At 40.9% G+C, this 144,179-nt stretch overlaps 6 protein-coding genes and 1 long non-coding RNA gene across 9 annotated transcripts; 3 read left to right on the top strand and 4 right to left on the bottom strand.

Moving 5' to 3' along the window:
- The first annotated feature begins 27,402 nt into the window (after positions 1-27,402).
- Positions 27,403-41,539, top strand: LOC124143605. Its single transcript, XM_046512629.2, has 4 exons — positions 27,403-27,865; positions 36,756-36,788; positions 39,089-39,251; positions 40,928-41,539. Exons 1-4 carry the CDS (start codon positions 27,784-27,786, stop codon positions 41,082-41,084), a joined length of 435 nt encoding a protein of 144 aa, XP_046368585.1. The 5' UTR covers positions 27,403-27,783; the 3' UTR covers positions 41,085-41,539.
- A 1,061-nt stretch (positions 41,540-42,600) lies between these two features.
- Positions 42,601-43,778, bottom strand: LOC125377032 (pollen-specific leucine-rich repeat extensin-like protein 1). Its single transcript, XM_048389828.1, has 3 exons — positions 43,503-43,778; positions 43,222-43,408; positions 42,601-42,614 (listed from the first exon to the last, which is right to left on the bottom strand). Exons 1-3 carry the CDS (start codon positions 43,776-43,778, stop codon positions 42,601-42,603), a joined length of 477 nt encoding a protein of 158 aa, XP_048245785.1.
- A 5,615-nt stretch (positions 43,779-49,393) lies between these two features.
- Positions 49,394-58,666, bottom strand: LOC124143567 (surfeit locus protein 6 homolog). Its single transcript, XM_046512585.2, has 5 exons — positions 58,533-58,666; positions 54,798-54,976; positions 53,550-53,663; positions 52,969-53,094; positions 49,394-50,085 (listed from the first exon to the last, which is right to left on the bottom strand). Exons 2-5 carry the CDS (start codon positions 54,946-54,948, stop codon positions 49,442-49,444), a joined length of 1,035 nt encoding a protein of 344 aa, XP_046368541.2. The 5' UTR covers positions 54,949-54,976; positions 58,533-58,666; the 3' UTR covers positions 49,394-49,441.
- A 4,497-nt stretch (positions 58,667-63,163) lies between these two features.
- Positions 63,164-65,318, top strand: LOC125376961. The gene is made up of 2 exons (XM_048389636.1): positions 63,164-64,104; positions 64,335-65,318. Exons 1-2 carry the CDS (start codon positions 63,253-63,255, stop codon positions 64,656-64,658), a joined length of 1,176 nt encoding a protein of 391 aa, XP_048245593.1. The 5' UTR covers positions 63,164-63,252; the 3' UTR covers positions 64,659-65,318.
- A 76-nt stretch (positions 65,319-65,394) lies between these two features.
- On the bottom strand, positions 65,395-75,402 carry LOC124122819 (G2/M phase-specific E3 ubiquitin-protein ligase-like). Its single transcript, XM_046485962.2, has 9 exons — positions 75,155-75,402; positions 73,765-74,382; positions 73,056-73,328; positions 71,888-72,150; positions 71,137-71,429; positions 69,623-69,801; positions 68,994-69,166; positions 66,885-67,105; positions 65,395-66,545 (listed from the first exon to the last, which is right to left on the bottom strand). The coding sequence occupies exons 1-9, from the start codon at positions 75,227-75,229 to the stop codon at positions 66,289-66,291; spliced, it is 2,352 nt and encodes a 783-aa protein (XP_046341918.1). The 5' UTR covers positions 75,230-75,402; the 3' UTR covers positions 65,395-66,288.
- A 181-nt stretch (positions 75,403-75,583) lies between these two features.
- On the top strand, positions 75,584-134,818 carry LOC124143566 (protein sidekick-1-like). 3 transcript variants are annotated; one of them, XM_048389149.1, is made up of 32 exons: positions 75,584-75,613; positions 77,039-77,088; positions 80,928-81,013; positions 82,076-82,342; positions 84,277-84,591; positions 85,460-85,741; positions 86,698-86,997; positions 88,537-88,690; positions 89,908-90,026; positions 93,977-94,090; positions 96,121-96,273; positions 98,231-98,346; positions 99,134-99,287; positions 100,587-100,793; positions 101,972-102,040; positions 102,904-103,033; positions 103,420-103,589; positions 105,166-105,315; positions 107,334-107,507; positions 108,612-108,682; positions 109,927-110,155; positions 111,922-111,992; positions 112,677-112,801; positions 113,833-113,945; positions 114,797-114,958; positions 117,396-117,566; positions 120,242-120,469; positions 125,409-125,466; positions 127,038-127,197; positions 128,047-128,149; positions 130,487-130,587; positions 131,679-134,818. In XM_048389149.1, the coding sequence occupies exons 3-32, from the start codon at positions 80,950-80,952 to the stop codon at positions 131,835-131,837; spliced, it is 4,689 nt and encodes a 1,562-aa protein (XP_048245106.1). In that variant the 5' UTR covers positions 75,584-75,613; positions 77,039-77,088; positions 80,928-80,949; the 3' UTR covers positions 131,838-134,818. The 3 variants fall into 3 exon arrangements, 2 of the variants coding, with proteins under 2 accessions (XP_048245106.1, XP_046368540.2); XM_046512584.2 differs by lacking the exons at positions 75,584-75,613; positions 77,039-77,088 and adding an exon at positions 78,120-78,273; XR_006862303.2 differs by lacking the exons at positions 75,584-75,613; positions 77,039-77,088; positions 128,047-128,149; positions 130,487-130,587; positions 131,679-134,818 and adding exons at positions 78,120-78,273; positions 123,127-123,167 and having other exon boundaries at positions 127,038-127,121.
- Positions 98,612-112,253, bottom strand: LOC125376852. Its single transcript, XR_007219341.1, has 4 exons — positions 112,241-112,253; positions 107,903-107,907; positions 106,995-106,998; positions 98,612-98,645 (listed from the first exon to the last, which is right to left on the bottom strand). It is a non-coding gene; the product is annotated as an uncharacterized LOC125376852 (long non-coding RNA).
- Positions 134,819-144,179: the final 9,361 nt, after the last annotated feature.

The following is a 144,179-nucleotide window of genomic DNA, read 5'->3' as shown; positions in this document are numbered from 1 at the left end:
GTTTACGTATCTCTCACACATTTTCATCGCTACGGCAGCAGCTTTCATGTGAGAATCGTTCATCTTCCCTGATTCCCTGTCCAGCGCATCCCGCAAGCTTGACCACTGTCGCCGCTGGGTGAATATATATTATCATCACTGACTTTTGCCATCACCACTGTATTTTTGTATTTGACACTGCCCACTGCCATCACACTCCTATTATATATGGCCATTGAATATTGAACTATCACTCTGTTGTTTACTGCCATTGTAATTGCTGTGCAGTAATTTGTATAAATTTGGAAACTTTGTAGATTTTGTAATACACTTGTTGATTGTAAACCACAGTTGTTTTACGTACTGATTTCGGGATTAACTTTATGTTTCTATTTGGGAATCAACACGTAATGATATATTAACCAACATATTTCAGGTAACAGGTGGTTCTGAAGAACTAAACGACCTTAGCAACGAATCATTTTCATTTGTCAACTTCGATCATCTAGCTCATGGGAAATAAATTAATTAGACCAAATGAATCGGCAAAGTGAGGTTTGTTTCACATCGCGTTGAACAATATTTCAGTTATATCGTGGCGTGTATGACTTGATATTGGAGTGAAGCCCCAAGGGATGCATGCCTTAGACGTTTACCACTTAATTAGTGACCCGTGAAGATCCGGGGTAGAATAGGTCTTCAGCAACCCATGCTTGCCGTAAATGGCGACAATGCTTGTCGTAAGAGCCGACTAACGGGATCGGGTGGTCAGGCTCGCTGACTTGGTTGATGCATGTCATCGGTCCCAATTGCGTGGATCGATGCTCATAATATCAATCACTGGATTGTCTGGTCCTGGCTCGATTATTTACAGACCGCCGTCATATAGTTGGAATATTGCTGAGTGCGGCGTTAAACTACAAACAAAACAAAATTTAATTAGTGTCACGAGCATGGAAGTGGTGCTGACGACCTTAGAAACACAATTAGTATCAATCTGAGATTCGAACCCACTTTTGAAGGATTCCGGCACAACTCAGGGATGCAACTCGGCAGCGCTTCACGACTGGGCCACCCGTGTCCCCCGCGCTTGTTGCGAGATGCCGTGGAGGCTGTGGGCTCACAACCAGCTTTTTTCCCACATCTTGCTAGCACTCCCCAAGATTGACCGACCAGACACCAATACTGATGTACTGATCGTCAATATAGTCAAACGGGCTTGACGACGGGGATGGATTAGCCACCAAGATATAAATACAAGACGCCATGAGAGACTGACTAAACGCTTGGTACACGGACTAGCTGCCAGGATATACGCCATGACAAACGTGCCTGACACCACATTAGACGTTCCAGACGGAAATCACGACAAAATACGAATTCACAAGAGGGGTAGACCAGACATACGGAAGCCTTTTAGGGCCAGTTGAAATTTCAAGTTATTATCTTGAAATTTCAAGATGATTATCTTGAAATTTAACTTAGTTATGTATCTTGAAATTTCAAGTTCGTATCTTGAAATTTCAACTTAGTTTCTTGACTTTTCAACTTAGTATCTTGAATTTCAAGACGATTATCTTGAAATTTCCACTTATGTATCTTGAAATTTCAACTTAAGTATCTTGAAATTTCAACTTATGTACCTTGAAATTTCAAGTTATCATCTTGAAATTTCAAGATGTTTATCTTGAAATTCAACTTAGTTTGTATCTTGAAATTTCAAGAAAAGAAAAGAAAAAACTAACGGCCCTAAAAGGTTTCCGAACAGACATGCACGCATTCAGCTTTCTGCGGAATGCTGACGTCAGAAATGCGTTTATGGGCATGAAGGGATAACCTACATTTTAAAACAGTCGCCGACGTCACGCCTAAGGTCCGGGTTTGAATGCCCAATACAATGTATGTGTAACATGTGTGAAGTCCTGGTGCATTTTACAATATTGCTGCAATATTTACGAACCGTAAAATTCCGGTAAGAGAGAATAGGTCTTCAGCTACACATGTATACTTGCTGTAAGAGGCGATTATGCTTTTCGGAAGAGGCGACTAACGGGATTGAGAGGTCAGGCTCGCTGCCTTTCCCAATTGAGGTGATCCATGTTCATGATGTCAGTCACTAGATTGTCTGGTCCAGAGTGCGGCGTTAAACAACAAGAAAACAAACAAAAACAAAGCAATGTTTACAAAAGTTGCGAGGGCAAGGATTTGAAAGAGGGAGTTATCTAGAGATTTTATGTGCGCTGAAGATTGCTTGATTCTCAGCGTAACATTAGGTATCCCAAAAGTAACAAGTCTTTTCATGGATAGCCTGCACATCGACGCATATAATGGTTGCCAATAGAACATTATGCTTTTGTAACTCACGGCTATACTTCTCAAGCACTGGCCATGCGGCGTTCAGCTAAAACTTTGCCTCGGTGTAGTGGGTAGAGCTGGAAGTTGGTAGTTCGATGCCCTGGCCCCATCAGACCAAATGACGTTAAAAGATGCTACTTGTTACCCTGCCTGGGGTTAAGGGGGCTAACACAAGGACTGATCGGCTCGGAATCAGTATACAATGTTGGGAAACTATGTTAAACTGCAGCATGGTCTCTCATTGAGCAAGCAGTAAAAAGATGGGACTAGTACAAGCAGCCACACACATACACACTTGAAATATGGACAGGTTTAACCCCAATCATCGCCTTTCCGGGACTCCTCTGTACTGTTGATAGCCTTCACTTCATTCCATCTTTCTCATGTGTTTTTATCATCTGTGATGTTTTGAGATCCAACCGTTTGCTATGCATTGTGGTTTCATATACAATTAGGAAACCTAACATTTTTTTCCGGAAATCACGGACTTCTAACAAACAAATGATGTTGGGTTTGTTTGGGCAAACGTTTTCAACCTGAACTCAAGGTTTGTTAGTTTGTGTTTTAACGCCGCACTCGTCAAATTTACAGCAATATGGCGGCGGTATGGAAATAGTCGAATCTCGACCAGCCAACCCAGTGATTGACATCATGAGCATCGATCTACGCAATTGGGATACGATGCCATGCATGCCAAAATTCCAATTAAATTTTCAATGTAAGCTCACCAGAAGATTAAAGGTAGGATGAAACTAAAAAAGGAAAATGTGTTGTTTTATAACAATTCAAAAGGATTCTTCTTAACTTACACTGATTTCATTTTTCATGCCTGAAACAATTTCGGCTGGGAAAGGACAATTCTCACAATCTTAATTTTCATTTCTTTTCAAATTCGGATCGGTGTGACTGTTCGGCAAGGAACACATAGGATACTTCACCTCCTTGGCATCAGTTCTTCCCAGGAGGAGAACCATTTATATGTAGTCAAATAAAAGCAAAAAACAACGATGACGGGAGTCGACACTTGATAAACACCCCGTAAAACGTTATAACATGTAGATAAACAGCTTGCTTTTATGTCTTAATTAACGCCATTTATCAAGCGTTCAACACATTATTTACAAAATGAACATTAATATTTACAAACAGTCTAAGCACTGTTGATTGACCTCAGTCTTTAGACAACAAATGTTGTTTTTCTGTGGCCGATTTCAGTGATGTATTGGTTGTTGTCAGATGTTCGCCGTAAATACATGGGTATATTTTGCAATTGGAGTGCTTTTAGTAATAAAGGAATGGTAATTTCTTTTACTGGGGATGATTTGGGGCGAAATCTACGAAAACTAAGACGGCTAATGGCGGGATGACATTTAGCATTTCCGCAAATGAACGAATCTGGAATTAATTGAATATTCGAAGACATTCCTTCTTCTCGCCGTGTCTTCTTTGTAAGTATGATACACGCTCCAAAGAGTGTTCCGATTTGGAACGGATTGTGTCTGCAATATTTACACATTCACTTTAATTACAATGCTGAAGAGTAACGCAAAAGAATCGAATCAATGTTAGAAAATTGATATTGCTTTTCTCCAGGGTTTCACTTAATGGTTACTGTAGGGAACATGCCATGAGATCGATACTGCTGCTTTGGCAACATCTCTACTCATTCTTTCCGGTGAAGATCCGGAGTAGAATAGGTCTTCAGCAACCCATGTTACCGTAAAAGGCGACTATGCTTGTCGTAAGAGACGACTAACGGGATTGGGTGGTCAGGCTCGCTGACGTAGTTGATGCATGTCATCATATCCCAATTGCGTGGATCGATGCTCATGATGTCAATCACTGGGCTGTCTGGTCCAGATTCGATTATTCACAAACCGCCGTCATATAGCAGGAATATTGCTAATTGCGCAGTTAAACAACAAATAAATAGATAAAGAAAGAAAGAACACTCTTCCGTCCCTTCGGGATTCCGAGTTTTAATTGGTCCACAGTAACATATACTGGTCGTTAGAGGCGGAAAAAAGGATCAGAGGGTCGATCTCTGAATTGGTTGATTTCGTGTCATGGTACCCCTGGACGTTGTTCAGAATATAAAGCACTATATTTTATAAGACCGCCGTCATATAACTGTAATAGTCATAAACAATTACTGGATTGTCTGGTCCAGACTCGAGTATTTACAGACCGCCGTCATATAGCTGGAATACTGCTGAGTGCGGCTTTAAACAACAGGCAAACAACAGCATGTTGAAGGGATGCATGTCTATTTGGACACTTGGGCGTGAAGCCGACAAACCTAGATACATCATCAGGGCGAAACAGGGACTCAAGAACGCAACGTTGAAGAACGAATGTCGGCGCCTTTGACGACGATTCCTCTCGTGGTTTTATGTGTCACAATGTATTCCAGAACGTCTGTGTGTGTGCAGTACATTTGTCAATATCCTTTTGAGTCAAATATTAGATATTCATGAACTGAATCTTGCGTGTTCGCCTCACCTGACAAGCAGAACGGTCTCATTCATCAACGACAAAAGATGTGTCATTCCTAGGATGCTTCGCTATGTCTGGAAATCCATTACCCGGTGATGGAACGTCCCCGGGGTGACAACTGTGACAATGGCGTACCCCTGGAGAATAGAAATCGGCAGTGTCACCCAATTTCGAGTGGTCCGTCAACGGAAGAAATGATCACAAACGCTGATCGATATTTGAATTCGACGGCAGTGAGTTTTTGTTTGGTTGTTGTTTATGACTATTACGACCCGTGAAGATTCCGGGGTAGAACAGGTCTTCAGCAACCCATGCTTGCCGTTACCCGTGAAGATTCCGGGGTAGAACAGGTCTTCAGCAACCCATGCTTGCCGTAAAAGGTGACTATGCTTGTCGTAAAAGGCGACTAACGGGATCGGGTGGTCAGGCTCGCTGACTTGGTTGATGCATGTCATCGATCCAAATTGCGTGGATCGATGCTCATGATATTAATCACTGGATTGTATGGTCCAGACTCGATTATTTACAGACCGCCGTCATATAGCTGGAATATTGCTGTGTGCGGCGTTAAACAACAAACCAACCAACCAACTACAGTTATGGCTACGGTCTTATATAATATAGTGTTTGATATTCTGAACAACGTCCAGAGGTACCATGACAAGAAATCAACCAATTCAGAGATCGACCCTCAGTTCCTTTTTCCCGCCTCGAACGACCAGTATATGTTACTGGGGACCAATTCTAACTCGGAATCCCGAAGGGACGAAGAGAGTACTTTCTTTCTTTCTTTGTTGTTTAACTGCACTCAGCAATATTCCAGCTATACGACGGCGGTTTGTAAATAATCGAATCTGGACCAGTCCAGTGATTGACAGTGATTGACATCATGAGCATCGATCCACGCAATTGGGATACGATAACATGCATCAACCAAGTCAGCAAGCCTGACCACCCGATCCTGTTAGTCGTCTCTTACAACAAGCATAATCGACTTTTACCGCAAGCATGGGTTGCTGAAGACCTATTCTACAAGCGTAGTCGCCTGGTAGATTGTAGGGGGTGGGGTATGGATATAGATGTCGGGGATGGGGGCGAAGTGGAGGGTGGCATTTTAGTCGCGGTATCGACAGCATGTCCGGCAACAACTTCATGGAATAATGTTGCAGAGGGATATGTGTGGTTATGACCACAGTATCTCATTAAGCTACAATCCCTTCACCCCGTGTTGTCAGAATTAGCATCAGCAATGAAAAACAATTTAATTATTTCTTTCCTTAACACCCCCATTTCGTATCTGTATAAGTTTTCTTTGGAGCCAGCATTTAATGCCAAGCGCGAGAAGCAAGTGTGTTCGTTACACCCTTACGTGTCATATCCTCTATGCGAAGCTCATTCGCAGAGCTCTCTATATAAACTGTCACGAAGTTGTCACGCGCAGGAACGGAGGTTGCCTTCTACGATGTCACTCTGTTCTAGGTTCGACCTTTCTCGAGTAAACCCGTAAAGGCGTTATTCTCTCAGAATGCCCTGGTTAGCGGGCATTCCAGATTAAGTATGCCGGTTAAGCAGGAATTCCGTGAAATGTAACGTTTTATAAACTTGCCGCTTGATGTGAGGACAATTGTGTTATGATTGGTTAAAAGTCAGAAATTTGTTTTAACATGAAAATGACATGAAATTTGTTTTGACATGAAAAGTCCATGACGAGAATCGAACCTGCAAGCTCACATTTTGTGTTAAGTTTTGTAACCCACTGTTTTCCCACCTACTGGGGCAGGTGATGTGAATCTGTTCAGAATATCATGTCATGACTCCATCTAGTCCAGACCCGTGAAGATTCCGGGGAAAAATAGGTCTTCAGCAACCCATGCTTGCCGTAAAAGGCGACTGTGCTTGTCGTAAGAGGCGACTAACGGGATCGGGTGGTCAGGCTCGCTGACTTGATGCATGTCATCGATCCAAATTGCGTGGATCGATGCTCATGATATCAATCAATGGATTGTCTTGTCCAGACTCGATTATTCACAGACCGCCGTCATACATCTGAATATTGCTGAGTGCGGCGTAAAACAAAAAACCAACCAGGCTGCACGTGTTTTTTTCTTTCGCACGCTAGAGCGAACTCCTTTTATACCGCGATATAATCTACTGGATTTGTGAAGATTCCGGGAAAGAATAGGTCTTCAGCAACCCATGCTTGCCGTAAAGAGGTGACTATGCTTGTCGTAAAAGGCGACTTACGATATCGGGTGGTCAGGCTCGCTGACTTGGTTGATGCATGTCATCGATCCCAATTGCGTCACGAAATTTGACTGGAAGCATCCCTAGGTGGTGGGGATAAAACTTTGTACAAATGGTAGCGCTGACCCCCCTCGGGGGACTGAGGGGCGGGGCCAAATAGGGGTAATTCGGCTATATTGCTTTAAGCGACATCTTCTCTGGAAGTAAGACATAGATATCAACCATATTTCCGGTGGTGAGAATTCAAAATTGTACAAATGGAAGGGCTGACATCCCCACCCCCCACCCCCTTGCTTAGTATAACAAGACAAATACACATATGAAAAATATGAAACCAGGACAGGCCCTTCTGTTCATCTGGTCATAGCATGCAAACCGATATTATCCCCACCCTATGCTAAATAGTTGCATTGTATACATTTGTTTATTATGAAGAGAATAATACATATATGCCAATAGGATTCGCCCTGGGGTCCAGCCTTGCCTCTGGAAACTTGGATCATAACATGGAAACGGTTCAGATATATATATATATATATATATATATAGAGAGAGAGAGAGAGAGAGAGAGAGAGAGAGAGAGAGAGTACACTCCGCAGTTACTAAGCATTCACCTGATGAAGGAGCAAAAAGTAGATCGATGAACTGCGCCGAGTACATTGCTACGCGTGATTGATCAGCCTGTCACGTGACTGCTGTTACAGTCAAATGACTTAAGTAACAACATCATCAGTCGTACACTGCTCTCACATCACGAAACGTCTGCATCTTGTTTGCAAGTCTGGCACCGTTGTCCCGAGTGCACATGGAGCCCGATTGATTGGACGACTCAAGAATTGATTGTGTGAAGCCAGAGACGGGATTCAGAAGGTTACATCTGTTTGAGTTCAACTATAATCATTTTCTGAAATCGTTTGATAACGGCAAGTATTTCTGGTGACCACGTCGTTCCAAAGATGGGACGTTGAAGGGATGGAACCATGTCCGTTAAGTAGATTGTTACAGATATAAAAAAAATTGTTGTTTAATGCCGCACTCAGACACTCGGGCTGTAAAAAAGTGTGGACCAGACAATCCAGTGAGTGATATTGTGAGCAACGTGTCCCACATCGGCTTGACACGTTATCAACAAGGTGTCAGAGTCTGACCACCCGATCAATATTGTCCAATACGACCAGCATATTGCTGGGGACCAACTCGTACCTTGAACTCCCACTGGGTATAAATCTGTAAAAATATGTTCGTGAAGACACCGGCTTTGGAAGTGTTTTTAGAAAAGTGGTTTTGATTTAACATGTTGGCGACGAGTCTATGACTTAATGACAGTGTTGATGTGCGGGGCCAGACTGTCGGTGGCACTGATGTTATAGACGCCGACTTACCTGTGTCTCGTGCAATGGATAACATGACTTCTTTCATCTCATCTGTTCACCTGAACACGTCAAGGACACCGGAATCCCACTCCCTACTGGATCTCATTCTGGCGATCGGCAGCACAGGTAATACAGATACAGGTAGGATTGAATGGTTGTTCTGTGAGTGTGTTGGGTTTAACGCCACTTTGAACAGTAATACAGTAACACCACGTGTTAGCTTCATGTGTCTTAGTGTCAATTTACCTTTAGATCTGTAGTCCTATGAAGTTTGATGACAAATCACTAGTGGATCCTGATAACCTAAGGTAGGCAACTCTTAGTTATTGGCGTTCTTTGTTGATGCGATTCACCTTGCCATATGACCATTTGATGCATCCTTGATGACAATTGCTTTTGCTGTTCTTCTTTTCATTCTTCTTCTCGTTACTCGTAGAACTCGTTCAAAGTGACAGTCATAGTCAAACTAATAGCCCTCTATCAAGGAATTTGACATTAAATTGTGGCAATTCTAAGATTCAATAGCGTCATTGCATTTTATCCAAACGTCCCCATGCACGATAAATATCCAATCATTTTTCAAGCTGATTAATTTAGTACAAGTCCACTCCACCAGCGTAGCTAGGATTATGGCCTCGAAAATGTTTTTGCATAAGGAATCAAGATGTTTTTCTTCAAATAATGCTATATTTAATCTCGAATGCTGATCAATGTTCTCCCTCTCTTGGCTCCTTGAATGACGAAAACATGTTTTTTGAAAGCCCCCAACCCCCTACCCCGTCCCTTCCTATCCCTGTTAACTATATGTACTAGAATCCTGACAGACAAAGAGATGTGAATTCGCGGTGTTCCGCTGTCCGACAATGCACATCGCCTTCGTGTATAATTAGCACAAGGTCCTCTGAAGTCGGAGTTATTCCAAAATTTAATTAGGGAACTTTATCCTTTCCATTGATTTCAGACAGCAAGCTGAGAATTTAATTAGGTATATCGTTAAACAGCTTCAGATATTAAATGAAGCGTTGTCAATAATTACTCGTTCTCTGCATTAGGGGAATGAGGCTTGGCGCAATGGGCAGACACAGCTTAAGTCCTTCACCCAACTGCAGTCGTCCATGGTGGCAGTTTACTAGTGTGGTTTCCAGTGAACTATCTCGAACTCCGGCAGATCAGTCAGGGGAGCTTGTCGTTACTACATGCCACACAACACTGATCGATTAACGATGCTTCTGGTAATCATTTTCAATAATGACAATGACATAAATGGATGAAGAAATTGATTATACATCACGTAATGTATGATTATAATATTATAGTCGAACCTCTGGGGGAGACTGGGGCAGTCTCCATTGTATCATAATAATGTACGTATGTATGATTATATAGCCGAACCCATAGGGGAGACCGGGGCAGTCTCCATTGTATCATAATAACGTATGTATGATTATATAGCCGAACCCATAGGGGAGACTGGAGCAGTCTCCATTGTATCATAATAACGTATGTAAGATTATATAGTCGAACCCCTGGGGGAGACTGGAGCAGTCTCCATTGTATCATAATAACGTATGTAAGATTATATAGTCGAACCCCTGGGGGAGACTGGAGCAGTCTCCACTGTATCATAATAACGTATGTAAGATTATATAGTCGAACCCCTGGGGGAGACTGGAGCAGTCTCCACTGTATCATAATAACGTATGTATGATTATATAGCCGAACCCCTGGGGGAAACTGGGGCAGTCTTCATTGTATCATAATAACGTATGTATGATTATATAGCCGAACCCCTGGGGGAGACTGGAGCAGTCTCCATTGTATCATAATAACGTATGTATGATTATATAGTCGAACCCCTGGGGGAGACTGGGGCAGTCTCCATTGTATCATAATAACGTATGTAAGATTATATAGCCGAACCCCTGGGGGAGACTGGAGCAGTCTCCACTGTATCATAATAACGTATGTATGATTATATAGCCGAACCCATGGGGGAAACTGGGGCAGTCTTCATTGTATCATAATAACGTATGTATGATTATATAGCCGAACCCATGGGGGAAACTGGGGCAGTCTCCATTGTATCATAATAACGTACGTATGTATGATTATATAGCCGAACCAATAGGGGAGACTGGGGCAGTCTCCATTGTATCATAATAACGTATGTAAGATTATATAGCCGAACCCATAGGGGAGACTGGGGCAGTCTCCATTGTATCATAATAACGTATGTAAGATTATATAGCCGAACCCTTGGGGGAGACTGGGGCAGTCTCCATTGTATCATAATAACGTATGTATGATTATATAGTCGAACCCGGGGGGGGGGGAGACTGGGGCAGTCTCCATTGTATCATAATAACGTATGTATGATTATATAGCCGAGCCCCTGGGGGAGACTGGATCAGTCTCCATTGTATCATAATAACGTATGTATGATTATATAGTCGAACCCCTTGGGGAGACTGGGGCAGTCTCCATTGTATCATAATAACGTATGTATGATTATATAGCCGAGCCCCTGGTGGAGACTGGAGCAGTCTCCATTGTATCATAATAACGTATGTATGATTATATAGTCGAACCCCTGGGGGAGACTGGATCAGTCGCCATTGTATCATAATAACGTATGTATGATTGTATAGTCGAACCCCAGGAGCAGACTGGAGCAGTCTCCATTGTATCATAATAACGTATGTATGATTATATAGTCGAACCCCTGGGGGAGACTGGAGCAGTCTCCATTGTATCATAATAACGTATGTATGATTATATAGTCGAACCCCTTGGGGAGACTGGGGCAGTCTCCATTGTATCATAATAACGTATGTATGATTATATAGCCGAGCCCCTGGTGGAGACTGGAGCAGTCTCCATTGTATCATAATAACGTATGTATGATTATATAGTCGAACCCCTGGGGGAGACTGGATCAGTCGCCATTGTATCATAATAACGTATGTATGATTGTATAGTCGAACCCCAGGAGCAGACTGGAGCAGTCTCCATTGTATCATAATAACGTATGTATGATTATATAGTCGAACCCCTGGGGGAGACTGGAGCAGTCTACATTGTATCATAATAACGTATGTATGATTATATAGTCGAACCCCAGGAGCAGACTGGAGCAATCTCCATTGTATCATAATAACGTATGTATGATTATATAGTCGAACCCATAGTCTCCATTGTATCATAATAACGTAAATAATGCCTCTAACAACTATAAAAAGATAAACAAGCAAAAAGCAAAAATATAAGTAATCATTGTTAAGAAAAAGATGATATGATATTGTGAGGTGGATGTAAACACACACACACACACACACACACACACACACACACACACACACACACACACACACACACACACACACAGAAGGTAGCTTGGGTTGTATACTCCCCAGGGAGTTGAGAATGATAACAGGTATTGCATACGGATCCACTATTTGGGTACAAATTGCAGATACTAATATCTGGATAAGTGCGATATATACATGTGAATGTGTCATAATATGCAATATAAATATAATATAGGAATATACGATAGAAAATATGTCCAGAACCTGGGAGGCCTTTATGCATTCGGAAAACACATGGGTTCAGGAAGACATCTCGGATAGCGAGAGAGACTCTTTATTTCCTCCAGATGACATTCCGAAGATTACAATGAAAATATATTCAATTACAAGCAGTTAACACAATAAAAAAGGCATAACATATTTACAATTACACACAGTTTATCAAATTCAGATACCTAAATAAAGACAGATATTCGCTAAAAGATATGTATCCAAAGATGCCTTAGTTTGTACAGATACGAGGCGTATTGTAGTATAATACCTTCCCAGGTGTGTTTATCCAGATTGTGAGTAAATTTTGTTTCAGCCCCAAATAAGACTGATAACATATCTGTTTCGTCTTGCATTTCAAAATCAACATATTTTTGAACGTCAAGTACGTCAATGAGAGAAGAGAAAAACGCATTTCTTTCTGATATCAGCGCTTCACAATGTAAAATAATGTGGCCGTCATAGTCGAAAGCATGCCTATTACAGAGCATGCACTCTTTCGAAAGTTTACTACGTGATGAGACTTTCACACAAAGTTGTAAAGCAGGTCGATATTCCGGGTACAGAAAAGCTAATTGCCAAAGTACATGGTATGTTAATTTCGTATGAATTCTCTTATAACGGGACATGCTTGCGTTATCTGATACATTTGTGAGCCATGATTGTTCTTCGTATTTGCATATAGTTTCGTTAACACGATTTCTCCATTTCAATTTAGGAGGGAAAGTACCGTACTGAGTATATGTACGAAGGTAGGGACTCAGATTGTATTTATCAAGTGTTGATTTAAGTTCTCCACAGATTGTCTTTGAATTGACAGGCCTTGCAATGGACGCGCAAAAAATATCTTTTACAAAGTTATTACATTTTTATATTGCATAAACGACCAAGAAATAAAAGTTTGCATTTATCAATATATGCAGTAATTGTCCAAAGTCCAAGGTTCGAAATTGTAGATTCTGAAGGAGATCTTTTATCAAGACCCTGTACAATGCGTGAAAATATCTTTGCGTGACTTCCAACAGAACGGCATGTTGACCCTTGATGTCGTAGAGTAATTCACATCCATAAAGGCTGGTTTTGAGTATTATTCTGAGCCATATTTCACGCTTGAAATTGGATGAAGATCATTACTATTTAATCCTAAAGATTGCCCCTGCATGCAGTCACCATATTGTGTAACCGCGGTAATCCGAACGGTACTATTCCTCGTTAAAACTTTCGCATTTATGAATTTCCGGATTAACGAGTGTTTGTTTCTGAATAATGTTGTGGACGGTCCATTCAAACACAATGAACCGTCTCCGAGACGATTTTTGTTTCACCCCCTCAATGCCGAGCGCCAGGCAGGGTAACAATAAGAACCATTGTGTAATCACAAACGCGGTTTCCTTTGGAATGTGGTTTCGGAGTAGTGGTGAGTGGATCTGTATTTAATGTTAGAGCGTGTGGAGACGCAAAGCATGCATTCGGGAACGTGTGACAATACCTCTGCAAGACATTTAGCATCACCAAAGGACGTCGTACAAGCCAATGTTCCGAGACCTAGATTCTGAACCTCTTACCACAAAAAGCAACCTTAGCACTAAGACGACCATGACCCCAATATTATGTGAATACCGAAAGGGTTTTGTCGCATTTATTTCATGTACAACCAATCTGAATTATTCCATTAACTTAAGGTACATTAAGAAATCGATTTATCATCAGTGTTTAATCTAGCCTCAAGTTAATGTAGGTTTGATTCAATCGGGTCCTGGTACTGTTATTTTCTAGCAGAGGGCTTTATGAAGATTGCATGGCTCTGCTCGTATACCATTTTGTGACAGGACAATGTGCAATAATTGAACGAGAACTAGAAATAAAGGAGACCAGTGAGACCGCCTCATCTTTTCATAATTAGATCTATGCACAAAGATTCAGAGTGATTCACAAGACTGTATGTCAAGAGGGGTGACTTCATCTTTCCCTTCATGTCGAGCAATGTTCCAGCAGCTCCATCCTTTGGTTTTCACGTTTCGCAACTTTTGAGATACAATCGAGCATGCTCGTTCTACCAAGATTTCAAAGAGCCTCATACGACTCTTGCTCAGAAGTTGTTTGATCAAGGTTACAACATTCAAAGCCTCAGTAAAGTTTGCAAGAAGGTTTTATGGTAGACATGTGGAGGACAATTCCAAATTTGAGGCATCAGTGACAAAAATGATGTCCGATGCAATTCCCTATTTTAACTTGGACAATATGTTCCCATATTTTTTCGGGTGAACAATGGACTTGCCTTTGCATGTGTTTGTGACGGGTGCCATTGGCGGGGCAGGATACGCTCACCTTTTCGCGAACACCTGGTATCATCACTATTTGATAGTGATTCATAAACACATGCTCATGATATAGTCAAAATTGTACAATCGACACTGTTTTATGCAGAGATTTCTATTTGATATGGAGAGGGTTTTGTCGCTTTTATTATTATCGAAAAAGTATTTCATCCAAATACACATATCCAAAATCATAGATAGGTAACACAAAAACCTCTTACATCGTCCAAGGATGATTTTAATGGTAACATTCAATTTGTATTGAACCTCAGTAAAAAAGAAATCGACGAGTTGCTTAACATGGTGATCAGAAAATTCCGTTATTAAATATCCGTAATTGACGACAGAAAGTCCTGCAAGTGATAACTGTATTTCCTGTAAGTGATACAATCCCATAATTGAAAACGAAATACCCAGAAATTGATAACAGAATGTCCCATAATTAATAACATACTATCCTTTTGTTGATAAAAGATACTTGATAAAAGAATATTCCGTAATTGGTAACTGAATGTCCCTTAATTGATAACAGAATGTCCCGTAACTGATAACTGAATGTCCCGTAATTGGTAACAGAATGTCCCGTAATTGATAACAGAATATCCCGTAATTGGATACTGAATGTCCCGTAATTGATAACAGAATGTCCCGTAATTGATAACAGAATGTCCCGTAATTGATAACTGAATGCCCCGTAAATGATAACAGAATGTCCCGTAATTGATAACTGAATGTCCCGTAATTGATAACAGAATGTCCCGTAATTGATTACTGAATGTCCCGTAATTTATAACTGAATGTCCCGAAATTGATAACAGAATGTCCCGTAATTGATAACTGAATGTCCCGTAATTGATAACAGAATGTCCCGTAATTGATAACTGAATGTCCCGTAATTGATAACTGAATGTCCCGTATTTGATAACTGAATGTCCCGTAATTGATAACAGAATGTCCCGTAATTGATTACTGAATGTCCCGTAATTGATAACAGAATGTCCCGTAATTGATTACTGAATGTCCCGTAATTGATAACAGAATGTCCCGTAAATACTCGAATGTCTCGTTGTTGGCATATGGGAAATCAGTCCCAGAACCAACTCCTACAGATAAATATTTTCATTGTCGGAATCATACAATCGATTCTGCTTTTGACAGAGATTTCTTATGAATATAGAAAAGGTTTTGTTGCTTTTATTTTCATCATCATCACATTGCCCATGCATATGCGGGACAGACAGATATAAACACAGGGTTTTAAGTGACAGTAGAGCCCAATGACAATAATTTGGATGTAGAGCAGTGGTTCGGTGTAGCGTAAGTATACTGTTCAACTCGGATATTGATGAAAGTGTGCGGAGGTATGTTTAAGACTGATAACAGTAATTATCGTCAGCTGTCAGTTCTCCGTGAATATTCTATCGTTAAAATGCACAACTGGACAGCCATGGTTACTTCGCTTATACAAACTGACATTTGCGGAGCCTGTACTGCGTAATTTGTAATTTCCGAGCAATGGTTTTATTCAACCGGACTTTATATGGTTTCGTATTTGTTATTGTATTCCTCTTTTATACGCAACCATAAAGTGTTCAAATAATGTCTAGTCCTAATCCATATCATTTGATGTCTTTTTGTTATTGTTGCATCAAACTTGGAACAAAAGGATAATTCATTAATCATATTTTTTGCTTTGAAACATTCTTTTTTTTTTCATGCCCATTTGACTTGAGAGTCATGCTTGCTCTCCATAAATTTACTTGTAAAGGACAAGAAACTAACGAGTAGTATTTTGTCAAGTCATTTAATATCTAACTATAAGCGACAAAATCCAATTCCATTATCACAAGAAATCTCCACTTAAAGCAGATTTCATTGTAATCCGACCATACCATAACAAATGTGTTTGTGAATCACTACCAAACACTGCTGATACCAGGTGTAAGAGAAATAATACTGACTCGAACATGAAACTAAATTGACAAAATTGGGAATTAAAAACATGCAGGAACTTTCAACAGTCGATACTTCGAATTCACAATGCCATTTAGAAAGTGGTTAAATGTAACACATGTGTAGTTATTACTTTCGGCAATGGGAGCCGTGCTAATTTACACTTTTAGAGGGGTACTCAAAGTTCGTGATCTAGACTACCAGTTGTCGGACTTTCATTTTTGTGGAAGCCTCGGTGGCTGAGTGGGTTAGATCGATGACTTTGGGTGCTGGCGATTAGGTGCCTCACTCTGGCAAGTATGGGTTCGAATCCCGGATGGGACTCAAACCAAAAAAAGTACGAGAATCTGTACTTTACTAAGAAAGTGTTATCCCAAATATCACATTTGTTACAATCGATACTTCGCTGAAAATCTTTGATGGTCGAGTTCTTTATATTGCCTATCTAACAATTATAAAATACATGAATGCAGATGATGTCTTTGCTCAATGCACTTAGTTAATGAACGTACGGGAGTTATGTAAGGAGTTAAGTTGTCTTGGGTCTGGGATCGTTCTGAGAAACTGGGTCCACACAGGAGGCCTAAACTACTGTAGGCTGTCCCAGTGATGTTCACAACGTGTGGGTCATTCTTAACGCACCTTCTGGTAATGATCGTCCTTGAATGTATTGACAAAACAGTCGGGAATGTCAGATCGATGTATGTCGTTAGTGAAGCAACGATGACAGTTGTCACTGATTGCTCTCGTTGTGACGCCTGCCTGAACTTGGAGGGATGGGAATCTGTATGGGAGACGTGCTTGTGTGGCCTGCTGCAGATGGGGGTGACAAGGGCGCTGTGAGCGGAAATCTTGTCTGCGGGGGTAACACGGTGCCGTGAATTGGCGTTTAACGACATTTATATAAATATATGTAACGACATGCGCGTGCGTGCGTGCGTGCGTGCGTGCGTGCGTGGCTGCTTGTACTTGTCCGAACTAATGCCGATTTTATTGCGCTAGCTCCTGAGATACCATGCCGCAGTTAAAAGAATACCCCTCAGATACAGTGTACTGACCCCGAGCTGACCAATCTCGTGTTTTATCCCAAGGACCATCTTTTGACGTCTTTTGGTATGACGCGACCTGGGATCGAACACCGACCTTCCGCTCTCCATGCAGATGCTCTATCCACTAAACCATGGTGTAACTTGAATCAAGATTATTCACATCAGGAGCGGAAGTCCACAGATTTTTTCTTTCATTAATGTGACAACATTTCAGCCACGTGGGAATTTCATGGCTCCTATTGCCCTCTGTATGTGAACGTGGCGAATATCGGCATGACTGCTGACGTGGCGTTAAGCAATCATCACTCACTCACTCACTCACTCACTCACTCACTCACTCCTATGCTGGTCGTTAGAGGCGATTTAATTGGTCGAGTGGTCTGACTCAGTTACTTGGTTTATTGCGTGCCATTGTACCCGACGGCATAAGACGTTGTCCAAAATAATACTCACTGGTCTGTAATTTATTTCGCAAAAGTAAAACTCCCTTTTAAAGTCGTATTTACGATAGTCTGTTAACAAAATAGTAAAATGGTAAATAGTTCAAGGACGTTTAAGAAAACAGTGTTGTTTTTAACGTCTTTTATCAAGTCAAGCTGTTCAAGCTATGGTTTCAGTTCAATATTCAGTCCTCTTTGGAATTTACCAAATGCAAAACGTGATTTTAACGAATTAGAGTATGCAGTTTTACCAGTAGGAAAAGATCAAGTTCTTTTAGGAATTAGTGTTTTTCTAATTGATTGCCCTTGTCGCAAACGTGTCACATGAATGCGTCGTCCTGTCGTTTACTGTCCCAATATTGATTTTGCAGTAGCATCACCTTCAGCAGCCGGCGTATCTCGAAATGCCAGTGATCAATTTCAAAATGTTTTTCCATGTTGCTTGAGATGAAGAAGGTACAGACACTTTTGTGTTTCAAATGTGTTCCTTAACATTTTGGTCGTGATGGCGGAAAGCTTGTCTGCGTCAGAAGCGAGCGTCAAGCGCATACACATCTCGTAACGTAAAGCAATGAATGCAGATATGATTGAACTATGCTCTTGTCATATCCGGCTCACTGACACGGGTCTTTAGATTATGATCTTCCTATGGTTTTCTATTGAATTTGGAAGTATATGCGCATAGAGCAGCATAGCATATCCGATCAATATTTAATGAAACCTTTAACGTAAGCTGAAACTGTGCGCGTACTATGTTGAGTTATTTCAGTGTGACCTCCCGTGATAGCAGTTGAGTTGAAAACGTCTTTACATCATCACATTTTATAATCGAGCATTTAATTTGGACCGCCAACGGTATCGTTAAGCGTTTGATCATTTGATCTTGGTCGGAATGTTGTTATATCTATTTTTATTCATACTAATATCTTATGCACATTGCGTCATCTTGTTTGTATCCCGGTGTGACACAGGTGGTGGCATGGGTACGGTGTTGACAAACCAGGGATAATAATCAGGAAGATTCTGGGATTCGAACCAGCTCTGAGTTTTTTTTAATCCAATATGTGAGCAGAATGATATCTTTCGTATGTTAATCAAAGCAGATACCGACCATCTTTGTTGCAGTTCAGATGTAGCGCATAGATTAATGATTCAAGTTGGCAGACACATATAACACATGTACCCATTGTTTTAACGAACCTGAAGATGAATAGATTTGTTTTTAGTTTTCTGTAAAACTACTGAAATAAGAAACGCAATGGATGGACGACAATATTATGTACATCCAGAAAAAGATAAATTGACTTCATTGATGTCATATCCAAACAAGATAACTCTCAACCTTTCATTGTTAATACATCATGCTGTCATTAAGAATTTCATCATTGTAAACTCTACAACTGCTTCTGTTTTCTTCACATTATGTATCATGACCCTGTGGTCTTACAGTACTACTAAAATATACTTATATACTAGTATAGGCCCAAAACACTTGAAACATTGCACGTGAACCATATCCTTTCTGGGTAGCCTTTGACGTACCTGGAGAACGTCATGCGAGCGTTTATGTAAGGCAACATGACATAATTGGGAGTGGGTCAGATCCGGTGTCAACTCGTTGAAATGGTTCACTTTTTATTACATTCTTTTTATGTGATATTTTCATTGCAGTGAACATAAAACTTGATATTTCACTGCAGTAAACAAAATACTTTGAAGGAACTAGTGTCATGCAAGAGTTACCTACCGCAAATTGTCTCCCTTTATCGTAAGTATCTACCCCGTACACAAACTGACTTCCTTTTTACGTTAGTTCCACACTGAAAGGCAAATAATGACAGATGGTCATTTATGGAAATAATATCGCTTCTTGTCGTTTGTTATTCTCAAGAAAATGTTTTGTTATTAACTGTAAATGTGTCATTTAACTCGCCAATCGAGACTGTTCGTTTTCAAAGTGTCATTTTGTTCACTTTACCAGCGTGTATTCCTTCGCTTCAGTGGTCTCATAGCTCTCAAGAATATTTTTTGTTGAAGACGATTTTGTATATAACCATATCCAAATGTATAATAAAGAATTTTAGCGACCTCAAATATGTTTTATTACATGTTTTAAAATTTTGCAAACTCGGAACTATGTTTTAAGTCGCGTAACGACGAGTGAAGATATCCCCTACCCCCGACACTCGATAAGAGTAACAAGATATTTCATATCCTCAATACGTAAAGGATCTTGTTTCGTTGAAATAGTCTTATGACATGGCTATTATTTGAAGCGCACTTAAAATCACATGCACATCATAATTATGTAAATATTCAACAAGTTATATCAACGTCCGTCGTTAATTTGGCTTGTACCATATACTCAAGTTCGAAAACATGTGTAAAGACGAGCCAATTGTCTATTTTCATCTAAACAATTGTCTTTTCTTTCCGTGTGTTTTCGAATACCTGATTTCATCACACTTTGATAGTGAATCATGAATACATGCTTGTGATGTAATAGGAATCGTACATGGGATTTATTACGATAATGGAAAGATACTTTAGTTACGTTACCATAGCAATATTCATCTGCACGACCGATAGAAATATCACTTGTACCGGACAGCGGACAAGCTGGACTGGTCTCGTTTGCAGTATACAGTGAAACCCAATGGTCAGTGATGGCAGCAACGATTTAAGCAAAGACATTGTCGTTTATTGATCTGACATTGGTATCTATAAGTAATACAGTAGAGCTAGTTCTGACATAGTCCGTCGCAGAGTCAACAAGCTGTCGACGGCGAGACTCTGAGTAACAAGACAGGGATTGCAGTGTACTGATAGTGACTGTAGTGTTTTGTTTGTTGATTAAGGCCGCACTCAACAATAGTCCAGCTGTATGGCTGTTGTCACTGTGGCACTGGTTCGTCGTGTTCACGTGGGGATTCTTCGACGTGTTTAAATCATATGAGTTGTACTAAGCTTATTATAAATCAGTCAGTCGGTGGTCGTCGCGGGGTTGGTCTTGTGGGTAAAAGCGGCTCCAAGAAAAATAAGTGTCAGATGAAAGCGAAATTCTTGTTGTGTAAGGGTGCCCCGTAACGTGGTTTGTCTTTCGGTAACATAAACATATGTAGAACAGTTGGAATATGACGAGTATGTGATTCTTTGTGGTTGATAAAAAACAATGTACATTGTTTATGATCTTTGATCTGCTAGCATCATATCCGTGTTTCTCCATAGTGGCAAAATGGCCATTACACACAACGTCCATATTACACTGACACGCACACACGCACGCACGCACGCACGCACGCACGCACGCACTCACGCACACACTCGCACACATAGACACATACACACACAGAGACAGAAGCACACCCACAATGACACACACACACACAGAGACGCACATACACGCACACACAGACAGACACTCACATACACAGACACACTCACACACACAGACAGACGCACACACACTCACACACAGACATACACACACACTCACACAGACATATACACACAGACGCGCGCGCACGCACATACACACACAGACACACACACACACACACACACACACACACACACTCACAAACACTTTTATCGCATTTGGGTTAAGGACAGATATTTGAAGAGACACTTCATATATCCACTCTCTGCAGACTGCGAGAACAATATCACGTACATATGTCGCGGCATCTGTGCGCTAATTCACGTTGTGATCACAGTAGCGTCAGCCATCGTAGAACTTGGTGCCGTTCTACAAAGCGATCTTAGCGCTGAGGTGATCGTAACGCCCATTACCTTAACATCGGCTTACGACAGTCGTAGCGCTAAAGTTGTTTTGTACAACGGCACCCAGGCCGTAGCCTTTGGAACATGGAACAGCTCTGTCATATCGATATACTTCATGAGCTCTTTTGAAGGTACCACAGAACAGACTTCCAATACCCCGTGTCTGTCTCAATAGCTACAATATGGATGGACTGGTTACAATGGCCGAGCCGAATGAATATATCTTGGAAAGATGACATCAGGCAACATCGTCTTATTAAAGGCTGTCTCTGATTTGACTTATATTCCATGGCGGGTGATATACACACAACAACCTTGTTAACTCGAGGGCCTGGGAACATCGAGTATGTGCCATCCTTTCGTGGATCGAGACATGCGGACAGCAATGTCGATAGGGGATATGCCAGGAGTGCACGGTTACATCGTTCAGACGATTCTTGAGATGAGTTATTTCGAATAAAAGATGTTTTTCACATCGCCATAAAAAGTAAACCAGGTCATGCCTCGCCAGTGAAAGTATTCTCACACAATCAGATTCAAACATAGCTTCTATCAACAGAGAGCTAAGGATCAAATGCTGAGTATGAAAGTGACCATTATTTGTTAAAGTTATTTTTGTCATCTTTTTTATATAGCAATAAATTTCTCCATCAACCAAGTCAGCGAGCTTGACCACCCCATCCCGTCAGTCGCCTCTCACGACAAGAATATAGCTGAAGACCTATTCTTCTCCGGATCTTAGTTACAATTGTTTCCATGGCATTGATTGGCCAACAAAGCAATTTTTGCGCTTATGTTTCCATAAACCGAAACCAAATAAGCCACGCCCACTATCGGTCTAAGTACTGCTTCCTGATTGGCTAATAATAGGGTGGGCGGGGCTTGTGTTGCACTTTTGCCCTGTATGATGTCACTGATTTCGTACTGTTGTCAACAGCGCTGTGTTAAAGATTGGGTAAGCAGTCTGTGAAGTTATGTATGATGACTAATTTATTATAACTGACTTCAATATGTTTTGCATTTTGTAAAGTAAAACCGCGAAAACTGGAGTACTCACTGCCTACTGCATACCTCCATAAACGCAAAAAATATTCTTAATTAACCGTAAATAACAATGTTACCCATATACGACCGTTGACTTAACTGTATCAGATTGAAGCGATTGTTTTCAGGTGTTTGATAGGCATAACTATTAGTTGACGGATGAGGTGAGGTGAAATTGGGTTTAACGTCGCGTCCAAGATTATTGCACTTATATAGCGACGTGCATGCACGTGTATGTGTGTGTGTGTGGCTGCTTGTACTAGTCCGGACTGATGCCGATTTATAGTGCTAGCTCACTGAGATACCATGCCGCAGTTTAACATGAATACCCCACTCAGACACAGTATACTGACTCCGAGCCGACCAGTCCTTGTTTTAGCCCCTTAATGCCGAGCGCCAGACAGGGTAACAACAAGTACAATCTTTTAACGTCTTTTTGTATGACGCGGCCCGGGATCGAACCCTGGACCTTCCGCTCTCCGGGCGGACGCTAGTTGACGGATGATAAAGTAGACACACTGTATGGATAACAACTGCTTGTTTTACTGCAATGGCGACGTTTCGGTATAGATCCTTATACCACAGATCCTTAAATCCTTAGATCCTTATACCGTCGTCAAACAACGGTGTAAAGATCTATACCGAAACGTCGCCATCACAGTAAAATATAGAAGTTATTATCCATAAATTGTGTCTACTTTGTGATCTTGTTTTATAGATAAATATGTGATATGAATAAGTGATCGTCGGCCTTGTCCTTCAACACACTGGCTGCACAACCATATCATATACAGTTTAACCCCGTCAATCCGTAAAGCACCGTCCTCAGTGAAATCGTCCGGATTAACAAATAATCCGGACATGATCATGAGGTAACGTAATTCAGTTGCTGTTGGAGATGAGTTTGAGTATTCATTTGATGTAAGCTTTTCCAACAGCTCTTTAATCGATCTCTTAAATAAAAATATGTTAAGTTTCAAGTCTGTGTCGTTATTTAAGACAAGTTTGACTAGTAACAGTAACTTTGTAAACATGGAAGCTGTTCCAGTAGCAAGTGCCCGGAAAGGGGGGTTTTCGGATTAACGAGAAACCATATTACTGTGTATCAAATCGAAATACGAAAACCTTAAGAAGTTGATTTGTCCGCGTCTTTAACACGATGGAGGAGTCAGATTCACTGGATAGTCGACAATGGTGCGTGCAGTCGATGGCAACATATTCGTCATACAAAACAGTCAGTTATATCGAGGCCATAAAACAAATCGATGCTGACACACATTATGCCTTGTATTGCAGTTTGATCGAAGGTAATAAATTTACAATGGACACGTACAACAGACGCAGTGACAATAGTTGTCTCATTTTGATGAACATAATGGACAAATAAATGTTATGTGAATGTCCTTCATAACCCTCCTTCTACTAATGTATTAAAAGGACCTTTCTCAGCACACCGGGACGCGCGTAATTATAGAGTACTTCCGTTACCCACCTCGGGCAGCAATGGCGTAGTGATATTTCAGTCATTCCATGTAAACCGTATCCCTCCATCCTGTGCTTTCCGATTAGTTATATGGGGCGGTGGGGTAGCCTAGTGGTTAAAGCGTTCATTCGTCACGCCGAAGATCCGGGTTTGAATCCCGACATGGGTACAATGTGTGAAGCCCATTTCTGGTGTCCCCCGCCGTGATATTGCTGGAATATTGCTAAAAGCGGCGCAAGACCTTACTCACTCACTCCAATTAGGGATGATATTAGGTGTACACTTTGATTTGAACAAATGCAAGCTGACAACCATGTAAGGTTTACTACTGCCCCTTACCCTGTCTGGCTCTCGGCATTCAGGGGCTAAAACAAGGACTGGTCGGCTCGGAGTCAGTATACTGTGTCTGAGTGGGGTATTCATGTTAAGCTGCGGCATGGTATCTCAGTGTGCTAGCACTATAAGGCATCAATCCGGACTAGTACAAGCAGCCACACACACACACACACACACACACACACACACACACACACACACACACGTTTTCGATTTCCCATGTACAATGTGAAACCAATTTGTGTGTCACCCGCCTTGATCCTGCTGGAATATTGCTAAAGCAGCATAAAACCATCCTATTCGCTCCAGGGTGCAGCCAAATGAGATTCAGTGATAAATACGGTGTCCACTTAAGCTTTTTATTTCGAAATGTGCCTATGTTGACGAAACAGCGAACGGGTACCCGGTAGGTTCAGATGGCAATGTAAATCCAAAATCTCACAACTTTGGTGGTATACTTCCCGGGGAGGTGAGAATGCAATTCCAATTCACACTGATTCCATGTTCTGGGGATATCTACCCAACACCATGAACACATGTTCGGCCGAGAACATATTGCCGATGGTATTAACCAAATTAACCAGATTTGAATGTTCAGAGAAACGAGAAATTGCGTCAACTTTCCATGATGTATCAATATTGGGTGATCTGTGCATGGGTTCCTACGAGTTCACATCGTCATTGGGTAAACGCAGATACGTCATCAGTAGTCAAAAAGTGTGTGTGTGTGTGCGTGCATGCGTGCGTGCGCGTGCGTGCGTGCGTGCGTGTGCGTGCGTGCGCGTGCGTGCGTGCGTGCGTGCGTGCGTGCGTGCGTGTGTGTGTGTGCGTGCGTGTGTGTGTGCGTGCGTGCGTGTGTGTGTGTGTGTGTGTGTGGTCCTTGGGGGGATGTTTTAATCAGTCTACAAATAAGTTAAATTAAGATAAAATCAGTTGTATTTATACATACATGGTTTGAGTTTTTAAATAGAGTTCTCAGCAAACGCAACCCATGGGCGAAATAAATTATTAATATATTAGATGAATTCATTTAAAATGAGCTGAATTATGTGTCATGATACTAGTTTAAATTTTGAGTTTTGGAAACATTTTTTTTTTTTCTTCCTTGGTATTAAAAAACATAATATGTCTCAGTTAATATGACAAAATGACTCATTGTTTTCCCCATATATTCAATACAGCTTACATCTGTCACCGATACTCAATACTCAATCACTCGACCGCAGTGTCATTGAATCATGCAAGATCTTCGATTAGATCTACTTTTGTCCCTCACCTCTGTTACCATCAGTTGCCGCATTATGTAATAACCATGGTTACTGTAATGTTCATTACCTTGAAGATTCCGTTGCCTTCTAAGTCGTATGTTGTCACTGTTCCAACGTCACGGTTTCGTGAGAGTTTTGAACGCAGAAGTTATCACTATAGTGGAGTATCAGCATAGTTATTACCACAGTGGGGTAACAGCATAATGATCAGTGAGTGAGTGAGTGAGTATGGTTTTACGCCGTTTTTAGCAATATTCCAGCAATATCACGGCGGGGGACACCAGCAATGGGCTTAACACACTGTACCGATGTCGGATATCGAACCCGAGTCTTCGGCGTTACGAGCGAACGCTTTAACCACTAGGCTACCCGACCGCCCCGCTTAATGATTATCATACAGGAGTAGTAGCTACAGCTTTGACGTCTTTGCAGAGGCATTGCCAATCACTTTTTGGTTTGTTTGTTTGTTGTTTAACGCCGCACGCAGCAATATTCCAGCTATATGACGGCGGTCTGTAAATACTCGTGTCTGGACCAGACAATCCAGTGATTGACATCATGAGCATCGATCCACGCAATTGGGATACGATGACATGCATCATCCAAGTCAGTGAGCCTGACCACCCGATCCCGTTAGTCGCCTTTTACGACAAGCATAGTCACCTTTTACGGCAAGCTGGGTTGCTGAAGACCTATTTTACACCGGATCTTCACGGGTCGCCTACCACTTTGACAGAAACAGTAGCTAAATTAGCAGTAACCGCAGCAGCTTTGACAGAAACAGTAGCTATAGTAGAAACCAAACCAGCTTTACTGAAAGTTGTTGCTGTTACTAATATATCAGAAAGTTATACAGTAGCTGTATCAGAGTGACTTAAAATTTAATGTCACATCGGAAATACTTCAGCCATATCGCGACGAAGCTATATCGGAACAGATTTCAGTAGGTTTGATCGAAGCAGCTGACATTTTAGTAAACAAAGCAACCTTGACACAAACAGTAGCTGCACACAACCACTGCAAATGTGACAGCTTTGAGTGAGTGAGTGAATTGGGTTTAACGCCGCTTTGAACAGTATTCCCGTTATATCGCGGCGTGTCAGCTTAATGTGGGAGGGAAGCCCGAAGTTTAACTTTGGTGAAACTCAACCCATTCGATTCGAACCCAAACTCATAAGTGTTTTGCGTGTCCCAAGGATGCAGCTCTGCACAGCGAATTGCGTCGCCATAGACAACTGGGCCACCCGTGCCCCCCTTTAGCTGAAGCAATAGAAACTTGTAGTGACCGTCGTAGCATCTAACGTTGAAACGGTAGTTACAGTGGAAGTAGCATCAGCAACATTGGCTGCTGTCATTGAACTAGCCTTGCTCCAAGGCTGAACTAGAGAAAGTCATGGATGTGTAGTAATTCTAGGCAAGTCTACATGTGTGGATAGTTATGACTCCAGTCTCTTATAGGGAAAACTTGTTCGTATTATTTACATAATCTCGAAATTATGATTTAAACTAATAAATATTGCCTTAGAGACTTGTGCAAGTCTATCATTGAAGAAATAGTTACAATTATAGTAACATTGATTAGTGCCATGATTACCGTCCTGTAAGTAACAATCTCTATAGGTTTCATCACCCCGCGGAACCCCCCGGTGACAATCTGCGACAGACCGGTGACTCGGCAATACTCGGCTACTGTCGCCAGCACATACATCTGTAGCTGCTAATTGTTTCTCTCCGATGTCCTTACACTTCTCCCCCAGCTCATAATACTCGGAAAATCAATCCTGGGTCCAAACGAGATAATTGACTCAACAGAACATTTGCTTGTAGAGAGCCGGTAAGTTGATAGGCTGGGAAACATTGCGGTAGAGAAGGCGACAGATCTCCTCCGCCAGCCAGGCTTCTCTCAGCACTTGATCACTGTGGTCTGCAGGAGTACCAGGCGAACAGGTTGTAGTGGTAGGTTGTCTGGAGTGTTTGTACCAATGGCAGATTATGCTTGGTGTTGGGACTGGCGGGTGACTGGGAAAAGGGAAATGTGACGGTTGTGTTTAGATTTGTGCTCCTTCAATAAGGGTGCCAGTACCATGAGTGTCAACTCGTCGTCGTGGAACGCGAACTTGACAGTGGCGTACTTGGATATTCTCGGATTTATAAACGGAAAAAGCGGTAAGTGAATATCTAACTGATATGATTTAGCTTCATGTTTATCAAGATAGTTCTGTTGCGTAAGTGTAAGGAGATATGCCTAAATCAAACCAACTCAAGGTCAGTGTCAGTATCATGTTCCTTAATATAAATGTTACAAAGAACCATTATTGTTTTTGTATACAGTGAAACCTCGGTAGAATGGACACTCTGTAAGGGTTTGTAATGTCAAGGGTTATTGTGTCGGGGCTGTAATCTCAAGGGCTATTGTGTCGGGGTTGCAATGTCAAGAGCTATTGTGTCGGGGTTGTAATGTCAATTACTATATTGTGTCGGGGTTGCAATGTCAAGACCTATTGTGTCGGGGTTGTAACGTGAAGGGTTATTGTGTCGGTGTTGTAATGTTAAGAGCTACTGTGTCGGGGTTGTAATGTCAAGAGCTATTGTGTCGGGAGTAGTCAAGAGCTATTGTGTCGGGGTTGTAATGTTAAGAGCTACTGTGTCGGGGTTGTAATGTCAAGGGCTATATTGTGTCGGGGTTGCGATGTCAAGAGCTATTGTGTCGGGAGTAGTCAAGAGCTATTGTGTCGGGGTTTGTAATGTAAAAGCTTATTGTGTCGGGGTTGTAATGTTTTTCAAGGCTATTGTGTTGGAAGTGATTGTGTCAAGGGCTATTGTGTCGGGAGTTGTAATGTCAAGGGCTATTGTGTCGGGGTTGCAATGTCAAGAGCTATTGTGTCGGGGTTGTAATGTTAAGGGCTACTGTGTCGGGGTTTGTAATGTTAAGGGCTATTGTGTCGGGGTTGCAATGCCAAGGCTTATTGTGTCGGGAGTTGTTATCTCAAGGGCTATTGTGTCTGGGTTGTAATGTCAAGAGCTATTGTGTCGGGAGTAGTCAAGGGCTATTGTGTCGGGGTTGCAATCTCTAGGGCTATTAAGTCGGGAGTAGTCAAGGGCTATTGTGTCGGGGTTGTAAACACTAAGGCTATTGTGTCGGGAGTTGTTATCTCAAGGGCTATTGTGGCGGGTTTGTGTTTCTTACAAAACGAAATATTTATCTCCTAATTGTGTCGGGGTTGCAATGTCAAGAGCTATTTCGTCGGGGTTCTAACGTGAAGGGTTATTGTGTCGGGAATGTAATGTCAAGGCTTATTGTGTCGGGGTTGTAACGTGAAGGGTTATTGTGTCAAGGTTTGTTATGTCAAGGGCTAATGTGGCGGGTTTGTGATGTCAAGAGCTATTGTGTCGGGGTTGCAATGTCAAGAGCTATTGTGTCGGGGTTGTAATGTTAAGGGCTATTGTGTCGGGGTTGTAATGTCAAGGGCTATTGTGTTTGAGGTGATTGTGTCAAGGACTATTGGTGTCAAGGCGTTGTTGTGTCAAGGTTTTCACGTCAAGGATTATTGTTCCGGGGGTTATTCTGTCAAGGGATATTGTGTTGGGTCCAATTGACTCAAGGAATATTGTGTCGGGTGAAAGTTATTGTGTCATGTCAAGGATAATTACGTTCGCGGTTATATGTCAAGGCCTGTTGTGTCGGGGCTTGTTGTCACAAGGGCTATTGTGTCGGGAGTTAATGTGTCAAGCTAATTGTGTCGGGATTATGTCAAGGATTAATGTGTCTGGGGTTATTGTCTCAAGGGCTTTTTCGTAAGTGGATTTTGTGTCGGGGATTAATGTTAAATCAGTAACAATATACATAAAATACCATCGATGAGTAATATGATCGTAATTTGAAATCCCTCGTAAATGACATTGACTTAATATGATATTCCATTTTGGATGGCATCGCGGGTCCACAATAGCCAATGTTATTTGTTTTATTCATGAACATATAAGATAAAGATTGTTTCTAGAACGGAAATCAATACAGATGATATTAAGTGAACCCCTGACATATATGTTTGCTGCATCGACTGTCATCTGCCAGCAAATATAGTGTTCCATAATCGCCGGGTTTAGTGAAGTCCACTAGCGAATTTATTTATGTTTGTTTGTTTGTTTGTTTGTTTAACGCCGCACTCAACAATATTCCTGCGATATGACGTCGGTCTGTAAATAATTGACTCTAGACCAGACAATACAGTGTTTGACGTCATGAGCATCGATCAACGCAGTTGGATGTCGATGACATGAATCAACCAAGTCAACGAGCCTGACCACCCGATCCCGTTAGTCCCCTCTTGCGATAGGCATAGTCGACTTTTACGACAAGCATGGGTTGCTGAAGACCTATTCTACCCCTGATCGTCACGTGTGTTGGTTCCTACTCTCATGAGCATGAATCTTCATAAATTAAGGGCTAAACTGTTTGAACCGTAGTGTCGCCGCCATTGGACCGGTCTCTCATTCAATTGAAAGATGACCGTGTACCGAATGCAGCGCAACGAAAAGAAAACTAATAAACGTATGTGATGGTAAGAGGCGAATGGTCAAGCTCGGTGACTTGGTACCCCAACAACATGGATCGTTGTTCTTGATGTCAATCCCTTGATCCAGACTCTATTGCTCACAGGCCAACGTCATAGAGTTTGAATATTACTGAGTGCGGCGTTAAACAATTTGTTTGTTAAGCAAACAAACAGAACAAATCAGTTGAAAATGCGCAGCACCCATGCTTGTGGTGAGAGCGACTAAATGGTTTTGGCGGTCAGGCTCTGGGACTCGGCCCGGGCCATCATATCCCATAGCGTTGGGGGTGTCGATAAACAATTAACAGACATAATATCCAGATGAACATATTCAGCTCATGGAAGATACATGAAGATACAACGTAGCATTTGACAACGTTCCGGAAAACGTTTACAACCGGGTAACGTTCACACAACGTTGTGACAACGTAATAGAAACGTCAATAACCGGATAACGTTCGTACAACTTTGTAACACCGTAATAGAGACATTCACACAATCGGATAACGTTCATACAACGTTGTAACACCGTAATAGAGACATTCACACAATCGGATAACGTTCATACAACGTTGTAACACCGTAATAGAGACATTCACACAATCGGATAACGTTCATACAACGTTTTGACAGCGTAATAGAGGTCCACACATCTTGATAACATTCATATAACGACGCGACAACGTTATGGAGACGTTCACACATACTGATAACGTTCATACAACGTTGGGGGCACGGGTGGCCCAGTGGTGCAGAGTTGCGTCCCTTGGGCACGCCAGAAACCTATGATTGTGGGTTCGAATCCCGGTTCGCCCCGATTATGTTTCTAGGTTTGTCAGCACCATACCCGTGCTCGAGGGTTTCACCGAAGTGGTAAACGTCTGAGACCTGCATCACTTGGGACTTTCCTCCCACATTAAGCTGACACGCCGTGATATAACTGGAATACTGTTAAAAACGGCGTTAAACCCAACTCACTCACTCATACAACGTTGTGACAACGTAAAAGAAACGTTCACAGATCCTGGTAACTTTCACATGTGCACCTCAAGTCTGAATTTGTTTCATAAATAACACGATGTTGACATCACACGACTTCAAACCGATGCTTAACTAATTCCAATAATCCTGCTCAATGTGATGAAGAGGCCAACCACAGGGTTGGCATCTGATCGACAGCACGACAATCTAGTTGATCTCTTCATCCACGCAGAGTGGAAACAGCACATACCGCCGACTGACTCTAACAGAATCATGGCCTACATTCCAGACACGCAAGGTCGGGGACAAAAATTGAATATAGGACAGAAGTAAAAATCCTGAAAGTCACGAGTAGCGGCGGGCGTCCATGTTCCTTTTGTGAATGGTGCGATGTGGCTTGCCTGTCTCGGGGGCCAATACTCAGGGTGATTACACCAGCTTAGTTGCAGAGCAAAGCTCGTCTGTTTCCAGCTTTGCTCACAGTCGGTTCAATGATTCTCAAAGACAGCGGTGTATTTCGCAGAATTAGTTTGGCTTCTCTATTAATGAGATTGACCGTCAGTGTTGAGGTAGGCTTTTGTGGATAGTGCTATTCTCACAGGCCAAATACGACTGGTGGCAGTTACGTGGTTACTAGGAGACACAGATACGGCCTCTTCATCCTTGCTGTTGTACCCTGGGTAGTTTCGTCTTGTCTGTGGTATCCTGGGTAGCTTGACAACCATATCTATTTATACACTCGGGGCGATTGGGTAGCCTAGTGGTTAAAGTGTTCGCTCGTCAAGCCGAAGACCCGGGTTCGATTTCCCATATGGGTACAATGTGTGAAGCCCATTTGTGGTGTCCCCTGTCGTGATATTGCTTGAATATTGCTAAATGCGGCGTAAAACAACGCTCACTCACTCACTGTTTATACACTGGGTAGTTTTACCTTCATCTCTTAACTACCCCAGATAGATCTAATTTACCTCCATAATTTTGATAATCTCGGGACCTACTCCGTAGTTTAGTGGATAAAGCATCAGCATCTACCCGGAGAACGGAGGGTCGGTGGTTCCATCCCCGGTCGCGATATACTTTAAGACTTAAAATATGGTACTTGTTGTTGCCCTGCCTGGCGGTCTGCATTCAGGGGATAGAATGACTGGTCGTCTCGGAGTCAATATACTGTGTCTGAGTCGGGTATCCATGGTAAACTGCGACATGGTATCTCAGTGGGTAAGGACTAAAAAAATCAGAATTAGTTCGAACATGCTTGCACGTCGCAAAAATGTTCAATCATCTCGAACGCGACGTTACATGCCATGTTACCTTACCTCACCTCACCAGATACCCCGGGTAGTTCTACCTTCACATTTTTTGTATTCGGGTAGCTCTACCTCCACATGTTTTATACACTCGGTAGTTCTACCCTTATATCTGTGGTACCCTAGGTGATATCGCCTCAGTCTTACTCCTTTACGTTGACATCAGAGTGATACGAGATGAAGAATAAAGGCTGGGTGAGTGAGTGAGTGAGTGAGTGAGTGAAGTGCGTGTCTGAGTGAGTGAGTGAGGAAATGCGAATTATTCATTTCATGGCGCTGTTTTAAACTGAGTGGGCGGTTCTTACAAGAAGAGAGCCTTGATTGGTTTATATGTGTCCATCGTGCGTTGTACATCAGTCAGAAACATGTCATAATGGGATGAGGCCAGTGAACAGTATGAGTGTATTTCTTGTTTAACGCTGATGTCTGCAACATTCTAGCTACATCATGGCGGACGAGTCGAGGCTGGACCAGACAAACTCGGAGTTGATATTATGAGCATGCGTTTGTGGTACGACAGCATTCAACCAAGTAGACTGAATTAAGGATCCTCTTACGACCAATAATACCTTGTCCTATCCGGGTCCCATGAACAGTACTATGTAGAAATATGGAATAAAGTCTATGGTGTATAATCATTATTAATATGAAAGTTGGCTGTCAGTAGCCATGAGTACCGTTAACAATCCCAAATATGCATGACATTCTCACAGCGTACATGCTGTAACTGGACCGCCAGTGACATTTAACGATCGACATGTTGTCACACAGAGTGTATTTAGGATCTACTTATTTAGTAAGTAAGTTATCTAATTGTGTAAGGTCATACGACATCAATTATTCATACTTAGTGTTATTGTGCCGATAATTATGTTGGCAGCTATTCTGCGAATATTCACACTCTGCAATACGTATGTGACGTGTGTTTGGATACGTTGAAGTACTTGATGCAGCAACGCTTGGGTTCTTTCCTTTTCGCTGGAAAACAGTTCACAAATTTGAAATTTGTATATTAACAATGTATTTTCATTCTCTTTCTCTTTCAGTGTTAACATACCCTTGGAAGTAGATGAAATAAACACCCTGATCACAATTGTATAAAGAGAGAGTGAGTTGGGTTTAACGCCGCTTTTAACAGTATTCCAGTTAGATCACGGCGTGTCAGCTTAATGTTGGAGGAAAGCCCGAAGTGATGCAGGTCTCAGACGTTTACCACTTCGGTGAAACCCACGAGCACGGGTATGGTGCTGACAAACCTAGAAACATAATCAGGGCGAACCGGGATTCGAACCCACAATCATAGGTTTCTGGCATGTCCAAGGGACGCAACTCTGCACAGCGAATCGCGGCGCCTTAGACGACTTGGCCACCCGTGCCCCCAATTGTATAAAGAAAGAATTGTTCAAATGGTTTGAGCAAGTGAATAAGTCTGAAATGCACAGCGAGCTTGCTGAGTTCTAGCTATAATGGGGCCATCTACATTTCTTATATTAACACTGACAATATTACAAAGCCCCCTTGTTTTTCGTCCTTTTCGCCCGGCTGATCGGGGGGGGGGGGGATGTCGAAAAAAATTATATCGCCCCAGAGAATATGCTTCAGTCTGTTGAAAAACAGAAATTGCCTGCCACCAAAAAAAGTACATTGATGCAAGGTGTCTTTCTTAAAACAAATATTTCGACGTCTTAATGTTGTAGTGGTAGCTGAAACACTATCTAATTTCCATAATATCCCTTATTATACACCATCACATTTTGATATGCTGTAGCGGCGGGGGCTGTCTGACGAACGTTAAACATACAGAAGTCCATGTTAACAGGAATAATTATTCCGTCTCTTCGGGAGAATATGACAGGTAATGTGATCATACAGCCTCCAACATTACTCCTACCACAGCCTTTCAACGATACAAATAATTCATCCATCTACATGGTACAGCCACCCTTTGAGAAAACGTCGTGCCGATCTTCAAGCTTCCCCTTCACGCGTCTAAATAATTAACCCTATCGATCCAAAGTGCTTATCCACGTCCTTGTAAATTAGGTGGGACATCTGTGTCTTTACGATGGGTCAAGTAAATTATCCAGCGTTTGGACAAGGCTCTTCCAGGCACTGGTACTTCGGATATCTTGATAAAAACCAGAAATTGTTATTCACTTTCTGACTACGGCTCTTGTATAGATCTTGAGCGAGTGAAACAAAACCTGTTTGTTGTTTATTACTGATACCATTTTATTTCATTGCGATTAAACAATGTCCATTAAATATATTATTGATATATATTGTTTGGATATATTGTTAAAGTTAACATGAATTGAATAAATGAAATAACTAGGTACACAAATATTTCAACAACTTTCTCAATCGCTTGTCCACAATCTTCTTTGATCATTTCTTAACCATCTTCGAAACAATTCATGACTCTTTAACAATCTTTTAACAGATTGCTTCCGAGTTACCGCCAATTACATAGTTCTCTATCTTTGAACTCTTTCCAATTGATCTTTCGTTAATTAACTATCTTTGGCTGATTCCAGATTACCGTCGTCTTCATATTTAACTATCTTTGACTGAGTCTTTAATTAGCAGTAGTTCCTAACGTACTCGACATTAGCCTTCGGTCCACATGCATCCATCATACATTAGTCTTTAATTAACAGTAGTTCTTACCGATGAAGTGTCCTGTAGTCATGGAGCTTCTTAACGGTCTTTAAGTCTCCGCTGTCTTGTGATTGGCCTTTCATGTGTGACTATGTAATTTGTTCTCAGCATTATAATACAGTGCGCCAATGAGGATGGCTCAGTCGTTTACGGTGCCGCAATGTGGTGAGAGACTTTCGTCCCAGAATACCCGTTGGTTCGAATCGCCAGAACCTATGATTGTGGGTTCGAATCCCTGTCCGCCCCGATTATGTTTCTAGGTTTGTCAGCACCATACCCGTGCTCGTGGGTTTCACCGAAGTGGTAAACGTCTGAGACCTGCATCACTTCGGGCTTTCCTCCCACATTAAGCTGACACGCCGTGATGTAACCGGAATACTGTTAAAAGCGGCGTTAAAACCAACTCACTCACTTACTAAGACTTTTACCACTTTTTGAAACCCACCAGCACGGTGCTAACAAACTAAGAATCATAACCAATGCTATTTAGGATTCGAACGCCTAATCCCTGCATTCTGGCACGATTAACAGGTCCGTGTGTGCACATTGAAGTACCGATTTATTTAAGACGTTTCTTTATGCATATCGTGGTTGAAGCAAAACCAGTTCAATCAATGGTGTCAAGACCCCTGACCTACTCCACTCGATAATACTGAATTCCTCATAGACCATGTGTTCTTTCTAAGCAAGCAGGGGCACCCAGGGACTTGTTCTGATGCATCACGAAGGCCACGTCAACATCCAAACTAAACGTATCACACGTTAGAGCAACAATCAAAGCTTTATACGGAAGCAGGGTCGAGATTTCAGAGCCACACAGTTGTTTGCATTTTACTCGGCGGAATCATGATAGTTTGACCTAGTCAGGAACTTGACATCAGCGGAGGTCGTATTCTGTGAGGGACTGTATTGATCGGTGCCGAGATTCTGGTGCGGAGGCGGCGATATACAGGAACTGTTGAATACTTCAGCGGTTCCGTTCCTTGCAACAATATATATTAATATATTAATATATATTGGGTTTAACGCCGCTTTTAACAGTTTTCAGTCATATCACGGCGTGTCAGCTTAATGTGTGAGGAAAGCCCGAAGTGATGCAGGTCTTAGACGTTTACCACTTCGGTGAAACCCATGAGCACGGGTATGGTGCTGACAAACCTAGAAACATAATCGGAGCGAACCGGGATTCGAACCCACAATCATAGGTTTCTGGCGTGCCCAAGTGACGCGACCCTGCACAGCGAATCGCGGCACCTCAGACGACTGGGCCACCCGTGCCACCTCCTGAAAAGGAGCAAATATCTTAACACTGTGCCATAGTAGTATTCGAGTTCACACAGTGAACTGTTTATTCACTACTTCTGTTGACCGGATACATTCGTCATTGAAAAGTGATATTGATGTAGAAGTAGCTACACATTTAAAAAGAATATTATGTGATACAGGTTATGGTCGAAGAAAAAATAGTTAATTAAATGTGGCATCATTTTAATTGTTTTAATTTTAAAAAATTCAAAATTAACTTTACTGCACATCTGTTTTTGTTTTCAGGGGATGGTCGTGGAAATCAGTCATCATTTACACGTAGGTATAACTTAATCCCTCGTGAAGATCCGGGTAACAACTGGTCTTCAGCAACCCATGCTTGTCGTAAGAGGCGACTAACGGGATCGGGCGGTCAGACTTGGTTGATGCATGTCATCATCCCAATAGCGTAGATCGATGCTCATGATGTCAATCACCGGATTGTCTGATAACGGACCACCGTCATATGGATGGAATATTGCATAGGCTATTAGTAGCGGGTTCTCCCAAATTAATCAATAATTTATAGACGTTTAGACTGATTTAATAAATACATCATATTAAAATGAAAAATAATGTCTTCACAACCAATCGGTCATCAATTTATGAGAGACATCAAAATAAAAAGATATATACGAATATATACAAAGAGGACATAAACCAATTAACTATTAGTGTATAAAATTAATACAATTTCTATTTCTCAGGGGCGATGGGTTAGCCTAGAAGTTAAAGCATTCGCTCGTCACGCCGAAAACCCAGGTTCGATTCCCGACGTGGGTACAATGTGTGAAGTCCATTTTTTGGTGTCCCCCGCCGTGATATTGCTTGAATATTGCTAAACACGGCTTAAAACCACACTCATTCACTCACTATTTGTCGTATATTTTCACATTGAATTACATGACAAAAAGATATATTCAGACAATATAAGTGTGTGCCAACCTTTGGGGCCGTTATAGGTAATGTGGTATAGGGAAAATATAAAACAGTATTGTCAAAACAGTTCATGTGTATCTATCTACACAGCACAATCACTGAGTCGTCCGCAGTGTATGATATATCCAGAGTAGTTCTGTTATAATATGTGTACAGTATGCAAATATTATCTCCATTATCGGATCTCCTGTATATATTTCTGTGTCTAATGTTTAATGCATGTTATTGTACGTGTGACATATACGGACAACTTATTCAGTGGTAATTTCATTGTCATTCCTTCGCCAAATAAAATAAGTATATATTTGAACATTATTTAGGGTCACACACACACACACACACACACTAACACTAACACACACACACACACACACACACACACACACACACACACACACACACACACACACACACACACACACACACCAACCCCGCCTCAGACCTGCATTACTGGGGGCTTTCCTCCCACACTAAGCTGCCACGTCGTAAAATAACTGGAATACTGTCCAGTTGACCTACTTCAATCTCAACGTCACGGAACATGCATAATCAGGTCCCATTTTAACCATCCAACAAATATTATATTTCCACCTTTTTTCACAAGTACGCATGGCATTGCGCTGTGGGACGGAGTTATTTTACAAATAACAGCTTTGATGGGCCAAGATTTCATCAGTGTCAAGTCAAACTATTACAACAGAGCAAACAGTGAAATTATACTCCATGTATCCTGCAAGCCTAAATTTCATCCAATCAGCATCGAGCCTTCTGATTCCTCCGTGCGAGTGAGCGAATCATTCAGAACAGAATATCTAATTTCTTGACCGACCAGGCCCGAATGTTAGTAATAAAGGCCGCGCCATTATATTGATTCATACCCTGAGACTTGAGTAAGGATGGTTACGCTGCTTTGATCAAGCAATATCACAACACCTAAATTGAGTTTCACACATTGTACCAATTTGGAGAATCGAACCTAGGCCTTTGAAGTGACGAGCGAACGCTTTAACCACTAAGCTACCCCAGAGACCTAGAAGCTACTTAGGTTGTATTATTTACAAACACTATTTCTGAGACATCGATTGCCTATTTCCGCTTTATGTGTGATGAAAGTAATAAAAATCAGATATTTTACGATACCTCTCTGAGCAAAGATCTGAGGACATCTTCAAAGTTCGCGTCTAGGTGAACTTTCTAATCAGCCAATCAGCGTCAAGGCTTCTTAATTCTCGGTACGATTGAGCTGATCTTTCACAACACCATATTTGATGTTTTGACCGACCAGTCCCGAATGTAAATATCAAATGGCGCGCATTTAAATTGTTTCGCATAATTTATAAACCTTGTCGTTTCTGAGCGCCATGACATCTTCACCCAAAGGCAGCACAATCGAAAGATGATTTTAGTTCCATATGGGATTTTGCGTTAAAGTCGAAATTTTCTAAAGAAATCAAGTTGAATCGTTTTAGAAAGCTGATTGGCTCAAGAATACATTCTTCATTTACATTTGGCAGTAAATCTCGCCTGGGTTCACCCGACGTGACCTGCTATTACCTTCAATGGGGTCGCCAGGTCCTCGCGCAGAGAGGCATCTTGTCGGAGTAAAACATTCTGATTTTGTCTGTATGATTTGATTCCAGTGTCCGACTTCAACAAACCCACCGCCGTCGCCAACTACATCATCATCCTCATCTTCCTCTTCCCTGTCGTCGTCATGTCCATCATGTGCTTCCTCCGGATCAGGGTCAACATGATCAGCCGGAGGGACAAGGGCTACTGGAGACAGAGGGAATACCTGTACAGGTGAGAGGGGGCGGGGCGTGGTGAGAGGGGACAGGGCGTGGTGAGAGGGGACAGGGCGTGGTAAGAGGTGGCGGGGCGTGGTGAGAGGGGACAGGGCGTGGTGAGAGGTGGCGGGGCGTGGTGAGAGGGGACAGGGCGTGGTGAGAGGGGACGGGGCGTTGTGAGAGGGGACAGGGCGTGGTGAGAGGGGATGGGGCGTGGTGAGAGGGGGCGGGGCGTGGTGAAAAGGGGAGGGAGTGTGGTGAGAGGGGACTGGGTGTGGGGGGCGGGGCATTGTGAGAGGGGACGGGGCGTGGTGAAAAGGGGAGGGGCGTGGTGATAGGGGAATAGGCGTCGGGGGCGGGGCTTGGTGAGAGGGGAGGGGGCGAGGTCAGATGGAAGGAGGCGTGGTGAGAAGGGACGGGGTGTGATGTGATGTGAAGGGGCGTGGTGAGAGGAGACGGGGCGTGGTGAGCGGGGAACGGGGCGTGGTGAGAGGGGAACGGGGCGTGGTGAAAGGGGACGGGGCGTGGGGGTGGGGCTAAACGCCAATGCAGCTTTTTGTGAATGGAGGGGGGCATGTGATCATAGAGGGTGGTCCAGGCAGTTTAAATTATTTCAGAGAGGATATTGATATTTTGGACCCCTCTCTTGGACTGCTGGATCTGCCCTTGGTGGTGATCACAAGTTCAGGTACAATGAGGGCTGAGGGTCATCTCGGGGTTATCGGGAAATGTTAATGGCCCGCTTGCATAACAAAATTCACTCTCTCACTCAATATAATGATCAGAAATACCAATGAACCCTAAAGTCTGTCTGTCTGCTAAAATGTTATAAAAACGAGGATTTTGGATCCTCCGGAAAGGCGTCTAGGAAGTATCAATTACTACCGTAAGTGCCTCCTGGTGGAATGTTATACGAACCTGCCGAGATGTAAACACAATGACGTCCTCTCACACCAACGCCCACGTCGTCATCAACTGCGCACCGTCCTCCCCGTGTTGATAGTTCCACGCCGACGACAACGTAATCAGTCGGAAAGATACCTTTCACAGATGGTGTCAGAACACGCATTACATTTTGATATGCATGAATATGTTTTGTTTGTTTTTTCACAAAAAGGCTTATTGTGTAAACACAATGACATCCTCTCACACCAACGCCCATGTCGTCATCAACTGCGCACCGTCCTCCCCGTGTTGATAGTTCCACGCCGTCGACAACGTAATCAGTCGGAAAGATACCTTTCACAGATGGTATCAGAACACGCATTACATTTTGATATGCTTTAATATGTTTTTGGATTTTTTTCACAAAAAGGCTTATTAGAATACGGAATTAAGGAAACGGCTTCAGGTTATATCACATAGAAACTATGTCAGTATGTCGTCTTTTATGTCGCTGATTTTGCTCTCATATTCCATGAAATTAAACGGTCAATCGATATGTAGAGGCTAAAACCTTTCTTAGATGTGTCTGAACATGCGCGAAATAAAGACACAGGTTCGATTCCCGATTCGCCTTGATTATGTATGTAGGTTTGACTGCACCATACCAGTGCAAGTGGGCGCCACCAACGTGGTACACGTCGATGAATGAGTCATTTTGGTCTCTTTCATCCAGATTAAAATGACACGCCGTGAAATAACATAAAACCCAACTCGCTCACTCACTCACTCACTCACTCTATGTTTCAGGGTCCACTCTCTAGCCTCTGCGGCCCCGGTAGCTCCTGAGCTCTCCCAACCACTGACCAATGGCCATTTGTCCAAGAGCGGATCGTGCAGTTCTCAGTCGTCTAAAAAATCCAAAGAATCGGACAAGGTTAACGACGATTCTATCAAATCTGTTTGATGCCAATATACAACCTCATGTCGTGTGTAAATATTCTCAGCTGACATCATCGTTCATAGCGCCTCACTAAAACATGAACCTAAGCTGTCTGCCTGTGGATTTGAATTTTAATTTCGCTATATTGTTTTAAAGTTAAATGTAGAAATATTTAAAAAAGAAAGAAAATCAATTCAAACAGTGATAAAACCTTTATATACTACCTCAAAAAACGTTAAGGACCCGATATTTTCATACGGCTATATTTAATCTGTCATGACCATGACTATTTATTTTTCAAATTTATAAACTAGTTTTGCCTGCTGAAATAACAGACTAATAACATGGTTGGTGAGGTCGATCAGGTGCCGCAATTCGCTCCGCAGAGTTGCGTCCCTTAGACGTGCGTGAGTGTGAGTGAGTGAGTTGGGTTTAACGCCGCTTTTAACAGTATTACAGTTATATCGCGGCGTGTCAGCTTAATGTGGGAGGAAAGCCCGAAGTCATGCAGGTCTCAGACGTTTACCATTTCGGTGAAACCAACGAGTACGGGTATGGTGCTGACAAACCTAGAACCATAATCGGGGCGAACCAGGATTCGAACCCACACACATAGGTTTCTGGCGTGCCCAAGGGACGCAACTTTGCACAGCGAATAGCGGCAACTTAGACGACTGGGCCCCGATCACGTTTCTAGGTTTGTCAGCACATACCCATGTTCGTGGGTTACAAACGTCTGAGATCCTCAAGCTGACACGCCGTGATATGACTGATCAAAGCGGCGATAAACACAACTCACTCACCATGTCGTCACTATGTTGCCCGTTTCGTTCTGATATTCTGTGAAAGTATACCAACTGTTAATCTTAATATAAAGTCACATTTAGGCAGCTACGGACAGTGTTCAGTAGGGTCGAAGTTTATCACGCACTGACTTGATGTTTCTTATCTCTTGTACGTGTACCGTCGTCAACGACATTGTGATAATTCGAATAGCAGTCCCAACGCCCGAGAAGCGACTCAGTGGATAATCTACATTTGAATTCCCTTCAAGAGAAGAAATCCGAGCATCAACGAGCTGGCAGCTATATACGCGAGACAGAGCTTAAAGGGTTATCTCCCTTGACTGTGTTATGATGAAGAGACGCAAACGACACTGAAACGTCATTGAAATCATTGAGATTTCGAGAGAGAAAATCGGAAAACGTTTTGCATGTTTTCCTGAGTTTTAGACTGGCTGCGTAAGTAAGTAAAACAGTACGGTTATATTGTGTCAAATTGTGTGGATTAAGACGTTTCAGAAAAGCGTTACATTACAAAACTGAGCGTTTGTTTTTGTGATAAACGGTAAAGACATTGGATAAAGACCTCATCTCAGATCACGGTGTCATGGCACGATGTCGTGCTCTCGGGTCCACTCGAGTCTATTATTCCGTTACCTACGTTACCTTGCGTTGATATATTGCATGACTTCAAGGTAAACCGTGTAACGCCTGATCCTGTAGTTCGTATAACGTGACGCCTGTTTCTTGAAGCGAGATTATTCCGTGATACCTAAAAATAGGCATACACCTTGATCTGAACACAAGAAAATGGAAACAGTTTGAACAATTATTAACATACACGACCACCGAAACTAGCTCCAAATGAACTAGGTCGCGCCAAGAGGATTCGCTCATGGTGTAAAAGGCGACGGTTCGTCTAAACGTGTGGATGGTGAAGAAAGGCACCCATGTGAAGGATACCGATGTCAACGTTGTTCCTTCAATGAACCTTGCCCTTCAAATGGGCCCAGAGTGTCCTTCTTATCGACATGATCCCGTGGGGGCCTTGAAATACGGTGCCAATAATCGCATGAGATGAAACTGCTGTAAGATTCCAGAAACAACCACGTACGATTCAACATTCTGATATTGTTGAGATGGGCTCTCCTTGTATATTGTGTGCATTAACTGTTTGAGGGAGCATCCATTTTGCCATGTAAATATGTACATAGTATTTAACCTAGTGACGGCAATGCTGGAACATAGAAAGTCGTAGCTGCTGATTACTTACATGAATCTTCATTCCCGATGTGATAAGCTGGATACATTCGAAATGCTGTAGTACATTTATACGACAAAGATTACAGTTTTACAATTGCTCTGGTTTGGGGGTCTACCTGCCGGGGAACGACCTGGTTTGGGGTCTACCTGCCGCGGAACAACCTGGTCTGGGGTCCATCTGCCGGAAAACAACCTGATTTGGGGGCTACCTGCCGGGGAACGACTTGGTTTGGGGTCCATCTGCCGGAAAACAACCTGGTTTGGGGGTCTACCTGCCGGGGAACGACCTGGTTTGGGGTCCACCTGCCGGGGAACGACCTGGTTTGGGGGTCTACCTGACGGGGAACGACCTGGTGTGGGGTCTACCTGCCGCGGAATTATCTGGTTTAAGGTCTACCTGCCGGGGAACGACCTGGTTTGGGGGGTCTACCTGCCGGGGAACGACCTGGTTTGGGGGGTCTACCTGACGGGGAACAACCTGGTGTGGGGGTCTACCTGACGGGGAACGACCTGGTTTGGGGTCCACCTGCCGGGGAACGACCTGGTTTGGGGGTCTACCTGACGGGGAACGACCTGGTGTGGGGTCTACCTGACGGGGAACAACCTGGTGTGGGGGTCTACCTGACGGGGAACGACCTGGTGTGGGGTCTACCTGCCGGGGAACAACCTGCATGGACTGCTGTTTATTTGTTTGTTTGTTGTTTAACGTCCGACTCAGCAATATTCAAGCTATATGACGGCGGTCTGTAAATAATTAAGTCAGGACCAGACAATCCAGTGATTGACATCATGAGCATCGATCCATGCAATTGGAACTCGATGACATGCATCAAGCAAATCAGCGAGCTTGACCACCCGATCCCGTTAGTCGCCTCTTGCGACAAGCATAGTCGCCTTTCCAAGCAAGAATGGGCTGCTGAAGGCCTATTCTACCCCGGATCTTCACGGGACACCTGGCCCGCTGGTACCGGAAGTAAAAGCGGGGGTCGTCTTGGTCTCGTCATGGATAACTAATAACACGAGGTGTATCAGTAAAACATGCCGTTATAGTTTTCAATGGGTGGTTTCGACTAGTGTGAAAATAGTTGTCCAATTCCATGAACTATGCTGCGCAGTGTTTCAACATTTAACATCTTAAATATTAATACCCGACCAACATTTTGTAAATAACTTCCTATCATTGCATTTGTATTGTGAATATATGTTTGGTTAAAACATATTTTATTAACAAAATGTGAATTGGATTAGGTTCAAGTTCTCCAACTTAGGATACCTACTCCCAGATATTTACACAACTGATTTACAACAGAAGGCAAGAAAAGAATAGGAAGATTAGTGAACAGTAAGAAAAATAGTTTACATTTTTTTAATGTTATTTTGTTCTGGTAAATCCCCATTTCCAATGAATATATGTATAGACAATACTTTTGTACGAACTCAATAAAATAATATATTACTCATATATATAATTCTACGTTAATTATTTGAGAGAAAAGACTGTTGCTTTGCAGTATTTCGGTTATATCACGGCGTGTCAGCTTGATGTGGGAGGAAAGCCCGAAGTGATGCAGATCTTGGACGTTTACCGGGGTTCGATCCCCGACCGCGTCATACCAAAAGACGTTAAAAGATGGTACTTGTTGTTACCCTGTCTGGCGCTCGGCATTAAGGGGCTCAAACAAGGACTGGTCGCCTCGGAGTCAGTATACTGTGTCTGAGTGGGGTATTCATGTGAAACTGCGGCATGGTATCTCAGTGAGCTAGCACTATAAATCGGCATCAGTCCGGACTAGTACAAGCAGCCACACACACACGTGCATGCACGTCGCTATATAAGCGCAATAATCTTGGACGCGACGTTAAACCCAATTTCACCCAACCTCACCTTGGACGTTTACTACTTTAGTGAAAACCACGAGCACGGATATGGTGCCGACAAACCAAGAAACATAAACAGGGTTCTGACACGCCAAAAGAAAACAAATCTGCACGGCGAACTACGGCGCGTAAGACCACTAGGCCACCCACGCAAAGGAAGTGAGTGAGTGAGTATGTTTTTACGCCGCTTTTAGCAATATTCCAGCAATATCACGGCGGGGGACACCATAAATGGGCCCCCCATATTTTGCCCATGTGGGGAATCGAACCCGGTTCTTCGGCGTGACGAGCGAACGCTTTAACCACTAGGCTACCCCACTGCCCCCCAATATTGTGAGTAATGATCCACCCCATCAGGGTACGGTGACACTCAATCAACAAAGTCACAGAGTCTGACCACCCGATCCAAATAGTTGCCTCTTACCACCTGCACAGGATGCTGGGAACCTATTCTAACCTGGAATCCCTACAGGCTAATCGAGCCCTTCCTGACACTGTGATTAGCCTTGAAAGGTACTTTTACAGATAAACCAATGATAGACTGCAGCCCTCAGTAGGTGACCTCACATTGGCCCGTGCATTCTCACAGATGCAAATGTCACCTGAATTGGGGGTGGTCTCAAAATATTGCTGTTATTTTACTTGATTAAGATATGCGTTCACGGGGTAGCAATTAAGATACGTAAGTTTTATATTTGCTTGGGGAAATGATAGAATACTTAAAAGCTATGAAAACGGGATGAGTATTGGAAGATTGGGGGTTTGAGTCTAGAAGTATTTGTTGTTCTACAGACGGTTGCTTTCTCCAGCATCGGACTCTGCTGTTGACGTATCTGGATCTGTCTATCACCGAAAGGTATTATAACTAGTGCAACACAAGGCTTATTAATCATCCAAAACTGGCTCCCACAGGAGATATCGCTTGGATAAGATCAAGCGATATCTACACTGTAGATATCGCTGGAATGAATTACATCACAATGCTTTGTAGACCATTGTGACATCACTGGTTACCATGACGTCACAATCAAATGACATAACTAATAGCTCTGCTACTGAAGCTGTTAGCAGTAATTTTTACACTGAAGACACTGCTTATTACTGTCTACAAATTGAAAAAGTTGGAAGAATGATGCTGGATGATAAATAAAATCTCACCCTCGTGTCTTTTGACATCAAATATATCAACACTCGTTGATAAAAGTGGCAAAAATCCTCAGCAAGCCTTGGATTTTTTCCACTTTAATCAACTCGTGTTGATATATTTGATATCAAAAGACACTCGGGTGAGATTCTCTATATCTACGCCGTCACGTTTGCGGAACTGACGTTCTATTTCCAAACGTGATCTTCAGCCCCTTGCCATACCTCTGGTGTGATTCTAGCAAAGCTGCGTTGATCAACCCTTTGACGTGTGTGAGATGGATGTTGTGTTATGTCTTGCTTTTTGAGAGAATTGAAGAGCATGGTCAAAGTTTAACATATAACCAAGATCTGAACATACATAGTCACTCACGTTCAATAAGAAGAGCCATTTGACCCCAAACTTTCACACAAATGAACTAAATAGAGCACACATGTAACTTGTTTGGTTTAGAGTGAGTGAGTATGGTTTTACGCCGCTTTTAGCAATATTCCAACAATATCACGGCGGGGGGACACCAGAAATGGGCTTCACACATTGTACCCATGTTGGGAATCGAACCCGGGTCTTCGGCGTGACGAGCGAACGCTTTAACCACTAGGCTACCCGACCGCCCCTGTTTGGTTTAGAAGCATTATGCATATTGTGTATGTATATCACTGGGTTTCAGGATACGTTGTATTATTAGCTCAGGATTAGCATTCAAAGTTTAGGGGTATGCTTCCGAGGGAACATGTATGGAAATGTACGTTAAGGATTAAGGAAAACGAAGATAATACTTGATATAAAGCAGTATACAACAGGAGAATAATTTATGTATCTCCAAATACGTTATCATAACTTCAGTAATTCCAACAATAGACATGATACATCTCTTGAAGAACAGACATTCACAATAGGATTTACCCTGACAAGTGACCGTTTTTTTCCAAATATTTCAAACGGTAAAATGAAAATGAATCTGGTTCAGGCAAACCCTTACAATGGTTACTCAAGGCCTGCAATTATTGGACATCATATCCTCAGATTTGTATAGCTACAACTATATATATATCCGACCACAGCATGGACCAAGACCCAAAACAATGGAAACGTACATTTCCAAATTGCCAGAGGGGCGGTCGGGTAGCCTAGTGGTTAAAGCGTTCGCTCGTCTCGCCGAAGACCCGGGTTCGATTCCCGACATGGGTACAATGTGTGAAGCCTATTTCTGGTGTCCCCCGCCGTGATATTGCTGGAATATTGCTAAAAGCGGCGTAAAACCATGCTCACTCACTCACTCACTCAAAATTGTCTGATTTGTGTACAAGGCCACCTTGTTTTCAAACAATGTTCTCAGCAGACACATTGCTAACCAAGACAAGAATATCTTAACAAGATCTTTACTTGGATAAAATATAGGTGAACAAGTTAAAATAATGTTACTTCTTTCATTATACTTTCAGTTACGTTAAGGGATTTTGAAAGAGAAACAAATAATTGATGTATGACATGAAAGTGTCTAACACCTCGGGCCATCAGATTTGGCCAGGAACATTTAGAACAGGCAAACTTGAAACAATAGTTTGCCATACTCCTTTGAAGGTGATAATTGATAATATTGTGATAAATGGAACATAGTAGTATATGTGGAGCTCTTCTAAAAACTACACATATATGTACCAAATTTTATTTCTGAAAAGAAATGTCTGACTATAATGGACACAGGGAGTTTCAGCTTTCGGCGTGGTTGAGTGAGTATGGTACTACGCCGCTTTTAGCAATATTCAAGCAATATCACGGTGGGGGAAACCTGAAATAGGCTCCACAAATTGTACCCACGTCAGGAATCGAACCCGGGTGACGAGCGAATGCTTTAACCACAAGGCTACCAAACCGCGTGGTCGAGGGCAAAGGTCAAAATTTAAAACATGGCAAAATAGAACATATATGTTGAGCCGCGCTACTAACTACACATTTTTCAAATTTCATTCCATTTTGAAATGTATGTTGGAGAGAGAGATTCGAACGTCTTGAGGTGAAGTGAGAGTGATTATTGCTGTATCAGCAACCTTGCAGGTATTCGCCTCGAGAATGAAGTTTAAATGAAGTTCAATGATTTTGTTTGCATATTTTTTGTTAAATGCCGCTGAGTAATGTGACGGTGGTCTGTAAATAATCGAGTCTGGACCAGACAATCCAGTTATTGATATCATGAGCATCGATCCCACTTGGGTTACAATGACATGCATCAACCAAGTCAGCGAGCCTGACCACCCGATCCGTTAGTCGCCTCTTACGACAGGCATAGACACCTTTTACAGCAAGCATGGGTTGCTGAAGACCTATTCTACCACAGGGCGAAACTCAATGGAGTGCAATGAAGTTTAACATTGCTTTCAAGATTATTGCACTTACATATAGCTCTGTTCATGCACATTCTCTTTATAAGTTTGTTGTGCGCATGTCATCGATCCCAATTACGTGGATCGATGCTCATGATATCAATCACAGGATTGTCTGGTCCAGACTCGATTATTTACAGACCGCCGACATATAGCTGGAATATTGCTGAGTGCGGCGTTAAACAACAAAACAAACAAACAAAAAACTTGTACTAATCTGAACAAATACCCTTTTAATAGTGTAGCCTGCCGAGATTCCATCAGCAGTTTAACATGAATACTCCACTTAGATACAGTATACAGACTCAGAGCTTTTAACAGCATTCCAGTCATATGATGGTGTGTCAGCTTAATGTGGGAGGAAAACCCGAAGTGATGCAGGTCTCAGACTAGACTCAGAGCCTTGTTTTAGCCCCTTAGCTCCAGCCGCAGGCGGGGTTACAAGTAACATCATTCAACATCTAGTGGTATGACACTGCCAGGACACCAGAAATGGGCTTCACACATTGTACCCATGTCAGGAATCGAACCCGGGTCTTCGGCGTGACGAGCGAACGCTTTAACCACTAGGCTACACGACCGCCCCACCATAGCTTAACGCTGCTTTGAACAGTATTCCACTAATATCACAGCATGTCAGCTTAATGTAGCAGGAAAGCCCAAAGTGATGCAGGTCTCAGACGTTTACAGTGTTGGAGAAATCCATGAGCATGGGCATGGTGCTGACAAACTTAGAAATAATCGGGGTGAAGGAGAATTCGAACAAACTATCATATGTTTCAGCCCAGCAAAATGTGGCGCCTTAGACGACTGGGCCACCAATACCCCCACACAGATTAACAGACAAAAGACTAATATAAAACAAATCAAATAAAGCCAAACTGAATATGTACAACTTTATTTTATTTTCCTGTACAAATAGATTCAATATCAAAACCCTGGAATGAGCCTCCCCTTTTTAACCGCCTTTTTCTTTTTCTTATCTAGCTTTTGTTTCTTCCTTGCATCCAAATTGAACTTCCTCTTGTCTTGCCTCTTTTTCTGGTCCTGATCCACTTGCTGTGTGCGGGACTCCCACGATTTCTGACGCTTTTTTTTATCTTTTTCTTTCCGTTTCACTGCTTTCTTCAGCAGATTCTCATTGTCCTTAACTTTCTCTCCCTCTGCCTTCAACAAAGCAGTTTTCCACGTTGTCTTGTCCTCCAACTTTTGCGCAGCATCAACACTCTTCTCGCGCACTTCTTCAGCCTTCTTTTTCCGTTTTTCTAATTTTTCTAACAGTCTTTTGTAATTTTTGCCCCGTAAATCTGTCTTTGGTTTTTCAACCTCCCCCGAATCCGTGAAATCAAACTTACTGAAGACAAGCTTGCCTTCCTTGTTATACACAGGTTTCTCGGAGACCATTAACGGCTCCGACGGAGATGGGGAATCGTCAGCGTTTGTCTGCTGTCCGTGTTCACCCTTGTGTTTATTCTGCTTCTGTGCACCGCGTAACTTAAGCTTCAACTTCTTATTCTTCTTCATCAGCCTGATCTTCTCCTTCGATTCCCTGTCAGTCAGCTTACTCTTCTTTCCTGTGGAAACAAGACAACAAAGTCACTATATAAGTAGGAAGTGCTGCTGTATATATCACAGGGTCTGGTCAGGATTTCCCCAGAGGCAAAATAGTGCTTCCCTTATGCAGAAAGATTGAGTGAGTGAGTGAGTGAGTGAGTGAGTATGGTTTTACGCCGTTTTTAGCAATATTCCAGCAACATCACGGCGGGGGACACCAGAAATGGGCTTCACACATTGTACCCATGTCGGGAATCGAACCCGGGTCTTCGGCGTGACGAGCGAACGCTTTAACCACTAGGCTACCCGACCGCCCCTGCAGAGTGATTGAGAATGGACACAAAATTATGTATGTTTGTATCTAGAGCTGAGTATCACCTGGTATCTTGCAATACAATTCGTATCACAAAACAGACTGACAATACCATTTGTACCACGATACAAATAGAAAGAAATGAAGAACTCACTGAAATACAGCTCTAAAATCTCTTGCTTCATACATCTATTGTTATCTCAAAAACGTTTAAAAAGTAAACTGCAAGAACAAAACTGTTTTAAATGAAGGGATCATTATCAAAGGTAAGAGGTGTCCTCAGTGGCCACATCTGCGTGTTCTGCCATGCTTACAGGTGGCGCTATACTACTATAAAATCTAGATCAGTTGAAGCATACACAGACAGCCTGAAGATATATGGAAGGTCACAAACGCCTGTTTTCATGCCTGGGACACTCGAAAAGTTGACTCTTTGAAAGTTTATTGCAGGGTCAGGAACACCAGATAATTCAACAAGTATCAATAGAAATTTTCGACTGAATATTTAGCAATCAGTGTTCTGTATATACATTGTTAATGTATAAACCCCTGACCCTGAACCTTCATCTTGATCTTGGAGTCCCAACAGCATGGTGTACAAGGACACTACTCTGCCGCTAACTTCCAACCTCGACTCCCTACAACAAGGAAAACTACTCTGCCTCTAACCTCTAACCCAGACTCCCTACAACAAGGACAGTACTCTGCCCCTAACCTCTAACCCTGACTCCCTACAACAAGGAAAACTACTCTGCCTCTAACCTCTAACCCTGACTCCCTACAACAAGGACAGTACTCTGTCTCTAACCTCTAACCCTGACTCCCTACAACAAGGACAGTACTCTGTCTCTAACCTCTAACCCTGACTCCCTACAACAAGGACAGTACTCTGTCTCTAACCTCTAACCCTAACTCCCTACAACAAGGACAGTACTCTGTCTCTAACCTCTAACCCTGACTCCCTACAACAAGGACAGTACTCTGCCCCTAACCTCTAACCCTGACTCCCTACAACAAGGACAGTACTCTGTCTCTAACCTCTAACCCTAACTCCCTACAACAAGGACAGTACTCTGTCTCTAACCTCTAACCCTAACTCCCTACAACAAGGACAGTACTCTGCCCCTAACCTCTAACCCTGACTCCCTACAACAAGGACAGTACTCTGCCCCTAACCTCTAACCCTGACTTCCTACAACAAGGACAGTACTCTGACCCTAACCTCTAACCCTGACTCCCTACAAGGACAGAATTCTGCCCCTAACCTCTGACCCTGACTCCCTACAACAAGGACATTATTCTGTCCCTAACCTCTAACCCCCTACAACAAGGACAGTACTCTGCCCCTAACCTCTAACCCTGACTCCCTACAACAAGGACGGTACTCTGCCCCTAACCTCTAACCCTGACTCCCTACAACAAGGACAGTACTCTGCCCCTAACCTCTAACCCTGACTCCCTACAACAAGGACAGTACTCTGCACCTAACCTCTAACCCTTACACCCTACAAGGACAGTATTCTGCCCCTAACCTCTGACCCTGACTCCCTACAACAAGGACAGTATTCTGCCCCTAACCTCTTGTACTAGTCTGGACTGATGCCAATTTATAGTGCTAGCTCACTGAGATACCATGCCGCAGTTTAACATGAATACCCCACTCAGACACAGTATACTGACTCTGAGACGACCAATCCCTGTTTTAGCCCCTTAATGCCGAGCACCAGACAGGGTAACAACAAGTACCATCTTTTAATGTCTTTTTATATGACGCGGCTGGGATCGAACCCCAGACCTTGCTCTCCGGGCAGACACTCTACCACTAGACCACTAGACCACGGAGGCGGTCTGCCATACAGGGATGCTCTATCCCTGACTCTGCCCTACAGGGATGCTCTACCCCTGACTCTGCCCTGCTGGGCTGCTCTACCCGTGACTCTACCCTACAGGGATGCTCTATCCCTGACTCTGCCCTACAGGGATGCTCTATCCCTGACTCTACCCTACAGGGATGCTCTACCCCTGACTCTACCCTACAGGGATGCTCTACCCCTGACTCTGCCCTACAGGGATGCTCTACCCCTGACTCTGCCCTACTGGGATGCTCTACCCCTGACTCTACCCTACAGGGATGCTCTATCCCTGACTCTGCCCTGCTGGGCTGCTTTACCCCTGACTCTGCCCTTCAGGGATGCTCTACCCCTGACTCTGCCCTACAGGGATGCTCTACCCCTGACTCTACCCTACAGGGATGCTCTACCCCTGACTCTGCCCTACAGGGATGCTCTACCCCTGACTCTGCCCTACAGGGATGCTCTACCCCTGACTCTGCCCTACAGGGATGCTCTACCCCTGACTCTACCCTACAGGGATGCTCTATCCCTGACTCTACCCTACAGGGATGCTCTACCCCTGACTCTACCCTACAGGGATGCTCTACCCCTGACTCTGCCCTACAGGGATGCTCTACCCCTGACTCTGCCCTACTGGGATGCTCTACCCCTGACTCTGCCCTACAGGGATGCTCTACCCCTGACTCTGCCCTACAGGGATGCTCTACCCCTGACTCTGCCATACAGGGATGCTCTACCTGAGAGTTCGGAGATGCGAGCCTGCAGACGTGACCTCAGCTCCTCGAGGTCGTGGGTGATGCTGCGGATTTTTTGTTCAGCACCTGCTTGCTTCTTCTTGTGTTTACTCTTTTTTAGCTGAGTGACTGCAAAATAGATTTAAGCAAATAAAACCTTAGACTAAAGAGAACTTCACCAACTCATAATTCAAGAAATAATAAAACTTCATAATGTTCATCCCAAAACAATTCTGGAGTAATAAACTTTTAAACATCAGCAGCGTGTTCTGGAAAATTAACCATTTTGCAAAACAGCAATATTTTTCTTCAAAATCATTTTCAGTAGGCATTTTAATCTGCATACACGCCAAAACAAATGAAGAAACCCGACTGCAAAAACTTGTGACATTTTCGGTAGATGATATAGTAACAATAGTAAAGGCAATTCATCGAATTTTGGCCGTGTCTAAATCTGTCAGTGTCAAGACTTATTGTCATGATTGTGTTCCAACATGATTACTCTCAAACTCCTCCATAAATTCCTTCTCAACAATCCCTAAGAATATGTGAAAGCATTGTGGGACAAGGGGAGTAACTCTTACAAGACTGTCCTTCTCTCTGTTCCAGTTCTTCCTGGAGCTGGGTCACAGTCTTTCTCTGCAACGGATCAAATTTTGTTTTTTTTCTTTTTTCCTGTTTCCCTTTCTTTTTTGAGCCTGCAATAGAACGTGAAATTTACAAAGACATTCAACTTTCTATAATTCAGTCTCTTTCAACAGCATTATCAGTTATATGTATAAGCCTTTTGCAGAGATGCCTTCCCTAAATATAATGACTTGAGTGTCCTTTAACATTGCTACCAATCGGAGACCTCATATTACTGTATAATGGACATTTCAACACCATGTCAATTGAAAGCATGGCTCTCATTGGTCAGTACAGTTTTGCTGTTGAATGCCTCATGTCGCTTGTGCATTTACAATTTGTTCTCTGTGATATTTATTTTAATGCATGTTAATAACTTTGGAAAAGAATGAGAAAAAACGTAGCCTCATAATTGTAACCATGGTAACTAATAGACCAAGATCATAATGGTGGGCATCCTTGCTACTGGGGTTAGCAAACCTCAAGCACTTCTGGTCGCAGACATGTACAACTTGACGTGAAACGCATGAGCACCGGTGATGGGCTAGAGCAGGCCCAAGGATATAAATGGATGCAAAGATAGTATTTCATCCCATGAGCACTGGTGATGGGCTAGAGCAGGCCCAAGGATATAAATGGATGCAAAGATAGTATTTCATCCCATGATCAGCAGATCCTGACACAGCTAAGGGAGGCAAGTCTTGACAAATGAACTGTTTAATCTTTTCACCCACGACATCTTGGCCACACATGTCCTGATCTTTTGTCAATAAAAACAGTGTAACTTGCAAAGAAACAGCCGTTGTTACAACTAGGTCCTTTGTAGATTATGTTGTCATGTTCATCGTCTCAGTCTGACAACAACAAGGCAATCAGGGCACCAGCCATGGGTTAGAATCAATTTTCAGCAACCTTTGCTTGCTGTAACAGGCGACTGCGCTGTTGTAAGATGTGACGTACATGATTGGGTGGTCAGGCTCGCTGACTTGGTTGATGCATGTCATCACATCCCAATTGCATAGATCGATGCTCATGATGTCAAACACTGGATTATCTGATCCAGACTTAATTCTTTACAGACCACCATCATATAGCTTGAATATTGTTGAGTTCACATTCAACAAAACAACAAATAGACACTGAGTGACCTATTCTGCCCATGAATCCCCACGATATGTAGTCTTATATTACACAACCATACTGACCATGCTGGCCGGAGTCTTCTTCCTCCTCGTCCTCCCCCCTTATCTTCCTCTTTGTTTCTTCATCAAAGAGAACTCGTGCTGGTACCATGTCCAACAAGCCCTTAAAGAACTTGTTGTCTTGATCAAAACTGTCCATAGAACTCCCAGCCATGATGCCAAGTTCAAACAGTTGCTGAACTCTGTAACAAATCAAACAGTGTTCAGTACCTATTCCATCCAAAATACACTGTTGTGTCTTTCAAAACAAACTAACAGTGTTCTATTACATCCATAATACACTGTTGTGTCTTTCAAATCAAACTTACAGGGTTAAGTACCTATTAGCATGATTACATCCAAAATACACTGTTGTCTTTCAAATCAAACTTACAGTGTTCAGTACCTATTACATCCAAAATACACTGTTGTGTCTTTCAAATCAAACTTACAGTGTTCAGTGCCTATAACATCCAAAATACACTGTTGTGTCTTTCAAATCAAACTTACAGTGTTCAGTGCCTATTACATCCAAAATAAACTGTTGTGTCTTTCAAATCAAACTAACAGTGTTCAGTACCTATTACATCCAAAATACAATGTTGTGTCTTTCAAATCAAACTAACAGTGTTCAGTGCCTATTACATCCAAAATACACTGTTGTGTCTTTCAAATCAAACTTACAGTGTTCAGTGCCTATTACATCCAAAATAAACTGTTGTGTCTTTCAAATCAAACTAACAGTGTTCAGTACCTATTACATCCAAAATACACTGTTGTGTCTTTCAAATCAAACTAACAGTGTTCAGTGCCTATTACATCCAAAATACACTGTTGTGTCTTTCAAATCAAACTTACAGTGTTCAGTGCCTATTACATCCAAAATACACTGTTGTGTCTTTCAAATCAAACTTACAGTGTTCAGTACCTATTACTTCCAAAATACACTGCTGTGTCTTTCAAATCAAACTTACAGTGTTCAGTGCCTATTACATCCAAAATACACTGTTGTGTCTTTCAAATCAAACTTACAGTGTTCAGTGCCTATTACATCCAAAATACAATGTTGTGTCTTTCAAATCAAACTTACAGTGTTCAGTGCCTATTACATCCAAAATACACTGTTGTCTTTCAAATCAAACTAACAGTGTTCAGTACCTATTACATCCAAAATACACTGTTGTGCCTTTCAAATCAAACTAACAGTGTTCAGTACCTATTACATCCAAAATACACTGTTGTGTCTTTCAAATCAAACTTACAGTGTTCAGTACCTATTACATCCAAAATACACTGTTGTGTCTTTCAAATCAAACTTACAGTGTTCAGTACCTATTACATCCAAAATACACTGTTGTGTCTTTCAAATCAAACTTACAGTGTTCAGTGCCTATTACATCCAAAATACACTGTTGTGTCTTTCAAATCAAACTAACAGTGTTCAGTACCTATTACATCCAAAATACACTGTTGTGTCTTTCAAATCAAACTAACAGTGTTCAGTACCTATTACATCCAAAATACACTGTTGTGTCTTTCAAATCAAACTAACAGTGTTCAGTACCTATTACATCCAAAATACACTGTTGTGCCTTTCAAATCAAACTAACAGTGTTCAGTGCCTATTAGCATCACATCAAAAACACAGCGGTGTGTCTTTCAAATCAAACTAACACTGTTCAGTGCCTACTGGCATTACATCAAAAATACACTGTTGTGTCTTTCAATTCAAACTTACAGTCAAATAAAGTGTTCAGCATCTATTAACTCAAACATACAGTCACAGACACACACTTATGCCAAGTGGGCAAGCCACGACTGTCTGTGAGTGAGTGATCTTTGTTTATTGCAGCTTGGAACAGTGTTTCCGTTATCACTGCATGTCAGCTTCATATTAGAGGAAGGTATGAAATAATTAGGATTTTAGCTGTATACCACTTTGGTGAAATCAACAAGCATTGGTATGAATGATAGTGTTTGGTATTGTTCTGCATATTCATATTGTTAATCAGCACGGGTATAAAAATTGAGGTGCATGACACAATATACCTTTCATCAAAGTGACGTACATCGCTACCTATCCGTTGGGCTTTGATGAGAAGTAGTAGAGGATAAATATGCAAATGGAAATAGTTTTTCACATTTTAGGATGTTTTCTCAATGAAAGTTAAACGTTTCATGACAGTCTGCTTATCTAAATGTGTAGACTTGTCCAAAATGATACATGAAAAACACATGAATGGACTGTGTAAGATGTGACGAAGTGAGACGTACTCGACTGACTGCAAGGAGAGTGACTTCATACGACCAAGGCAATTTAATATTGTAACCTTTGATATTAATAAGTCTTTGATAAACACTAGCTTCTAATATAAGCAAGGTGGCAATCAGTCTTTTGAAACTCATCCGTATGAAAAAAACCAAGCTTTCTCTTCAGTTTGCCTCTAGTAAAAAACAAGACTGAAGCTAGTTTACTCTGTCCAGCGCTTGCGTCATTGGCTTCACTGTGCAGAGCTCTTGTGGTTTGGTTTGAGAATTGAATCAGGCATTAGACGTCACACTCTGAAATTATTTCATGCAGGATTTAGAAACCCACATATATTAAAAAACGAGCATACACAGTGACGTAATATTTCACGAAGCACAGCATTATCCAGCATGCACTCGTCAGCAGGCGACCCGGAACTACAACAAATGTCAACATAAAAAGGTTTGGATTTCTGGTTGAGGTATATGGACTCGTCCGCCATTTAGTGTACTGGGTACCTATTAGCAGATTAGGGCTGGGACGGGTAACTCGGGTACCCAGGTTGGGTGGGTACTAAGTAGGACCCTGGTACCCACAGGACTGCCCGGACCCGTGGTTAGTCACGTGATATATTGTTGATTGACAAAAGTTATCTAAAACTCTACAGTTACACTACAAGTCACTAATGTTTGCATTTCTTTCTGACAATGCATCCATTCCTTCTGATTTTTCATATGGTTGAATAAAGATATAACTTAATTAAACTTCAGTGTATGAATGACCAGCATGTTTAAATACATGTATCTAAATACGTTTTGCCAGGGCTATTCTTAACATGTTCCCAATCGGACATTTTGAGACATCTCCTGAGACCTACAGTGGGTACCCGGGTAGGGTCGGGTAATAGGGGGGTGGGTACCCGGGCAGTAAATTTGGACTCGTCCCAGCCCTAGTACCTATCTGTATTCTGATTTTGGCTAGGGTACATTTCTGACTACACAAACGTACCTGGGGTACACATCTGTATTACCATGCACAACTACCTCTTCAGAAACATTGTACTTACTTCCTAACACTCTTGTCTAAAACAAGTGATTTATTTTAAGAACATAGATGCCGCTAGCCAAATGCCACGATGAGGTCCGACAGTCAAGACATGGCCCTAAGTGATGTAGGATCATGTCTTGACTGTCGCACCCTATCGCTGCTCTCCGCTAGAACAGATGTAGCGCTCAATAAGACCGCCCAATGTACTCCACTTCTATTTATGTGGACAATATCTGACTCACTGGAGCTACAAGTCACAAACACTATTTCATTCATTAAACGACTGAGCGCATCCCATACCCTTAAAGTGACGACGAAATTGAACGAAAATTGAAACAAGCGAAATACTTAAACATTACAAGGCAAGCCGAAGCGCGGGCCAGAGGAGTCCGTAAAATAATTATTTAGCATTCAGCATTCCAAAAGTACAAACACTAATGATTCCCAGTACGTATTGTCCTCACCTGTGTGCGAGAAGCCGCTAAAGCGGCAGTTATTATATTCTAACAGGCATTTCGTGAAAAATGTCAACACATGAAGAAATCGCACGTGGGTAAAGCTGCCATGTTAACTCGTCGATTTCCAGTTCCGGTTTCATATAGTATGTTCCTTACAACTATTTATTGTCAAAAAGAAAGGGTCGTGAAACGGGGTCGTCGCGTTCAAGAATATTGCGCTTTTTTATAGTCCTATCCTACTGGGAATCAATGCAGAAGTTCCGCAGAGATAGCCCACACAGACAGAATCTGTATGAATATATGTGAGAAATCGGTGACATTTTGCTGAGGTGCCGTTTTAGCCTACACCCGAATATATATACCGACTGCGAGCCGATCAGTCATTCCTAGCAAACAGCGATATTGGATTATGTTGACGAATATTACAATTGGTCCAATGTTAGAAGATGATATTTGGTCCAATTTAATATTTGCAGAGTGTTTTCATGTTGGTCCAATGTTGTCAACGTGACAATAGTCCAACAGTGTACCAACATTAGGCCAATGTTTTCCAGTGTACTAATAGGGGTGGGGTTAGGGGTGCACATGGGATATGCTGAGTATATATTGTGTAGGCACACTGGTTGATGCCATTCATTGTTGCTGTTGTTAACTTGACTGCATTTTAGGGTGATATATCTCTACAAGGGCATCATTAAATGCGTTATATATATTTTCAATCACCATTTTGCTAAAAAAAAACCAACATACTAAGTTTGTTTGTTATTTAACACCGCACTCAGCAATATTCAAGCTATATAACGATGGTCTCTAAATAAGCGAGTCTGGATCAGACAATCCAGTGATTGACATCATGAGCATCGGTCCACGCAAATGGGATACGATGACATTCATCAACCAAGTCAGAGAGCCTGACCACTCGATCCCGTTAGTCGCCTCTTACGACAAGCATAGTCGCCTGTTACGGTAAGCGTGGGTTGCTGAAGACCTATTCTCTACCCGGATCTTTATGGGCGGCCATTCGGTCAAAAAATACAAAGTTTAAAAAAAGGACAAAAATATGCAATTAAGGTCAAATATTACGAATAGAGAACGAAATGTTACTACTAAAGGTCAAAATACAATATTAATAGTCAAATGTTACGAAAAGACGTCATAAGAAAAGAAAGAACAATGTGTACGAAAGGACGTTTTCAATAAAGAACGTCAGTGAGCACGAAAGGACGTTGACAATAAAGAACGCCAGATGGCGCTGCAATTTGCAAAACATTCCGAGTTTAATCGGCTTGTTCCGCCGTGTATATGATAAATGCATTCCGAGGTGCACAATGTATTACGTCATTCCTCTTGCACTCACCGTCTGACGTCACACATATATATAAAAGTATTTATATTGTATAATGAACACATTGTGTATAAACATTTAGCTTTGTCACCGCTAAAGGGCCTTTTCACAAATACAGTATACTGTGTAATCCAACATCCCGCTGTCAAAGTAAGCCGCCATTTTGGTTTGAGAACGAAGCGACCTCAGCCAGCGATTGTTTCGCTTGCAAGCGGCTGAAAGTTAGCGCACTGTTCTTGAGTGGATCAACGAGGAAATCAGCAAAGGAGCGAAGACCCCATCATCCTCAGCCTGCTCTACATCTTCAAAGTAGTCATAAATTCCATCAGTTCGTCATCGAGCCTCTTCTATTACGTTCTTCATTACGTCAAAGCAACCAAGCGCTAGTTGCGCCGCCATTTTGGAAGAGTGGGCAAGCGCTTCGAACTGTTGCAGACATCAGGATGAGCGATTAATTTGCTTTCTCTGAGCGATTCGTGGCTTGCAACGCGCCCTAGGATTCATCTACAATGATCCAATAACTGTTCATGCTTGGTGCAACACTAGGGTGCTATGATGCCGAGTTTTGTTTCAGACGCACATTTTCATCTGAAAAGTGATCGTTGTGCGAGAATTTGTTTGATTTTTAACAGCTTTTCGGAAACTGTGTCTTTATTGTCAACGTTCTTTCGGGTTCACTGACGTTCTTTATTGAAAACGTCCTTTCGTGCTCACTGACGTTCTTTATTGAAAACGTCCTTTTGTACACATTGTTCTTTCTTTTCTTATGACGTCTTTTCGGAAACATTTGACTATTAATATTGTATTTTGTCCTTTAGAAGTAACATTTAGTTCTTTATTCGTAATATTTGACCTTAATTGCATATTTTTGTCCTTTTTATAAACTTTGTAGTTTTTGACCGAATGGCCGCCCATAGATCTTCACGGGTCAGTCATACAAAGAACAACAGAACTGTACAATAAGATGCAATAAAGTGAGCATTTTATTTGAAACAAACATAAACTACCCTGGACTAGCTAATGTCAACACTGTAGACTGTACCAGCACTGTAAAAACAAACATTCCTGTCTGCAACCAAATTAAGTAGTGTTTTTATTTTTCATCTGTTTTGTTACTCACATTGTTCGGTTTTATTTGCATGATATGATGTGAATTGGAGATATAATTTATGTGCAGATCATATATCATCATATGTCATATATCGGTTTCATGCATCAGGCACCATCTTCCTGAGGCAAGGGAGTTAACAGACTTGAAAAGTCCCTCCTTGCTTTGGGAAGATGAAAAGACAGGATTGTTCAGTTTTGTCTTTCATTTTCTTTCTTGGGAGTGCCATCAACTTCTGCATCTACTTCTGGGGATTTAATTGGTTGATATTAAATTCTATTAGATTAATTCATTCTTTATCGTTTGATCTTTTCGAAATACCCTAACAGTTGTGTCAACTGATATCGGATAAAGATTTAATTCCTGGCGATGCGAATAATCATAAATCGTTGATGAAAATGCACACACCAGTAAACATTACTAATACACCAAACTCAGGATTGTTAATGAATCTCTTTCGGGTGAAAAGTTGATTTCATGAATCAAGAAATACTTTCTATACATGCATTGATGCCAGTAATATTTGTTAATTACATTCAAACTTGTTGATTACCAAGATTCACATAGTCATGTAAAATCAAATACCGGTAATATTTTTCATTAACTTGGTTACAATATGCAACCTATTTGAATGTTATTCATGTTAAAATTCATTTCCTTTTTGTAGATATTTCCGGATATCTTAATAATGTAATGTGCAGAAGATACAGAATGGAGTTGCCCGAATAGTGACAACTTTTAAGAACAAAGCTTTAGTCACGTATCTCATCCATCTTGAAGTCACTACATTGGCAGCGAATCCGCGAGAGGATTGATTTTAAAATACTCTCTCTTGTCTACCAGTCTCTCCATAACACTGGCCCTGCCTATCTCAAGAAATGTTTCTTCATTCAAATCAACCAGAAATCTCCGATCAAATGACCTACTTCTCCTGTTTGTACCAAAATTCAGACTTAAGTCCTTTGTTGCTCGACCCTTCTCTTATGCTGGTTCCTCTCTATGGAACTCCCTTCCCTTCAGCCTCAAGGTGCGGCTAGTATCACTGTGTTTAAGTCAGGACTCAAAACATACCTTTTGGAATGCTACAACTGAATGTGTATATTATTATTATCTTAATGTCCCCTCTCTGTTCTATATATCTACATATGCTGAATTTGCGCCATGGGCGTGTCCATCAGTGATGTGGATTTTGCGCTTATTATCATTATCACCTGCATGTAAGGTCTATGTGAACAGTAGTAACAAGGGAGGCAGCTCTATCTGTTAAATGCCTGCAGCTGCAAATACAGTATTTATCCTGTCTTTCATTTGTCCATTGCTAATCACCAATCAGCGCTAATTAACTGTTGGCTTCAATCAAAGCATTCAAACGCCTGATGGAGTAAGAATATACTCCGAGGCGTGTTACTCATAAATGATAATAAAGAAGTTGACATCCATAAAATTCTCTCTCTTACGTGTATCACTTATTAATGCCATTGTTGTAGCTACACACCATGCAAAAGGAGCAATATTATTCAGACTAGTTATTTTTTTCACAAGTAACGTGATAGCAGCTTGTTTTTCCCTAACGACGGGATGCTATCTATTATATTGTTATATGACGTTATTGGCGTCACGTTTCTTGTTTGTGACGTCAACCTATATTATGTTCCATGACGTCGCTATTTGTAAATTCTGTAATTTATTATATACTTTAGTGTGAAAAGTGATATTTTCTTTGCAGTGAACATAACACTTTGTCTTTCACTGCTGTGAACCAGAGGTCATACGGTCTCTGTGTGAACAAAACACTTTGACGGAACTATTGTCACACAAGAGTTACCTCCCCTTAAATTGCCTCCCTTTATCGTCTCAAGCTCGCAGTGCCACAGGCTAACTTGCATATCACGTGGCCGGACTTCAAAATTTTCTCTTGTTTGTAAATAAACGTACGGAACCGTAGAGGGGACATCGGATGAGAAAATAAATATCAATAGTAAGGCGTGGCCACGAGATAATAAGTCGAGGCCACGAGATAATAAGGCGTGGCCACGACATAATAAGTCGAGGCCACGAGATAATAAGGCGTGGCCACGACATAATAAGTCGAGGCCACGAGATAATAAGGCGTGGCCACGAGATAATAAGGCGTGGCCACGAGATTATAAGGCGTGGCCACAAAATAATAAGTCGTGGCCACGAGATAATAAGTCGTGGCCATGAGATAATTTAACCAATAGAATTGCTGTTTTGGTCGGCCATTTTATATACTTTTCATCATTCCATTACTTATGAAACTTGGTCATATTATGAATCAAGACCTTCGCAGTGAAGTAATATCACATTATTTCCATCTTGGAATCAATTACAAGGATATTGTGTACATTCTTGACAACATCTATGGATTCAAACTAAGTGTGCGGCACCTTAAGAGAATTCTGAGGACTATGAATCTGAGTCGTCGTAGATTCAGCCCTCTCGTGGATGTTGTGAGTTTTATACAGGATCAACTATCAGCTTCAGGACAACTGTGTGGCTACCGTATCATGTACGCTAGATGTCAACAAAGTGGTGTAAAGGCTAGAATGGAAGACGTTCGACTTATTTTGCGTCATCTAGATCCAGTGGGAGTTGCATCAAGGAGAGTTCGGCGACTACGTCGGCGTTCCTATTATGCCAAAGGGCCAAATTTTGTTTGGCATGTAGATGGATATGATAAACTTAAACCATTTGGACTTTGTATCCACGCTTGTGTTTGTGGATTTTCAAGAAAAGTAATATGGATCAAGGTCTACAATACCAACAACAATCCAAAGGTAATTGGTGGATACTTTTTAGAGGCCGTTAGGACCCACAGAGGTTGCCCACGCATTGTAAGGGCTGACCATGGTACAGAAAATGTACACGTCCGAGTGTATCAACAGTATCTTCGACGTGACAATACAGATCCACAAGCCGGAAGATGCTTCATTGATGGTTCCAGTACATCAAATCAAAGAATCGAAGTCTGGTGGTCATTTCTAAGAAAGGAATGTACACAGTTTTGGATTGAAACGTTCAAAGGTCTCGAGGAAAATGGAGATTTCAGGGGAGATTTCTTGGACAAAAACCTTATCCAGTTTTGTTTCATGGCTATTGTTCAGGTACACTTTATTGTATTATGTCATGCAAGTAGAACTGTTCATACATAAAGTAACGACTTCATACATGTAAACTTTCTTCGACATATATTTTATATTTCTCTTTACTATAAAATATGTTACTGTTACCTACAATGATCAATACAATATAAAACAGGTTTTTGCTGTTTTCATGTCCTAATCTACACCAGATAAATCGGTTGGAAACAATTCTTTAACATTAACATTTTTAGGATGATCTGGATTCCGTGGCTGCCGTTTGGGACAACCATTGCATTAGACCCTCAAGAAACAATATTGCAAGTGGTCATCCAGAGCAAATGTACAGTGCTCCAGCTCTATGGGAAACTGAAGATCAACTCTGTGTTGTGTCCGACGAAGACGTCTCTACCTGCCTTGAGGAAGCCGTGATTCGCTCAACAATCCCCTGTGATGAAGACGTTTATGAAATATGTACTAAAGTCATGGGGAGAGACAACCTACAACCGGCAACGAATGCTCAAGAAGCAGCTGATCTGTATATACATCTCCGACAAGAAATCTACGAAGTCCTGTAGTAAAGTCTAATATACATCTGTTTTATGATCCTACCAAATGTAACTCGTTGCCTCCTTCCACGAGGCACGTATTCCTATTGATGGTTATGATTAACATTAGTGTTTTGCAACTAAAGCAGGTATAAATGCCAGTACAAACTTTCGTTTAATGTTTCAGACATAAACCATTTCCCAAATTTAACATTGATTCACTCTAGATCTGATGTTTTACAAGAAGTATAAGCAAAACTTCCAACTGATTGCACTTCTGACAAATGTTTGCTGATACAAAAGCCGCAACCCTACAATAAATTTATGTGCATACAATAACTTGCATAAGCTTAGTTGACTTGTTTAGTGCATGATTAACATAATGTCCGAATTACAGAAAGCTGACACGTCATTCGTAAAATGTTATAATTCTGTAGTCGCAGACCTTTGGAACAATTGCTTAAATTGTTGAATTACAAGCCCTGGTGGTAATATAAGTAAAGATTATCAGATGACTATTTGCTATGATAATAAGTTTTATATCAGTTCGCAACGCAAATTATGTACTTTGAACGTTGTACTCCAAAACTATCAGTCTAGGTAGATACATGAAACAAATGAATGTTCACGAATTAACATTAAAAGAATGACATAAAATAGCCTGTTAAGCTGTTAACTGATGGCTCTTTATTGTGTTGTGTGACAGCTTTTTAAAATGACTGCAAATTTAATACAATACTTCAAGAAACTATAATGCTAACGGTGTAATCCACACCGGGAAAAAAACAGGATATCTGGGGTAGAGTGACTTCCATTAACTTTTATCAATTAAACAGGATTTATTCTGTCTGTTCAAAACATAACAAGATGTTCATAATATGCAATCCAAATAAATCAAAATGTTAACAGATGCGATATTTGTAAGTTTTAAACCTTCTGTACCCAAACTTAGTAATTCTTAACCAACAACATCAATATTTTTTTAATTTCCATTACAACATAAACATGTTGACTGCAAAAAAACTTGCTTACAATGGTCATTTAAACGTATTTGGGGTTTTAAAGAAAGAACATATCTGCATCCTTCTTCGTTTCATTACAATAAACGTTCTTTACAGGCTTACAAAATAACACGTTTACTATATGCCACAAACCTATGAGCTAATATTTCTTTGTCTCAACAAAAACTCCAAAAACAAATTCCGCTTAATTTTCACATTAAGAGACACATTTAAACGGGTCATAGTAATTTAAGGTTTCTCTTGTACCAAAAGCACAAAATGTAAAATGATTCAAACGACCCCTCTTCTGACCCTACAGGGAACACGGTATTGTCATGTTGATATCAAAGCATGCAATTCCTTTAAACTAAACTTTAATAACATACCTCATCAAACCATTAAAAATTCAACACCTGGTTTGTATATTAGAAATAATACGATAGGACATTCGTCTAAAAATGTTTTGAACAGGTGTAAATAAAATCTTCTTAAACAATCAGATGTCAGTACCAATTAACCTATTTGGTAGTAACAGATTCAATAAAATTAGACTAAAAGCTCAATCGATTATAGCAGAACAGTTCTGTAAAAGTGAAACAAATGCAAAACAAAACTTAAAGGGGGAAGACAATTCATGACAAACAGTCATGCCCGTCTTTTCACTCGGAAGTGAAGATATTCACACTGATTGCTGCATTCATGTTTTTCTTGAACAGGTTATAATTACTGATCATTGGAATGTCTAATACATTTGCACATGTGTTAGCTCGAGGGAAGTTCTCTCTGTTCTCAGGGTTGAGTTCAATTGCAGTGTGGAATGTCAGCTGCGGCTGTGGATGGAGACCAAGGGGAGGAATGGATCCCGCGCCAGTCGCAAAAACCAATATGTCACTCAGGGTGACTGATTCTGTGCCCTCTGAAAATACAGTTTTGTCAAATAAAGAAAGTACCCAAACATAGGAACTCACTAAACAATATGTACCCAACCACATTAACTCACCGACCATATTCACTCATTTGACAATACATCATGACACATATTTGCGAATGCAGTTAGATCTTAACAGGTGATAGAGACACACACAAGAGGGACCATGTTCTCAGTCCTGATCGTGTCTGGTTATCTGGACTCTCAAACACGTTCTAGCTTTACATATGGATATCCCCATGTAATTTGCTGTTATAAATATTCTTTGTTCACCATGACAGTTATTATAAACACACTAACGTCCGACTGTTTTTCTTATCTCATTACCTGCTACGTCCAGAAGATAGTCCATCCAATAACTGACTGTCTCTTCTTCCATTCTGCGCCTGTTGCTCCCAGGTTCGGAGAAGGATGGTTCACTGAACACCATTTCAAGCACAGAAGCGTTCAATTCATACTTTTCATCGAAACAGAAAAGTTCCCTTACTTCTTTGATGTGAACACGCATTTCTGCAAGCACTCCCAAAGTGGCCAGTCCTTTTTGGAATCTAGAATTGAAAATATCTTGTGCTAATATGCAATAGACATGGATGTCATAAAACCCAGAAGACATTTACTTTAGTTATCTTAAAGTAGTTTGTGTAAGGAAACAGATAAGACTATGCACCTTAACTCGAACAATACCCACTTTATAAAATAAATTTGAGTTTGATAAATTTTTTGTTGCATGTGTTTGTTTCATTGGAACGTTATCCTAAAGACGGTTTCATACTTTATCCCATTAACGATCAATTCTCAGATGTCAAAATTCATGTGTATAATTGTGCATCGGTCAGATCGTTGTTATGAATAATAACTGAATTAACTGTGAAAACATTCCAAATACACTCTCTCAAAAAAGAAACGCAACCCCAGTCTGAAAATGTGAGAAAACCCCCAGAAGAAAAAATATTGATTGTAAATACAATTTTTCTGATATGCACTTATACCATGTACACTGTTTATTAACGTAAGCGCCCAAACACACCAATTTTCGTGCACAAGGGCATTTTATTGTTTCTTTCATCATAGTGAGCACAGTTTTCACGTGGCCCATGCCAAAAGCCTCATGCACGTGCAATTCATGGAAAGAGCAGTAGAAGTATGGGCTTATAAAAGCACGCGTTGATTAGAGATTCACTCTATCATTTTCACCGAAAGACAAGGTCGAATATGCTACGGTTGAGTGCTGCAGATCGAAATATCGCCATTGGTCGTATTGAGGCCGGACAAAGCTTTGGAAACGTTGCCCGGCACCTCAATGTTCATAAAACAACGATTTCCCGACTTTGGAGCCGATACACCCAGTTTCATGCAACTGTCGATCGCCCCAGAAATGGTAGGCCAAGGGTTACCACACAACCTCAGGATCGATTCATCCGGGTCACCCACCTACGTAATCGGCTAGCCACACCTACCGTCACTGCAACACAGGTGCCAGGTTTGAGAAGAGTGTCCGCACAAACAATTAGGAACCGTCTACTAGAGGCCGGTCTACGTGCAAGAAGACCACTTATTGGACCTGTTTTACGCCACCAACATCAGGTGGTGCACCAACGTTCGGATATGGACCCTGAGAAACTGGAGGCGCGTCTGGTTTAGTGACGAATCACGTTTTCTCTTACAACGCCGTGACGGAAGACAGCGTGTCTATAGAAGAGGAAACGAACGTTTTTCCCCGAACTGTGTTCGGCAGGTCGACAGATTTGGAGGAGGGAACGTCATGATGTGGGGAGCCATGTCTTACAACCAAAGATCAGAGACGCCCCATTGCGTCAAGTCAATCTTAGTGAGAGAACTGTCGAAGTCTGGACTTAAAGATGCATAACTGTACTGCCACCATGCCAAATGTCATATTGTTGTCTTCAATATTAAATGTGTTATAATAACTTGCATATTGAGATAAACATCTTGAAAATATAGGGGTTGCGTTTCTTTTTTGAGAGAGTGTATGTTGTTGTTTTTTATTAACTCTTGCGTATTAAATTGTCGCAGATACTAAAATTACTTTAACCATTACTGCACTATGACACCATTCAGCAACAGCAACACTAACGAACCCGATTGCACTTATTAATGATATTTAATAGTAAACGTCAACGCCTTAGGGCTGTGATTTATCATATCTGCCGAAACAGATTCAATGGGGCATTTGTGGCGATGTAAAGAGAACAATATATGCATGGATTACTGATTACAAATCGGAATGACACCAGGTGTTCGCGAAAAGGGGGAACGTGTCCTGCTCTACCGGTAGCACCCACCATGCACATATATTGCAAGCGGCCTGTCATATTTGGTAGAAATATCATTCTGTCTACCATAAAACATTTGGAAGGATTTAACAAGACAGTGAACGGTCAAACATTCGTTGAAAAGCTTGGTAGCAGTACATACTGATCTAGGCACTCTTTGATTCTGCCAAGCACAATAAAATGGATCAAGGCATCACAAAGTTCTTCCTTCTTTGCTAAGGAGAGAGTAAGAGAGTAACATCCAGCAAGTTGGATAAGTTGATCAGCACCACCTACGGCATCCAGGAACGAAGACATATCCTCTGCATTTCGTATCTGGAAAACATTACATATTTCTATAGTTTTAACAATTCAGACAAAAGAAGTTATAGAATTAATACAAACAGTTAATTCATGCAATTTAATTGATGAACAAAGGCAAACATGTTATTTTTTTAATAACAAATCGCTTCGATGCCAAGTGGTTGAGGTGGTACATGGTGGAAGTTTCAATGCTGGCAAATTGGTGCCTGATTCTTATGGTGTGGGTTCAAAGCCCGAATGGCACTCAACCACAAAGTACTAGAATCGTTACTATTACATATAGTGCTATTCCAAATATAGCAGTGTTGAAACAGTACATATTTCTGAAGTATAATTCTAGTTGATACATTTGCTTTTGAATATATGAAACATATATGACACTATAGGACCACACAAATGTTGATAAGGCAGTTACGCATCTTGTAACGCATCATGTAAACCTAATTAGGGAATTGAGTTTGAATCGACCTTCAGTAGACTTTCCCTCTGTGCGACATCTTGGATGTCATCAATCTTTGGCTGAATTTGGCTGTCGCCAACAAGCGTACTGAACAGCAGTGGACTGAAAAACCGTGGAAGAGGTCCATTGTGTACGACAGAATATGCTATCATCTTCCCCGCTGTCAAGTAGAGACCGCTTTGTAGGGCTAAAACAAGAAAACTTACATCAGTGAATGGATAAATTAATAACGTCAACGCCAAAGAACAATCAAACTCGATATCTGTCGAAACAGATTCCATTGGACATGAAAGGCAAAATCGTGTTGAAAGATTTTGAATGAATCACCGACTTGTGATGAGATAAGGTGTTCGCGAAATGGTAAGCTTCTCCTGCCCTACCGGTAGCACCCGTCGTTCACAAAATTTCAAGAAAATATTAAATGCCAATTTGCCGTGAGTTTAGAAAACTCAACATGAATGTCATTAAATGGGATGGCATCACATCATATGAAGTGTGACTTGTCATATTTAGTGCAGGCTTCCGAATGTCTGCCATATAATTTTTGGAAAGACCTGACAAGGCCCTGGATAGTGTAACCTTGCTTGAAGAGCTTATTTGTTAGTAGCGCATGTCTTTTTTTGAAGTCTGAGTAAAAGGTACATGCTCTTAAGTACAGAAGCAATTGTGAAATGCAGACACCATAGGCGGGAGCTGAGGGGATGTTGCTACACAAGTAAGGAAAGTTGACGATGGCAAAATTAAAATCATCCCTCTTGTCATATATAGCTTAGTAGAAATGCTGTCATTATTGTCAATCTCAATGCATAAGTCGAGATAGGAAACCCAGCATTGGCTCTCAGTGGTTTCTTTAATTTCTAATTCTGGTGGATATATCAAATCCAGAAATTCATTTATCTTGGTGTGAAATAATGTCATCAATGTACCTGAAACTGAGATTAAACTTTTTAGCAAGGTAACGTTTCTTGGATTTAACAAGATTTGTTAAACACTCAGACTCATATTCAAAGAGAAAAAGGTCAGCTAGAAGTGGAGCACAGTTACTACCCATGGGGATTCCAACCGTTTGGCGAAATGTTCTATCCCCAAACTTGACAAAATTATTGTCAATGAGGAAGTCCAGCACCCACATATCTGGATCTCGGAATATTTCTTTAAAGGTTTACTGTCAGCTGTTGCAAACTGACCAGAACCAATAAAAATTGTGATGTACATGTAGCTATATTTCCTGACACCTGAAACCTTTAAACATAATTTGTTTCGATACTACTTTATGGGTGTATTCTACCTTTTACCTTCTGGGATACAGCTTGACATATGTATCAATATATCTAGTGATGATACTCAAATGGTATAAATATGTCAAAGAGCTAAATCTATCATTATACAAAATATTGAATAGCACTATAATCCCGTCCAGTTCAAGTCAAATACCCCCAAGGTCTATCAGTAAACTTCAGTTCAAGGTAAACAAATGGTTATGCAAAAATCAATACACTTCACAAAACATGCAAGTTCTTACCAGTGTAATTCAAATCCAGCATCTTTTTTGTCTCGTCACCGGTAAATATGGGGAGAGAAGATATTTCTTTCATGAGCAATCTTAAAAACTCCCTGCTTGGCCCGCCATCGTCTATTGCATATTCCCCAGCAAACTTAACAGACAAGCCATTTTCAGGGTTGAAAGATGGCCTGTTGAAAGCTCTGATGCCACCTGACATTACATTACGTCTTGTGACATTAACAATGTTCCGTCGTTCTTTATTGATCACTGACGCGAGTCTGGTCAATATCTCGTGAAGATTTTCTGAATGTCTATAAAACAAGAAAACAATTCATCACTTGCATGAAAAAGGTGTTAGGATCTACACCGAAACGTCGCACTAATTGTAATAAAGAAGTTGTTCATCCATAGAACTCGTCTTACTTCAATTCTGAACTCAGACCAAATTATTTTAACAGTTTGTAACATAACTTTAATGTTACTTTTTCCGTTTTGTTATGGATATGAAAGAATCCACTCGATAAAACCTATAGGAAATACAATTGACCTTATACTTTACATCTAAGATTTATGTTTGCATAAACATATGACAAATAATTGCAAAGTACTTTCAAGATACAAATTGACGATATCTACTTGAATTTTTAATAAGCTGCAACTCAAATGGGAAAATGACAAACGTTTTATGCATGGCTGATTTAGGTTATTTCAATTTACTGATGAAACTGTGTTTTCCCTTATGTTTGAATCACATAAATAATTCTCTCACCGCACGGCCTCAAGTCTAAGGGGTGGAGGCTGAAGGGGGAGTGGCTGGTCACTCCGGGTATACACAAGGTTCCTGTTGGACTGCCTTGGTATGTCAAATACTGCCAAGTCACTTCCTTCACTTGAATCCACGTCATTGTATGTGACCGTGCTGTCTACAGTTTCACCATTTTGGTCTTCAACACCAAGTTCGGCTTCCCCGCCTTCTGATGAAACAGTGTCTAGATCTGGTAGTGAATCATCAGTTGAAATTGACTGCATTGCCTGCAAGGAGACGAAACAATGAAGTATAAAATATAAAGAACCACAACCGAGTGCCTTCCGATATAAAATATATCCACACAAGTTGATAAAAGTAATAAATATCCAATTGACATTGACCTTGATTTTTCCCAACCAAAATTCAAATCACAATGTTCAGAAGAGGTATATCATCGATTGTGTGACGTTTGACGTCATGTCTTGTGACGTTTACAAGAGACATTGTGAAAATAGTAATAGTGGATACTAGATGTTTGCAATGACATAGCAATTGTCTCTTATCGAGTGGAGATATTTTCCCAAGTAGCATAGCGATGAGTGAAATATCTATTTTTTTCACTTTACAAGATATTTGATTATACTGACTGTATCATATAATATGTTATTTCTTGTACGCTTTATTTGACAATATACTGTGAAATCTAGTTTATCTCTACCGAATGACCGTACAAGGATGACGTCATTATTCATCATATTGCTTTTTTTCTATTGTAAACCCAAAAAATGTATAACCCATTTGTTGGAACACATCACTTGTTTTCGTCAGGAGTTGATTTAAAACAAAGCACTACGGTGTCAAGAAGTCTAGGCATTCATTTCAATTGTAATTATGAGTGAGTGAGTGAGTGAGTGAGTTTATTTTTACGCATCAGTCAGCAATATTCCAACTATAAGGCGGCGGTCTGTAAATAATCGAGTCTGGACAAGACCATCCAGGGATCAACAGCATGAGCATCGGTCAACGCAATTGGGATACGATGACATGTGTCAACCAAGTCAGCGAGCCTGACCACCCAATCCCGTTAGTCGCCTCTTACGACACGGATGGGTTACTGAAGACCAATTCTATCCCGGATCTTCACGGGTCTGTAAGTATGATACTCCACGTGTTTAATGCTTATACGTACACTGCCCGAGTTGAAAACAACAGTCGGCGTCCCCGTAGAAGCAGTAGTCGTCCCGGTAGAAGCAGTAGACGTCCCGGTAGAAGCAGTAGACGTCCCAGTAGAAGCAGTAGACGTCCCGGTAGAAGCAGTAGACGTCCCGGTAGAAGCAGTAAACGTCCCGGTAGAAGCAGTGGGCGTCCTGGTAGAAGCAGTGGGCATCCCAGTAGAAATAGTAGGCGTCCCAGGAGAAGCAGTAGGCGTTCCCGTAGAAGCAATTGGAGTGCCGTCATCAATCTCCATTGTCCAGATTATTTAGGGGTAAAAACAACAATGTCTATAATCTCCAATAGAACAAATCTAAGGGATTTCATACAACTGCATATATTAAGATAAATCAAATTTCTAATCGCATGCAATACACATATTTTCGTATGTTTAAGTGTGACGCTCCTTCTCGCAGATTTTGCATCCAACAATATTGACCCCTGCCTTTACACTGTGAAAGATGCATGTATATTCGTCTGTATGTATATGCAAGAAAAGTCCATTCTCCACTTGACTGTTTGATGAAAGCGTTCGATGTGATGGTATTACCAATGTTATTTTATGGCGCTGAGGTGTGAGGCTTCTAGAAACTAGACATCTCAGAGAAGGTTTATTCCAACCTTATTTATGTTGTATGGCAAAAAAATCAATTTTACTTTTACCTGATATCAAAATATGGTTTTACCTTTTTTTGACTCGCCGATTCATTGTTAGACTGGTGTTGGACCACGTCAGTTGACAGATCTTGCTCATTCTCTTTTTTCTTTGTGTACATGTAGAAACGAATAATCTTTACTTTAGTTTCCTCATATACATTAGCCACTGTTTTTTGGCCCATTTCTTCCCCTTTAAAATCTTTGATGGAGAAAGTGAATTGCGCCTCGTTTCCCCTTTTGCTTTCACCATCGGTAAAGAACAGTTGTTTGGCTACTGCCAGAATATCTGCTTGTCCAGCATCCCTATAAACTGATAAATGTCTTGTCCCACCCCCGTTTTGACTCCGCACTTGCTTAAAGGCATTAACCTTCGTGTCAAAATCCATCCACCCAACTTCAATTCGCCGAGATGTTTTTCTTGCGTTTTTGTTACCTTGCAGAAAGTCAAAATCTTTCTGACCCCTCTTTCTTCGATTTGACATTTTTTCTCGAATTCTGTCGAACAATCCGCTTGATTTGGTCTGTTTTTCTGGGTTTTCCAATTGCCTTGACTTGCACCAGACTACCGTCGCAAGCCTGTCCCCGTATGTAGGAATATATCTAGAAAGCTCTTCATCCTTCATCTCAAGGATAAGGCTTGGATCGATCTTAACATAAATATTTGTATCTCGTCAGTGGTTTAATCACATCAAAGCTTATATTTTAAATCACATGAATAATAGTAATAATTCTCAACTCATCTTAATGTTACCTGTTATTTATCTTATAATTTAATTCTAAATCATTTAACAATCTAATGGTAAGGACTGTATCCCAGAACTTTAAGCCTGTTCAAAATCGAAAATAAGCTACGAAAATCGATGCTAATTGTCAGCACAAATGATTATTTCAATATTCACGATATATCTTATTACTTCGCTCTTTACTGATAAATGTTGCCAATGCATGTTGTGCACATTATTACATTTAGGCTATGAAACTATTTAAGCACATCCAATTTTGTTTAATAGTTTGTTTGTTTCATTATATTTCTATATTTGTTTATTGGGTTTTGTTAAAAACAAAACTCAAAGAGAACAGCAATATATTTGGTTGTCTGATGATGTCAAAAAGATTTTGTATGTAGGATAGCATTACAATGATTATTGCAATGTATATCAGTAATATTCAAGATTCGCCCGTTCAAAACTTGAGTTGCACGAAAACACTGAACTTCGTCTCTAGGTCTTCGTGGGAAATGGTCAAGATTCATAAATATGGTACAAAATCGCTTAAAAGCAGAGCTTACTTCTTCATCACCTAATGGTACATACACCTTGGCCAAGTCAACCGTTTACCGTGAAAATACAGTAATAAATGTGATTTTTACATGCAAACCTGAAGAGTACGTTTTACACGAAAACCTTATCGTCTTTTTACCTTGTCAGCAACAAGTAGCTGAACGTTTTCGCTAGGAACTCCCCTGTCTGTGAGAAAACGCTCGAGGTCCTCCATCCTAAAATTCGAAAATACGTAACCTGAGTTTTCATTGGCTAAATTATGTCGTGGCCACGCCTTATTTATCTCGTGGCCTCGACTTATTATATCGTGGCCACGCCTTATTCATCTCGTGGCCTCGACTTATTATATCGTGGCCACGACTTGTTATCTCGTGGCCACGCCTTATTATCTCGTGGCCACGACTTATTATCTCGTGGCCTCGACTTATTATATCGTGGCCACGCCTTATTATCTCGTGGCCACGACTTATTATCTCGTGGCCTCGACTTATTATCTCGTGGCCACGCCTTACTATTGATATTTATTTTCTCATCCGATGTCCCCTCTACGGTTCCGTATAAACGCGCTTTTTCAGAAATCAGAATAGAACGGACTAATGTAAGTATTTAGGGGCGCTTTAATAGTATTTCACGATTGAGGATATTTTCTCAATGAAAGTAAACCATTCTATGACATATGTTTATCTAGATATGTAGACTTGTCAAAAATGAAACAGATGAAAAACATATACAATATCTTGAATGGACGGTGTAAGATGTGACGAATCGTCACATGGCGCTGGCCTGTGGCAGAGGTACTATATGCTGGTCGCATGGAACTCTGGGTAGGAGAGTGTATAGAGAGCTGCGCGAACGGGATATCGCTCTGAGGAGCTTGTAAAGTGTCTAGCCAGGACACAATTAATATATATATAAATGTGGAGTTAATATCACGTCTTTCCGTGTGTTATTCACTCGAAAATGTTTCGTTATAAACTGTAAATTTTTCATTTAACTCGTCAATCGAGACTTTCAAAAAGCGCCATTTTCGTTTCTTGACCAGCGTGTGTCCTTTCGCTTCAAACAGTGGTCTCCTAGTTTTCAAGAATATTTTTGTTGATTTTGTATCTTTTCTAAATGTATAATGAAGAATTTTCGAGACCCTAAATATTTTTCGATACTTTTGTTTATATTGTAACTCGATGACAGAAACATGATATTTCACTCGACACATGAAATATTCTCTATCTCCGTTGTGAGCTATTATAACAGCCACTAAATGTATGCTGCTGCTTGTTGCAGTGTTCCTTGGGGGGTTAGCTACAAATTCAATCCACGTTAGCTATAATAACGGCAACTATATTTGTCAGGGCATTATCATTTGCAGAAGCCCTAGGCCTGTCAGCTACCCTCCTTCGTCCACTACCAGAGCTCCGGATAAGCTGCGTATCTGCGTGAAATACGCATCAGAAATACAGAAATACACAGTAAAATATAATCCAAGCGTATCAAATACGCAACGAACATTACAGATACGCTACAAAAATAAAACTTGTGTGTATCATCAAAATATTGTGAAGTAACCCTGCGTATTCGATTAGCAAATCAGCAACTTATTTTGAAATTATAAACGGGCATTCCGTCAACCTTGCCAAACTCCACGATGACAGTTACATCATGATCATTTGCCATCACACTTTCTTGTGGAAGTATCGTGGTATTTTTTAGTCCTATAAAGCTCTCGAACCCACACGACACCAGTTTGCAGGGACTAGATGAATAGTGTTTTTAAATATTTAACTTAAATACCCACATGTGTAAAAACTAGTGGGTAACAGAAATTTGAATACGCAGATAGAATTACTGATACCCAATGATTTTAAAATGCATGGGTAAAATACCCACAACACCAAAAGCTTATCTGGAGCTCTGCACTACTCTATAATATTTATAGTCACGAACGTGATTTCTTTAAAAATTAATGTCCTTGCATATCACAATTATTGATATAAAAACAGTGTCGAATAACGAATTTCTGTTCCAGAATTTTCATGTGAAATATGTGAAGTGAGTGTTGGAAAAGGTCTCATCTAGGTCAGTAACAACAATCTTTGATTTTTACTGACGGTACACGTACGGGCTCATTTGGTGGTTAGACTCGTGAAGATTCCGGGGTAGAAAAGGTCTTCAGCAACCCATGCTTGCCGTAAAAGGTGACTCTGCTTGTCGTAAAAGGCGACTAATGGGATCGGGTGGTCAGGCTCCCTGACTTGGTTGATGCATGTCATCGATCCCAATTGCGTGGATCGATGCTCATGATATCAATCACTGGATTGTCTGGTCCAGACTCGATTATTTACAGACCGCCGTCATATAGCTGGAATATTGCTGAGTGCGGCGTAAAACAACAAACCAACCAACCAACACTTGGGGGTAAGTAGGGCTCCGTCAGTAGTTCTGCACTCTGATATTGACGTAATACAGGCATTGTTGATGTTTAACAATGCGTCACGTATAGTTAGACATCAAATAATTGTTCACATCGTGTTGACCCTGTTTTCAATGCATTACTGGAATACACAAGTTGACTATGTACAGCTTATTTGTAAGTGAGGACAATCCAGAAAGTATTACATTTGTTTGTTTGTTCCTTAACGCCGCACTCCGCAATATTCCAGCTACAATGACTGTATTACATTTGTTTGTGAATCTTACTAGATCTACTGATTTTACGAAACTAGTGTAACAATTCAGGCTCTCGCTGTTGGAATATAAACATAATTCTTAAACTATGTACGCTAAACACACTTGGGTAATAACGCCATCTTTCAACTCGACAACCTTGAACCATATGAATAAAATAATATTTACGAAACCTTGTGTATGATTTCTCGTTGTGTCTAAGAGACGATATCATACTCGAGGAATTGGATGAGGTGTACCATTTTTTTGTGCTGGCCACGAATTATTCCTGCTGCTCGCCTGTAATTAATTATATTAGAATAACACTACATTACTAAACCGTTGAAGCATTCGTTAGGGAAGGAGTATGAACGAAAACTGACACAAAACGTCACAAATTTTGCGTATTGTGAATATATCACGTGATACACAAGGAAGGCGGTACCAAAATACATCACACATGGTACCGAAACCGGATTATATAGATCATCTACAGAATAACTGTCGTCATAGAAACGACATATTCTGGTTGATGGACATTGTAAACAAGACGACAGTCTGAACATGTTGATGTGACTATCATGCATGTGCATACTGGTAGGTATCTGTCATTCGTAGGTTCACCTGTGCATGTCTTCCTTATATTGATTGGATTGGTTGATTTAGGGGGAGGGTCTGTTTCATCGTGCACTTAAATGTGTGTACCATGTGTAAATGATTTTATTTGAATGAGGAACGAGCAAACTGCTTCAACCGGCATCTTTAGATTAAAGGAAACATAGCATGTTATCTGTTGGTAATGTAATTAGAGTTTAATTACATGTCTGGTAATTTGGCGACTCATGATTGAAGCTTGCATGGCATTTAAAAGGTGAATGACGGTTCATGACAGTATTTTCATTTTTCATTGTGCATTTGTATATAAGTAAAGGCTATGAATATGTTAAGGTGCTATTTTGAATTATAAAGTCGTGATTAAATATTAGATTGGCTTATTTTCACTAAAAATACATTTTGTTTCTGCCGTAAGAAATCCTTTCCATTAATTATAAAATAATTATTTCAGTTGGAAAATATATTTTTACATTTTAATTGATTATGTTCTCATATGTCTATTATTCAATCATGCAATTAAATATCCAATCATGTATCATTAAGAAAGTGAAGATCATTATGAGATTTCCAGAAATTGTCCTTTAGAAGTAAAAAAATAATAATTTGTTGAAGACTATTTTTTCTCAGCAGTAGCAGAGTAATGATAACATAGACACACTGTTATGAATAGGAATCTTATATTTGCCTTACAGATACATTTAACATTATGTGGAATGCTTTTGTCAAATGACTACTATTTTCCAGTAATTCTCAAGTGTATATTTCCTACTTAATAGGAAATATGTGAACTACGAGGAAATAGTATCAGAATTATGCATATTGTGTTAGAACTGTGAAGATCCTACTGTGCTTTGATTGTTCCCTCATCTTCCCCTGTTGGCATAACACACCTAGTGATGCTGAATTATTGATGCATGATGGAACTCGGACTTGTGTAATTAATTTCCTGGGCAGATGTTCTTATGAATCATTAAGGAGAGGAGAAGTATCGGCTCCATGGCAGATGGCCAGATGGAGCCTGATTAACAGTCAATTGTAAGTTCCGCAATTCATTGATTGACATTTAGCTTGTAACACTGGCACAGATTGTTGACATTCTATCATCGTCTAGTGATTTAGTTAGGGACAAGTGGCTCTGGGACATTTTCATAATTTTCTCAACTTTTGATAGGTCAATCCTTCATTTCATGAGCAAGCTTCTCAGGACATTTTGGATGATTATTAGTATATGTTGTAGTAAACGAAACCAAATGAGAGTTACTTTTTTATTATCCCCCTGACATATAATGACGGGGGGATATAGCCATCAGTATGTCTGTCTGTCCGTCTGTAATCATTGTTTGTCCGGAGCATATTTCCTAAACCATACAACCTAGCTTCACAAAACTTGGTACACTCACCAATCAGGCTCAGTAGTAGTGCCTTTTGCTATTTAGAGATTTTAAGAATTTTTTATTTTTGTCGTTTCCATCGAACTATTATGAACTTAAGAAATTTGAGGGTAGTGCTCTTGTCCGGAGCATATTTCCTAAACCTTACAACCTAGCTTCCCAAAACTTGGTACACTTAACAATCAGGCTCAGTAGAAGTGCCTTTTGCTATTTAGAGATTTTTAGAATTTTATATTTTTGTCGTTTCCATGGAACTATTATTAATTTAGGAAAATTGAGGGTAGTGCTCTTGTCTTGAGCATATTTCCTAAACCGTACAACCTAGCTTCCCAAAACTTGGTACACTTAACAATCAGGCTCAGTAGAAGTGCCTATTGCTATTTAGAGATTTTTAGAATTTTATAAAAAGATTTCCTTGCCAATCTAAATACATTTGAAGGTACACACAGTTTACCAACATGCTATGTCGAGGGGATATGTTATCTTCGGATGACTCTTGTTTTACTTTGTGTTAGCATGCATGGTAAATGAAGCTTGTGTCTTAATTTCTTACACTAAATACCTTGCTGGCCATTACCGGGATTTGTCTGGCATGTACAGACCTGCTGACTGGCTAATATTAGGACCCAAAGTCTGCACCAGTTGTCAATTCATGATTCCCAAATGGGAATTAGAAACATCCTACTTCATGTTATTAAAGTCATAAGGGGGCACGGGTGGCCCAGTCATCTAAGGCGCCGCAATTCGCTGTGCAAAAACTTATGATTGTGGGTTCAAATCCTGGTTCACCCTGAATTTGTTTTTAGGTTTGTCAAAACCATACCCGTGCTCATGGGTTTCACCAAAGTGGTAAACGTCTGAGACCTGCATCACTTCAGGCTTTCCTCCCACATTAAGATGACACGCCGTGATATAACTGGAATGCTGTTAAAAGCAGCGTAAAACATAACTCTCTCACTCATTATTAAAGTCATAACTAATATGGCCTGGATGAGGTGACTTACATTTCACTGATAACAGGACCAATTTAAATGAAGAAGCTTTAATGCATAATTTTACAAGATTGCATTGAATGCTATGTCCAAAACTCTAAGAATACTGTATGTTATTAGATAATAACGACTTTAAGAAATCCCAATTTTGAACAAAATAACAGAGTCATCCCAATTTGTCTGCCAAGGGCACTTGATTCTGAATCTTTGATAATTACCTCCTTGACTGATTGTTCTTTGTTGTTGGTTACAGACTGCCTGGTTGTAAAACGAGGATGAATCTACGGTCAGCATTATTGTGTCTGCTGCTGCTGCTGCCAGCCGTTTCCTCTCAGATAGGTCAGTTACCATCAGGAGTCCCTTGTTGGGATTCCGGGTTAGAACAGGTAGCCAGCAAGCTGTGCTGGTTTTTAGAAGCGACCAAATGGATCGGATAGTCAGACTTGGGGTCTTGGTTGATTGCGTGTCATTGCACCCTGACTGCGTGGATCGTTGCTCACAATATCAATCATTCGATTGTCTGGGTCGATTATTTACATACTGCTTGGTGACTTGGTTGATTGCGTGTCATTTTACCCCGACTGCGTGGATCATTGCTCACAATATCAATCACTTGATTGTCTGGGTTGATTATTTACATACTGCTTGGTGACTTGGTTGATTGCGTGTCATTGTACCCTGACTGCGTGGATCGTTGCTCACAATATCAATCACTTGATTGTCTGGTTCGAATTATTTACATACTGCTGTCATGAAGCTGGAATATTGCTGAGTGTGGCATTAAACAACAACAACAAACAAGACCGTCAAAAGTTGATGCATGTGTTATATACTCACTGCCAAAAGAAACGCGAATACCATACATGTTGGTTAATATATGAAGACTTACTCATATTCAAGAGACATTAGATTGTTTCAATGCACAAACGAACATACCGTTATGTTGTTGGAAGAGATGCTCAGATTCGCTGTGCAGAGTTGTGTCCCTTGGGCACGCCAGAAATCTATGATTGTGGATTTGAATCCTGATTTGCCCCTGTTATGTTTCTAGGTTTGTCAGCACCATAGCCGTGCTCGTGGGTTTCACCTAAGTGGTAAACGTCTGAGACCTGCATCACTTCAGGCTTTCCTCCCACATTTAGCTGACACACCGTGATATAACTGGAATAATGTTAAAAGCGGCATTAAACCCAGCTCACTCACTCACTCTATGGTTCGCGTTACTTTTAGCAGTGAGTATATTTTCTGGTTTACAGATTTTTGGCTAACCAATTAACTAAGATAGAACTACAAATAAAACTTTCTGTTGCTTTTATTTGTCACATCTGTTGATAAAAGTGGAAAACTTCCTTGGATTGGAATATTAATTTTGAACCAATGTTTATTTTCCTTTTTGTCAAGAATGGTTGAGCCGTCCTCAGAGCAAGGCTGTGATAGCGGGACGCGATGTCCGCCTCGACTGTCGGGCCCAGGACTCAGGGGGGACAACTCTGGTCTATGAATGGAGGTTCAATGACAGCCAGATACAGACAAAATCTGCAGTATTTGGAAATAATTCTCTGCTGATACCACAGTTTTCATCCTCTGATATTGGTCGTTACGATTGTGTCATCTCAAGCTCAAGAAATGTTTCATCTGTCTCAGAAACTGCAACAGTCATTTTGGCTTGTAAGTATTACATGTATATTTGCTGGGATTGATGTGAACTTGCTGTGACAAAACCAATCTCACTAAAATCAGACCTTTTACTCTGATAAGACCTGCAAAGATCTGAGGATCTAAAGGCTTCTAAATTCTCGGGATGATGAGCAGAGCATACATACCATCTGATTTCTGTATCTCGAAAACAAACTTAAACATCCTTTTCCGATTTTACACGATGTTCACAGCACCATCAGAGCTACAGATAAGCAGCGTATTTCGGTAAAATACCCCCCAAAATGTTAAAAACCCAATTACTTTCAATTAACTTGCGTACAAAAATGCATGTATTAAATGAAAAAGTCAAATGTATAAAATCAGCACGCGTAAATACCCAATGAAGCTTTTTCAGCATGCCTACAAAGGAGCTAATTTCCGAAACACAATTACGAGCTAATTTACTTTCCGAGTCAAGCCTATATATTTAGAACATTTATATACATCTAAAACATTATTTCATTTTTTTTAAATCTTAAAATGATTACAAATTGTGGGAAAAACTCAAAAGAGTGAATAGATGAGTGAAAAAATATTGGTCTCCCAATGAAAAATGTAATTACTCAATTAAAATCGAAACCCTAGAGTAAAAACTCAATTCCACAAAAACTTATCTGGAGTTCTGACCATTACGTTTTTGTGTAAATTTTAGAATCCCTGCCCATTTTAGCCGCCTTAGTATCTACACCAAAACAGGAGTTCTGCTGAAAGAGTAATTTTTTAACTTTTCCTGCATTGCTACCTTAATGCATTAGACATAGTAATGCTGGATAAGTATTTAAATTTAAAAAATATTTAGATTTTACTAATTTGTGTTCTGTGTGGGTTTTCTTTTGTGAAATTCAAATTTTCGAAATCGCTATGGTGAAGATCATAGAAGATCTAATCAAATCGTTTTGGAAAGCTGGCATTGACAACTGATTTGGAACAAGAACCCATGCTTTCTTCGATTAGAATGGGAGATCATGGTCACTAAGGGTCACCTGAGGTTTGTGTCTTCAGATCTTCACGCAGAGAGGTATCTTACCAGAGTAAACGATCTGACTACGACGAGATTATGACTTCCAGTAGGACACACTCTAAAACTCTGGATGTATGTTTATTCAAACTGTACATTTACATACATATGCCAGTTACCCCCATGAAGATCCGTGTGAGGGCCAATTCTAACCCGGATCTTCATGGGGCTAACTGGCATATAAGTGCATGTAAAAACATTCATATTTCATGACTAAACCTTACTTGTCTCTGCTGAGTGGTTAAAGCGTTCGCACGCCACGCTGAAGACCCGGGTTCGATTCCTGACATGGGTACACTGTGTGAGGCCCTTTTCTGGTGTCACCCGCTGTGATATTGCTTGAATATTGCTAAAAGCGGCGTAAAACCATACTCACTCACTTACTTGTCTCCGCACAAAATTGATCATCTGACACTCAGTACCTCTAAGGTGTGTTTACCATACTACATCACTCGTCCCTATATAATGTGTGATGTATCATACTTACTGTGGGTACTACAAGATTATGTGCACGTTCCCATTACATTTCACAGCAATGCGTCATTAATATATGTAACACTGGCAGCCTGTGATTCAACTTTGATAAATTTATGTGACAAGGGTGCAACATGGTATTGTCTGGTGCAAGTAGGTTTTCATTTAAATATAATCGTCACAATATGGCTGAAATATTGCCGATGTGACGTAAAGCATAAACTCATTCACTCACTTATTTGAATATGCACTTGGTGCAACTTGGTTTTTATGTCAGCATGCACTTGGTGCAAGTTAAATTAAGTTGCTTAAATGTACCCCTGACTTTGTTACAAATACCATCCCTTGTCACGAAACTGGTCTGAATCATATCGGTGATGTAAGTTCCGAGAGGTTGTGTTTGTATTTACAGATATCAACAAGTTCCAGCTCAGCCCTGTATCAGTTCGCGTAGAAGTCAACGCGTCTGTGACGTTTGAGTGCATCACAGGTTCCAGCGCCCCCTATCCTAAAGTGTACTGGGATCTGAATGGCCAGGAGTTCTGGGGCGGGGAGCAGGTAACGGCGTCCTACGGAGACTACGACGCCACGGGGCTGAGTGCACAGTACTCCATGAAGCTGGTTCTCACTATAAACAGGACCAATATTGGAATCCTCCGCTGTATGGCGATAAACACGCTCTTGAAGCGGAATGTCAGTAGTGGAGACGCAGCAATATTCCTGACAGGTATGCAAAAGTTTTAATCGGGCCAAAATGTAATATACTTATATTTCAGCAGAGATATATCTACACCACCTCAGAGGCCGATATTAGGCCTCTTCAGCAAATGTCACTAAAAGTTCCTGAATTGGAATGAGACATTTCCTAATTCATATACGTTGTAACTAATATGGCTTTGTAGAGGTAACTTCATAGTGTATTTCACTGATAACAGGACCAATATAGAGGAAGAGACCATAAAATATATCTCAATATTGAACAAAATAGTGATTTTGTCCTAATTGGCAAATGACTCTTCAGCTATGTAGTGGGTAAATATTTTTAATTATTTAATATTTTTTAAGATGATATTTAATACACACCTGATGTTAGTTGCAACACTTTTCGAATTCTATGTCAAAATAGTTAGAGCCTTCCATTTGATGAGATATGCAGAAACATCCACAGTTTTTTTCGAATGTAAAATAGAAAAAAACAGTGAAACATTGGGTCGGTAGGTTACCTAAAAAACAGGTTGGTTAAACATTATAATGTAAAACTAAACTTTGGAGCCTGATCCTCCTTTTTGGCCTATTATCGATGAAATACAAGTCATCTTGACCAAGCCATCACGTCAGTTAATACAAATAATAATCATAACATTTATTGGGATTATTTTATTCCCTTTGGGGAATATTTGCTTACATTCGCTGTGGGCTTGGGGTCAGATATCAGTTCCTAAGCAACTGCAGATAGATCCAAAAGTCAGGAACTGATCTGATTGCAACTCCAATGCTTTAACATAGATATGTGACAGTCGTAGCGCTAAGATCGCTTGGTGAATTGGGAAGCAGTCCAGAATATGTATATTCAGTGGCTGTTACGTTTGTTTCAGATGTCGCCACGACACCAGTGCTGTTGGTGCCTCCTGCTGCTGAAGTCGTCGTCCCCGTCAACACATCTCTGGTGCTAGACTGCCTCACACAGGGCAAAGATGTACTCACTTTGTGGTTTAAGAATGATGCCGGTACCAACGGAAGTTCAACAAGTTACGTATTTTACAATGGAAGTCTGATATTCACAAAGGTGCTACTGGAGGATGCTGGGATATATTACTGTCAAGGCGTGAACGCTGTGGGAACTGTCACTTCACGTCGGTCCAATGTTACTGTCACAGGTAAATACTGTTTGTTTGTTTGTTTGTTTGTTTAACACCACACTCAGCACTAATCCAGCTATATGACGACAGTCTGTAAATAATTCAGTCCAGACCAGACAATCCAGAATTGACATCATGAGCATCGATCTTGGCAATTGAGATATGATGACATCCATCAACCAAGAATCAAGTCATCGAGGCTGACCACTCTATTCTGTTAGTCACCTCTTTTGATTAGCATGGGTTGCTGAAGACCAATTCTAACCCGGAATCTTCACAGGATCTGTTGCTTACTGATACTTCAGGGTGTGTGGAATCTTATCATCATCTTTCACCCTGTCGACCAAAAGTGAGAGATGACCAACTTTTTTCTGATAAACAACATGTGTTTGGAATTACCAGTGATTTAGTAATGATTCCACACACCCTGTTTGTTTATCTCTAACTCTATTGACCAAAACCCTGCAGGGATTCCAGGTTAGAATGTCCCCAGCATCCTGTGCAGGTGGTAAGAGGCAACTATTTGGATCAGGTGGTCAGACTCTGTGACTTTGATTGAGTGTCACCGTACCCTGATGGGGTGGATCATTACTCACAATATTAGGGGACAGTGGGGTAACCTAGTGATTAAAGCGTTCGCTCGTCATGCCGAAGTCCCGGGTTCATTTCCAAACATGGGTACAATGTGTGGAGCCCATTTCTGCTGTCCCTTGCCAAGAGTTGCTGGAATATTGCTAAAAGTGATGTAAAATCATACTCACTCACTCACTCACTCACATTATTAGTCTCTGGTTTGCTTGATCCGGACTCTGTTGTATACTCACAGACAAAAGAAACGCGAAAACTATGAATGTTTGTTAAAATATGAAGAATGACTCATATTCAAGAGACGTTAGATTGGGCTTGTGATGAATATCAGACAGAATTATTATACAAGTAACTGAATGTATTCATATCATTTACTGTCATTTCAGTCCTAAATGTCGACTTTCAAGATGAGCCAAGTGATGCAACAGTGTTTGCTGGCCAGTCCTTGACCTTGAACTGTGTTCCACCAATCAGTGTGCCTCCTGCTAGAGTCACATGGTACAGGAACTATCAGCCATTGGTTGTTGTCCAAGGGGAGCAGTCATTGTCCCCCAGTGCTGGAGTGTGGGATCTACAGTTACAGTCTGTGCAAGCCGATGATCAGGGAGACTACTTCTGTGTGGCGGAGAACCTTCTCGCTGTCCCCACCAGTCGCACGTCCAGGGTGGCCACACTTACAGTACAAGGTCTGTTTTCTTTTGCTTTTTCACATTCCCCCTGTGTGACATATTATTCCTGTCATAATTAGGGCTGAATAAAAAAAAGATTGATAATCAGAATTATCGTTCTTGGGAAGAAATATTAATGATTATCGATTTGAAAATTGTTTGTTGAAAAAATCTTACATACCGTATTCGACGTAATAAGCGCCCCGCTCTAATAAGCGCCCACAGCGACATGTGCTAATATATTGGCCGTTGAACAATCCCAATTAGCATCCCTTCCGATTGATCAATGTACACAAGACTTATTCATTCGTGTATAATACGCACTCGTGTGCTATATGTACCCTTAGTTATGGGCTAATAAATTCTGGAAAATTATATCTGTTGTACATAAACACTTCAGGCTGTAAAAACCACGAAATTTATCTTTCAACTCTGTTTTTTTTACCAAATTATATTCTAATAAGAGCCCCCTATTTCTAATTTTGAGAGCGCCCTGAGCGCTTATTACGTCGAATACGGTAAATTATTGTGATGAAAAATAAAGTTTGAATTTACTGAAAAAGACTTGATATTGTCAATCAATTAAATTGCCGAAGACGGAAAGCACCAGTTTTTGTTATATCTTAAATGTCCACAAAGTAATCCATGCATAAATGTGTCACCACTCATCAGTAATGTGAAACATGTTGATTTCTTTCTGACTTTTTCGCATATTTGTTCAAAGTTACTTCTCCGATATATATTGATAATTGATCAATGTTTTATTTAGATTATTGATCTCTATGATCTAAATCGATAGCCAGGCCTTAATCATAATCGATGTAACTATTGTTTTAAGCCAACACATTTTTTCATATTGGCTAGTATTGTGTACAACCACCTGTAGCTAAAGTGATGACATAAATCCTGCTGGGGTATCCTGCAGGAAGCTGAGGCACGATAGTCCCTGTGATACCCAGTGAGGTAGCCTAGCTTTGGATACTGGTGGCCTATAGACTGTTTTAAACTGTATAAATGCTTTATGCCAAAATATGTTTGATAAAATTTGTTTTTACATATAACTTTGCATTCATGACTCATTCATGTTTATATCAACTTGTTCTTGTCGCTATATGGCTGAAATAATGCCGATGCGATGTTAAATTTTAATTCAGTGACTCACAGCTTTTGCACATGCTTGTGATAGGTGCCACTGGTGGAGCAGAATACACTCACCATTTCATGACCACCTGGTAAAATTATTTGATAGTGTTTCATAAACACATGCTTGGGATCATAGGTGGATCCAGAGGGGGGGTCTAGGGGTCTTGACCCCCACTTTTGAAAAACAAATGTATGTTGTAGGCAGTAAAATTAGCTTAGAGAGGATTTTGATATTTTGGAACCCTCCCTTTTGAAAATGCTGCATCAACCCTTGATGATATGGCGGGAATCCTAGCACATGTGCTCATGTTGTCAACCACTGGTTTACCTGACCTCATTATGATTATTTACATCCTGCTGGGATATACCTGCAATAACCAATATTCATATACTCTTGTTTTACTTTCTCTGCAGGTGCGCCAATTTTCACTGAACCTCCTCTGAACCAGAGAGTTGTCAAGGGGAGACTACTGCAGTTGATCTGCCGAGTGCAGGGTTCACCCACTCCTACAGTGTCCTGGTTGTTTGATGGGAGGAAACTGTCTCCGTCCAGTCAGATTAGCTTCAGGTGAGTCTGTCGTTCAGTATTATACTCTGCCAGCGTGGAGCATTGCTCATATTTACAATCACTAGTTGGTCTGGACCAGACTCAAATTTTACAGGCCATCATTAGATCATCTTCCCGACGAAGGGAGTTAACTGACTATAAAAGTCCAGTTTCCACCCTTGCCCATCTGTCTTGAATTTTGAAGTTTTGGCTGGACTAATGAATCTATGCATATTCCAATCAAAGTCATGTAACAATGTGCAGATTTTGGTCGGCTGCAGGATTTGCAAAGCATGTGTACAGTCAACTGGGCGTAGACAGATATTTTCCAGATCTTTTCATGTTTTAATCAAGGTGCTCAGGTAATATGATCCACTTCTCGGGGTAAGACCCGTTTTATGTCAAAAGAGATCTTGATTATCGATCAGATCTTCTTGCCTGGGTGTCACCATTTTGTTTGAAGCAAATGCAAGTCATATGAGAGGTGGAATCTGATTGGTCAATAGGAGGAAAATAGTAGGGACTTAACTCGTAATCGCCTCTGTCGGCACTACGATCAAGCCTGGAAATTCCGGCCTAGTTTGGCAAAGGTGGAGACTGGACTTTTGGGCTCAGTTGACTCCCTTGCCTCAGGAAGATGTCATAAGATTCCTGGAATATACTTTTCTGGTGATCATGGGTTCAAATCCATCCATTAGTGGTCCTGATTAATTTTTATCTGCAAATATAGTCCCAAGGGGATTCTGGGTAAAAATATAGGTGCCCCGCAGCCTAAGGTTGTCGTAAAAGGTGACTTCATGCATTAGGTGTTCAGGCTGGGGGACTTTCCTGATTGCGCGTCATCACATCTCTCCTGACGTGATTATATACAGACTGCCATTCTTTGATTGGAATGTTAATACTTAAAATCCTACCTTCCTGGCAAGTTTCAGCAGTTATGCCGCGATATTGCTTTGAGAAATAGTACTCTCAAAGTGGCGTCAAACCCAGCTCGCTCATTCTATCTTTACCTTTTCACTTATTCTCTCTCACTCAAGGGGCGGTCGGGTAGCCTAGTGGTTAAAGCGTTCGCTCGTCACGCCGAAAACCCGGGTTCGATTCCTGACATGGGTACAATGTGTGAAGCCCATTTCTGGTGTCCTGTGCCGTGATATTGCTGGAATATTGCTAAAAACGGCATAATACCATACTCAATCATTAACTCATTCACTCTCTCACTCTTGTCCTGGTGATTTCAGGGCCAGCAACCAGGAGCTGTGGATCAGCAATGTGGACAAGTCCCACGAAGGAACATACACCTGCATCACACACAACATGTACGGAAGCAAGACTGTGAATGTGTCAGTCCGTGTCATAGGTATGTATATGTATAGGTTCTAGTGAGCTGTGAGACCCCCTCCGTGGTCTAGTGGTAGAGCATCCGCCTGGAGAGCGGAAGGTCCAGGGTTCGATTCCCGGCCATGTCATACCAAAAGACGTAAAAAGATGGTACTTGTTGTTACCCTGTCTGGCGCTTGGCATTAAGGGGCTAAAACAAGGACTGGTTGGCTCAGTCAGTATACTGTGTCTGAGTGGGGTATTCATGTTAAAACTGCGGCATGGTATCTCAGTGAGCTAGCACTATATATCGGCATCAGTCCGGACTAGTACAAGCAGCCACACAAACACACACACGTACATGCACGTCGCTATATAAGTGCAATAATCTTGGACGCGACTTTAAACCTCATTTCACCTCACCATCTAGTGAATTGTAGGTATATGATCAACTCACTCACACATGCAATAGATCACCCTCATCTGCTACAAAACTGTTCTGAAGTAGAGGAAGAATAAAATGTTTATTCTATTACTCATACTGTCCACACGTCCCAAGAAATCATCATCAAGACTTCAGTGTCTGTGCCATGTTCCTCCATCACTCTTGCTTACATATGGCTGCTTGCAGTCAGGCACAATATTTTAACGAGTCAAGCCAGAGCAAGCAAAAGGATGCTTGTGATTATGGTGACTAATGAGTAGGGCTGGGACGATACACCAACTGTGAGATCCGATACTATTACGATACCTTGCTCACGATCTGATACGTATACTTGCATGTGCACTTATCTGTGGTGCGTAAGCCATCTTTTTCATAGCCAGGATTGCCAAATACCTGGCGCACTAATGATTAACAGTTGGCAGTGTCAGGCATGGCGCAATGGATGAAGATATTTACGTTTTCACTACTCATTTCCACAGTAATTAGTGTTTGGTGTAACATTTATTTAAGAATCGATACTTTTTTCTTAGTGTGCGATTGTGATCGATACTTGTATCAAGAAGTAAAAAATCCCGATCCACCGATCTATTGGTGTATCGTCCCACCACTACTAATAAGCATTTGGATTACGTCTTGCAACCATCCGTTCCACATATTGGGTCAATGTTAGGCAACAGTAGGCTTGCGTAAGGTTCATTGCCTTTGGGGAGACACGGACTCAATTCATGACCTAAGATCAGGGCCCACTTGCACAAAACGATCTTAGCGCTAAGACTACTGTAAGCCTATGCTAAAGTATGGGAGTTTCGATCATCTTAGCGCTAAGATCGATTTGTGTAAGTGGGCCCAGATGTGTAGTAACCCAACACAACAGAGTGAGTGAGTGAGTTGTATTTACGCTGCTTTTGGCAATATTTCAGCCATTTCATGGCTGGGGACACTAGAAATGGGCTTCACATTGTACCCATGTGGAGAATCAACCCAGGCCTTTAGTGTGACAGGCGAACTCTTTAACCATTCTGCTGCCCCACCAACGTCTATGCTTCACAGAGAACTATGTACTGTAAATCTGGAAAGTTTTGCGCCATGAAATTATTGCCTAGTGTCTAACACTAACCTTAACTGCATCTGGAAATGTTTTGCCACACCCTGTTGATGAGACTACCACATATCCAAGCTACTTGTGCACATGTTATTTGTCATGAGTAGGAAGCAGCATGATGAAGTGTAGCTCAGTGCCAGTCAGTGTTGTTTTAACTACCGTATTTGACGTAATAAGGGCCCAGGGCGCTCTCAAAATTAGAAATAGGGGGCTCTTTTTAGAATATTTTTTTGGTGAAAAAAAGAGTGGAAAGATAAATTTCGTGGTTAATGCTGACAGCCTGAAATGTTTATATACGACAGATATGTTATTCCAGAATTTAATTGCCCGTTATTAAGGGTGCATATAACACACGAGTGCGTATTATACACGAATACATAAGTCTTGTGTACATTGATCTATTGGAAGGGGTGCTAATTGGGATTGTTCACTTGTCAATATATTAGCAAATATCGCCGTGGCGCTTATTAGAGCGGGGCGCTTATTACGTCGAATACGGTAATTGATGCATGTGTTGTAGTTGTCAAAGGAGGTTGGAGTAACGTGATTATCTAACAGAATAGTCTGGCGTATGTCTGTATTACTCAGTGTTATGTAAGCAACTTTCCTAATCAGACTATTGCCACTTAGTGAGGGATTATTGATTTAATTATGTAACTGGCTGGTGGACAATGAGTGCAAGTAAATAGAAGAAATATAGTCAAGTCCCGTTAATACGAAGTGGCTGGTTGCATATGGTTATGTCGAATTGATGAGTATGTCGGATAAGCAAAATTAAGTCGTATTAACGTTCGTGATCGAAAGTCGTTGTAATATCCAGAGACTCATCTCGCATCAAAACATGGGCTGTGTACTCGGGGCAGATGACAACGGAGTACGCTGGTCACTGTGTCTGATAAATGAGACTGATTATGAGTAATTTTGGTTATTCGTTGCAAATAAGGGGTGTTGAGTCATAGTGTGAGACTGTCTGATTAAAGGGTCTAATTATCACTGATTTGATCGGTTCCCATCGTTAGTGTCAGATAAAGCTGATTGTCGGATTAACGAGTGTCGTATGAATGAGACGTGATGGAATGCCTCATTACGTGTATTTTTAATATACAAATTTAAATGCATTGTGAAACTGTTGCGAGAGGGAGTCACTCACAGTTTTTGCAGTACTTTCCCCCTCACAAAACTTTCCACATTACAGTATACTTGTAACACATTGACAATGACATGAAATGTACTTTACACAACCATATTCAATACTCAGAAGTACAGCACTCTGCACATTCTGAACTGCATCAGATTCTTGTCTTCTGTCAGAATACATAAGGAGTGACTATTGGTCTGGAAATCACTATTGTGATTACTATTGATATTGAAAGAAACTATTGCGATAACTATTGATATTGCAAGCAAATATTGACAGTTTTCAGTGTATCATTTCAGATGGATTTTAGAGTTGAATTAAACCTTGCAACTGAAGTCTTCTTTGTATGTGATAACCATAACAACAAATAAAAAGTAAAGTTTGAAATATGACACAGTTGTTTTTTCTTTACTCTAATAATTTAAGAAAAAGAAACTTCAGCAGTACCATGTGTAAATTACTACCACTCATGATCAAAAGAAAAACAAATTTGAACAGCATTGCATGTATTTTATTCATATGGTAAATACAATCGAAACTATCAATATTCCTAACTGAAATCAATACTATTAATCAGAAACTGATTTAACAATCGATTTATTGACTTTAAGTGCTTACCAATAGCAATATATTGATATTTCAATTTATCGTGACACCCCTAGAATACATCAAATATTTATCTAATTTTCTCAGGGTCTGTAAGTATACTTATCATGATAATAGATAGTGTCACATAATTAAGAATTGACTTCAATATGTTTTTTTGTGTTTATGGAGGCATAAACTTAAAAACCGATGTGCATGCTTCAATCTGCATAGTGGATTTACGTAAAGTATCTATGGCGGCTTTAACGTTTATACCTCCAGAAGTGCCCAAACATACTGAAGTCAATTCTTATAAATAAACACCCCAACAACAATAACTTGCATATTTAATCATTAACACACAACAGTTGTGACAACAATACGAAATCTGTGCAATAAGGCAACACGAGACCCGCCCATTCTATAATCAAGACACAGTGTTTTCTGTTTATGGATCCATGATACAAAAAAATTGCCTTGGTTAGCCAATCAAATGCCTTGGAGTCACTTGCAATTCATTTTTATGAAAAAGGATTCCAGCATTGAAAGGTTGTCAGCAATGAGATTCGACTGAAAACTACTGCTTCGGGTTGCGACGTGTCCACTAAATTGTCTTAATGGTAGACATAACAGGACCTTCTCAGTTGTTGTTGAACCTATTATTATTGAAATAAAATCCTCGCTTTGTTTATTTTTTTAATTGAGAAATCTATTTTCCAGTCCCGCCAGTGACCTTAAAAGATTTTGGCACCATTGTTGTGACATCTGGCGACACGGCCATATTGCCCTGCGACGTGTATGGCGATCCCAAACCAGAAGCTCGTTGGTTCACAGGTTAGTACGACATGCATCTGTAAATTGGGTCTTATGGGGTGAGGTGAGGTGAGGTGAGGTGAGGTGAGGTGAAATGGGGTTTAACGTCATTATGCAAGATTATTGCACTTATATAGCGACGTGCAAGCATGTGTGTGTGTGGCTGCTTGTACTAGTCTGGACTGATGCCGATTTATAGTGCTAGCCTACTGAAATACCATGCCGCAGTTTAACATGAATACCCCTCTCAGACACAGTATACTGACTCTGTGCCGACCAGTCCTTGTTTTAGCCCCTTAAGGCCGGGCGCCAGGAAGGGTAACAACAAGTACCATCTTTTTACGTCTTTTGGTATGACGTGGCCGGGGATCGAACCCTGGAACTTCCGCTACCACTTCCGCTTCTGACGCCTTACCACTAGACCAAGGAGGCGATCCGGTCCTATGGGGATTCCTGGGTAGAAATATATTCTCAGAATCTCATGGTGGCTGTGAAAGATGCGGACAAGTGAGACAGTGAGGTGATGGTGAATATTGGGAAGGCAGGGATTCACTGCTGTCTGTTGTGTTCAGTGTTCACAATTGTTGTGGGGGGCACGGGTGGCCCAGTCGTCTAAGGCGCCGCGATTCGCTGGGCAGAGTTGCGTCCCTTGGACACACCAGAAACTTATGATTGTGGGTTCGAATCCCGGTTCACCCCGATTATGTTTCTAGGTTTGTCAGCACCATACCCGTGCTCGTGGGTTTCACCGAAGTGGTAAACGTCTGAGACCCGCATCACTTCGGGCTTTCCTCCCACATTAAGCTGACACGCCATGATATGACTGGAATACTGTTAAAAGCGGCGTTAAACCCAACTCACTCACTCACTCACTCACAATTGGTGTGTGTGTTTTGCTGTCGCCGTAAGGCTAAAAATGAACAAGATATGATCGGGGACCTTTTTGGTGCAGAAGATCTGGATTATTTAAGAAATGAGCAAAATTATGAATCTTTAACCCAAGCAAAGTTTCATGACAGACAGTACAAACATATGATTAATACATCATCTTGGTCACTGAGTTGCTCATTGTTAGAATTTCTCTTGACTTTGGAAAAAGCAGCTGTTTTAACTCATTTTTGACATATCTACGTAGTTGGTCATGTCAGAAGTCCAATAACCCATTGAGATCAGTGGTGATTACATGTTACAATAGTACCGAGGAACCTTTGCTGGTCGTAAGAGGCGACCAAGTGAATAGGATGGTCTGACTCAGTGACTTGGTTGATTTTGTTGCTTCGAACTCCAACAGTGTGTATTGTTGCTCACAATATCAATCACTGGATTGTCTGATCCAGACTCGATTTTTTTTTACATACTGCCATCATATAGATGGAATATTGCTGAGTGCAACATTAAATGAACAACCAAACAAAACAAAAATCCAGTGTTAAAGAATAACTCCCAGTTGGCAGCCATGGGTACATCTGATAACTTTCAAACCTGAAGCTCAAAATTTTCTGTGACTGTAAAATTTTGATATTCCCAATGAGCCAAAAAGGACCCTATCTCATCTTTGGTTTAAAAGTGCAATTTATAATGACAACCAAACACAAAGTAGTTTCAAACATTTATTATGATAAAATACAAAATTATAAGTTTGGCGTATGGGGAATTCTCAGGTATGACTTAGTGTGTACATGATCGCGCATCGGTCATGCCCAAGCATTGGGATCAAACGCTGGCTATAGTTCTGAGCCTCAGAGCACAGCGAGTGACTACACAGAACGGCACAAAATGGTGCGATAAATGAGAATACAAGTAGCATACAAGTTGGATGTGGATTATTGAACTTTAGGGGGACCTATTCCAGAAATTTGAGGAGGATAGAAAGGCCACAATTCGAGCCAGATGTGGATAAAATAAAATACAGTGATACAGCTGGCTGAGAATACCCCATTTTAATCTTTGGTTTAAAAGTGCAATTAAAAATGAAAAACAAATATAATGACTTCAAAGAGAAATATTTTAAATAGAAATCAGTTATAATTTTTCTCCGATATTGGTTCCAGATGGCAAGCAGATTGAAGGAGATCGTCGCAGATCCATTGTGGACCTGTCGCTGCACATAGAGAATGTGACGTCCGCCGACCAGGGACACTATGGCTGTAGAGCGGAGAATGAAGCCGGTGAAACCTGGGCTAACGGAACACTCTCTGTCCAGGGTAGGCCGGTTTGTTAATAACAGTTGTTTAATAGGGCTGTTACGATTCACTCGCGTATTCGGTGAATCGAACCGTATCCATTCATGAATTGAATTCGTTATTCGTTGCCACTAGAATCGAATATTTATGAATATGCAGTCATGTGTATTTACATACCCTGTACCTAAAAATATCCTTAAGAACATATTAAATGCATAGATGTCTTCACAAGACAACACTCTCATAATATTTAATTTGACAGTATTGTGGTCACTGGTCATTGTCGCATTTGTGCAGATACTAGTTCCTGGATAAGTGCAGTATATATATGTATAATATATTAATAATTAACCAACCATGTCAATTAATTTATGTTGTTATTGTCTTACTGATTACAACAAATAATACATAACTGCTGACTTGTTATTCATGAATTACTTGGTATTCGTGAATTGCTATTCGTATTTGTTACCCTATATTCGTGATACGAATCGTATTCGTCTCACAGTGTATTCGTTGCATCCCTATTATTTAAGCAGTGTTAATAAATGCATGTGCTTTAAAAGTGTATGTTACAGAAGCCTCTTGTGATGTTTTGTCTTGGGAACAATGCATTGATTATTTAATAGATGATATTTTACAATGGACTTTATCCATTTTTTTAATGTGTCGTGTGTTTTTACCAAATTTAAAGGTCAAGGTCAGGAGATGGAAAAAGATCAAAAGTAGGAATGCTTTATCAGCAAATGCATTTTCCCGAGGCAAGAATGTCCACTAGCCTTTTTACCAAAGTCGTGTTTCCACCCTTGACACATCAAGCTCACTTTCCTGTGCTAAATATGATTGGACTATAGCACATATCGATTGTCCAATCAGAGAACGTTTCACAAAATCAACATCCACGACTGTCACACGTTCGTATGAAAGTGATTTAACAGATAAGAACAGCGATCTGATTGGATATTGCGTTTTCATTACAAGGGGCACAACTCATTATCTTCGAGATGTGATGCCAGGGTCGAGCCAGGAAAAGTGGCCTTGATATGGCAAGGGTAGAAACTAGGATTTGATATTGGCTAGTGGACACGCTTTCCTCTGGAAGATTCAGCAAATGTACAATATGTATTCCCTTGGATTAGGCCTAAATTGTTTCAAAAAAGGTTATGAGAGAGTGAGTTTTGTTTTACGCCGCTTTTAGCAATATTCCAGCAATATCACGGCGGGAGACACCAGAAATGGGCTTCACACATTGTACCCATGTCGGGATTCGAACCTGGGTCTTTGGCGTGACGAGCGAACGCTTTAACCACTAGGCTACCCGACCACAAAAAAAAAAGGTTATGGATGAAGCCAGCTAAAGGTCAAGGTTATTGTGAAAGTTTACATCAGTGTCAGTTTTAACGATGCTGTTACTTCAACAGGCCATTTGCACATATCTCGGCAGGTATCGCCCAGTGTCGTATCATGTCATGTCACGTCTCAAAGTTCAAGGACATCATTAAAATTATCGAGAAAAAGGATTATCGTTGATTTACAGTTCATTTTAATTCTTTCCATCCTGAGAGTTGGTAGTTGTTGGACCTAAACCATACTGAATAAGGTCAAGGTTGCTGCAAGGTCAATGTCATTAAAATGTTGATATGTTTTGCATATGGTTGTGATGTGATTTGGATAAATTATTTTTATTGAAAACAATTACGACGATTTGTATCAGGTTCCCCCAATATGTTTAACCGAAGACCCGGGTTAGGTTCCCAACATGGGTACAATCATACAATGTGTGAAGCCCATTTCTGGTGTCCCCCGTTGTGATATTACTGAAATAAATGCTAAAATCGGCATAAAACCATGCTCACTCACTCACACATTTGGGTTTCTCATTTCAGCATGAACTACTTATATTAGTTAGGATGTAGCATGTATGATAATAGAATGTTTGACAAAGTGTCCATGCTGAAATAACTTCTTGCTGCACCAGTTCCTCCCAAGATAACACAGGGCCCAGTGGACACGGTGGTCGTGATTGGTCAGTCCGTGCTCCAAGCCTGCAACACAGAAGGGGTGCCCTCGCCCAAGATACAGTGGCTGTTCAATGTGAGTACCGATATGTCATCACCATTAGATCATTGTAAAATAATGTTAATTTGATTTAAGACATAAACGACTCACGGTAATTGTTTAACGTACAATAGAACACTGCAGGGTGAATAAACCATGAGAGGCGACCACAAGTCACTCCCCTCCCCAAAATAACATTGTCCGATATATGACATCATCAAGTTGCGATCGCATGTTCAAATCTCAATAAATGACGTCATGATAGAACAATATTTTATCATGAAATAAACCACACTGCGTTCTTCACTGTTCTTTGCGATTCATCGCATAGCTATCTTATATTATGACATAAAGGGTAGAGTTATCAGTGCGTTAAACCAATCAAATAAATTTGCTATCATGATACGAAAAATATGTGAACAAAGTCACCTTGCTGTTTAAGTCGTGAAAATATGTTGTAAACTGCAACTACTTTAAGAATGACATTATATGATCAGGGTGTCGTTGTACAAAGCGATCTTAGCGCTGAGGTGATCTTAACTTCCATACCTTAACAGGCTTACGACAGTCATAGCGCTAAGGTTGTTTTGTACAACAACTCCTTGGAGATTATAACCATGTGTGTCCACGTACATATTATATAACGAATAATATTATTATTGTTAATAATGTATGATATTTACAATACAGAATTTGGCTAATAAAATCTGTTTGTATCAAGAGCAGCCAGGGCAGGAATTTCTGAGTTTAATGTTTTTGAACGAGGCTGTGCACTGTGTATAATGCCTTGATAAGTGTACTGATTATTATTATAACATTGCAGTCTACACAGTACCTGCCTGAAGGCGTGTCGCTGTTGTCGGACCGGATCACACTGAAGATCCCCCATGTGGACTGGCTCCACGTGGGCACCTACACCTGCGTAGCCACCAACATCGTCAGCCTGGCCAGCAAGTCGGGGACCATCAAGCTCAAAGGTAATACCCTGATAACACAAGATTTGGTGGCAGTATTCTTCAAATTCCATAGCATTTATCTTTAAATTCTGCACCAGTTTTTTCAGTTGAATTCTTAAATTCTGCATGAAATTTTGTTATTGTACCTGCATTGGAAATTTTCCCATTCATGCTGTTATAGTTATAACTAATGTTATGGCTTTTAGAGGTGTGTTATATGTTAATGCATTGAATACAATGTTGAAGTGAAATGTTAACCTACCTCTGAACATGTGGGAATAAGAGTGAGTGAGTGAGTTTGGTTTTACGCCGCTTTTAGCAATATTCCAGCAGTATCACGGCGGGGGACACCAGAAATGGGCTTCACACATTGTACCCATGTCGGGATTCGAACCCGGGTCTTCGGCGTGACGAGCGAACACTTTAACCACTAGGCTACCCGACCGCCCCTGTGGGAATAAGAAGAATATTACACATTGTTACAATGTTCCTGACAAGGGCACTTAGTTTTCGAATCGGGGCGGTAGGGTAGCTTGGTGGTTAAAGCGTTCGCTCGTCTCACTGAAGACCCGGGTTCAATTCCCCACATTGATACAATGTGTGAAGCCCATTTCTCGTGTCCCCCGCTACGATATTGCTGGAATATTCCTAAAAGCGGCGTAAAACCATATTCACCCACTCACTTGTTTGGAATCCTAGTTGTACTAGCTGTCCTGCTCACAGGCTAAGTTATTGATGAAGATGTGTCATGACAGCTTCCCAAGTTTGTATCCACTACATTCCTCCATCTACTAGTCAGGGTTATCTTTGCGGGGCAGTCACTGGTAGTAACCAACAAATGTTTTGGGGTAGGGTTCATTTGACTTCTGTGAGTTATATATGCCCTCATTTCATTGGCTGACGCATGTCAGTACCACTCAAGCGGCAGTATGTATTCATGCTTGATCGAGGATTCTACCATGACATTGAAGAATGCTCGATTCTGATTGGTTAAAAAGAGGTATCCTTTTTGCTACAGAAACCTCTTTAAATATGTTAAGCCTTTACACACCAAAAACGTGTGTATGAATATATCGATAGCCTACTTATCGATCCATAAAAATATGGCCGCCCATCACCCATAAGAACTATATACGCTGGGTCTATAATGCCATCATGGTAGAATGGAGATAAATCTACTGTGTTTTGAAATTTGATGTAGTCCCACTAAATATTCTATATACCATCCGAGGATTAAAATGTTGTTCATTACTCAAAGTTGCTTGGCTGTCTGAATATTCTGAATTTTGAACCACCTCATGAAGTATGTGTCTGCTGCAGTACCTCCATCCATCAAGAACGTGACCGGCCAAAATGTAGTCGACAAAGGGGAGACAATCCTGCTGGACTGTGTCAATGAGGGAACGCCAACGCCACAGGTTGAATGGACACACAAAGGGGAGATAATTCAGGAAACTCTAGATGGGAGAGTTACTTTTCCTTCACGACGAAAGCTTAGGATAATGTTCTCCACAGAACAAGATGCTGGTAAGTCTGAGGAAAAGATGCATGGAGGGAGAAACCAACAGTTTATGATGTTGTTGTAGTCTGAGAAGTCATGTTTGCCTCCTTACATCGTGTCATCGTTGTCAGTTTGTTTTTTTAGTTGAGGGCGGTCGGGTAGCCTAGTGGTTAAAGCGTTCTCTCGTCACAACGAAGGCCCGGGTTCGATTCCCGACATGGGTACAATGTGTGAAGCCCATTTCTGGTGCCCCCCGCCGTTATATTGCTGGAATATTGCTAAAAGCGGTGTAAAACCATACTCACTCACTCACGATTCGAGTTGACAATGATTATAAATTCCTTGTGTTTTAGTGCCGATGGCATGGCCAAAATCATAATGTCACAGTTAAGATAAGTGCCTGTTGCTTGAAATGACAATTTAGAAATTATGTCTGTTGACATTACTCAGTCAGTTTTGAAAAAAAAAGGTAATGAAATTTGGTATGTGTGTAGTAGGTAGTGGGGCACATTCCACTTTTCACAATATTTTACATTTTGACCCATTTCTGACTTTAAACATGCCTCTAAATTCTCTTAAAATGCATTTCCTTACACTGTAATCATCAATTCCTCAGAAACAACAAGACCAATTAAGCTGATGTTTACATGATTATTCCTATCAATGATGACACCCCAATTGTTCAAGATGTTCCAATCTGATGAGCCACATCAGCAATATGGAAAAATCTATTTATGGCCATTACTCAGCCATTTTTGTTCCAAATGTAATGTAATTTTGTATTGTTTTGTTTAGTTTCCATTTTTAGCAATATTTTAAAGTTTGTTTTCACCAAGCTCTTAAATAACTCAAAAGACATATGTGGCTGAGGGATCTGAACATTTGCAGGGTTTTTCTCCCTATGATTAGATTATATTTTGTACAAATCATTAGATTTTAATGTTATTTTTTAATTCTCAGAATTTATGCAAAATGTTTTGAAAATGAATATTGACAGAGACTACTTTTAAGTGTCTGTCTTGTTAACATTGAAATTGTTGACTACATAGCCAGGTGAGCTACAGTAACAGTAGTGAGGCACTATTTCTATATGATCATGGCCCGCCAAGATATATGAAGCAGATTTATGTGTTCATAGTTATTTTCACTCACACTGCTCAATGTTGTAATGTCACGCATGACGACTGATGTGTCCTCACTTCAGGGCTGTATGGCTGCCGAGCGAGTAACGATGTGGATGCAGCCACCAGGACAGTCCGGGTGTATGTTGTAGGTAAGACCTGAGACCCCAGGGAGCTGAATGAAAATCGCTTGAACACTGATACAAAGGGGAACTATTAAATATGAGTGGCCTTCACTTGTATGTGTTGCATATTTCCAGGGAGCTGAATGAAAATCGTTTGAACAATGATACAATTGGTAATAAAAATGTTGCGCTTTGAAAATTGAGCGAAATATAAATGGCCTGATATTCTACTCAACATGAGTTTTCAGTGTTGATTCCAGGTCTGACTTGGTCTCGAGTATCACATGCTTGCCATAGATATGAATAACTGTTTGCTGGTTAAGCGCTGGTGTTATTATTTTCCACTTTGTTGCATATGTTGCGAAATACTCACGTCAGTCTCTGCTGTATTATACGATTCCACGTTCATGGAATGTTTTGCAAATTTTCCTCTTGATGTAGAAATGTACCTATCTTGCCAAGATTATCTTCAGAACCCGTGCAGAATGTTTCTGCCACAGAATTGCTCAAATACAGAGCCGAAATTTACAAAGACCACTCACATTTTACGCTCGCGTTAATTTCAAGATATACAATACTTTTTACATGATATCAATACAAGCTTCAAGCTCAAGACACTGCAGGGATTCTTGGTTATAATAGGTCCCCAGCTAACTGCTTATCGTAAGAGGCGACTTAATGGATCAAGTGGCTGGACTGACTGTGTGACATCATACCTGATGATCTAGGACGTGGTAACAATATGAAATTGATGACTGGTTGACTGGTCCAGAGTCAATCATTTACTGGCTGTCATCATACAGGTGGAATTTACTGCGTGTGGTATTGAACAGCCAACAAACAAGTGCAAGACATGATGTAGCAGTAATGATCAACTTGTGTTAACTCAGAGCCCCCGAAGCCGCCGGTCCTGTCGAATGCGATTACGCTGTCCATGTCGTCTGTGGAGCTGCTGTGGATCCCCAACTCCCAGGAGCCTCACACCAACGTCACCGGCTACGCTGTCAACTACAAGAGAAGGTAGGGACAGCGCCGTCACTCATACAGGGAAACTAGAGGGATCAGGTGCCAGGAGTTTGGAACTAGCCAGGACTAGTGAAATATGTTTTCTTCTAGTTCCTGGACAAGTCTTTTAAAATATATGAAATTTTTGAAGCAATGCTATTCATCTTAATGGGTCTATGTGGGTGTTGTTGTACAAAACAACCTTAGCACTACGAATGTTGTTAAGTTTCTGTTTAGTTATGGGAGTTGTGATCACCTTAGCGCTAAGATCGCTTTGTACAAAGGTGCCATACTTTGGATGTATGAAAGTTTATTTTTGATAGTCTGTTTGGGCATTGTTGAAATGCAATGGCATTTAGTTTTGAGTGAAAACTCTGCTTGTATTCCCTGTCCATTTGCAGACCAGAGACACAGTATGTGACGTTTCCCGGGCGATTGCCCCCGACCCTGCTGCACTATGAGGTGGAGAACCTCCGCCCTGGCACCGAGTACACCTTCACCATCTCCGCCCAGAACTCTGCTGGCCTGGGGGCGCCCAGCAACGCACGCACTGTCACCACACGAGAAGCAGGTAGGGGTCGCCTCAGTCACTGTTTGTGTATTTGACATGATTGCATGGTCAGAATTTTTCACCCAAAAATTCAGTTTGGTAGGGCAAATTTTTTTTTATAAAGTAATTCCAGTTTCAAATATGATTTTCAATTTCCTCAAAATGTAAATTAGATTTTGAGATAATGTTCAACAGGTGTTAATTATGGTATTTTATTATGGTTCTCCGGCCATCATGTTGTTACAGTTTTTGTCGTTCTGTTGTCACTGTTTAACCTACTCATGTTAATCTCTCTGATGTACGTAATTTTTGTTACGGTTATTCCTCCACCTTCTATGTATATCCTGTACCATGCTCATTATTCAGCCTTGCTTGACAAACGATATAAGGATCTTATAATATAACGAAACGTCGCCTTTACTGTAAATAAAGAAGTTGTTATCCATAAATTATCTAAATTATCTAAAATAAACTGTTTTTTAACATTTTACTTAAAAGGTCTCACCCCACAAATGGGGTTTGACCAATTAGAAAACCCACTGCCTTTCATTTTTGTTTTCTACATATTTTTTTTAGTCGGGCTCAGAAAGAATTTGGTGCAAATTTGTGTTTTGTGGCCGAAAGTGGGGTTACAATTTTGGCTATTTCAACTTTTTCAATAGTATTGCTATAGTACCCCATGCTATTGCAATAGTAAACCTAAACATCTTTATGAGTGCTCTGTGGCACGCACAGAAAATAAAATTTGTAAACTTATCCTATTCTCACAGCATGCATCTTTTCCTTCTCCTTTCGATCCTTGTGGGGAATGTGTTCTGGTGAAATGTTTTTAGAAGCTGGAAACTTTGTTTTAGCACGTTTCCACACAAGGATCAAAAGAAGGAAGAAATGAATAGTGTGAGATAGGAGAAGTAGTTAAATATATAATTTATTGTATAGTTATCAATTTCTGTCACGGGTAGATTAGTTGATGTGAACAAGCCAATGTTGTGATTATCAATAATTATGTTTCAGTGCGTTATCAAAATATCGTAACAGCCTTTGAAATTCACGCTAGTCCGTTAGCTTGAGACTACTAAATTATTCTGAGGACATGCAAACAGCCAATGATAGTGGTCCTCATTGACTTGTAGCATTCAAGGGCTATAATCCTGAACGAGTTCTTAATGCTTAAATTTTGCTTCAAATTGGAGCTCACATAGGACATTTATTGTCCTGTTCAAGCAGGACTAGCTGCAAACTCTTGGACCAGTGAAATAAGGTTTACACTAGTCCTTGGGACTAGTTTACTGAAACCTACGTTATCAACACACCACAAAACTAAAATAATAGTTATAGCTTTTATTCCCATAATACAACTTCACCAGAAAGTCTATAAACTATACATTATATAATCAAAAGAAATAGAAGAAAATGCACGAACAGGAAGTGACGTCAGCAGAAGAAACGTATTTCTTCTGCTGATAATTATTATTTTGTGGTGTGTACTAACTACTGTCTGAGCGAAAACCAATTTCTAAGGCTGTGTAGGATTACAATTACATTGAGAATCGTGGTAATCTTGACTTGACCTAAGCTGGTTCATTGTCCGTGTCAGGGCCGTCAGCACCAGTGAGGTTGCGGCTGCTGTCCACGGCTGCTCGTGGTGCCAGGCTGTCCTGGGAGGTGCCGGCACAGCAGAACGGGAATATCCGGAAATACCAGGTGCAGTACCGGGAAATGCTGGCAACAGATGCTGGCATCACAGGTGAGTTCTACACACGTGTACAACTGTAAATTGTCTTGTTATTGTGGATCTGATTTTGTTTTTCTGAATCATTTCTCATCAGAGTGTCAAAAGCACTTAGGAGATTTTTTGGGGCGCCTTTTGGAATACAGTTACGTCTCTACGGAGCCTGTGGCTGGCACTTTGTGACTGTTTGACAATAGTTCCTTGTTTTAAATTACAACGGCCCTTAACCAAATCTGTTGTTCCAGCAAATTCTGGATTTGTGGCACAAAGAACAAAGTCATCACGTTCATGCTTTTGATAAATCAAACCCATTCAAAATCTTTCAGCCAACTTTCTCGAAATACACATGGCACTGGCCTAGCTGACTGTTTTGCTGACTTTTCATTATTTTTGTTGTCCCCCACACAACAGACAATGGGGGGCACGGGTGGCCCAGTCGTCTAAGGCGCCGCGATTCGCTGGGCAGAGTTGCGTCCCTTGGGCATGCCAGAAACCTATGATTGTGGGTTCGAATCCCGGTTCCCCCCGATTATGTTTCGAGGTTTGTCAGCACCATACCCGTGCTCGTGGGTTTCACTGAAGTAGTAAACGTCTGAGACCTGCATCACTTGGGGCTTTCCTCCCACAATAAGCTGACACACCGCGATATAACTGGAATACTGTTAAAAGCGGCATTAAACCAAACTCACTCACTCACAACAGACAATGATTCAGTACTAACAGATGTTTTAGCACTGATGCTCGCTCTGGATTCAATGGATTTGTCAGTTGGAACATCGTTAGTAGATTCTACAGACCCAGTAGAACAGGAGCCCCCAGTAGTTCACTTACTAGTGCATCATAAAACACAAAATATTGAATGACACTTGTCGCTATTGTTCTACCACTGACAGCAACCTACTTCGTGCACCACTTATCAACAATAATATAGTGACATGCCTATCAAGCCTATTCCATGTACGGAGTGTAGTGTTACAATCATGCTTCATGCTTTCTAGGGGCGGTCGGGTAGCCTCGTGGTTAAAGGGTTAGCTCGTCACGCCGAAGACCCGGGTTCGAATCCCGACATGGGTACAATGTGTAAAGCCCATTTCTGGTGTCCCCCGCCGTGATATTGCTGGAATATTGCTAAAAGCGGCGTAAAACCAAACTCACTCAATCACTCATGCTTTCTCATTGGTCGTATTTAGCCAATCAGCAAATTTTGTACAGAATAAAAGGCTAATGAAAATAAACGAATTGGTTCTCAGGCAATGACATTTGAAATTATGGTGCAGGTGGGCGGTGTTTTTTTGTCTTTTTCTGCTTGTTCAAACTAGTATGTAACCAAATAAACAGTTGTGTACCATCAACCTAGGAAAGGGCCTCCCAACATAAAGAAGCATACAAACTTCTATTGCTGCCATGACCATAACACGAGATGTGTGCAAAGTAAAGCAGCGTGATAATGGCCCGTCGTCAAGAAATATGAGGACATTATCAAGTTACAGTGGCCCGCTCATTTTTGATAACATGCGAGCGATTTAATGATAATTCTATCCATTTTAGCTATAATCAGTATTAAACCAAGGAGCCACAGTGTGACTAAACATGTATACTAACTCGCCATCATAAAAGTTCAATAGCATGCATATGCGACCGTTGCAGTCGCCAGTTTAAGGGTTACTGGACATTAAACATTGTAATTAAAGAACCTCACTTAGAACCTCCACTCCATCACACCCCTTGCCACCGCCTCTATGGTCTAGTGGATAGAATGGCTGCTTGGAGAGCTGAAGGTTGTGGTTCAGTCCTAGTGGTGTTATACCAAAGGACATTAAAAGATGGTACTTGTTGTTGATTTGATTCTCTGATGCCTGATCATGTTTCGTTTTATCATCACCAGGACTATATGTCTAATACCTTCATCGATTGATCTTTCCTCCCACATCAAGCTGACACGCTCTGATATATCTGAAATACTTCTTGGGTTTAAACCATGCTGACTTTTAATAATCCTTTAAATAATCATTAATGATTTATTTTTTGTGCAGAATACGACATTCAGGAGATTTTAGACCCCAGCCTCCCAAACCAGGAGTTTGACCTGCTTGACCTTCACCCCTACACGAAGTACGAGGTCAGAGTGCGAGCAGCCAACCGTGACGAGGGACAGGACTTGTGGGGACCCTTCTCCCCGTCACTCACCCTCCAGACACGCCCTGCACGTACGTCAATCAGTTCTGTAGCTAGCTTCTAGCACGTAAACATTACATATTTTCACATTTGTAGGTTCTTTTTACTATTCAATGCCAACAATTATTATAATTGGAACTGACAGTGAAAATTGTAAATTGTCCAGGCATCAAATACTAAAAACAAACTGAAAACACAAATCTGAAAATAAATAAATCTTAAAACATGTAACTGTTGTGTTTTACAATGTTGATAAAACATTATCAGTCCTTTTCCGCTTGACCACCTCGATGGTGTAGTGGTAGAGCGTCTGCCAGGAGAGCGGAAGGTCCGGGGTTCGATCCCCGGTCGCGTCATACTTGTTATTGCCCTGCCTGGTGCTCAGCATTAAGAGGCTAAAACAAGGACTGGTCAGCTCGGAGTACACTGTGTCTGTGTGGAGTATTCATGTTAAACTGTGGCATGGTATCTCAGTGGGCTAGCAATAGGGCTGGGATGAGTCCAAATTTACTACCCGGGTACCCACCCACCTAGTACCCGACCCTATCCGGTATCCATTGTAGGTCTCAAGAGATAGGTACAAAATGTCTGATTGGGAATAGTTTGACTGTAGCCCTGGACAAAATGTATTTAGATACACATATATGATCTGTGATATATATATGATATATGATGTGGTCATGCATACACTGAAGTTGACTGAAGTTTTATCTTTATTCAAACATATAAACGTCTGGGTGCATAGTCAGAAAGAAATGCCAACATTAGTGACTTGTGGTGTAACGATATAGTTCAAGATAATTTTTGTCATTGAACAATATATCACATGACCAACCACGGGTTCGGGTAGTTCTGTCGGTACCCGGGTCCTTCTCAGTTCCCACCCGACCCGAGTACCCAAGTTACCCGTCCCAGCCCAAACTAGCACTATAAAATCAGCATCAGTCCGGACTGGTACAAGCAGACACACACACACACACTCACTCACTCACACACACACGCGTGCATGCATGTCAGTGTATAAGTGCAATAATCTTGAACACGATGTTAATCCCAAATTTCACCTCACCTCACCTTTTCGTTGTTGTCCTCCAAACACATGCAAGCACATAAACTTTCTGATTTCCTGCTTGCAGCTCCCGCCTCCGGTCCCCGTCATGTGACTGCAGTAGCTGTTGGTCCCCGTGCTGTTGAGGTCACCTGGCAGGTAACAGTAACCAATAGCAACAAGAAATACTTCATCTTCACTAGTTCGTCCTTTGCACACTGATCCAGTGACCGGGGTAATAATAGCGCTTTGAGCATGTCCCTTAGTGGTGTGAAAATGTGAATGTCCTATTATTATTGTTATGTACAGATTAAAATAAAAAATGCCTCAAAGAGTGTTTGGGTGATCCTGGTACAGTCAGGCTGGTAAGGCTCATCATCAGCTCAGGGCCCATGTGAAGACTCCCCAACACTGCAGCCTTCTGCATTACCCAGATTGACAGAAGGGCTGTATTCTTGGTAGCAAACCCAGGTACACTCCCAATGTCAGTCAACAAACCTAAGGCGCCGAAATCAATGGGGCTCCATCATCCAGCAACCCATTCTTGCCGTAAAAGGCAACTATATTTGTAAAAGGCGGCTAACGGGATCAGGTGGTCAGGCTCGTTGACTTGGTTGATGCATGTCATCGATCCCAATTGCGTAGATTGATGCTCATGATATCAATCACTGGATTGTCTGGTCCAGACTTGATTATTTACAGACAGCAATCATATAGATGGAATATTGCTGAGTGTGGCGTAAAACAACAAACCAACCAACCATCATCCATCATGTTTCGTATCTGAAGCACACCTCATGAACTGTTCAATATTTCTTCTTGAAATTTTGTGTACACATCAGGCATGCTTTGAACTCATGCCTGTTTCTATCCAGGATTCTTTTAAATGTGTATTTTATTAAGGGAACAGGTTAAGATAGGTCCCCAACAACCGGTGCTTTATTTTGAAAGGTGTCTAAATGGATCGGATGGTCATATAGAAATTGATTTGGTTGATTATCACCTTAACTGCTGACACATTTGACTTAATGCTTAAGAACAGTCTTGGAGATACTGCCCTCAAACAGGTGGCATGGTGGTTAGTGTGTTCACTTGTTACGATGATGAAGCCAGGTTTGAATCCTGAATTCTGGATTAAAATAGATAACCAGCAGCCTATGCTTGTGTAGAGAGGCTATTAAATGGATGGGTGGTCAGGCTTGGTGACTTGGTTGATTGTGTGACATCGTATGACTGAATGGGGCATTGCTGATGAAAAAACAATGTAATTTGATTGGATGGCCAATTTAGGTAATTTGATTTAAGACTAAGCTGTGCTGGTGAATGGTTCCAGGGTTCTTATCATAAAATGTCAAATATACCCTAGATACTAGAGGATGGTATTGATGACTATCGTGTTGCAGCCACCTGCTGCTGGAGACGAGAATGGCCCCATCACCATGTACACAGTGAGGTACAGACAGCTGCCGTATCATACTCTGTACCCGGACAAACACATCCTCAACTTTACCACCACCGTCAACCTCACAGAGTTGTCTCCCTGGAAGAACTACTCTCTGGTGATAGAGGCTGAAAACTCCGCTGGTCGGAGTCCGTTGTCCGATCCAGTGTTTGTTCAGACACTTCCTGAAAGTAGGTGAACTTTTCTTGACTTGATACTAAATTACTACTGATAATGTTGACAGTAACGGTCAATTGTTGATGCATTGTGATATGCTTGATGATGATAGCAGTATGGTATGGTATTGTGATGTCATGTACTGACACAATACATATATAAATTCTGAAAATCATTTTTGAAATTAGTATCGTCGTGTCATAGGTTTTCAGACATCATATGTTTTCAGACGGCCATGTTTGTCGCGCTAAAACAAGGGGTGTGGCAAGGGATGATGACCTGTTTTTAAGATAAAGTAGTCTTTTATAAGTGAGTGAGATGTATTACAGTTCTTCTTGTGATTAACAAGGAAATTACAAGTGTTTCTTAAAACGTCTGAAAACCTATATGACGGGGATAATGATTTATTCTTCCCACATTGGTATTGTGATGTGACCATATCAAGCAAAGACAGGACCGGTTTCATGGCTATGGCCATATTCCTTAATGTAAAGAAAGTAGGGACCTTCATCCAAACAGTATTATGTTTCCGGTCCCTGTCCACTGTCATCTTCATCTCTTTGCATCAGCATTTTTTGTTTAACCAAGGGCAGGTAACTCTAAACTGTTTTCCCCCAAAAGTAGAAATTGCACATGACTGAGAATGCTTCTTGTTCAAGTTGTGTGTTTGGGTTGGGGAGGAATATTCATCCTCTTTGCCTTGTCAAATGCAATTTTAGATATCGCTCTTCTGAACCTTTATGAAGTTACTGCTAAACAAAGTGCATTTTAATACCAGAGACAACTACTTTTCTCTCTCCAGAAAACAAATAATGTAATGTGTAGGTTAGTGTTAGTGAATCAAGCTAATGAGCTTGTCAAAAATATAAAATAAAAAACAAAGTCGTGGTTGTTTCACTTTTGGCCAAACCCGAAAGACCAGAAAAATAATACTTTATTGAGGGGACGTAACATTTTTCTAAATGAGACCAAATTAAAATAATGTCTTTGCATGCATATGTTATGCATGCAGAGGCCTTTGTTGAACATACTTCAAGATGATTAGTCCAACTGTGATGTGCCTGGAATATTGCATAAAGCCGACTGTTGGGATTCCAGGTTAAAATAGGTCCCCATCAAACCTATGCTTGTTGTAAGAGATGACCAAATGGATCAGGTGGTCATTCTTGGTGAATAGATAGATTTCATGTGATTGATCGTTGCCCACAATATCAATCACTGAATGCTCTTATCCAGACCACAATATTTACAGGCCATCGTGATTTAGCTAGGATATTGCTGAGTGTGGTCAAACCAAACACAGTCAGTCACTGACTCATGCAAGACAAGTAGCAGAAGTCTGTAAGGTTTAATTTTCTATAGTGTAGGAGACTCCATGATATAACCACAATGCCTCCATGGTGTAGCAATAGGCGATGGTTTGAATTGCCGGTCGCGTCATACAAAAATACATCATCAGTTGGTACCTCTTGTTACCCTGCCTGGTGCTTGATAGGGGATAAAATAAAGATTGGCCAGCTCAGCATTAATATAATGTCTCTGTGAGTGGTATCCATGTTTAACAGCGGCATGGTATCTCAGTGGTCTCGCACTATAAAACCAGCTTAAGTCCGGACTAGTACAAGCAGCCATGCAAACGTGCATGCATGTTGCTATTTAAGTGCAATAATCTTAAACGTGATGTTAAACTATTTGTCCTCACATTGTCACCTCATCATAAAATCTAAAACTTATGTCTAGAAATATATGATTGTAACAGACTGACCTTTATTTTTGTCAGCTCCAACAAATTCCCCTGAAAACCTACAAGTTACTTCGAAGTCTTCTACTGGATTGGGAATCACCTGGGAGGTCAGTATGTGTCCACTGAGATGTTTTGTTTGTATTCCAGTTACAGAAGGAGGATTGTTAGTAAGGCTGCACTGTACTAGTATTATTATGTCATGTGACCAGTCCAAGGTCATGGTCATCCCAGGGGGTCGGTTCTTCGGGTACTTGTTTTCTTAAATCATAATTTTTTGTGTAGTATATAGGAGAGCTGAGTATCACCTGCTGTCTTGCGATACGATTTGTATCATTGTATGGGCTGATGATACTACTGGTATCACGAAACACTGCTTCAAATAGTAAGGAATGATTATATGACATAATTACAGCTCTAAACCTCTTTATTCATACATTTATCTAAAAAACTCTAACAAAGAAAACCACAAGAAAAATGCAGTTTTAAATGAAGAGATAGTTAATAAATGTAACAGTTAGTTGACGAGTCCTCAGCCACCATGTCCTCGTGTTCTGCCATGCTTGCAGGTGGTGCTATGCTACTTCTGCTATTATGGGAGGTAACTCTATCTGTTTCTGTTCTATTTATAGTGCATCACAATCCCACAAACTGACCATTCAAGTATTGTGTTCCTAAGTATTGATGATATCATAGGTAACGATAAATCATTACAGCCCTAGTATATACAATAAATATTTGGTTAATTGACTCAGAGTTGCATATCGTGATTGTGACATGATGTTGACTGCCAGGTACCCCCAGTGAGGGAGTGGAGCGCTGTCTTGTCTGGCTGTGTGGTACAGTACAAGGGTGGGACGTCCACAGCATGGAGCAACATCACCATCACCAACATCTCCGACACCGCCGTCAATATCAGGCAGGTCCAGTAGGATGACCGTCAACCACTGCTGTCACCCCATCAGGGTACCGGCTAGAGCTGGTCCCAACCAGTCTATGCTGGTCATGAGATGGGACTAGATGGATCAGATGGCCTGTAATTCAAAACTTCAAGCTCCATTCTGGGCAAGCAATCGCCAAGTTCGCGTGTACAGAAATACTTGCTGGTTCCTTTGGTATCCATATCAAAGGACAAGTCTTCAGCAACCCATGCTTGCCGTAATAGGCGACTTTGCTTGTCGTAAGAGGCGACTAACGGGATCGGGTGGTCAGGCTTGCTGACTTGGTTGATGGTTGTCATCGGTCCCAATTGCGTGGATCGATGCTCATGATGTCAATAACTAGATTGTCTGGTCCAGACTCGATTATTTTACAGACCGCCCTCATATAGCTGGAATATTGCTGAGTGTGGCGTTAAACAACAAATCAACCAACTAACCAACCATATCAAAGGGAATGAATGAAATATCTTTTAATTCTAAGTCCAAAATTATTCTTTATATGGCAAGAAAAGTTGTGTTGCTAAGTTTACAGAAGGCAAGATCCAGAAGGCAAAATAAGAAAATTTAAGTGCTGGATTTATTTAAGGCTAATATTCATAAGAAATAACTTATTGAAGGAAAAATTATTAAGAATATTTTCAATAAAATTCAGCATTTGATAATTACCAAAGTTTTATTGCGAGCCGAGCGATAAGTCAAGACAAAAGATGGATCTGTCTTTGTGTCATGTGTCTAGTGGGGACTAGTTATCATGTTGTTCAACCTTGCTTTAACCAGAGACTTGCGTATTCCGAAATATTGTCTGGATGAACAACTTTCTTGATACCAGAATACCTTGGTAACTGACGAGAAATACCATAAATTCTACCGAGGGTTAAAACTGGGTTAAGCCATAATGAATGGCTTAATTGTGAGTGATTTTTTCAGCTTTTGGACACGAAGCTACAGTAATTCACTCTTTAGAATGTATTTATTTTTTATTTTAACATCATGGTGGTGTGTATTCCAGCCAGCTGACTCCCTGGACTGACTACAGTGTCCGTGCTGCTGTTTACACTCTGCAAGTTATGCCAGGGCTAGGTCCGTTCTCGGAACCAGTAGAAGTGAAGACGCTCCCAGACAGTGAGTATCAGGCAGCTGACTGAAAATAGAACATGACTTGTTGAAAGGCCTGGTTGAATCTGTCAAGCTAATGTGAAAAATATACCTTTGTTGAAAATTTAAATTATCTTTCTCCTCTTTTGAGATTATTTCTCTTTGAAGCGCTGACTGAAAATTTATCTGTCTCAAACAATAACAGTCTTTCAGGATAATTTTCTAGGACAACTGATTGTTGTTCAAAATGTCTAAGAATTTTTCCCATTTTTGTAATGATATAAGAGAATGTCCCTTCAAAAGTGGACAAAATTATAGGAATGTCCTATTGTCTTGACTCAAACAGAATCACTGAATAATCTCACCCCTAAAAGTAAATGGTTGGCCCCTGAACGTTTGGCCTATTAATGGTGTAGGTGTTGATTCCCAACTTGAAGTGTGTCGGTTAACCTGAAGTCAGTATGTACACAATGACAGCGTGAAATCGGTAAATAACCACACACGATCAACATTCAATCAAGAAATTATATTGAAACACACAGGATAGCTATGCAGTCATAAAAAGCAATACAATGGGTCAAAATATGTGGCAGCAAAAAATCGAAGAGGCCCTATTACATAAGCCTGTGCACTCATGACTTTCCAGTATTTGTCACTGTTCAATGTTTTGACCGAGGCAAGTGCTCTGCTCTTGAATCCAGGAAACAGTATTGGAAGAAAATTGGTTTATTTTATGAGAGCCTTAATAAACTGCCTCTAACAATCCGAAATAACATTAAAAATATAGCCTGCAACATAACAAAGGTTTCATCACCATAGTATTCCGAATATAGTCTGTAAGACACAAGGCCAGCTGATCAGTGTTTTTGTTCCGTCAGTTCCAGGTCCTGTGGAACAGTTGGAGCATGCAGCCACCAACACTAGTATATCGATATGGTGGCTCCCCCCACAGGTGCTGAACGGGGAGTTGCGGCACTACACCATCACATACGTCCCTGTTGGGAACACGCCAGTAGAGAGCTCCGGGGACACAGTGCAGGGTGGGTATGGGCTGGTGACACTGTAGATATGTTGGTCTGGAGAACACACCAGTAGAGAGATCCGAGGACATAGTGCAGGGTGGGTATGGACTGGTGACACACTGTAGAGATGTTGGTGTGTGGAACACACCTGTAGAGAGATCCGAGGACATAGTGCAGGGTGGGTATGGACTTGTGACACACTGTAGATATGTTGGTGTGGAGAACACACCAGTAGAGAGATCCGAGGACATAGTGCAGGGTGGGTATGGACTGGTGACACACTGTAGATATGTTGGTGTGGGGAACACACCAGTAGAGAGATCCGAGGACATAGTGCAGGGTGGGTATGGACTGGTGACACACTGTAGATATGTTGGTGTGGGGAACACGCCAGTAGAGAGATCCGGGGACACAGTGCAGGGTGGGTATGGGCTGGTGACACACTGTAGATATGTTGGTGTGGGGAACACGCCAGTAGAGAGATCCGGGGACACAGTGCAGGGTGGGTATGGGCTGGTGACACCCTGTAGAGATGTTGGTGTGGGGAACACGCCAGTAGAGAGATCCAGGGACATAGTGCAGGGTGGGTATGGACTGGTGACACACTGTAGATATGTTGGTGTGTGGAACACACCAGTAGAGAGATCCACAAACACAGTGCAGGGTGGGTATGGACTGGTGACACTGTAGATATGTTGGTGTGGGGAACACGCCAGTAGAGAGCTCCAGGGACACAGTGCAGGGTGGGTATGGGCTGGGGACACACTGTAGAGATGTTGGTGTAGGGAACACACCAGTAGAGAGATCGGGGGACACAGTGCAGGGTGGGTATGGACTGGTGACACTGTAGATATGTTGGTGTGGGGAACACGCCAGTAGAGAGATCCAGGGACACAGTGCAGGGTGGGTATGGACTGGTGACACACTGTAGATATGTTGGTGTGGGGAACACGCCAGTAGAGAGATCCGGGGACACAGTGCAGGGTGGGTATGGACTGGTGACACACTGTAGATATGTTGGTGTGGGGAACACGCCAGTAGAGAGATCCAGGGACACAGTGCAGGGTGGGTATGGACTGGTGACACACTGTAGATATGTTGGTGTAGGGAACACACCTGTAGAGATCCGGGGACACAGTGCAGGGTGGGTATGGACTGGTGACACACTGTAGATATGTTGGTGTGGGGAACACACCAGTAGAGAGATCCGGGGACACAGTGCAGGGTGGGTATGGACTGGTGACACACTGTAGACATGTTGGTGTGGGGAACACGCCAGTAGAGAGATCCGGGGACACAGTGCAGGGTGGGTATGGGCTGGTGACACTGTAGATATGTTGGTGTGGGGAACACGCCAGTAGAGAGCTCCGGGGACACAGTGCAGGGTGGGTATGGACTGGTGACACACTGTAGATATGCTGGTGTAGGGAACACGCCAGTAGAGAGATCCGGGGACACAGTGCAGGGTGGGTATGGACTGGTGACACACTGTAGAGATGTTGGTGTGGGGAACACGCCAGTAGAGAGCTCCAGGGACACAGTGCAGGGTGGGTATGGGCTGGTGACACTGTAGATATGTTGGTGTGGGGAACACGCCAGTAGAGAGATCCAGGGACACAGTGCAGGGTGGGTATGGGCTGGGGACACACTGTAGAGATGTTTGTGTGCGTTCATGAGTGTCGGTTGACACAAAACATACCAGTTTGATTGTTTGTGCTATCTAAAATTTCTTGAATATGATTAATTCTTCAAATATTAACCAACATGTATGGTATTTGCGTTTCTTTTGTTGGTGAGTATATGTACATGTTCCCAAAGTGGATACTCTATGCCCATCACAGTGTCCCCAGCTGTGATATGCCGGCAGTAAGGCTAAATCTGGCATAGCAATTCTCCACTACGTCCCCATTTCAACAATCTCATTAAAATCATATCTTAGTTCTCGCTATCACAAAACAAAGATCTGAGGACATCCCATTAGGGGTCACGTTAGAACGACCTTTCATCTGACCAATCAGAGCGTCGCTTACTAGATCATGAAAGTGACAGTCGGAATGTGATTTCATTTCATGCATCGTCAAAAACCTTAACACGGGGTATTCCGGATGATAGTTACGGGCTTAACGACTGAACCCATACTGTCTAGACCATCTCTTAGCCATTCCAGAATGTTCTTTTGTTCAGGTTTCAACTTTTTAATCGAATATTTTTCAAAATATGTTTCGAAGTGTAGTAGCCAATTTGAAATTAGTGCCGTAATGCATGAGAAAGCTGCCTTCTGATTGGCTAATGTCGACTTCTTGTCAGTCATTCCTTTGGTCGGTCAAAGTTCGCAAAACGTCGGTCTGACGTGACCCGTAATGGGATGTCCTCAGATCTTTGTTTAGCGGTAGCGAGGACTAAGGTTTGATTTTAATGAGATTGCCATTTCAATTGATACTTGTCTCCTTTACAGTCTTGCCAGGGCTTCCAGTCGGTCACCAAGGTCAAGGACAATCATATCAGACAGACCAACAGAACACCACCATCACTGACCTCACGCCAGCCACTGTCTATAATGTCTCGGTTACCGCGGCAACTGTTGCCGGGGAGGGGCCTATCCAGTATGCTGTGATCAGTACAACATGTATGTAACTGTTTGTTGCAGGTTATCATGTCACAGGTTATCATGTCACAGGTTATCATCTGCAGATTTTTTGACTGTCTAGTCAGAGTTTTGCCGGATGGGAAATATTCCATACTTGCACATACAGATTGAGAATTGGCGAAATAATCTACAATGCAAGTCACAAAACAGTACAGCTGTTCGAATCAGAAATTTATCAATTTCAGCTCTCATATTACACATGACTAACACGTCTGTTCTGGTAAGAAAGTTCAGAGTGCCACTAGTTTGTTTTCTTCAATCAGGAACCTGTGAAGATTCCGGGGTAGAACCCATGCTTGCCGTAAAAGGTGACTATGCTTGTCGTAAAAGGCGACTAACGGGATCGGGTGGTCAGGCTCGCTGACTTGGTTGATGCATGTCATCGATCCCAATTGCGTGGATCGATGTTCATGATATTAATCACTGGATTGTCTGGTCCAGACTCAATTATTTACAGACCGCCGTCGTAAAGCTGGAATATTGCTGAGTGCGGCGTTAAACAACAAACCTACCAACCAACCAAGTCTGCAATCAGGCATTGAAATCCCATCTGATCATTGCCTTGATATGACATCAGTACATTTTTTTGAAATCCAATGAAGTACATCATGTCGCCTGCCCGGGACCCCTCCATCTTCCCGAGGCAAGGGAGTTAACTGACTATAAAAGTCCAGTTTCCACCCTTGCTGAACTAGGCTGGAATTCCTGGGCTCGATCGTAGCGCCACCAGTGGTTTTTACGACTTGTGTCCCTTCTATGCCTCTCCTATGGACCAATCAGATTCCACCTCTTGTATCACTTGCATTTGTTTTAAAAAAATGGTGGCGCCCAGTCAAGCAATCGGATCAATAATCAAGATCTATTTTGTGATAAAATAGGTCTGACATAGCAAAGTACATCAAATCACGTGAGCACCTTGATAAAAACATGAAAAGATTTGAAAATATCTACTGACGCCAAGTTGGCGGTGCACATGCTTCACAAATCCTGCAATCGACCGAAATCTGCACGATAGTTGACAAACCGGATTTCGATTTCCTTACGCGATTTTGATTGGACTATACATAGACTCGTTAGTCCAGCCAAAATATAACTCTATAATACCAGCCTAGTTCGGCAGGGATGGAAACTGGAATTTTAAAGTCAGTTAACTCTCTTGGGGACCCCCATGTCCATTTCTTGATCTCAAAATTTATGTCTACCTTGGACTCAAAAACAGATACTGTAAATCTTGATATTAACGCGAGCATGAATTAAATTCGAAAAATGCGAGTGGTCTTTGCTCGCATTGTTAAACATCGCATTTATATCAACAATAAGACATTTTGGATAGCAGAAATACCAACTTAGACATACGCTGAAAACAAACAACTATGTATTCCACATCCTGTGAATTGTCACTGCTGGGGTCAAGACAAGCATTCTACTCACTCATGATCACACCTGCAAGTCCAGACAGACGCCACCCAACACGGTGTCTTTGCTCTTTGTAACTACATCAAAGGCCGACACGAGCCAGCGCGCACGTATTGTTTTAGCTGAAGTACTCTACTCAGCGCTAATAAGCAGTGCTATTTGGTGTGTGATTGGATTAATGTAAGGTTGGATTAAGGTGAGGATTCTCCTGTAAACCTGACAGAGGACAATTTGTTTAGATATAAATCCACTGATGCTTGAGAGGAGGGGGGTGTCGCATTCATATTGAGTCGCATTTTTGGCTAGGGGCCAGCGGTCGCATTCTTTTGGATACGCATTAATTTCACGTTTTACAGTAGATTTAGATAAATTCTTGTGTGGATTATGGGTTAGAATAGATCATACATGTCATGAAAGCTGACTAACAAGGGGCTGTCTTGGCTTGTGTCTCATTGTACCCCAGTGTGGAAATTTGTGCTAGCTCACAGGAATTTTCACTAACCCCGGGCTTGTGGGGTAGTGTTAATTTCTAACCCTGTGATGATCTGGATAGTTTCTCATACCTTCTGTCACTGGTTTGCCAGCTCAGACTTAATTATTTATTGCTCACTAAGCAACACTGCCTGGGTTAAAATAGGACGCTCTGTTGTCCATTGATTGCAGTGATGACATGGGATGTTGCTCATGATATCAACCACTGATTTGTGCGTGTTGGTTATTAGGGGAATATTTCTGACTGCAGCGTAAAACAGGAAATAAATAAACAAACTCACTCATTCATTCAGTTATTTTGAGGGTCAAGTCATTGATGTATTGCTCATGCTCTAGTTACTGGTGAATATTTCAGACATTTATTGTTGTTAATATTGTTGATGGTGCTGTACTTCTGTTGTTTATCAAGCTGAAATTAGGAGATAAACACACTTGTGTTTTCAATGTAGATTTGGTTACCTGTAGATTTAACGATGCTAAGTTCTATTTTGCACTGAACATGCAGTAGTGATGCAGTCTTCAAATCAGCTGTTTCAATCAGAGGTGGTTATTGAGATTTGAAACCTCTGATATACCTATCAGAATCAAGTATTTTGCAGATTCATGTTAGAATATCGGGCCAGAAGATTCCTGCTGACTTGTATAAGGGACTGGTAGAATCTGTCTTGCCCATGCTTTGTTTACTAACAAATATTTCAATCTCTTTATTATGTTGATATCAATGCTACTTATTTATTCCTGAACAGACACCGAGACTCTGACAGATGATCCTCCCCCACTAACTACTGACATATCAACAGATGCTTCTGTCAACACAACTACTAATTTGTTAACTGACCCTGGTGGGAACTCCAGGCGAAACCTGCCAGTGATTGTGGCCGGAGCTCTCACAGGGGGGATTTTCCTCCTCGTCCTCCTAGCCATCATCATCTGGAGATGCCTCAAGAAACGCAAAGCTGGGAGGGACCAATACAGTAAGAGCAAAAGTTCTTGTTTACTTCATAGAGTAAGAGTGCATCGTGGGGATTCTGGGTTAGAATTAGTCCTGAAGAAACTACACTGGTTGTAAGAGGCAACTTACCGTATTCGATGTAATAAGCACCCCGCTCTAATAAGTGCCCACGGCGATATTTGCTATTATATTGGCTAGTGAACAATCCCAATTAGCACCCTTTCCGATTGATCAATGAACACAAGACTTATTTATTTGTGTATAATACCACCCGTGTGTTATATGCACCCTTAATTATGGGCAATTAAATTCTAGAAAATATATCTGTCGTGTATAATACGCACCGACATTTCTTTTATATCATTTCAGGCTGTCAGCATAAACCATGAAATTTACAATCTTTCAACTCTGTTTTTTTTTCTCACCAAAATTATATTCTAATAAGAGCCCCCTATGTCTAATTTTGAGAGCACCCTGGGCTGCTTATTACGTCGACTACGGTATTCTAATGGCTGGTCTGCCTCTGACATCGTACATGGACGTTGATCAAATTGTCAATCTCTGGTCCATGCACTATTAACACGTGATTTTTTATGCAAATATGACATATTGCTTACGTAAGTAACATTGAGGACATTTTTTGTATTTCGAAGGTTGTATCATTGGATGATGTGTAATGTGATGTGGATTGTGTGTCATTGTAATTGCTGGAGGACTTTTACAGACTGACGTCATACCAAGAGACGTTAAAAGATGGTACTTGTTGTTACCCTGTCTGGCGCTCAGCATTAAGGGGCTAAAACAAGGACTGGTCGGCTCGGAGTCAGTATACTGTGTCTGAGTGGGGTATTCATGTTAAACTGCGGCATGGTATCTCAGTGTGCTAGCACTATAAATCGGCATCAGTCCGGACTAGTACAAGCAGCCACACACACATGTGCATGCATGTCGCTATATAAGTGCAATAATCTTGGACGCGACGTTAAACTCAATTTCACCTCACCTCACCTTTTACAGACTGAAAAATCTTGAACATCCTTAGACCTATGTTCAGCTAGATATTTCCTGTTAACCCTATTAATGACAATTGGAACAAACTTAACAACTGTCAAGCATTTATTGATGGTGACTTGCCAGTCCATCCTCAGAACTGGGCCCATCAACATGCCCTGCTTCGTAAGAGGCAACTCAATAGATTGGGTTGTTGGTCTCCCATCTTCGTACCCAAAATTTGTGAATTGGTATTCACAATGTCAATCTTTGGATTGTTTGGTCACATGTGATTGTTTACAGGCAGCTGTTATGTTGTTGGAATATTGCTGAGAACAAAACTTACACCTCAGCTGTCATCTGTGACTTGACAAGCATCATGAATACACCCATACACAGTGTCTGAAACTCAGCAGAGTAAACTCAGAGCCTTAAGGGCCAGCACATTTATAAAACTGTAGGCCCAGTGGAAAAAACTGTAGGCCCAGTGGAAAAAACTGTAGGGCCAGTGGAAAAAACTGTAGGCCCAGTGGAAAAAACTGTAGGCCCAAACATTTAAGTTGAAACAGGAAGACCTACTCTTGCAATATAAATTACAAAACACATCCAGTCAACCCATAGCTTTTAATGCTATTAAACCAAGTTCCCAAAGACTCGGTGGTGAAAGATAAAGCATACATTTATCAGGAAATTTTCAACTTGTAAAATATCTTTGCGACTACATGTACTTGGCCTACACCATTTGAAAGGTCTAATCCTGCTGTTCGTAGCGACTAATGGGATTAGGTGGTCAGTCTCGCTGACTTGTTGATGCATGTCATCGTATCCCAATTGCGTGGTTCGATCCTCATGAAGTCAACCACTGGATTGTCTGGTCCAGACTCGATTATTTACAGACCGCCGTCATATAGCTGGAATATTGCTGAGTGTGGCGTTAAACAACAAACAAACAAACAAATATAAATATGGAAGTTATGTTTATCACATTGCTTAAATAATGTTTGATAAATAATAACTTAAATAAACTGCTGAAATTTAAGACTATCAGCCCGAGCACAAATCTGTTGGCCTCAGGCCTACGGGCCAATGTCTATTTCCAACACTGCACATACACCAACTTGAATGGGTTTCTACTGGCCAGGTAGACAGCACTGGGATAACACAAGCTTGTATTTCACTCATTTATTCTTCATTTATTCATCATGCAACTGAGGTCACAAAACTGTCTTCCTGACAAGTACGGGGCGGTCGGGTAGCCTAGTGGTTAAAGCGTTCGGACGTCAAGCCAAAAACCCGGGTTTGATTCCCGACATGGGTACAATGTGTGAAGCCCATTTCTGGTGTCCCCCGACGGATATTTCTGGAATATTGCTAAAAGCAGCGTAAAACCATACTCACTCACTCCTGACAAGTACTAAAACATACAGATACCAAGTTTTGTTACACATATTGTTAATATGTGTTATGCGTGCAGGGTTTTACGAGATGCACATTTGTATGTCCAGTACACTCAAATGTAGGGAGTGGACGTAGAATGAAATATACATGTACTGCATCCTCGGGACGCACAATAATATTTCACAATCCCAGGGAGTGTATATTTTGACTGAACACAACTTTTAACAACATGTTGTGCGGCCAGTCAGATGTCTAGATTTGATAACAATTTGTGATATTTCTCTCCTGCAGCGTATGAGGCGTACTTTAACAGAGGGTTCACCTCTGTGTTGGTATGTTGGTTTCCTGTTAACTAGTTGTCCTGTAAATGGTTCTTTTCCACCATATTGTTCTTGTAGATTATTATTTGAGTTTGTAGACAGCAAATTCCATTATCTCTGGATTTGGTTTGTTGCAGAGCTTGCAGTTTATGTTTTGATTTCTTCGTTCCCTCTGTTTTGGTTTTGCTTGTTCTGAGTCATTGGTTAAGCTATGAATTAGAAGTTGCAGCACCATTTTTACCTTTTTTTGTGTCATGAACTTGATCTCATTATTTTGTTTGTTTGATATTATTCCTGCAGCTTGGTGGACATTCTTGCATGCCCTCTATAAGAATGTTCCCATGTTCCTAGAGCTTTTTGAGTGATTTTTCATGTGTCATTATGTGTGGTGGGGTAGCCTAGTGGTTAAAGTGTTCGCTTACCATGCCGAAGACTCGGGTTCATGTCCTCAGATGGTTACAATGTATGAAGCACATTTCTGGTGTACCATGTGTACCTCGCCATGATATTGCTGGAATATTGCTGAAAGCGGAATAAACCATACTCACTGACTCATTATGTGTGAAACTTTAATGACTAGTAGGGCGATTGTTACAGCAGTTGCTCCTCACACAGAAAGCTGGGTTTGATTCTTGACATGGGTTCTCTATGCAAAGATTATTTCTGGTGTCCCCTGCAGTTATGTTGCTGGAATATTGCTAAAAGCAACATTCAGCCAATCATTTGATGATTGGGTAACACTGCAGATTGCAGATTGTCCTCGTGGTCTTATTCTTAGGTGCTGCAATCATCTTCCTGAGGCAAGGGAATTAACTGACTATATAAGTCCAGTTCCCACCCTTGCCGAACAAGGCTGCAATTTTAGAGTTATATTTTGGCTAGAGTAACAAGCCTGTGTAGTCCAATCAAAATTGTGTAACGTAATCAACATCTGGTTCATAAACTGCTGTGCAGATTTCGATCGATTGCAGGATATGCACATGTGCACCATCAACTTATCAGATCATCTTCACTGGGTGCCACCATTTTGTTTTAAGCAAATGCAAGTGATATGAGAGGTGGAATCTGATTGGTCAATTGGGGACATGGAAGGGACATTACTCATGAAAGTTACTGGTGGCGCGGCGATAGAGCCCAGAAATTTCATCCTAGTTCAGAAAAGTGGAAACCTTACTTTTGGAGTCGGTGACCTTCCTTGCCTTGGGAAGATGTGCTGCAATATGCTATGCAGGGTTATGTCTGCCAGGATCTGCTGATCACCTTGCAGCTTATCCTGATTATATAATAGGATTATTTAATAGCACTAAAACCGCCTCTGTGGCCTAGTGGATGGAGCCTCTGTCGTTGGTTGATCCTGTCCGCGTCGTACCAAAAGATTTGAAAAAGGGACATTATTGTTACCCTGGCTGGCGAGGTATCAGAGTCAGTATAAATGTTTCTGAGTGGGTATCCTTGTCAAACTGTGGCATGGTATCACAGGCTAGTACCATTAAACTGGCATTAAACCGTTACGTATTGTCTGGTCAAACTCAATTTATTTACCATGAGCTGGAATGTTGCTTACTGCAGCTTAAACAACAAACATCTACAAGCTGAGTCACTTAGTGCTCTGTCAAGCTGACATGTGGAATATACAGTAAACTATGCTTATAACCAACTCAAAGGGACCACTAATTCTAGTTTGTTATAACTGCGTTTGTTATGAGCATATATACAGCAAATGGCCAGGACCAAATAGCAGTTGTTATATCAGTCAGTATGTTATAAGGGGTGGTCAGGTAGCCTAGTGGTTGAAGCGTTCGCTTGTCACGCCAAAGACCCGGGTTCGATTCCCGACATGGGTACAATGTGTGAAGCCCATTTCTGGTGTCCCCCCGCCGTGATATTGCTGGAATATTGCTAAAAGCGGCGTAACACCATACTCACTCACTCACTCAGTATGTTATAAGCGTGTTCGTTATAAACGTAGTTTACCATAACTGCTGGGATAAAACTAAAATTTTGTTCAAAGCAGTGTCCCTTTATCTGCATTGATGTGTTAATGTCGAACCTGTTAATTAGGAATGGACAGTAATGACAGAAGTTTTTAAAGAAGTCATATAAAATGAAACATGTTCATTTTGAAACATTTCTTACAAATGGGTAAAATTTATTCCAATTTCCAACTACAACACTGCCCTGGACAGGTTGTCCGTGTGATGTATTTGATGTCATCATTGTTTGTTGTAAAGATCACGTGATGTTTTCTTTCAGTGAAATCCGTGGTGTCCGGGGTCCGCATCACAAAAAGAGAATCAGGAAACTTTGATAGGTGAGATGTGCATTGTGTTCAGTTGCATTGAAATCAGATCTTTACTCCGGTATCATTTTTCTCTACACAAAGTTCTGACAGCCCTTCCAGAGGATAGGGGCAGTCGGGTATCCTAGTGGTTAAAGCGTTCGCTCGTCACGCCGAAGACCCGGGTTCGATTCCCGACATGGGTACAATGTGTGAAGCCCAACATTCCTGATTTCTGTATCTTGAAAACAAACTTTCCCGAATGTCCACAATGAACATAATGACTGTTCATTGTGCATCTGTAGACCTGTGATGATTCGGGGTAAAATTCAGCAAACCATGCTTGCCGTAAAAGGCAACTATGCTTTTCATTAGAGATGACTAAGGGGATCGGGGGGTCAGGCTCGCTGACTTGGCTGACAATGTCATCGTGGATTGATGCTCATGATGTCAATCACTGGATTGTCTGGCTCAGACTCTGGTCAAAGTTTGGTCAGTGTTCACTGTCACGACCTTCTATGGCGGTGTCCTCAGATCTTAAAGCAGAGAAGTTCCAATTGGAGTAAAAGATCTGATTTTAATTTGATTAATTGTGTTGAAATTTCATAATTCATTATTAGTTCATAGTCATAGTCAAGTGACAATCACATGCAGGACCAATATACTTGGCAGCATTAAAAATGCAATGGTAAGTTTGAAAAGTAACCAGTGTTATATTTGGGATAACACTTCCTCAGTAAACTACAGATTCTAGTACTTTTGGGGGTGGAGTCCCGTCAGGGATTCGAACCCACACTGCCAGAGTGAGGCACCTAATTGCCAGCACAAAGTCAGCGATCTAACCCACTCAGCCACCTACCGTAATTTCTTGAGTATAGTGCGCACCCATGTATAATGCGCACACCCCCTCTAGTGGATTCAAAAGTTTGGAGAAAAAAAAATTGAATACCAAGCGCAGAAAAAAAATTACACCGTACCCCTTTAGCGAAGTCCGGCAAACGAACGGGTGATGAGAAACTTGGTCAGTACAAATTCGAAATTTGAGATAAAAAATCACCAGACATGTTGATTTACCGTTTAAATTGTATTTTTTGTTCTGCTAGGCATTGTTTTATATCCAGGGATTAAGATTACCTTGTGTATTTTCTTGTAAACTAAGCCGGACACAGCAATCAGCTGTACGCACGTTTTCTTGGAATCTAGCGAAGCAGCTGATCGCTATTGCCGGGTATTATTTTTTACATGGAACCATGGTAATATGAAAATGAAAATATGACAACCTGGTAGTCTAGATCACATATATTGTGTACCCCTCTGACAAGTTTAATTTTGAGAAGGTTTGTCAGGTCTCGACTTCATTATTCACAAGTTGTTATTTGTGTGGTGTATACTGAACAAAACACATTGGGATCATTAATCATTTCAGTGATATTTTATGGTAGTGAAGACACAATTTCATAAAAGTGCCTCCAAAGATATTCATGATCCCAAACTTTTTATGCACAGTATAGAACTACTTTGTCGACTGTGGCATAAAGAGACAAACATGATTCTTTCACTCAGACAGTTTGAACGTTCATCATCTGTTTCTCTCTGTTTTGTAGACAAATATTGGACCCCGCCCACACTGGAGATGATGACATGGCGACACACAACGATGACGACAGCAATACACAGGAAATACAGCAACGCTATGGCAGCTTCAACTCCCACGACCCCATCCCACAGTCACCCAACTCCATTGATTCTGTAGATATAAACGTGGTAAGTAGGATTGTCACAAAGTTATTGAGCATGAGTGAGTTCAAAGTAATGTCGCATCAGCATTGTGTCAGTCATATCGTCAGTGTCCGAAAAAACTGCCTGCTCGCCGGCCCGTGGCTGGTAAGTTTTCTGTCAGGCATCATGACATTTTCCTCGACTCGCCCGACTGTCTGGCGGAAAATATTAAGACTACTTACGTATTCTGTTTTATTATAACTCCTTATAGATTCTCAAGTAATTGTTTGCATAATTTCTAATGAATCAAGACTTGATTTGTCTCTTATTTTTCGCAACTTTTCAATATTTATGATGTCTGAATGCGGGCAGGTAACTTTGAAGATGGACAGGCAACATGCTTGTCGTAAAAGGCAACTATGATTGTCATAAGAGGTGACTAACATGATCGGTTGGTCAGGCTCACTGACTTGGTTGATGCATTTCTTCGTATCCCAATTACGTAGATCAATGCTCAGGATGTCAATCACTGTCTGGTCCAGACTTGATTAGTTACAGGCCGCAGTGATATTGCTGGAATATTGCTGAGCGCGGTATTAAACAAACAAACAAACTATAATAAATACCGTGGACCCATCATCTACCATAGCTTCGTTTAACATGATCCTAAAATAGCTTCACAGTCACGAATATATTCTGTGCTAAGTTAGTGGTAAGAGATGGTGATGTCGAAAAAAACCTTTGGTGGCGAATGGGTCCCGGGTGTTTATCATAATAGAATGATGACATTACACACTGGATCATTGAGGAGGACTGAGATCTTACCAATAATTGTGTGTTTCATCCAAGGGGAATATCCACGAGTTTCATCACCATTGACCTTTTGGTTCCCAGGTCCCACCGGCTTCATCCCCTGGAGGCGTCAAGAGGTCAGGCAGCTTCTTCCGTAGCTTACGCAACAGCATCTCTGGCGACTCCGTGTTTGCAATCTCCTCAGGTACAGCATCTACCGACTCGGGTTTATATACTCACAACCAAAAGAAAAGCGAATCATAGAAACATATGGAGAAATGCCTATGTTAAGAAGAGATGTTTCCAATGTATACTACTTAATGACAAAACTTGTTGCCCCTGTGTCCTTATTCTTATCACGATATTCTGCACGTGATTTCCAAACTTTACACGCTAATCCTGCACAAGACAAATGGTGTGTCTTGAGTCATGGATCTATGATGTCACATGTAATGAGTTCATGAGTGTCGGTTCACACAGGTTCACACAACATAAGAGTATGTTCATTTGTGCATCGAACCAATCTAATATTTCTTGAATATGAGTAAGTCTTCATACATTAAACAACATGTATGGTATTCGCGTTTCTTTTGTCGGTGACTATATAACGTCATCTCTGGTGATTCTGGGTCAGAATTGGTGCCCAGTAACCAATTCTGGTTGTGAGAGGTGCCAAAATTATTGGGTCATCAGGTTGGTGACTTAGTTGATAGTGTGTCATCGTAACCTACATCATAGATCATTGTATCAGTCACTGGATTGTCTGGTTCAAATTTGATTATGTAAACATTGATTTGGTCATAGTTTCAACTGCTGAAACATTCAACTTAATGCTCAAGAACACAGTCTTAAAGATACAGCCCTCAGAGAGATGGCACAGTGGTTCGTGTGTTCACTTGTCATGATGATAAAGCCAGGTTTGATTCTTAAGATTGGCAATTTGTGTGAAGATGAGTTGTGGTAACAGTCATCATATTGTGATCGTGTAGTTTTTCTCTTTGTGGTATTGTGTGGTAAAACAGTTTTCCTATAGCACATGTTTGCCGTAAGAACCACCTGACATCAGGATCCAATGATGAAGATGCGTTGTCTGTGTCATTGATCCTCATTGCATTGCAGAGCTAAACCTAGACAAGTCAAATATAGATGTATTTAGACATGGTGGGATAGTTGCGCCCAGGGAAAAGGGGTCGTTTCGTAATGTAAATATAAGAGTTGTTTCCTGTTATAAAAATTTAGGTTTAATGTTTTCCCCGCGGTTAAATTGGTCAGTGGTCTGCAAAACACTTACTGCTCAGGCCAAGAAAGCTCTACTCCCATCTATGAAGAATTTAAAGAAAAGAAGTATGTTACATTTTCAACAGCCAGTGTACAGTTTGATAAAAAGATATCACCAGTTCTTGTATATATGGTGCAGAGAGTTTGGGCACCAGGTATTTTGAAGAAAATGAAAAGGTTCATGAGTCATATTTTAAAAGTTTTCTAACTGTTTGAACGGTTGCTTCACATAAAGCTATACAAGGAAAGACTGGGCACTTTCCTGTATTCATCCAAACTCAGATAAAAGTTAGTAAATATTTGATTATACTTATATGTATGCCACTGTATCGTTACCATTACCAGAGTTATTGGTTGCTAGTATCTTTAGATAATAATGGCAAACATACATGGGCATCTGATGTAAATTTTTCTTGTAGTGTTTGCTATGTTTGGATTGCCCAAGATGTTGGGGATAAGTTATCATTTGTTTCTACCTTCAAACAAGGACTTGTTGATATTTTCATTCAGGACTGGTCGGAAAGTATTAGATCCTCTTACTTTCTTTCACATTATGCTTCCATTAATCTTTGTTTGAACCTGAGAAATATTTAACTTAAATGATAAATCAACTCTACGAGTGATATGTGAGTTAAGAATCTCTTTACATTGTTTTAAAATACAAGATATTAAGAAGAACAAAGACATTAAATTTTCAAACATTATTTGTACATATTGTAAATCTGGGTGCATTGAAGATGAGGTTCTGTTTATCTGCGATACCATTACTTCCCAAAGAAAGAAATATTTCCACATTTAAAAAATACATGTGTAAATCACCAAGTTATGTACAATTTACTGAACTCAAATGATATACATACAAATATGTCAGTAACCATCTTTATCATGTTTATCAAGCACATTTTCTGCAAGATTTCTAAGAGTTGTTAATTTAGCAAATGTCCTTCAACTATATTTCATTAATTTCATTGTACTCAGGACCACAAGGCCAAGATACTGAATGAACACGTATCTGTCTGTCATGGCATGCATCATGTTCATGCTTTCAACCTCTGGTTTGTCTGTCTCAAACTTTATTGTTTACTGGGATATTGTTGTGATTGAACTGTTATGATGTCTGGCATAAAATAACATTCAATCCCTGTATATTGATGCTGAGTAGATGAAGTTTATTCTCGTAATTGGGGACAATCTCTGAAATCATATTCAGTTTCATGACAGGATTATTTTCATTTCCTAATTTTAATTTACAAATTTTGTTCAGGTTCAGGCTTTGAGAACCCGTCCTATTTTGATGAGCGTATGTCGGCGACGCTCCCCCGACATGGTGTTCCATCAATGACAGCAGACCAGGTGTATTCAGAGGTGAGGAGAGTTGTTCTTGTCACATGACACTTTCATGTCCTAAGCTGGAGACCGCCCCGTTGTCTAATGGTAGAGCATCCGCCCGGAGAGCAGAAGGTCCGTGGTTCGATCCCCGCCCGCGTCACACCAAAAGACGTTAAAAGATGGTACTTGTTGTTACCCTGTCTGGCGCTCGGCATTAAGGGGCTAAAACAAGGACTGGTCGGCTCGGAGTCAGTATACTGTGTCTGAGTGGAGTATTCATGTTAAACTGCGGAATGGTATCTCAGTGAGCTAGCACTATAAATCGGCATCAGTCCGGACTAGGTCAAGCAGACACATACACACACATACACATGCATGCACGTCGCTATATAAGTGCAATAATCTTGGACGCGACGTTAAACCCCATTTCACCTCGGCTCACCACCTAAGCTGGACCTGATTTATTAAGTATCCCCCCGTGAAGATCCGGGGAGAGGTTAGGTCTTCAGCAACCCATGCTTGCTGTAACAAGAAACTATGCTTGTCGTAACAGGTGACTAATGGGATCAGCTGGTCAGGCTCGCTGACTTGGTTGATGCATATCATTGTATCCAAATTGCACATATCAATGATCATGATGTCAATCACTGGTCCAGACTTGATTATTTACAGACTGCTGTCATATAGCCGGAATTTTGCTGAGTGCGGCATTAAGCAACTAACAAACATATAAATGATCCTGTTACAAATGTGTGGATTCCAGGTAAGAATATTGGTCCTGCGCAACCTCTGCTTGTCACAAGAGGCTATGGGTTGGACAGTCAGACTCCGTGCTTTGGTTGATTGCATATCCATATCTCAATTGCATGGATTGATGCTTGTGATATCAATCAATGGATTGTCTGGTCCTGATTCAATCTATGCAACTGGAATACGATTACATGCATCAACCAATTCGGCAAGCCTGGCCACCCGATCCCGTTAGTTGCCTCTTACGACAAGCATGGGTTACTGAAGACCAATTCTATCCTGGAATCTTCACAGGACAATGGGTTTATCAATTTGTGCCACAATTATAGTCTGTCACAGAGGCCGTCATTAGAGTTCTACTGACTTCATTCTTTCAGACGGAGAAGAGTCAGCGTAAGAATAGGATGCGCAGCGAGAGTGCTGCTGCCATTGCCATCATGAGGAGCAGTGGTAACCTAGCGATAGCATCCGACGACACTGACTCACTCATACACAACGAAGCCATCGTAGTTTACAATGAGAGGACCGCGCTGTGACACTCGACGTCTCCGTCACAGTGGTCATCTACCACCTCTGCACCAACTGCTGGTGGTCAGACCTACATATACATGGGCTTACGAACAAATGTGATATATTAACAGTGCTACTGATATATGTTTTCATGTTGAAGAATACTCAGTTCTCGTATATAATCATATAATTGAGGAGGGTGCCTGACTTCTGCATAAAGGACAGGAATATGGTATAATATGAGCTTGTGGGGGATAGCCGTTTTCATCCATGAGCTACATAGGAGATATCGCTTGGGTGAGATCAAGCCATATCTTCTAATCTCTAATCGTTGTGCCACTGATGCTGTAGCTGCACTATTTACACTCAAGACACAGGTTATTACTGTTTACAATGGGGCTGGCTGTCGATATGGATCCTACAGACCGATAAACGAAATATTGACCAATTATCGATAAATATCAGAGAAATAACTTTAAACAAATAAGCAAGAAAGTCCCGAAAGAAATCAACATATTTTACGCCACTGGTGAGCAGTGACACATTTATGCATGGATTACTTTGTGGACATTTGAGATATAACAAAAACAGTTGCTTTCTGACTTCAACGATTGAAATAATTGACAATCACAAGTCTGTTTCGTTAAATCTAAACTTTATTTCATCACAATAGTTTGTGTCAGTTATTTTCAATGACATCGATTTCATATCGAGGATTGTTAATTTTTCTTTCCATCAATGATAAGTCCGATTATCAATCTTCTAAGCCAGCCCTAGTCTATACACAGTAAAAGTTGGAAGAATGACTTTGGATGATTAATAGAATCTCACCCTCGTGTCTTCCAAGCTCAAATATCCCACGACACATTGATCAAAGTAAAAATATCCTCAACTAGACTCGGATGTTTGAATCTTTATCATTTTTTACCTTTGAAGATACTCGGGTGATATTCTCTATTTCTTTTGGGTACGAGCTCAGCTGATGATTTATTTATTGAGTGTTGCTCGTGTTTGCTTTATCAGGATCATCTTGAGGTCACATAGCCTTGTGTTCATCACGTCATTTATCCAGTAGTAAGGCCATGCCAGTTTTGTTTTAGAGATTTTCGGGGCTCATTTGCCAAGTGTAAGATGCAAAGAAGTAGATTAGGACTTGTTGGAATTGAGAATCAAAATTGTTGTTAGTACCCGGTATATATTCAGGAGATTATTATGAAATAACTTACAGGGCAGTTTTTGTTATTTTCTTATCATGTTTTTATTGACGTTGAAACAAGAAGAGCCTGATGACCATGTTCATTATCTTTGTATAATAAGCACTAATTTCAGCTGGTTAACTATAAGACAATACACTGTATTGTTTGCTCATAATATTGGTCATACTGGTTGTTGAATATGGACATACATTATACAATTTGGTTAATGAATAATTCATTAATCAGCAGGGAGATTCTGTTTTTAAGACACTGATCAAATTCAGGGTTACTGATGGATGTCCACTCCAACAGAACATCCAGTGTGGTAGGTGATAGGGACATAGGAAATAGCTGATGTATGTATTGTAACCAAGATAGACATGCATGTCTCAGACATCTATGGTGTTCAGGAATAGTTACTTTTGGGGTGCAATTTGCCATAATGTATGCTAGCTTTGCCTTTGGGAAACTTTGAAGTTACGAAGTGTAAGAGATTTGGTTGGTCATTCCTACCTGTTTGCTGACTTTGTTTTGCTGTAATGCTTTGTTGAGCAAGCTTGTATTGTTCATATCAAAAGTCTTGAAATGCGTAACCAGACATCAGCCCACAGTTCTCAAAATCATTGGCCATGTGGACCAGATTTTTGTGCACATGTTACCAATCACAGATCTTCACACCGAGGACAATGGATTTTTGTGCACGTTACCAATCACAGACCTTCAGACCCTGGACAATGGATTTTTGTGCACATGTTGCCAATCACAGATCTTCACACCGAGGACAATGGATTTTTGTGCACGTTACCAATCACAGACCTTCAGACCCTGGACAATGGATTTTTGTGCACATGTTGCCAATCACAGATCTTCACACCGAGGACAATGGATTTTTGTGCACGTTACCAATCACAGACCTTCAGACCCGGGACAATGGTTTTTTGTGCACATGTTGCCAATCACAGATCTTCACACCGAGGACAATGGATTTTTGTGCATATGTTCCCAATCACTGACCTTCAGACCCGGGACAATGGATTTTTGTGCACATGTTCCCAATCACTGACCTTCAGACACGGGACAATGGATTATTGTGCACATGTTCCCAATCACTGACCTTCAGACCTGGGACAATGGATTATTGTGCACATGTTCCCAATCACTGACCTTCAGACCTGGGACAATGGATTATTGTGCACATGTTCCCAATCACTGACCTTCAGACCTGGGACAATGGATTATTGTGCACATGTTCCCAATCACTGACCTTCAGACCTGGGACAATGGATTATTGTGCACATGTTCCCAATCACTGACCTTCAGACCCGGGACAATGGATTATTGTGCACATGTTCCCAATCACTGACCTTCAGACCTGGGACAATGGATTATTGTGCATATGTTCCCAATCACTGACCTTCAGACCTGGGACAATGGATTATTGTGCACATGTTCCCAATCACTGACCTTCAGACCTGGGACAATGGATTATTGTGCACATGTTCCCAATCACTGACCTTCAGACCTGGGACAATGGATTATTGTGCACATGTTCCCAATCACAGACCTTCAGACCTAATACAATGGAATATTGGACACAGGTACCACAGATGGTCAGACCTAGGACAGTGGTTTTATCCTTGTACTATATTATGATTCACATGTATGGACTTACTGGTGAGTGAGTAAGTGAGTTGGGTTTTACGCCGCTTTTAACAGTATTCCAGTTATATCGCGGCGTGTCAGCTTAATGTGGGAGGAAAGCCCGAAGTGATGCAGGTCTCAGACGTTTACCACTTCGGTGAAACCCACGAGCACGGGTATGGTGCTGACAAACCTAGAAACATAATCGCGGTGAACCGGGATTCGAACCCACAATCATAGTTTTCTGGCGTGCCGAAGGAACGCAACTCTCCACAGCGAATCGTGGTGCCTTAGACGACTGGGCCACCCGTGCCCCCGGACTTACTGGTATTATACAAGGATCGAGAAGGATGATTGATGGCAACAGATGTGTTTGCTTGCTGGCATGAGACTCATGTCTCAGTGCTTGATCAATTGGTGATGGTCTTCTTAGGCATGGAAATAGGTATCTGATAGTCAATCGAATTGTGGAATCATTTAAACAGATGTATGAAAAGATTGTTTCCTGTGTTGACGGTTTAAGACTTTACATTCTCATCACACAGAACCTGTTGGATATCAACCTTGGTCATCTACAGACATCCATATCAAGACCCTTCATGTTGTATTTCTCAAACAAAATTGAATTTTGACAGCTGAGCCCACACATAAATGGTTACTGTTGAATAATCAACTAAAGATGCATCAAATTTCATTACTTTATTCCAGATTTGTTTTTGTGAAATTCTGTTGTATAATATATCAGTTGGGATGTAGTATGGCAACGTTTATAAAAATCTGTTGTGCAATAAATTGTTCATCTTCCCGAGGCAAGAGAGTAAACTGACTATAAATGTCCAGTTTCCACCCTTGCCGAACTAGGCTGGTATTATGGAGTTACATTTTGGCTGGACTAATGAGTCTATGCATAGTCAAAACAAAATCGCGCACCGAAATCGAAATCTGGTTTGTAAACTGTCATGCGGATTTCGGTCGATTGCAGGATTTGCAAAGCATGTGCACCGCCAACTTGTTGTCAGCAGATATTTTCCAAATCTTTTCATGTTTTTAATCAAGGTGCTCACGTAATTTGATGCATTTTGCGATGTAAGACCCGTTTTATCACAATTTAGATCTTGATTATCGATCAGATCATTCTGAATGGGCGCCACCATTTTGTGTGAAGAAAATGCAAGTGATACGAGAGGTGGAATCTGATTGGTCCATAGGAGAGGCTTAGAGGGGACATAACTGGTATTAGCCACTGGTGGCGCCACGATTGAGCCCAGTAATTCCAGCCTAGTTCGGCAAGGGTTGAAACTGGACTTTTAGAGTCAGTTAACTCTCTTGCCTCGGGAAGATGTAAATTGTTCAGAAAGACTGACATAAACATGTGTCCAGTTTCATGACATTATGTACCACTCAAAATAAGTTAAGGAACACGCCATGTTGTCACATTACTATTGCTAATCTGTCATAATAGAAATATGAAAGAATCGGGTGTTCTTTAACTTCTTTTAAGGAGTATTCATCTGTGGCTGTTCTTTCTGCAAGAGAATTATAAGATATGAGAACATCTTTTTTATCTCAGCATTATGACACATTTTATATAACAAGTGCTTTACATTTCAGTATATTTTGTTACATTAAATACACCAAAGAAGTATTTCTTCATATTTTGGATGCTTTTTTTTCATATAGCTTCTGACCGTATGCAATATTATTTAAAATCTGTGTTGCAATTTTGTTAATTTATGAATGTACAGTAGAATGTTACAAGCTGTTATTGTAAACTGCCAATTACTACTGGCTTCCAGTCTCTCTTGTAACCATGGTAATAAGGGTAAAAGGTCAGTTGGTTAGTCTTGTGTTTATTATATGGCTCTTCATACTGATCACTGGGTTCAATTGTCCAATAGACACAAATAGCGATGTTCATTTTCACTGTCCCTAGCTGTGATGTTGCTGGTATATTGTTAAAAGTGGCATCATGGTAAAAAACACCATCAGTAAAGCATCACTTCTTCAGTAAAAACACCTCCATATGGAAGTATATTGTTCTGTTTTGAAACTTGATTAATTTTGGGTAGCAAATTTTTTTAAAGGGTTATAATGTATTGCAAGAGAAACATTTGTTTTATTGTTTCTGCTTGATCAAAATGAAAAATGTTATATAAGAAACAGATTGTGTAAGACTCATGATGCTTTGTTTTATTGTTTCCTGTCAAGCATTGTTGTAGGTATCGGTGCCATGTGGTCAAAGGGGCAGCATCTCCCAGTGCAGAGTTGTGTCCCTTTGTTGCCAGGATCCTAGTTCCCAGATGAACCTGATTGTGATACATGACCTGCATGCTCTCACGGGTTTCACATTAAAGTCTACTCCGTGCCTCACATAACACTTTCCTCCCCATTATGAAACTGAAATGCTATTGGAAGCATTCTTAAAGCATACTATGTGTTTTCTTCTATTGTGTTTATCCTAGTCGTAAAGATGTGATATACAAGTATATTTACCAGATGTGCTATATAGATGTATATATTCACCATGCAATGGAATATTCATGCAATTATGCTATAAATGCTGATAATGTTGTTATGAAGCCTTAATGTGCAGAGAAGAGTGAGTATGTAGATTTAGTGTATATAGATATTGTATATATCCAGCATGTCACCTAGGACAGAAGTGTGGGACCACCTCAAACGTCCTCACCAAAACCATATGGAAAAATGACTGAATTAGCAACATTTGATCCAACATCTAGTCACTCTTTTGTCAATGGATTAATTAAATTGATGTGTTTCGTCTAAATTTGATAAATTATCCTTGTCAGAAGGCCAGATTTACCAAAACCTAAAAGTTTCAATGTATCAAAAACCTGAATAGCTTAAATTGGAATTATTTTATATTATTTGTGGTACATTCCAATGGTTATTTCATCTCTTTTGGTCTGAGCTCATGACCATTGGTCACAATGATTTATTGATTGATTTAGTACCATTGAATATGTTGTACCATGCTTACAATGATTGACACAGCAACTTAGTACTATTGAATATGATGTACCATGCTTACAATGATTGACACAGCAACTTAGTACTATTGAATATGTTGTGCCATGCTCACAATGATTGACACAGCAACTTAGTACTATTGAATATGTTGTGCCATGCTTACAATGATTGACACAGCAACTTAGTACTATTGAATATGTTTGTACAGACATGCTCACAATGATTGACACAGCAACTTAGTACTATTGAATATGTTGTACCATGCTCACAATGATTGACCAAGCAACTTAGTACTATTGAATATGTTGTACCATGCTCACAATGATTGACACAGCAACTTAGTACTATTGAATATGTTGTACAGACATGCTCACAATGATTGACACAGCAACTTAGTACTATTGAATATGTTGTACCATGCTCAAATGATTGACACAGCAACTTAGTACTACTGAATATGTTGTTAATACAACATGCTCATAGAGTCACAATTTAGCACCGTTTGTGATATGCAAATTATTTTTGAATGTGTGAATGATTTGTGGTGTGTGACAGTCATGAAGTCAAGAATTGTACAAACTGAGGTTGAGATGCTATATTGTGGCCTAGCTGTCACTATATGTCCGAATCAGCACAAAGTCTATGCACACAGCTTTTTTTTATGTCTCTGTACATGTCTAGTTTGTATTCTTTATTGAGGTATATGGAATAGTCCTATCTGAAACAGTTGGTCTACTCAGACGTAAAGCCAATGGTTGGTCTACTCTTAAAGACAGCAGTATTAACTGAAATGACTGAAGGGGTGGGAGGTGGGAGGAACTTGCTATTCTATCAAACAATAATTCTTTACATGGACGTAAAGTTTGTCATCAATTTCAATTATCAAATTTATTCACTGCAGTGAAAAGGGAGGCCATCTCACTGTAATATGAGGAACTAACATAGACTGCATGGTAAATTAATAGGCGATCTGTGAGCAGAGGTGTTAAGTGAGGCTATAGATGAGGACCAGTTGTATGAAAACTTGATTAAAAAGTCTAAAACCCCAATTAACTAATGGGGCATTAAATTTTGTCATATCAAACTTTTAGTGACCCAATACGTACATAACGGGCCATTAACTTACTGAAGGTTTGTGGGTACCGTCATCAAACCAACCGTGCATATCAATAGGAGCTCATACATAGATGAAGGGGTGTGTTCGATACAAAACCTGTTTTCTTATGTGTATTGCCCCTGAAACATGTGATGTACATCACAAAATGAATGTCCGAAGTGATACTTGTGTGTTTATGACTTACCCACAGTCCAGAGAACTGACATCACTCATGCCAACTGTCCGACCGACAACAGGAAGGAGAAAGTGTTGTTTGCTAAAATGGAATTATGGTAAATTGTATGGGAATACTGTAACTTAATGACACATAAATTTTACGCTTAAATTATCACTAGTTAATGACAGTTATATGATGGCTTTGTACTACCCATTTTATTGCCTCCTTTATCAAATGAAACTTTTCCAATTTAATGCACATTAGTGTTTAATAAACCCATTATTTAATGAGGGTTTGACACAACTGGGCCAAGAAGGTCGTGTCCATATTTCAGTACAGGAGTTGATGGCTGTGTTTCAAAAAGGTCTGGCTGTTGTCTTCAGGAGGGGTGAGGTGGAGGAGATGTGTGGGATTCATGTGCACATTTGTTTCAGAACAAGGGCGCAATGTTTCGTTTTAAATACATGATACATTAGAATGACTGCCTTTACCTGATAATTTATCACTTTATGAAATGAAAATTGTGTAATTCTAGGCTTGTTCTATGTCTGTGTGTTTTGGGGAAACTTTTTCAAAGAAATAGAGGGAACAGGTGGGCCAGTCGTTGAAGACGTCCCCAGCAATTTACTGTGCAGAGATGCATCCCTTGGGCAGTTCTATGATCATGGGTTTGACTCCAAGTTATGTTTCTATGTTTGTCAGCACCATACCCATGCTTTTGGGTTTCACCAAGTGGTAAACGTCCGAGACCTGCATCATTTTGAGCTTTCCTCCTACATGCAACTTACACACTGTGATATAACGGGAATATTGTCCAAAGCAGGGTTTAGTCCAACTCACTCACTCTCTCTAAAGACATGGTCAGTTCTTTACATCAGCTTCCTTTACAATGTACATACCACCGTGTTACTGAACACCTACATGTACACTTTACAATGTTCAGAATTGTGGCCAGGTCTTACAGTCCGTGTCTAAATTCAGTCAATTTGGAAAATGATGTTATAGTGAACAAATTGATAATATGACAGATTGATATAATTCACTTTTAGCGGTGGCCTTGATAAGTTGATCATACAAGACTATATGACCTGACCCAATGTTCCAAACAAAGGCACTGGTCTTCAGAAAGTATCGTGGGTGAGTTAGTGCTTGAATGGTAACATTGCTTGGTTAGGTGACAATGACAGCAGGGTGAGCCATAGAAGTCTGCTTTGTCCAGTTCGAGCAGAATAGCACCAAGGCTGTGTAACAGTCCTCTCACAAGGCCCTGTTTGGTAGAAGCATTGGAGAGACATGACCTGTATGCAGCCTATACATGTTACGGTTGTGCTTATGTCTATGTGCTTAGCTTTCCAGTGCTGTCCTGTTCAGTGTTGATGTAAATGTTCAGTTTATACCCCTCGTGCACCATGTAATGTTCAGTGCTGTGCCTATAAGTACACGATGACGACGTACGTGTTCAGCTGTACACTTCTTGCACAATGTAATGTGCCCTCGAGTACACATCGTCACTACTTCCCAGGTATGTCTGTACACACTACGTCCCTCCACCACCCATGATTACATTTGGCCGGGATGCAGTGCTGTGGTGACACGTTGCCGTTGCCGTTTTGAGTGAGCACTGGTCACAGGACTCGTGGTGTCCCTCGCTAGAAGCAGGCTGTTGCTTGATTCCTTGGTTAAAACTAGCTAGAACACTTAATATTACACTTATGTATTCATGAGTATTGGGGGAACGTAGTGTAAAAAGTCCCGTAAAGTATTGACGATGGTGAGTACAATGTCTGGTCTTCAGCTCTATGCCTACGTGTACAATGGCTGCTTCTCAGCGCTATGCCTAACTGTACAATGTCTGCTGTCCTGCGCTGTGCCTATGTGTACAATATCTGCTTCTTAGCGCTATACCTACATGTACAATGTCTGCTTTTCAGCTATGCTTACGTGTACAATGTCTGCTTCTCAGCTCTATACCTACGTGTACAATATCTACTGTTCTATGCTATACCTACGTGTACAATATCTGCTTCTCAGCGCTATGCCTACGTGCACAATGTCTGCTTCTCAGCGCTATGTCTATGTACATATTGTCTGCTGTTCAATACTGTGCCTATGTCTACTCATTGGGGGCTGTGTCCATGTGTAAATTGTTTTTTCGTGAGTGCTGTGCCTATGTGCATATGTTCTGCTCTTCAGTTCTGTGTTTAAGTGTGCATTGTCTGCTTTTCAATGTCGTGCCTATGTGTACAATGTTTACTGTTTGGCGCTGTATCGATTGTTCTTCAGTACTGTGTCAGTGTGAACACTGTATTATGGTAAGCGCTACACCCATGTGCACTTGTATTACGTTCAGTGCCATAGCTATTAACACAGTGTGTTGTGTAATCGCTGTATAATTATTTACACATGTATCTTTGGAACCATTTTCATTCCATGAGTCAATGTGCACACATATTCTGTACATTTTATCACTTTACACAGTTTTAATAAAACATCCTTTATTGCATTTCGTCAGCTGTACTTTTTGGTTGACTCTACCAGTGGTATCAGTGTTGACTTCCAATTAATCCGTGAAGATTCCGGGGTAGAATAGGTGGCAATCCATGCTTGCTGTTAAAGGCGACTATGCTTGTCGTAAGAGGCACCTGACGGGACGGGTGGTCAGGCTTGCTGACTTTGTTGATACATGTCATCATAAATTATCCTAATTGAGTGGATTGATGCTCATGATGTCAATCACTGGACAGTCTGGTCCGGACTCGATTATTTACAGACCGCCGTCATATAGCTGGAATATTGGAGTGCAGCATGAAACAAGAAACAAACGAGGTGATTCCACGGCAGAATATGTTCCCAGTAACCATGACTATTTGGGACATATCAACTCATTTGGTACGGCCCCAAACCATACTGTTGTATGTAAGAGATCCCTTGTACTGACATTTTAGAAGCTGTATCACTGAAGAATTTGTTGACATGTATTTTAACTTCTTTGTTCTTTCAATGCAGACAGACAGACAGACAAATTTATTCGGTACTTCAGGCCACCGGCCCATAATACAATGGAAATATCCTGTATATATATTTGCATGCTGAGTAGATTTAATACTGATTTACCGTTCAACACTGTGTTTCCGTTCGAATGTTCATGACTTGGAAGAGAAATTTACCTAAGCTTTTTATAATTTGTTCGTTTTTAGCTGACATAATTCTTATAAAATTCTCAATAGATTGAGGGGTAACGAGACGCTTGGGAAAAGAGTTTCTTCTTGCTCTAGAATACTGGTCACAATTCATAAGAACATGGAATTCATCTTCAACATGGTTATGTCCCTTCGAAAAACAGAAAGTGCAGACATGTTCATTATGTGAGATGTTGTTGTGACGCCCCAGTTCAACAGCAAGTCTGAAATTATTACACCGGAACATGGCTATAAGTCTACGTTGGTAAGAAGACATATCACAAGTAATATATGATTCCACATTTAGTAATGACTTGAACTGTGAGTAGTAATTGCATTTCGTTGATGATGTCAGGGAAAAGTGCCAATTTTGAGTGAGGCAGTCGTCAAAATCTTCGTTACCAATGTCTTGGCTTAGCCAAACAAAACCAAGTCCAAACTGGAATAAAATCATTCTAATATGTGATGTAATTTTAATGCGTCGTTTATGGACTGATGCCAGTACATTTATCAGGCAAGTGATCAATAACTAGGAATGACATGGTGGACTACACACTGCAGTCAACCACCATGTTGTTACAGGCGTCAGCCCTATAAAAAAAACTTTTGTCACAATGTCACCTTTGTTTATTTGTTGTGTTCGTTTATCTGGGAAAATGTAACTCTTAGCTATATAAAAATGTCCTGCCCATTTGTTGATCATTTGCTTGATAAAGGAACCAGCATCTACTGAAATGATTGAAGAAAGAAGTTGAAATCCACGAGTCAACTCTATTTTATGAGGGGCGATTGATCGGTCTTGCGCAACCCATGCGCCGACACCTCAGAAATGAGGGCTTTTAAAGTTATAATGCGATCTAACTTGTCTGATGGTTTGACGTTTGTTTGTCAAAGAAAAATCCATATGATTTGTTTTATATAATTGACACTGAAAATGTCAAGCACTTTACCAAAGAGTATTCAAGTTATGACAAATGAGATTTTTTTATTGCAAATACAACTTTCTTTTGGCAATTCTTGTTTCATGATGGCAAGAGGATTTTTATACACACCAACCGAGTGTGATCTTGTGATTGCATACAAGGGAAAAACAGGTTTACAGTAGTACGTGCATGCGTAAAATAAACCACATAAGGTGACATGAAGTCTTGGGGTGTGGCTGACAGGATGAAATACATCTGACAAGGGTAATCCTGTAATCCTGTATACAGGGACATTTCTTTTCACTCCACCCAGAAGGATGAGGCATATGGAACATGATATGGACCCATACTGACTGAATGTTCAAAAACCCATCAAATAATCAAGAATGTTTGATCCAAGGCTGGTGATGACCTGCATTTATTTTGAATTTTTGTACAACACATTGACTGATCGACGAAGACCTGTTGACCACAGTTCACAAAGGTTCATGTTCCGTTAAAGACATGCATGAGCGTCACTGTCACACACCTGAGCATACTGCAACAGACCTTGAAGGTCCTGCCAGACTAATTAAACATTATTTAACTGGTGAGAACCCAGAAATAAATGTGTAAGGTAGGATATTCTCCATGTACTCTTCTCTAACAGAACGTAACTGCCAGAACTGTACATGTCAATGTGCCCTATTCCTTTTTCCAAAGATAACATTATTTGGGTAATTCATCAGCGTAAGAGCCACCCTGGTTCTTGTGATTAAATAAGCAACAGTTTCATGTACTGTTACAAGAAATTGATGTATTCATATTACAATAATATTTTAAACACAAAAACAGGGATAATAACATGTATTCCTTAGGAAAATAAGTCGAAACTTTTCCTAAAACATTGGCGCCCCATCTCTCTCTTGAATACCTCGTTTAAACTAGCGTCAGCAGTAATCGCAAATAGAATTAAAGAAGTTTTCAGTATAATTATTAGTGAAGATCAGAAAGGTTTTGTCCCGGGAAGATATATTGGGGAAGTTACAAGATATATATATGACTTGATGGAATATACTGAATCATATCAAATACCTGGATTATTAATGCTGATTGACTTTGAAAAAGCTTTTGACTGTTGATAGACATTTTATTTTGAATACATTTAAATCTTTCAACTTTGGT

The sequence above is a fragment of the Haliotis rufescens genome, unplaced genomic scaffold, assembly GCF_023055435.1.
Source record: "Haliotis rufescens isolate VD_foot unplaced genomic scaffold, xgHalRufe1.0.p SCAF_8, whole genome shotgun sequence".
NCBI lineage: Eukaryota > Metazoa > Mollusca > Gastropoda > Lepetellida > Haliotidae > Haliotis > Haliotis rufescens.
This window is presented reverse-complemented; position numbering and strand designations above follow the sequence as displayed.

What these genes read in the sequence shown, in the direction of transcription:
- LOC124143605 (XM_046512629.2), top strand. Translation starts at nt 27,784, where the DNA reads ATGAGTGTCAACTCGTCGTCGTGGAACGCGAACTTGACAGTGGCGTAC. An exon ending in AAATCAGTCATCATTTACAC is followed by an intron (nt 36,789 to 39,088) that starts GTAGGTATAACT and finishes ATTTGATTCCAG; the next exon opens with TGTCCGACTTCAACAAACCC. An exon ending in CAGAGGGAATACCTGTACAG is followed by an intron (nt 39,252 to 40,927) that starts GTGAGAGGGGGC and finishes TCTATGTTTCAG; the next exon opens with GGTCCACTCTCTAGCCTCTG.
- LOC125377032 (XM_048389828.1), bottom strand. Translation starts at nt 43,778, where the DNA reads ATGCAGGTTGTTCCCCGGCAGGTAGACCCCACACCAGGTCGTTCCCCG. An exon ending in ACCAGGTCGTTCCCCGGCAG is followed by an intron (nt 43,409 to 43,502) that starts GTAGACCTTAAA and finishes GTTCCCCGGCAG; the next exon opens with GTGGACCCCAAACCAGGTCG.
- LOC124143567 (XM_046512585.2), bottom strand. Translation starts at nt 54,948, where the DNA reads ATGGCTGGGAGTTCTATGGACAGTTTTGATCAAGACAACAAGTTCTTT. An exon ending in AGAAGACTCCGGCCAGCATG is followed by an intron (nt 53,664 to 54,797) that starts GTCAGTATGGTT and finishes GTTCTATTGCAG; the next exon opens with GCTCAAAAAAGAAAGGGAAA. An exon ending in ACAGAGAGAAGGACAGTCTT is followed by an intron (nt 53,095 to 53,549) that starts GTAAGAGTTACT and finishes TCTATTTTGCAG; the next exon opens with TCACTCAGCTAAAAAAGAGT.
- LOC125376961 (XM_048389636.1), top strand. Translation starts at nt 63,253, where the DNA reads ATGAAACTTGGTCATATTATGAATCAAGACCTTCGCAGTGAAGTAATA. An exon ending in GTTTCATGGCTATTGTTCAG is followed by an intron (nt 64,105 to 64,334) that starts GTACACTTTATT and finishes TAACATTTTTAG; the next exon opens with GATGATCTGGATTCCGTGGC.
- LOC124122819 (XM_046485962.2), bottom strand. Translation starts at nt 75,229, where the DNA reads ATGGAGGACCTCGAGCGTTTTCTCACAGACAGGGGAGTTCCTAGCGAA. An exon ending in AATCGGCGAGTCAAAAAAAG is followed by an intron (nt 73,329 to 73,764) that starts GTAAAACCATAT and finishes TGGACAATGGAG; the next exon opens with ATTGATGACGGCACTCCAAT. An exon ending in GCTGGATTTGAATTACACTG is followed by an intron (nt 69,802 to 71,136) that starts GTAAGAACTTGC and finishes TTCTTGTTTTAG; the next exon opens with CCCTACAAAGCGGTCTCTAC.
- LOC124143566 (XM_048389149.1), top strand. Translation starts at nt 80,950, where the DNA reads ATGAATCTACGGTCAGCATTATTGTGTCTGCTGCTGCTGCTGCCAGCC. An exon ending in AGATACAGTGGCTGTTCAAT is followed by an intron (nt 98,347 to 99,133) that starts GTGAGTACCGAT and finishes ATAACATTGCAG; the next exon opens with TCTACACAGTACCTGCCTGA. An exon ending in AGTCCGGGTGTATGTTGTAG is followed by an intron (nt 102,041 to 102,903) that starts GTAAGACCTGAG and finishes GTGTTAACTCAG; the next exon opens with AGCCCCCGAAGCCGCCGGTC.